The 144,179-nt window shown below is 50.3% G+C and overlaps 1 protein-coding gene across 1 annotated transcript; it reads left to right on the top strand.

The window, feature by feature from the left end:
- Positions 1–69,747: 69,747 nt before the first annotated feature.
- WBP2NL (WBP2 N-terminal like) lies at positions 69,748–111,986 on the top strand. The gene is made up of 8 exons (XM_075321893.1): positions 69,748–69,886; positions 75,465–75,573; positions 86,046–86,181; positions 88,168–88,260; positions 92,821–93,024; positions 94,593–94,721; positions 95,516–95,592; positions 108,694–111,986. The coding sequence occupies exons 1-8, from the start codon at positions 69,828–69,830 to the stop codon at positions 108,739–108,741; spliced, it is 855 nt and encodes a 284-aa protein (XP_075178008.1). The 5' UTR covers positions 69,748–69,827; the 3' UTR covers positions 108,742–111,986.
- The last annotated feature ends 32,193 nt before the right edge of the window (positions 111,987–144,179 follow it).

Below are 144,179 nucleotides of genomic sequence, written 5' to 3'. Positions count from 1 at the left end.
ACATTTCTCATCAACCCTTGCTTCTCCTCAGTGCTGCAGATCCCTCCTTCCCTCTCCTGTGTCCTCTTAACTAGTCCCACCTGTCTGAACTATTTGAAATATAGAACTCACCTTATTTCATCTTGTGCTATCTACTGCATACAGTATAGCTGCCTGTATGGTTTTACATCATTGTTACCTGGAGTCTAGGAGAGCCTATCTCTCTTGGGTATCTCCCCTACAGATTTTGTAATTACTAAACAGTGTGGGTCTGTGTGCTGTTTACACATTAATTATGTGAAATGACAAATGCTGTTCTATTGATGCTTACGTTTAAGAAATATCTTTTGCTATATGCATCGAAAGAGTAGTTTCACATTTTATACATTTTTGGGGTCTGATCAGCTGGGTTGATTATACTAAACAGAAAACAGGACTTCTTTTGCATCAAATATATTCTACATGAACTCAAGAAATCTGTGCGTACAGTACAACTTACCAAAATGAGCAGTGAAGCTATTGCTCTCTATTATCAGCCATACTCTCATTTAAGAAAATACTACTCTATGAGGCACTCCTGTACTGCAGGAAGCCAGATGAGAGAGACTGTATTGTGCAAAATCAACCAGGAGCACTGGATCTACAGCAGGACAGTTCCAATGGCAACTGGAAGGTTAATAGAGCCTTGAATGGATTCCTTTCTGTAGTAGGCGAGGGGTTGATGTATGCAAAACATGGTAGATTTAAAAATTAGTTCTATTGGCACAAATGTTTAAATATGTGTAAATTAGTATATGATCACACTGTGATTTTAGGAATAATCCTTTAAAGGGAATCTATCAGCACGTGTTGGCGATGTAATCTCAACACAGCATGATGTAGATGTTAAAACACTGAACTCATGGATGTGTAATTTATTATGCTGTGTGCTGTTGTTTCCACACAATGAAGATTTCATCACCTGGAGATTATCACTGCCGGACTACAGGGCTTATGAGCAGTTGTCCATCCAGAGTCTGATAAGCAGCTCACTCTAAACAGACAATGTACACATAAGGCTGTGGTGTGGGTGGAGTTAGCTTTCTCAGCTCTCCTTCATGATACATCCAAGAAGTCTGATTGTGTCACAACTGCTGCGCCCAGTAAACTATGTGATACATTGCAGGAATCAGTCTCCTTTTCTACATCATGCTGCTCTCAGATAAGGTAGCAAAGACCTGGATACAGATATCCTTTAAGGGTGTGTTTTTGTAAAAAAGAGTGGCTAAGGAGAAGAAGGCTTGTGGTAATGTGTCACAACATATGTAGGCTACATGTTCATGCAAAATATAGTTATGGAAATTGAATTGCTTGTTGCAAATTGGAGGAGGTTGATCGACAATTCTGGTAACATGCTCTTTCATCAATTGCTGTTTAGACAACAGGAGAACAGTGAAATTATAGTAGAACATTTTCCCTTTTGTTTTTCCATCTGACCCAGACCACTATGACATCTTCTCCTAACCATCACTTTTCTATACAGCTTTTATTGACCAGACATCTTTGGCACCTCATTTTTCCAGTATCCTCCTCACCTATTTCCCACCTTCTATAAATATATTTTTATCTTTCACACCATTTCAATACCAATTTGCTACTTTCTCTATTGCTATTCCTCCTTCTACCTCAGAAGTCTCCAAATACTGTACTTCAGAAATAATGACAAATATAGATTTTTTCTGAATAAATTATTAACTGGTATATTGACACTAATATTTTAAGGTATGTGGCAATATATGTACACTACACAGTAATAGTGCTCTGTTAGTGATCTCAGCATAGTAATAGTGACTTTTTTGTGAATCCCATGCAGTATTTGTGCCTCAAAATAATGTGACTAGCATAGTAATGACCATGAAAGTGAGATAACACCACTGACATTACAGGTACAGTGTCACAGTGTTTCTGGGCACAGTTTTTCCCTAGCTGCACTCACAGATTTGCAAGGCGTCATGCGGTGTTCGGCTCCACACTCGCAGGGTGCCACGAATGGCTTCAGACTCTGTTCACATTGTAGAGTCTGACAGGTAGCATGATGTCTCCTAGTTGCTCAGCCAGTGCCGAGCATCGGCTGATTCATTTCCATTTCTCCCCAGTCCTGTAGGAGTTAATTCCTGTGGATTTGTGTGCTGCTTCCTATTTAAGGGATGGCAGTCTGTTTCTCTGAGCTGATAATAGCTTCAGTGTAGCTCCAGTGATTCTGGTCTTTGTGGTGATCCAGTTCTTGGTGATCTGTAGTTGCTATTTTGAGTTGTTTGGAAGTTCCCCTGTTGTGCGTTTACTTCCTTCCTTTTTCTTTATTCCCTCTGTACACATTTAGGCTATGTGCGCACGATGCGTAAAAACATGCAGTTACGCTGCGCTTTGTAGCGCAGCGTAACTGCATGCGTCCTGCCTCCCCTGCACAGTCTATGGAGATTGTGCAGGGGCCGTGCGCACGTGGCGTTTAAGAGCGCAGCCGCTGCGCAAAAAGAAGTGACATGTCACTTCTTTCCTGCGCTTTGCCGGCAGCTCCTGCTCTGTCTATGGCAGGGGCTGCAGGCAGAGCGCATGGAATCGGCGCTCACTACGGACATTTCTGCAGCGATCTAAAGCGCACATGTGCTCTTCAGATCGCTGCAGAAATTTCTGCAGGGCTTGTATGCAACGTGCGCACATAGCCTTAGTCTCACCTTCATGTTTGAGCGTGTGTGTACCTGTTTTGGTTCTCCCTTGTCCATGTCGTTTTCATGGGGTTTTGTTACTGTGCTTCCCAGTCCACTCCAAAGGTGGAGAGAGGGGAGTAAGATCAGGACTCGAACATGAATCAGGGTGACGCTGAATGCTCAGATCTCATTACCATCAAGCCTACCTCTGAGATAAGGGACAGCGCAGGGTCTCTAATCTGAGGACCAGCCTTGGAGCTCCGGTGCAGCCATTTTATACCCCATGACACAAGGTTCAGAGCTATCATCTCAATTTAAAATTTGTCTAATCCCTGAACTCAACAGGAATAGATATGTCAAAATTTGGCACAGTCCAGATTCAACCATTGGAAACGGCCTGTTACCAGAGATCTGTATAGACAAATGTGGCGCCCCTGAGGCTTCTGTCGCCACAGAGACATTGCACCTCAGCCAGAGGTGTGATGTCCCATCCTGGGTAAGGACAGAGGTAAACGCCGGTTCACCGGCAAATTCACACTACACCCATTGTTAGGCATATTTTGGGACCGGGGATAGTGGCAGCTACCCCCCATGCTGCATGCTGGGGGTCCGTAAGTCCCATCTCTTCTCCCATAGGGTGGGGCCTAGCAACAGGGAAAGTGGGAGGAGCCAACAGAAAGAAAGAGCAGATACAGGAAGGTCAAGTTTAGTCTGTTAGCAAGGAGTAGTTGAAGTGAGAAGTCTGAGTGAGGAGTTGGAAGGAGAGAGAGAGGTTGATACCTCAGAAAAGTGACAGAGTGTGAAGCTTCCTGGTGGAGACCCTGGGGCCCAGCTAGGCCCAGGTGACACCACAGACAGCAAGGAAAGGATTCCAGGGCCACGAAAGGCATTCAAGCTCGTGGCCTGTTCCACTAGGACATCGGGTGGAGGAATCAGGCTGCATCCAGCGACGGTCCCTAGAAACCAAGGAAAGAAAGACATTTCCAAAGTAAACACCGCAGGCCCAGGGTGGTTGCCAGCGCCCCGGGCCACATCCCACCATAGTTCCCCTGGGAAGAGGGCAAGAAACCAGTGAGGCAAGCCTTCTTGACCAGACCCTATGGTGGAGGCCGAGACAGGATAATCCATAGAGGTCAAGGCTTTGAAGACAGCCGAGGGAAGAGACACAACTAAAGGGTGCACCGGCATTTACTTCCAGAACTAACTGGGATCGGCAGAGGTCCCTGACAGGAGATCCCAACACACCAGTGGGCAACCAGTTTGCTGCAGCCTGGAACAGTGAGTAAAACCTTGAAACTGCACCCCCTGGTGTTGCCTCCTTTATTTTGCCCTGCACCATTCACAAAAGCACCATAGACTTTAATAAGCACCAATGGTTGCCCCGGGGTACCGCTCCACCTGTGGGGAGCAGAACCATCCCAGCTGCTAATCCATCAGCCCGGAGGTCCCATCAGCAGCGGCGGCTCCTTAGTCGCAATCCACAGGTGGCGTCACGAATATTCTACAAACTTTATTATTAACTACCATCCCCACCACTGCCATATTAGTTGACCCCGCCAGGGTCATGGAGTCGGGCCCCGCCACCACTGACTACCCCCGGACTAGTCCGGCCCGATGCCGGGTGTCCCAAAGACCTGGGGTGGGCAAGTCACAAACACAGAAAAGGAGCAAAAAGTCCAATAGTGTGCTAGAAGTGTTCTCCAGCATCAACGTGTTAAACTATCCAAAACTTTATTTAAAAAGACTTTACCCACCAGTGCTGAAGCCGGTTGTGGCAGCATAATTTTTATTTATTTATTACTTCTTTGTTCTAAGAGCCATAGCTTTACTATTCTGTCGACATAGAGATGCAAGAAAAAGTAACTGAACCCTTCGCAATTACCTATATTTCTGAATTGATTACTAAAAAGTTGCCTGATTGATATTGAAGTTACAATATAAACATAATCATACTAGTAATAACAGTATTTTGTTGTTCATGTCTTTTATTGAGCAAACACCCACTTTGGAGGGAGTAAAGTAAGTACTCCCTTGACTTTAATCCCAGTCAGCAGCACACCACTCTGCCAAACATATATTGTTACTACACAGTATTGAGAAGAAATTTTCAACTATTCCTTGCTGGAAACATCTTCTATTTATTAGTATTTTTAGTCTAATATTTGAAATACCATGGATGCTGAGGTAAGAAGAGGCTGCTCACACTGGTGTACACTCTTCTGATTTAATAATGGAGATACCAAAAATGTTTAAGAAAGAAGAGGCTGCTCACACTGCTGTCCACCCTGTCTCTATATGATCTAATACTAGAGATACCAGGAGTGCTGAGGTAAAAAGATGCATCTCACACTAATAAATCACCTATCTGATTTATTACTGGCGTTACTAAGTCTGCTGAGTTAAGAAAAGATTGCTCACACTGCCGTCCACCCTATCTGACCTAATTCTGTAGATACCAAGGATGCTAAGGTAAGAAGAGGCTTCTTACACTACTGTCTACCCTGTCTATCTGATTGAATACTGGGGATACCAGGGGATTTAAGCTAAGACGATTTTGGTGACACTGCTGTCCACTATGTCTATCTGATCTAATACTGGAGCTACCAGTGGTGCTAAGGTAAGTAGAGGCTACTCACACTGCTGTCCACCTTGTCTAACCAATTTAATACTTACAATGCCAAGAGTGTTAAGGTAAGAAGAAGCTACTAACACTGCTGTCCACCCTGTCTAATCTAATACTGGACATACTAGGAGAACTAAGGTAAGAAGAGGGTGCTCACACTGCCGTCCATCCTGTCTAATCTAATACTGGATATACCATGAATGCTGAGATGAGAGGATACGCACACTGCAAACCGTTGTCTTTCTGATCTAATATTGGTTATACCAGGAATTCTGAGGAAAGAAGAGGCTGCTTATACTGTTGTCAACCAATTATGTGATCTAATAGTAGAGATTCCAGGAGTGGTGATGTAAGAAGAGACACATATGTACCGTACATTCTGCCTATCTGATCTAGGTGTGATGAGGAAAGAACAGATCGCTTGCAGTGCTATCCACCATGTCTATCTGATCAAATACTAGAGATACCAGGGGTCCTGGGTTAAAAAATATCTGCTCACACTGCTGTCCACCCTTTCTGATCTAATGCTGAAGATACCAGGGTGCTAAGGAAAGAAGAGGCTGCAACATATTATGGGTTATGTCCAGGTTACTGCAGTGACGCTTCCTCCTGCAATGCTCACAGACACCTATCCTAACATTATAGGACAGGATATTATTTATTAGTGTAACAGGATGGCAGGGATTTTAATTCTATGGCAATTATCATTTTAAACTAAACAATTGTGATTTGCTAATTAAATATAATTAGGAATCTATTTATAATGACATTTCCCTTGCTTTTTTCTATTACTGGAAAATTCTTTAAAGGAGTTTCCCCCATGAAAAAAAGTTAATTTTATAGTTAATTTTAATCAACAGATCTTGGAAAAATATTATAATACACATAAGTCTAAAAATGTTCCTGTGTTGTGATGATCTTATATATGTATCTCTGCTATGTACTGTGTAATGGCTGTGTCTGACCGTTCAGGGACCTGGTCTGATCACACCACAGCTCCTGGGCCGGGGAGGAAGCAAAAGAGTATACAGATACTACAGCAGGGGTTCATTGCTGATTCTTTGTCTGAGGGAAAATATTTCCCTGCCTGTTTTTTTTTAAATGTTTTACCTCAAAGAAACAATAATTTATGATTATGTGCTTTATATCTTTATACTGTTGCGTCCAGGATATGTGGTATGATCAGACCATGTCCCTGTACGGTCAGGTACGGCCATTACACAGTACACAGCAGGGACACATATATAAGATTATCTCAGCACAGGAACACATTTTCTAAACACATCCAATTGTGGAACTATTATTCCAGAATCTATTGACTAAAAACAACTTTGTTCGGGAGAAACTCCCTCTAAACCTCACTTGGCCATTCCAAAACACAAATCTCATGCTTACTAGTAAGGTTTTGGTGTGCATTTTTTCCATTAAACATAGTACTAAGCATTTTTAGCCTCATTGGTGAATAAAACATTTTCCAATAGTGAAATGAACAGTTGTTTTTACAGTTTACATTATCCTTTGCTGATATCCTTAGGTATTTTTCACCTTTTTTCAATCAGAATTCCTTGTTGTGCTCTTGATGCACTTTTAACAAACCACCTATTCCTAGAAATAATAGTAAAGGTTTTCAATGTTCTCCATGATTTGAAGGCAAGTTGTACTTTGATGTGCACTCTGGCCTTTAGCAAATCTTCTGTAACCTTCTCCAGCTCCATCCATCTTCAAAATACATCTTTTGAAAGTTCTTTTCCTCAAGGCAAATGTCGCGGGCGGAGGAGGGGACGCTGCGCTCTCCCACTGCTCGGGTCCGGCCGCTGCTGCTGCTGCGGATGCCGCTGCTCGGTGGTGGCTCGAGCGGTGGGCCGGATCCCGGGGACTCGAGCGGCGCTCCTCGCCCGTGAGTGAAAAGGGTGGGTTTGATTGTGGGGATTTGGTTATTGTCCGTGACGGCACCCACGGTTGTAGTGAAGTTGGTGACACCACCGCTGCTCTGGACGGGGATCCCGGGAGCGGTGACAGGGAGCAGCTTTGTTGTTAGTTCTCCCCTCCGTGGGTAGGGGGTTGGTTGTCCCGGGGCCCGGTGATGGGGTAGGGATGGATGGCAGGGTGGTTACGGGGCCTGGTGAGGTGCAGGGTCGCGGGGGCAGCACTGTGACGCACGGCACGGTGGTACTCACTAAGCCAATGATGAGGACACAGTTCTCGGTAAAACACACGGCTGGATGGACGGGTCCCACAGACGGCTGCGGTGTTGTTTCTCCCGGCAGGTTGATGGTGACTGCCTTTCCCTGCACCTATGTACGGTAAACGGTTCCAATGGGTTCCCACCGGTAACCCGCTCCCCGGCTTGGAAGTGGGCCGGAGGAGCCCCTTTTCCCCGCAGGCTCTGGCCCTGGGAACGGTAGCCTTGGCGGTGGCTGTGTTTCCCTCTCACGCTTGGACTGTTGCCTTCTGTCGGGACTTGGCTGCTGGGAAACCCCGGAGGTTCCCTTCGCTAACAAATTTGGCAAATTCACCGCGACTCCTAGCCTTGCCGGGGTCCGTAAAGCCCTGCCAGATGGTGCTGACTTCTCTTTATGTACCGGTCCGGTACCGCCGGGCCACCACCCGTCCACGGTCCTTACGGTAGACTCCGATAGGCCACTCCTGCAGACGGTCACCACCGTCTGCCAACCTTGCTGTCCCGCCCGGGCCACACACCCAGACGCTGTCAGATAGTTGCTCCACTACCACTTTCCTTCCTTCCACTTTCACCTCCAAAACTAATCTGCCTTACTTTTCCCGCCTGGCCCGCCCCCCTGGTGTGGACATCAGCCCCTGGAGGAAGGCAACAAGGGTTTTGTGTCTGACTTCGGTGTGCCTGACCGGGAGTGTGGGGTGTGGTGGTGTTGTTCTCTGTGGCCCCTGGCTTGTCCAGGGCGCCACACAAACAAAATGTTTCTTAAAGACAGATTTGTCAGTAACAAGGTTTTATTTAGAGGGAACCTGTCAGGTGCAATGTGGCCCCAGAACCAAGAGCAGTTCTGGGTGCATATTGCTAATTCCCATCTTGTGATAGCTGCCGTAGTGAACATTATCGCTACGGCAGCTTCACACGCACTTACCTGCCCTGTGACGTCGCTCTGGCAGGCGACCCGCCTCCTTCCTAAGGGGTCGTGCGGCGTCACAGCGACGTCACACGGCAGGTGGCCAATAGATGCGGAGGGGCGGTGATGAGCGGGACGTAAACATCCTGCCCACCTCCTTCCTTCCTCATTGCAGGCGGGACGCAGGTAAGGAGATGTTCCTCGCTCGTGCGGCTTCATATACAGCGATGTGTGCTGCCGCAGGAACGAGGAACAACATCGTACCTGTCACTGCAGCGAAATTATGGAAATAACCGACATTACACAGATCACCGATTTACGACGCTTTTGCGATCGTTTATCGGTGCATCTAGGCTTTACACGTTGCGACGTCATTACTGGCGCCGGATGTGCGTCACGTTCGATTTGATCCCGACGAGATCGCAGTAGCGATGTCGCAACGTGCAAAGCCCCCCTTAGGGTCAGTGTGCATGATCAGAATGCCGGGCACTTATGGTTATGTGCACTATGAAGTCGAGTGTACAGGTACCGGCTTCAGAGAGGTCTAGTGCGCATGACCAGAAGTGCCAAGGACTTCTGATCATGCATGTCACCGCTGATGATGACGCTGGGCCATGGGTATTGAATAGCATGTTAGCATGTCCCAGTGGGCTTCCTAGCATGCTCATTGGGCGGAATGAGCACAGGAACTAACGCCTTTGCGACTCGACCCTGCACTCTTTAACATATTATAAAGGATCTTTAATGATACTTTTTCTAAAGATTTCTTTATCTATGCTACTAGATACAGGGACTGTTAGGCAGGGATTAGCAATATGCACTGTGAGGTAGCATGGTCGGCTGCGCGGCAGAAGACACGGGATCCAGGCACCAATGGCCACAGCACACGGTTTATTGTACAAACAAAAGTCCACAACAGCACCCATGTGTTATCCCCGGCAGAAACTCAGGGAGTTGTGTTCACTCCCTCACACTAGGCCACCACGCCCATGTTCCTGTTTCCTTTTAACCCTCCTTTCAGCCTGTAGGGAAACAGCATTAACCCCGGAGTGGAGTTACTTTCTATCATGGAGTGAGCACAACCGGGGCGAGACGTACCGGCCGTCATAGATAACCCCGGTCACAGTCTCACATACCCCCCCCCTCAGTTCAAGCGAGCGGGGTTGAACTCCTGCCATCAAACACGGGCCGCGGGACAAGGCATCGGCGTTGCCCTGCAACCTACCGGCCCGATGTTCAACCGTAAACCGGAAGTTCTGCAGAGAAAGGAACCACCGGGTAACCCGGGCATTCCATTCCTTGGCGGACCTCATCCAGACCAGCGGAGAGTGATCAGTCACCAAGCGAAACTGCCGTCCCAGCAGGTAATAGCGTAGGGACTCCAAGGCCCACTTGATCGCCAGGCACTCCTTCTCCACTACGCTATAAATCCGCTCGGGAGGGGTGAGCTTCCTACTTAAGAAGGTGACGGGGTGTTCCTCCCCCTGAACCACCTGAGACAGCACTGCCCCCAGGCCGACCTCCGAGGCGTCAGTCTGTACTATGAACTCCTTCCGGAAATCGGGGTTGACCAGAACGGGCTGTCCGCACAGGACCCCCTTCATGGCCCGGAAGGAGTCCTCGGCCTGCGGAGTCCAGCGCACCATGACGGACTTCTTGCCTTTGAGAAGGTCCGTCAAGGGGGCTGATAGTCCTGCAAAATCTTTTACAAACCTCCTGTAGTACCCCACGATACCCAGGAAGGCCCTAACCTGCTTCGTGGTCAGGGGTCTAGGCCACTTCTGGATCGCCACAACCTTGTTAATTTGGGGCTTAATCACTCCTTAGCCTATTACGTAGCCCAAGTAGCGGGCTTCCGTGAGCCCCAACGCACATTTCTTGGGATTGGCTGTCAATCCGGCTGTTCGGAGCGCGTTCACCACCGCTTGTACCTGTTCCAAGTGGGTCTGCCACTCAGAGCTGTAAATAATGATGTCATCAAGGTACGCTGATGCATACGCCTGGTGGGGTTCCAGCACCAAGTCCATCAACCTCTGGAACGTGGCCGGAGCGCCATGTAACCCAAAAGGCAAGACAACATAGTGGAAGACTCAAATTGCTTGGAAATGGAACGGTCAAAAAGACCCATGAGGAGCAAAGGGAACCTGTGTCCAGTGGAGAAAGTGGCTGGCTGCTGCCACTTTCTCCACTGGACACAGGTTCCCTTTGCTCCTCATGGGTCTTTTTGACCGTTCCATTTCCAAGCAACCCCCCTGGGAATAACCTACTGCACAGGGCATTGTCTTCACACAGGCTGTTTCATTTCAGAGTCCGCAACGAATATAGGACACTGATATTGGCAATCAGAATAACTCCTGCTATCCCACTACCACCTTTAACAAGGACTCCTATACAATTCCTCCTCACGGCTGTTTATAGATTAATATTAACCTGCGCCATTATGGGCTATATGTTTTAAAGCAAGTATAGGAGACTTGCATTACCCACTGGATAACTTGTGCCAATTCCAGATCAGTTTCACTGGTTTCCGGATACATATTATATCTTGTACACCTTCCCTCGCCGGTTGACAGGCTGTCTCCTCCCGGATGAGATTGGCGCTGTACCTATACGGTAGCCACTGAAACTCTTTATCTCTATTGGACAGCTTTGACATGTGATCTTCTACCCTGGTAATATACCATTACATGATTTCCTTAAGACTTTGACTGGCTGACCCCGACTTTCAATCGTTTAGTCACAGTGCTCACACGCACCAATCATTCTCTCCTTTTGAGTGGTGACTCGTATCGCTCCTTTTCGAGTAGTGTTCATATATTGACTCCTCTGCCTCATAGTCTGATATATTCTCTTGATAAAGGTCAAGGTGTGACCGAAACGTTGAGATAAGACTATTACACAATAAAAAACATCAAAGATACCCAGACATTGTTTTCTTTCTTCTTGGAGTGCCGGGGATAATTTTGGAGTTGAGTTGATTGTTTCTCCAGAGCACCCGAATATATATAGTGAGCCAGGTCTATACGATTTATTGAACATAGTGGAAGAGACCCTCCGGCGTACCAAAAGCGGTTTTCTCCTTGGCGGACTCCGTCAGTGGCACCTGCCAGTACCCCTTGGTCAGGTCGAGCGTGGTGAAATATCGCGCCTGTCCCAGCCTATCGATCAGCTCATCCACCCGGGGCATGGGGTAGAGATCGAACTTGGATATTTCGTTCAATCTCCTAAAGTCATTGCAGAACCTTAAGGAGCCATCGGGTTTTGGTATTAGGACAATGGGACTAGCCCATTCACTCCGGGATTTTTCGATGACCCCCAGGCGTAGCATTGTCTTCACTTCCTCTGATATGGCTTGTCTTCGAGCCTCCGGCACCCGGTATGACTTCAGGCGTACCTTCAGGTGAGGCTCGGTGACAATGTCATGTCGTATCAGACTGGTCCTACCAGGCAGCTCGGAGAAGACATCGGGGTTCTGCTGAACCAGCCGTCTGGCCTCTCGCCTCTGTTGCTTGGTGAGGGCTTCTCCAATCCTTACTTCCGGTTCGTCCTCTCCGGAGATCGCTGGAGCCGGGTTTGAACGACCCGAAGAGGAGGGAGATGGGGAAAAAGCAACCATCAGGCTTTCCCGTTCCTGCCAAGGTTTTAACAGGTTGACATGGTATATTTGTTCAGGTTTCCGCCTACCGGGCTGCAATACCTTATAGTTGACCACCCCGACTTTTTCCTTTATCTCATAGGGGCCTTGCCACTGAGCCAGGAATTTACTCTCCGCCGTGGGGATCAATACCAACACCCGATCCCCGGGTTTAAAGGTCCGCACGGTGGCTTGTCTATTGTAGCGGCCGCTTTGCGCGGCCTAAGCCTCCTGTAAATGCTTCTTCACAATTGGCATGACCGCGCTTATGCGGTTCTGCATTCCTAAAATGTGTTCAATCACACTTTTATGGGGGGTGGGCTCTTGCTCCCATGTTTCCTTTGCCAGGTCCAACAATCCCCGGGGATGTCGCCCGTATAACAACTCAAAAGGCGAAAACCCCGTGGATGCCTGTGGCACCTCTCGTATGGCAAACATCAAATAGGGAAGCATCATATCCCAGTCTTTCCCGTCTTTGGAAATCACCCTTTTGAGCATGGTTTTCAGGGTTTTATTGAATCGTTCCACTAAACCATCCGTCTGAGGATGATACACAGACGTACGCAACTGCTTGATCTGGAGTAGCCGGCATAGCTCTTTGGTCACTTTAGACATGAATGGGGTCCCCTGATCCGTAAGGATCTCCTTGGGCAACCCCACCCGGCAGAACACAGCAAACAACTCCCGAGTTATAAGCTTCGCCGCAGTATGTCTGAGAGGTATCGCCTCTGGATACCGGGTGGCATAGTCAACGATCACTAGGATGTGTTGGTGCCCTCGAGCAGACTTTACGAGGGGCCCCACCAGATCCATCCCTATCCGTTCAAAAGGGACTTCTATAATGGGTAACGGTACCAACGGACTGCGAAAGTGGGTCAGGGGTGCGGTAAGCTGACACTCCGGGCAGGTTTCGCAGAACCGTTTTACCTCCCCAAAGACCCCGGGCCAATAGAACCTTTGCAATATTCGCTCCTGCGTTTTCTTGACCCCTAGGTGGCCACTCATCAGGTGTTTATGAGCCAAGTCGAGGACCCGCCGGCGATACGGCTGGGGCACCACCAACTGCTCTACCCCCACGCCCCGTATTTCATCTACCCGGTAGAGTAAATCCTGCTTAAGAGCGAAATGGGGGTACCTTACCTGGACACCGGGCAGCTGTGTCACCCCGTCAACTACTGTCACCCGACTCCGGGCATGTATTAATGTAGGGTCCTGGAGTTGGGCTGTCCCAAACGTATCCGGGGACGCCTCCAACTCCGGGATGGGCTCGACCGTCTCAGCCTCTCCTGCCAATATCTCTAGGGGCGACCTATTGGGTTCACATTCTGTCCCTATCATGGGGACCCCTACGGCAGGCGTCCCGGATTCGGGATTGTAGGGCTCAGGTCCCGGACTGACCAATATCTGAGGGGACTTAGGAGGTCCCTTCCATAAAGTCCAAAAATAGGGCAGATCCCTTCCTAGGATCACGTCATAGGGAAGAGTGTTAATAAGTCCCACCTCATGTTGCACCTGACCGCAAGGTGCTGTGATAGTGACAATCCCCGTGGGATAGTCTCGGCGGTCCCCATGTATGCAAACCACCCCCACGGTACATCCTTTGGACTTTACTTTAGCCCTTAGGGTTGATCGCACAAGGGTCACCAAGCTTCCGGAATCCAACAAGCCTGTAACCGGACATCCATTCACCTGTATTTGGCACAAGTGGGGCTCAGTCTCTGGGGAGACAAGGTCAGCGGTACACACCACCTCAGCATACATTGAACCCCGCCGGGTAACCCCACAATCCATGGGCTCCGTGGTGAGTGGACACTGGGCTTCCATATGTCCCACACACTGGCACCGCCAAAATCTAATAGGGAAGGAAACCCCCTTGACGAGTTGTCGTTTAGGGTACATAGCCTTCCGGACCTCAGGGACGGCGGGCGCGGCCTCAGACGGGACGGTAGCGGACTCCCGCACCGGTGTCAGCGGTGGGTCCTTGGCCCTAGGCTTGGAGGGGCCGGGCCGACGGGCGATACGCAAAGTCTCAGTGTCCCGTATCAAGTCCTGCGTAGCCACATGCCGCTCTACCAGGCACACTAATTGGTCCAGGGTACTTGGGTCGCCCTGTCCTACCCACCGTTGAATGGTGACGGGTAAAGTGCGCACAAAACGATCAACTACTACCCTTTCCACCATTTGCGCCGGGCTCAGAGTGTCAGGCTGCAACCACTTCTTTACGAGATGCAACAAGTCATAGGCCTGGGAGCGTACGGGTTTGGCTTCCTCATAGAACCACTGATTTACCCGCTGAGCCCGTACATAGGTATTCACCCCCAGCCGAGCAAGTATTTCGGCTTTCAGGGTCGCATATTCTAGGGCGTCCTCGGTACAGAGGTCCAGGTACGCTTTTTGGGGCTCCCCCGTCAGATAGGGCGACAATACCTCAGCCCACTGGGGGGTCGGCAGCTTTTCCCGCTCGGCCACCGGCTCAAACACCGCCAGGAACGCTCCACATCATCCCCCGGGGTCATCTTTTGCAACGCTTGTCTCACCACTTTCCGGACGCTGCCGTCGTCACCCGGTCCCGGGGTTGTTGCTGCCGGTCCGGCACGGATCGACTTGGCCAGGAGAACCATCTGTTCTTGGTGCCTTTGTTCCTGCAACTGCAAGGATTGCTGCTGACGATCCAATGTCCGGAGCAGGTGTGTATTCGTCTGTTGTTGCTGTGCATTAGCCTGAGCCAGCTGCTTTAGTATGTCCTCCATGGCGTCGCCGGGTTTGGGCTGTAGTATAGCCGCTCGAATCCAGGACATGCGCTGCCGGGTCACCAGGGATGGATGCTACACCTCACTGGGCTGGCATGCCCGCCGTTCTCCACCATCTGTGAGGTAGCGTGGTCGGCTGCGCGGCAGAAGACACGGGATCCAGGCACCAATGGCCACAGCACACGGTTTATTGTACAAACAAAAGTCCACAACAGCACCCATGTGTTATCCCCGGCAGAAACTCAGGGAGTTGTGTTCACTCCCTCACACTAGGCCACCACGCCCATGTTCCTGTTTCCTTTTAACCCTCCTTTCAGCCTGTAGGGAAACAGCATTAACCCCGGAGTGGAGTTACTTTCTATCATGGAGTGAGCACAACCGGGGCGAGACGTACCGGCCGTCATAGATAACCCCGGTCACAGTCTCACAGCACCCAGAACTACTCTTGGTTCTGGGGGCATATTTCACCTGACAGGTTCCCTTTAATTAGAAATACACATTACACCGTGTGCAGAATTATTAGGCAAGTTGTATTTTAGAGGATTTTTTTTATTATTGATCAACAACTATGTTCTCAATCAACCCAAAAGACTCATAAATATCAAAGCTTAATATTTTTGGAAGTTGGAGTCGTTTTTTTAGATTTGGCTATCTTAGGAGGATATCTGTTTGTGCAGGTAACTATTACTGTGCAGAATTATTAGGCAACTTAACCCCTTAGTGACGGAGCTAATTTTCACCTTAATGACCAGACCAAATTTTGCACTTCTGACCAGTGTCACTTCATGAGGTTATAACTCTGGAACGCTTCAACAGATCCTAGTGATTTTGAGATTGTTTTTTCGTCACATATTGGACTTCATGTTAGTACCAAATTTAGGACAATATTTTTTGCGTTTATTTATGAAAAAAATTGAATTTTGGCAAAAATTTAGAAAATTTAGCAATTTTCAACTTTTGAATTTTTATACCGTTAAACCAGAGATTTCTGTGACACAAAATAGTTAATAAATAACATTTCCCACTTGTCTACTTTACATCAGCACAATTTTGGAAACAATTTTTTTTTTGTTAGGAAGTTAGAAGAGTTCAAAGTTTATCAGCGATTTCTCATTTTTACATCAAAATTTACAAAACCATTTTTTTAGGGACCACATCACATTTGAAGTGACTTCAATAGGCCTAGATGACAGAAAATACCCAAAAGTGACCCCATTCTAAAAACTGCACCCCCCAAAGTACTCAAAACCACATTCAAGAAGTTTATTAACCCTTCAGGTGCATCACATGAACAAAAGCAATGTGGAATGAAAAAAAGCAAAAATTAAATTTTACCTAAAAATGTTGCTCTAACCCAAATGTATTCACTTTTAGAAGAAATAACACAACAAAATGGACCACAAAACTTGTTCCCCACTTTCTTATGAGCGCGCCGATACCCCACATGTGGTCAGAAACCTCTGTTTGGACAAAGGGGAGGGCTCGGAACAGAAGGTGCAATATTTGAATTTTGGAAAGCAAATTTGGCTGAAATAGATTGCGGGCACCATGTTGCATTTACAGGTCCGCTAACGTACCTAAACAGAAGAAACCCCTCACAAGTGACGCCATTTTGGAAACTAGACCCCTCAAGGCTTCTATCTAGGGGTATAGTGAGCATTTTAGATGCACAGGTACTTCACAGATTTTGTTAACGTTACGTTGTCATATTGAAAATTTTAATAATTATCTCAAAAATGTTGCTTTAGCATCAATTTTCTCACTTTTTCAAGAGGTAATTCCAAAAATTTGACCTCAAGGTTTGTTAACCACTTTTTTATGAGCGCGGTGGTACCTCACATGTGGTCTGAAACCTTTGTTTGGACAAATGGGAGGGCTTGGAACGAAAGGAGCAATATTTGAATTTTGGAAAGGAAATTTGGCTGAAAAAGATTGCGGGCACCATGTCGCATTTGGAGGTCCCCTAAGGTACCTAAACAGCAGAAACCCCGCACAAGTGACCCCATTTTGGAAACTAGGCCCCTCAAGGAATTTATCTAGATGTTTGGTGAGTACCCTGAACCCCCAGGTGCGTCACAGAATTTTATAACGTTGAGCCATGAAAATAAAAAAATAAAATTTTACCACAAAATTGTTATTTCAACGAGGTAGCTTTTTTTCACAAGGGTAACAGGAAAAAAATCACCATGAAATTTATTGTGCAATTTCTCCTGAGTTTGGCGATACCTTATATATGGTGGAAATCAACTGTTTGGGCGCATGACAGGGCTCGGAAGGGAAGGAGTGCCATTTGACGGCAAAATTGTCTGGAATCAGTAGCGGACGCTATGTTGCATTAGGAGAGCCCCTGAGGTGTCTATACAGTGAAGCTCCTAAACATGTGGCCACATTTTGGAAAATAGACCCCTGAAGGAATTTATCTAGATGTTTGGTGAGTACCCTGAACCCTCAGGTGCTTCACAGAAGTTTATAATGTTGAGCTGTGAAAAAAAAAATAATACATTTTTACCACAAAATTGTTACTTCAACCAGGTAGCTTTTTTTTTACAAGTGTAAAAGGAAAAAATTCAGCATAAAATTTATTGTGCAATTTCTCCTGAGTATGCTGATACCTTATATGTGGTGGAAATCAACTGTTTGGGTGCACAGCAGGGCTCGGAAGGGAAGGAGCGCCATTTGACTGCACAATTGGCTGGAATCATTAGCGGACGCTATGTTGCATTTGGAAAGCCCCTAAGGTGCCTAAACAGTGGAGGTTTCCCACAAGTGACCCCATTCTGGAAACAAGACACCTCAAGGCTTTTATCTAGGTGTATATTGAGCAGTTTGAATCCAAGAGTACTTCACAGAATTTGATAAGCTTAGGTTGCCATATTGAAAATTTTCATTTTTTTCACAAAAATGTTGCTTTAGCATCATATTTCTTACTTTTTCAAGAGGCAACAACAAACCGTGGACCCCACAGGTTGTTATCCAATGTCTTATGAGCACAGGGATACCCCACATGTGGCCATAAACCTCTGTTTGGATAAATTGGAGGGCTTGGAATGGAAGGAGCACCATTTGAATTCTGGAAAAGTTGAAATAAATTGCGGGCACCATGTCACATTAGCAGGGCCCCTTGGGTACCTATACAGCAGAAACCCCCCACAAGTGACCCCATTTTGGAAACTGGATTTTATTCAGGAGTATAGTAAGCATTTTGAATCCACAGGTACTTCACAAAAATGTTGCTGTAGCAACAAATTTCTCGCTTTTAGGCTATGTGGCCTTGATCCAGCGACACGGCGTCTAGTACAGTGTCAGCCTTCCTGCAGAGATGTGAGTGTTGTCCACGGGAGAACGCAGCTGCCCGTGCCCACGATTTGGGTTCAGGCTTCTGTGGAGCTTTATGCTACCTGCAGACAACACTCTTGTCTCCGCAGCATAAATTGACATGCGGAGGCTCGGGAAGCTGCACCACAGGTCGGTTTATGCTGCGGAGAAAAGAAGCACATTGGGCATAGGATTTCTAAAAATCCTTCCACTGTGCTTCTACTGCACAACACAGCGTTATGGACGCAGGGAAAACACTCTGCGCCCAAAACGTTGCAAACCCCGATTGTGGGCACACAGCGTAAAATGCTACAATGGATGAATGGATAGATGTCAAACATATATAACGTCCCACCCCCTGCTTATTCTAAGCTGGCACCCTTTAGTGTCTTTCATGTGGCACTAAAGGGTGCCTAGCCTTGTATTTAGCCCCCCAAAAAATTAATAATTAAAATAAACGACGTGGGGTCCCCCCTATTTTTGATAGCCAGCTAGGGTAAAGCAGACAGCTGTAGCCTGCAAACCACAGCTGGCAGCTTCACCTTGGCTGGTGATCAATTTGGAGGGCTCCCCAGGCGTTTTTTTTAAAAAAAAACAAAAAAACAAACATGGGGTCCCCCCCAAATTAGATCACCAGCCAAGGTGAAGCGGACAGCTGGGGTCTGGTATTCTCAGGGTGGGAAGAGCCATAGTTATTGGACTCTTCCCAGCCTAAAAATAGCAGGCCGCAGCCGCCCCAGAAGTGGCGCATCCATTAGATGCGCCAATCCTGGCGCTTCGCTCCAGCTCATCCCGCGCCCTGGTGCGGTGGCAAACGGGGTAATATACGGGGTTGATACCAGCTGTAATGTCACCTGGCATCAAGCCCTGGGGTTAGTGATGTCACGGCATCTAAACAGATACCCGACATCACTAACCCAGTCAGTAATAGAAAAAAATAAAGACAAAAAAAAAATTTATTTGAAAAAAAAACTCCCCGAAACATTCCTTTTACACCAATTTATTGAAAATAAATAAATTTCGGTCGCTGTAATCCATTTTGGAGGTCCCTCGGCGACTCTGGACCTTCTAGAATATGGGGGGCACGTTCAGGGAACGTATCCCCCATTTTCTGGAAGAGCAAGCTCTCCATGAGCAGTGTGGGTGCAGTAATCTGAGAATACTGCACTCACACTGCCCCGGTCCAACCTAGGGCAGAGTGACCTGCAGTAACCTCATTCCAGAATATGAGGGGTACGCTCACAGAACGTACCCCCCATTTTCTAGAACAGCAGTCTCTCCATGTGAGGAGTGTGGCTGCAGATTACTGCACTCACTCTCCCCCGGTCCACAGTGGAGCAGCCTGTGCAGCAGCGACGTCAGCGTCCCTGCTTGCAGGGATCCAGCTGACAGCCGCTGTCTGCGCATGCGCCGCCAGCTTTCCAGAGGGAGTGATCGCGGGGACGGAGCAGCAACAGCCTCCAGGTAACGTAAGACCGGGGACTGGGGCTGGGGCTGGGGGGGGGAGTGACGGGGGGTGACGGCGGGACCTGGGGACACCTTTCTGCCGCATGTGACGTGTCACATGCGTCAGAAAGAGCAGGATGAATGCGGCCGCGCGCTGCACGCCGACATCCTGCATGCTCCGGAGGGGGGAAGGGGGAGCGCTCTGGAGAACCGGAGGGGGCTCCGGGGACCACAGAGATCTCCGGTGCACCGGAGGAGGGGTCAGGGGGAGGACATTTCCCTCCGATCTGAAATGTTTGATCATTTCAGATCGGAGGGAAGTGAATGCAGAGCCGGCGGCAGCGGCAGTTTTCGGCGCGCGGCGGCGCCATTTTGGATGTCCGGTGGGGGTGGGTTGATTTCTCCGGTACCGGGGGCTTTGGGGGCACTAAAGGATTATATTTCTTTCTCATCGGACATGTTTGATCATGTCCGATGAGAAAGAAATCAGTATTATTTGCCATTTTTTTTTTTTATGTGTACGTCGGTATACGGTGTATACCGGCGATCACATTATCGGGGTCCAAAAAAAAACCCCCGATTCATAATCTTGGGGGTCTCAGCTACCTCCGGTAGCTGAAACCCCCGAGATTTTTCGTCACTGGGGGGCGCTACAAGCTTTTTCCGGCCTGACGTCTCAAGACGTCGGAACAGAATAAGTACCGTTTTTCCGACGTCTTGAGACGTTAGACCGTCGCTATGGGGTTAATAAAAAACAAATATATTTCCATTTCACTTGTTTATTTTCACCAGGTAAACCAATATAACTGCACAAAATTTAGAAATAAACATTTCTGATATGCAAAAAAAAACAACAAAAAAATTAGTGACCAGTATAGCCACCTTTCTTTATGGTGACACTCAACAGCCTACCATCCATAGATTCTGTCAGCTGCTTGATCTGTTTACGATCAACATTGCGTGCAGAAGCCACCACAGTTTCCCAGACACTGTTCCGAGAGGTGTACTGTTTTCCCTCCCTGTAGATCTCACATTTTATGAGGGACCACAGGTTCTCTGGGGTTCAGATCAGGTGAACAAGGGAGCCATGTCATTTTTTTTTTCAGATTTTAGACCTTTACTGGCCACGCTGTGGAGTAGTTGGATGCATGTGATGGAGCATTGTCCTGCATGAAAATCATGATTGTCTTGAATGATACCGACTTCTTCCTGTACCACTGCTTGAAGAAGTTGTCTTCCAGAAACTGGCAGTAGATCTGGGAGTTGAGCTTCACTCCATCCTCAACCCGAAAAGGTCCCACATCTTAGATGATACCAGCCCATACCAGTACCCCACCTCCACCTTGCTGGCGTCTGAGTTGGAGTGGAGCTCTCTGCTCTTTACTGATCCAGCCTCTGGCCCATCCATCTGGCCCATCAAGAGTCACTCTCATTTCATCAGTCCATAAAACCTTTGAAAAATCAGTCTTAAGATATTTCTTGGCCCAGTCTTGACGTTTTATCTTATGTTTCTTGTTTAAAGGTGGTCGTTTTTCAGCCTTCCTTACCTTGGCCATGTCCCTGAGTATGGCACACCTTGTGCTTTTTGATACTCCAGTAACGTTGCAGCTCTGAAATATGGCCAAACTGGTGGCAAATGGCATCTTTGCAGCTTCACGCTTGATTTTCCTCAATTCATGGCCGGTTATTTTGCACCTTTTTTGCCCAACACGCTTCTTTCGACCCTGTTGGCTATTTGCCATGAAACACTTGATTGTTCAGTGATCACGCTTCAAAAGTTTGGCAATTTCAAGACTGCTGCATCCCTCTGCAAGACATCTCACAATTTTGGACTTTTCAGTGCCCGTCAAATCGCTCTTCTGACCCATTTTGCCAAAGAAAAGGAAGTTGCCTAATAATTAAGCACACCTTATATAGGGTGTTGATGTTATTACACCGCGCCCCTCCTCATTACAGAGATGCACATCACCTGATATACTTAATTGGTAGTTGGCTCTCAGCCTATACAGCTTGGAGTAGGACAACATGCATACAAATTATCATGTGATCAAAATACTCATTTGCCTAATAATTCTGCACAGTGTAGAAGCCCATATTTCCAATCACATCTCCTTAACTGAAACACTTCTAGTCCTTCAAGTGATTAAAAGGGTTATCCATCACTAGACAACCCCCTATAAATGGCACCAGGGTGCTGCATAATTGTAAAACATCTAGACTTGCCTCTCAAACTGACAATTTTTCCTCTGTTCCCAGCTTTGTGTTCCCCAGCGGTCATATGACATAATATTACATGAACACTGCAGCTAATCAGCGGCCCCTGATCAGGTGCTGCTGTCCTCCATCCAAGTGGATGAACAGTGGGCAACACTTTATCATAGAGGTTCACGTACGATTTCTCACAGCATTGTGGTTGTACATGGTAAAAGACATGAATGTTACAACTGTCAGCAACCAATTAATCAGTAATATTTTATTAGTAGCAAGTGCAGAAATATAGGTAATTTCAAAGATATTTTTTTTTTTCTTGCAATTTTAAACATACTTTTTTTTTAAGGGAAAATTATATTTTTTAATAACACAACTAAATATAGCATATACTGTATTACATTTTTTCTTCTGGGGTACAGTGAAAAAAAACCTCTGCAATTTGCAATTTTTGGAGATTGATCTAGTGGTTTAATTTTATGGCATTTACTGTTCAATAAAAACTATATTTTACTGTATTCTCTGTCCCACTATGATGTAACAAGTTTGTATAATTTGCGGCATATTTTACAAATATTATAAAATAAAAACACTTATTTAAAAACATGTATTGTATTCATATTGTGAAGGTAATCACTTATTTTTGTGTTTATATGGTTAGATTAGCTTTCAGTCTTTTATCAGATGTCATTTTCTGTTTTCTCTTTTTTCTTCTGCCACGATGCTTGTTTTTCTTGTCTGTTCATGGTGCAGTCAGCCACATGTTCAGTAGGATCACCGACTGGTCACCTTTCTCATCTTGTTAAAATTTCATGTCTATATCCAATTTATTAGTATAATCTTGTGAAGCTCCATGAAAGAGGAGCTTCACTTCTGCTGCCAGGAGAGGTAACAAAATGCGTGAATGCTTGTGCGGCAGACTGATATCTACACTGTCCTTCAGTAGCTGAGCATATGTCGCGGGCGGAGGGGTTTTGGGAACGCCGCTCGCCTGGAATCGCTGGCACTCGGGTCCAGTGCTTCTGCTCCTCAGTGGCTCGAGCACGGGGCCGGACCTGGGGGCTCGAGCAGCGCCTCCTCACCCACGAGTGAAAGGGGTAGGTTTCCCTGGTGGGTGTTTGGGATGTCGGTCGTGACGCCACCCACGGGTTGTGGTGATGGTGGGCACCACCGCTGCTGGTGACGGGGGATCCCAGGATCGATGGCGGAGAGCAGCTAAGGTGTTGACCCCTCTGTGGGTAGGGGCTGTTGGTCCCAGGGCCACGGTTGGGTAGCGTGGAGGGGATATAGGTGCAGGTGCCGATGCGGGGAGGCAGTGTGGGCGCGGTTGCAACGTTGCGGTGCAGCGCGGTGCCGGATGGCACTGTTGTACTCACTCAGACACAGAAGGACAGAGTCTCTGGTAAACCAAACAGCTGGATGGATGGGGCCCACAGCCGGCTGCGGTGTTCTCACTCTCCCCGGACGGGTTGATGGTGGCTGTCATTTCCTGCACCTGTGTGTGTTTGACTCCTATGGCTTCCCACGGGTAGTCCGCTCCCCGGCGTGTACGTGTCGGGAGAGCCCGTTTTGCCCACAGGCGCTGGCCCTTGGATCTCTGGCCCTTGGCGGTGGCGCTTATCCGGACGGGTTGGGCTGTTGCCTTCTGATGGGACTTGGTTGGGAATGAACCCCTGAGGTCCAGACCGCAATCAGAGAATTTGACCTTTTCGGCGGCTGCTAGCCTAGTCGGGGTCTGCGTACCCTGCCTTGGTGCTTGGCTTCGGTCTGCTCCCCGGTTCGGTATCGGCGGGCCACCGCCCGACCCCGGTCCTACGGTTCTGCTGGCCTACACCACCTCCTGCAGACGGCCACCACCGTCTGCCGACCTTGCTGATCGTGCCTGGGCTTCAACCCAGACACAGACAGTCTCCCCACTCCTCTCACTTCCACTTCCTAACAACTTCTCCACTCACTGAATTTTCCCGCCTCCAGACCTGTGAACTCCTCGGTGGGCGGGGTCAACCACCTGGCTCCGCCCCACTTGGTGTGGACATCAAGCCTGGAGGGTGGCAACAAGGATTTTTGGTTGACTGGTGTTACCTAACCAGGGGAGGGTGTGTGTGTGTGTGTCAGTGTACTGTGACCCCTGGAGGTCCAGGGTGTCACACATGCATGTATTTATCAATAGGGTAGAAGGAGACAAGTTGCTGCCAGACACTAATGAGAGCATCTGAACTCCTACCAGAAGAAAGGTTCAGCATGCAGGGTCTATGTCACAATGTAACTGTAGGAAAGTGAGGAACAGGAGCTCCTATGCTGTCCCTCATGCTATCCCTAACCTCAAGGTTACCCCTAATGGTGGAGATGCCCAAGTGCCGTGCCTGGCTAAGCTTCTGATCAGAACTGGTCTAATTCCTCACTCTTACCAGGGAAGGAATGGGATGGAAACACAAATTAAGAGAGACAGAAGAAAAACTCTGACACACTGCAAACACACAGGAAGTGACCATGAAAGACTCAGGAAAGAAGCAAGAGCAGGAAGGTAGCAACAAAAAGCTAACATGGTTAATTCCACAACCCCACACACAGAAACAAGTACTACTTGTTCTGGCACCCTCAATCTGTGCTTTGGAAGATGAGTTGACAGACAGATAAACTCTTTCCCATCAATGCATTGACTCGGACGCTGGGGGTCCTTTACAACTTTTATTAATGAGATCAGTGTAAAACTACAAGAAATAAATGAAAATACTAAGTACAACATATCTGAGTTACATAGCATTCCATTTGATACAGGGCATGCAGGGTAAATGCACTACATGGCAAATGCATATTAGCTATAATGACAAGATAATACTTGCAGAACAGAGCAACTACATTATAATTTGATGAGCCCTAACCAGGGGATCATAACTCACCGACTGTGCTATGTAGAGGCAAACAAAAGGAGCAGAGATCTGGAGAGATGATCAGCATGCAAATGTCTGTGTCCATGTAACTGAAATGGCTGCTGAAGAAGAAGAAGGGGGCAGAGCCCATGCAAGGTCTGATGGGTAACTACATAAGCCTTGGTGGGACAATTTTCATTGCATAGTAACCGGTGAAAACATTAGATAAACAAGCTGCAGTAAGAAAACATTGCCAACAGATGGCGCTGTTGGTTATCAGTTCACTGGACAGTATTAATGTCAATTACTAAATATTATCTTATTACATGGCATAATAAAATAATTATATGCATTTCTATGAAGGCATGACACTCCCCGTCTGGCATCCGGGGGAATGCCACATAAACTTAAACTAGAGCAATAGAATAAGTTCAGAAACAGATCTAAGAAACAGCTTTCCACTTTGCTTGGGAATCTTGATTTCCACTTTCCTGACCTGTCCATCTTGACTTGGGAAGACCTTAGTTACCAATCCTAGAGGCCACTCATTCCTTTTAGACTGATTGTTCTTCACTAGGACGACATTTCCAGGTTTCATGTTGGGTCTACTATCTTGCCATTTGTCTCTTGTCTGTAATGTAGAGAGATATTGTTTTCTCCACTTGGTCCAGAAAAGGTCTGCTAACATTTGAACTCTTTTCCATTGAGATTTGTACAAGTCTTTTGTAGTAAACTCTCCGGAAGTCGGCATACTGAGATTAAACTTCTGAGTGAGGAGAGTTGAAGGGGTGAGCAGAGATAGGTCATCAGGGTCATTGGATATGGGAACCATTGGTCTGGCGTTCATTATGGCTACTACCTCGGCCATGAAGGTTGTTAGAGTCTCATGAGCAGTGGGTACTGGTTGATACAGTAGTGCAGGCCCGACTAGCCAGTTAGTGTCTTTGAGGCGTGATGCCGGTACCGCTCTGGTCGCATGGTCTGCAGGATTTTGGTCGGTTTGTACGTATCTCCAATGAGAAGGCTGTGAAGACTTCCTAATTCTAAGTACTCGGTTATTTACGTATACATAGAATCTCCTAGTCTCATTATGAATGTAGCCTAACACTACTTTGCTATCGGTGAAGAATTCTGCATCTTCAAGCTGTAGATCGAGTTCTGATGTGATAAGTTCCGCTAGTTCTGTGACAAGAACAGCAGCGCAGAGTTCTAGTCTGGGTATTGTGGATTCTGGACATGGAGTCAACTTGGCCTTTCCGATGACGAACCCTATGTGGACATTACCCGTGACATCTATTGTTTTCAAATAGGCAACTGCGGCTATGGCTTTAACTGAGGCGTCGCTGAATATGCACAGCTTCCTAGAGAGAACTTTCTCTGAGGGAATACACGTGTATGGCCTGTGTATATGCAGGTCAGATAATGTCTTTAGAGAGTCCCTCCAGGTTACCCATGCAATTTCTTTCCCATGAGAAAGTGGGGTATCCCAATCAACAGAGCCTACCATTAATTCTCTTAGCAAGGTCTTACCTTGGATGATCACCGGTGCAGCGAATCTGAGGGGGTCATATAGACTGTTGATTGTGGACAAGAGTCCTTGTTGTGTGAAGGGTTTTTGCTCTAGGTCGACCTGAAATGTGAAGGTATCAGACTTTAAGTCCCAATTGAGCTCTAGACTGCGTTGTACAGGAAGAGAGTCTGTGGATAAGTCTAGGTCTTTCAGATCGGTGGCATAGTCTTCAGCAGAAAAGGCTTCCATCACTGTTTTGCTATTAGAAGCTATCTTATGCAATCTGAGATTAGAACAAGCAAGTGCATTCTGAGTTCTCTTGCATAGGCTGATTGCAGCCTGAGGCGATGGAAGAGACTTTAGGCCATCATCTACGTAGAAGTCTCTTTCAGTGAACTGCTTAACATCTTCATCAAAGTCTTTTTCGCTTCCTCGCACAGATCGCTTAAGACCATAGATTGCTATTGCAGGGGATGGGCTATTGCCAAAAACATGCACCTTCATACGATACTCTACAATGTCTTTAGTAGGTTCGTTATCTCTGAACCAAAGGAACCGTAGGAAGTCTCTATGTGCCTCATCGACTAAAAAGCAATGAAACATTTGTTGTATATCTGCAGTGATGGCAACTGCTTCTTTCCGAAATCTGATGAGCACACCAATGAGCGAATTGTTGACGTCGGGACCTGTCAAAAGGACATCATTCAAGGAGAGTCCTTGGTATCTTGAGCTGGAGTCGAACACTACGCGTATCTGTCCAGGCTTTTTGGGGTGATATACACCAAACATCGGGAGATACCAGCATTCATTGTTCTCTTTCAGAGGTGGAGCTACCTCTGCGTGACCATTTTTGAATATTTTGTCCATGAAAGCAAAGAAATGTACCTCCATTTCTGGCTTCTTTGAGAAACTGCGCTTTAAGTAGGTAAGGCGCTTTAGTGCCAGCTCTTTGTTGTTAGGAAGACGGGGTCTTTGTGGCTTGAATGGTAGTGGAGCCACCCAGCTGTCGTTTTCATCCTTGTGAAATCCTTGATCCATTATCTCCAGGAAGGTCTCATCTTCAATGGAATGGGCTAGTTTATCATCTTCTTTGGTCTTTTAAAAGACAGCGCACCCTAGATGATCTTTGTCTCCGTCGCACAATTCATCCATGGCGTATCGGTCTTCCCTACCATTTAAGTGTGAATTGTTGAGATTCTCCTTTACTACGAATTTGTTGGGGCAGGGTAGGAAAAAGGATGGACGGCCACTCTCCAATGTGTTCGTGTAGAGAGAGTGGACGCTATTCAGCTTGTGAGCATTTCCGAGGCAGACATCCCCTATAACTACCCATCCTAGATCTAGCTTCTGAGCGTAGGGCGAGTTATGAGGACCGTTTATCTGTTTCCTCACCTTATGAACTCTGATGATGTCTCTCCCCAGCAAAAGGACCAACTTGGCTTGAGAATTAAGTGCAGGAATGAGATGCGCTATGTTACTCAAATGGGGATGGTGTAGTGCCGCTTCTGGAATGGGTATTTCTTGTCTATTGTTCGGGATGGAATTGCACTCGATTAATGTAGGAAGGGGTAAGGATGTCTTCCCATTTAGGGATTCAATTTGATAACCTGTTGCCCTCCTGCCAGATTCTTCACTCACTCCTGTACATGTTTTTAGTGAGTAGGAGCAGCTAAGTCCCTTGATTCCAAAGATGTCAAAGAAAGCTGAGCTGGCGAGTGATCTATTACTCTGGTCGTCGAGTATAGCATAGAGTTTAACCGCTTTTTCTCTGTAGCCTATAGGGTAAACTGTAACCAGACAGATCTTTGAGCAAGATTTGTTAGTAAGACCCTCTCCACAAACTTGAGTGCACTGGGGTGACACTTCAGGAGGTGTATTGTTTGTCTCCTCCCCGCCGTGCTCTGTAAAGGCCCCTTTACACTAAACAACTTACCAGGGATCCCAACAATGATACAACCTGATAGGGATCGCTGGTAAGTTGCTAGGAGGTTGCTGGTGAGAGGTCACACAGTCAGACGCTCCAGCGATCCCACCAGCAACCTGACCTGGCAGGGATCGCTGGAGCATCGCTACAAGGGTTGCTGGTGAGCTGTCACCAGCAACCAGTGACCAGCCCCCAGCCAACAGCGACGCACTGAAGCGATGCTGCCCTTGGTAACTAAGATAAATATCGGGTAACCAACCCGATATTTACCTTGGTTACCAGCGCACGCAGCTACACGTGCAGAGAGCAGCGCACACTGCTTAGCGCTGGCTCCCTGCTCTCCTAGCTACAGTACACATCGGGTTAATTACCCGATGTGTGCTGTAGCTACACGTGCAGAGAGCAGGGAGCAGCGCACACTGCTTAGTGCTGGCTCCCTGCTCTCCTAGTTACAGCACACATGGGGTTAATTACAAGGAGCAGGAGCCGGCACTGACAGTGAGAGCGGCGGAGGCTGGTAACAAAGGTAAATATCGGGTAACCAAGGACAGGGCTTCTTGGTTACCTGATGTTTACCGTGGTTACCAGTGTCCGCAGAAGCCGGCTTCTTCTGCCTGCACATTTAAGTCCTCTTTACACACTGAGACTTTCTAGCGATCATGCTGCACAGCGGGAAACAAAGGACCAAAGAATGGTCCTGAACGATTTGTAGCGATCAGCAACTTCACAGCAGGGGCCAGGTCGCTGATGTGTTTCACACAGTGCAATGTCGCTGGGGAGGTCGCTATTACGTCACAAAACTGGTGACGTTACAGCAATGTCGTTTGCGATGTTGCAGTGTGTAAAGCCACCTTAAGTCGGTCTATGTGCGTGGGGTTCTGTGGGGCTGGCTCCGGGTGTAGAGCGGTGCTGTGCTCTTGACTGTTACACTTCGAACAAGTGATACTGGCTTTGCAGTCTCTAGCTAAATGAAATGTGGATGCACAACATCTGTAACATATGTTCTTTTCTCTGAGGAAGATTCTACGGTCTTTAAGAGATTTTCCTCTAAAACTCCTGCACTGTTGCAGTGGGTGAGGCCTTTTGTGTAGGGGGCACTCTTTGTCTGGGTCAATTGTTAGTGACCCTTCAGGTTCTGTTGTACTGTGGGTCTTGCGTGATGAATCTGTAGCAGACACATTAGTTTTGTGTACAGTGATAGGTGAGCCTCGAGGGTTGCGGACTGGAGCAGGCTTACCTGTTCGTGGGTTGACAGGATCTGCGGTGGAAAGGTCAAAGCTGGGATCATTCCTGATCATGGCTTGCTGGCGCACAAAATCTACGAAGACATGGAATGGAGGAAACGGCACGTTGTGACGTTGTTTGTAATCTGAACCCCGGTTCAACCATTTCTATTGCAGACTGTAAGGCAGCTTATTCACTATGGGTTTAATACCTTTGGCTGCATCTAGGGACGCGAGGCCTGGCAGGTCTCCTTCAAACTTGGCGACTTGCAGTTCTACCAAGAGGTCGCTCAATTCTCTTAGCATGTGAAAGCTCTTATTAGAGATCTTGGGAAAGTCCTCCAACCTTTTGAAGAGGGATTCTTCTATCCTCTCTGAAGAGCCATAGCACTCATCAAGACTCTCCCATAACAGGCACAAACCTTTGCTCGGGTGGTTGATGCTGATATCCCTGATCCGTTTTGCATGTTCTACTGATTCGTTTCCTAGCCACTTGACCAAGAGATCAATCTCTTCATTGGCAGAGATGTCCAGGCTGGCCGTGGCGTTTCTGAAGGAAGCTCTCCACGCTCTGTAGCTTTCAGGACGGTCATTAAACTTTAAGAGACCTTTGGTGAGTAACTCACGGCGTGCGAAGAACTTGAGGAAATCTGGTAGCTCTTGATTTCTGAGAGGGTGGTCCGGATACATGTCGCTATGATGAGATCCCAGTGAGTTATTGTTGCCGTCAAATACGTTGTCACCATGATAGTCACCATCGGGGTCCTCCATCTTGTGGCAGTTCGCTGTGTAGTACGAATCTACAAACTTGGGTGCAGGTGACACTGATGGTGTTAGGTGGATGGAATTACCTTCATGCTTAACGTGGGATGTTTGTTGAATGAAGGTTGATGGCTGAATGGCAGGATTCAGTCTCTCTCTTGGAGCTGAATGTAGACGGTCGTCTGATGCGGTATGCTGTAGCACGTAGTCCGAAGTGCGTTGTGAGATATCCCGATGACTAAGTTCGGGTCTGAGCCTTAACCTGAAACTTTTACTGTCGCTGCGTGCTGCTTCTTCTAAAGCCTGTACTTCAGCTTCTGCTGCTTCTGTGTCTACAGCAAGTTTTGCAAGGTCGGCTTCTAGACGTGCTTTTTCTGTCTTTAATTTCAACTCTTGTTCAGCGAAGGCAGCTCTCACTTTGGCGGCTTCCGCCTTCGCCCTGGCGGTGGCGATTGCAGCGCTGCTCACAGACTTCCTTGAAGCTGACGAGCTTACATGGGAGCGTGTTACATAAACTTCAGATCCTCTATCTGACATCAGAGAGCTACTTACATTACTACCACACTGCAGCAAAACACAGATAAAGGGACGACTAGTCTCAGCAATCCAAAAGCTAAACTGCCAAATGCTGCAGACATCCAACAGCGCCTGCAGTATTAGTGCTACCAGTATGCTAGTGACCAGGGTAGAAGTGATATATTCAGACACAGATGTGACAAGAACAGGACAGATCGTCGTATCCCTGCTTGTAAGCTGTAGAGGCACCCTCCAGTTTAGTTGAGTTACTTCACACTTTACAAGTGGGGATACGCCAAAGTATTCAAAACTGCACCCTGAGCATGATACGATAAATGTGAAATTAGTGTGGCGCCCCGGACCTGGTCAGGCACCACTGAGTACGGCACCCATGCTGGGTGAGTGCAAACAGGTAATCCAAAAGGCTAGAATAGGTTGTCTACGCACAGACACATAGTGACCAGGTCTCCCACACACTAGAGGGGACCCTTGGGCAGACCCAAGGGGGGGCGTTGCAAAGACCAAAGGGCATCACACAATACTCGTAGTGCCCGTCCCGGGTGTTGAAGGTGGTCTTCCACTCGTCCCCAGAGCGAATGCGAACCAGGTTGTAGGCTCCACGGAGATCCAATTTGGTGAAAATACGGGCCCCTCTGAGCCGATCGAAGAGTTCAGGGATTAGAGGCAGGGGATATTTGTTCTTTACGGTGATCTGGTTCAGGCCCTGATAATCAATACAGGGACGTAAGTCGCCTTCTTTTTTCTTGACGAAGAAGAAGCCCACTGGAGATGAGGATCTCTGAATAAATCCTCGTGCCAGGTTCTCGGTGATGTAGTCGGACATGGCCCGGGTCTCAGCAGGGGACAAAGGGTATATCCGCCCCCGAGGAGGAGTGGTTCCCGGCAGGAGGTCGATGGCACAGTCGTAGGGTCAATGTGGCGGCAATACCTTCAACTTCTTTTTATCGAACACATCCGCGAAGGGCCAGTAGGCGGGAGGTAGTCCTGGTAGGGACTCCGGGGCCGGAGGATGACGGACGGGCTGGACGGACTGCAGACAGCTCTCATAGCAAGACGGGCCCTATCGGGTAATTTCTCCAGTACGCCAGCTGTCCATGTAACGGGGCCTGAGAGCTTCCCAGTACCTAGGGTGGCCTCTCCTACAAATCCCTAGGCTTTGGAGTTTCCCGGTCTCTCCGGGCAGGAACACAACAGGTGTGTGCTGTCTCCGCAATAGAAGTAGAGGCCCTTGGCGAGTCGTTCCGCTCGGCGTTGCTTGGAAGACCGCAGCCGGTCTACTTGCATGGGCTCATGGGTGGAGGTACCAGATAGCGCAGACTGGGAGACGGTAGGCTTCCGCGGAGGAGAGGAGTGTCTTGCTGGACATCTCTCACGGGACACTTCTTTGGATCGTTCCTGAAAGCGGAGGTGTATCCGGGTTGCTAGGGCGATCAGAGCATCCAAGGTGGAGGGAACATCGTGGCCAGCCAGCTCGTCCTTGATACGCCCGGTAAGCCCCTCCCAGAAGGTGGCAGTCATGGCTTCGTTGTTCCACCCTAGCTCAGAGGCTAGGGTACGGAACCGGATGGCATACTGTCCCACTGTCAAAGTCCCTTGGCGTAGCCTGAGTAGCGAGGAAGCCGACGCGGAGGCGCATCCGGGTTCGTCAAAGGTGGCACGGAAGGCTTGCAGGAAGTCTCGGATGTTGTTGGTTACGGGATCTTCTTCTCCCACAAGGGATTCATCCATGCCAGTGCCTCGCCCTCCAGGTGGGACATTACAAAGGCTACCTTGGCTTGATCAGAAGCAAAGAGATGCGGCAGCAGCTTGAAGTGTAGCGAACACTGGTTCAGAAACCCCCTGCAGGTCTTGGGATCCCGTACCGGGTCGGGGAAGCCAGCCGGAGTCTTGAGGTCTTGGAGGCAGCTCCTACAGGGTTCGTGGACGTGGCCAGGGTTGACAGGGACGTGGCGGTTGCTTGCAGCGTGTTCAAGTGGGTATCTACTGGCGTCATGAAGGCCAGCATACGGGATTGGGTCTCGTGTTGACGGACCAGCTCCTGCTGCAATCCGGCCAACTGGGACACTAGTGCTCTGGCGGGATCCATGGCCTATTCTAACTGTTGCGTCCGGGTGGTGGATCCTCTGGGCCGTGCACCGGACTCCCCCAGTGAGGCAACTCAGAGCTAACCCCTATACAGGGACTGTCCGGTCACCCCACCAGAGGGCCTGGATGCACGGTTGCCGGAGCACAAAGCAGTTAAGATCAGAGTCCTTTCCAGAAGCTGGAATGAGGAAGTCCCTGGGGACATAAGAGTTCCTGGAGCCAGGTTAGATGACGGACCCAGGTACCGGTGCTGGGTAGAGTCGTTAGACGTGAGCAGAGTCCAACCGGTAGAGGAGGCAGAGGTCACCGGGTGAAGCCGAGTTTAGGAGGCGGGTTCAGACTGGAGAAGATGGTGGAGTCTCAGCTTACAGTCCCTGTAGAACCACTCGGACAGATCGTGATCAGGACCAGGTTTAGCTTGGCAGGATAGTTCTGTGGAAGACACAGGATTAGAATGAGACACAGTAAAGGAGGACCTGGACTCCTAGCTACAGAACTCGTAGAACAGGCGCCGCCCATATGACAGGAAGCTCTTTATATACTCTAATCCTGACTCAGGCAATATCCTGTTTCAGGGGAGCTGGCCCTTTAAGAGGAGGTCAATGACCGCGCGCGCACCCTAATGCGCGCCGCCCGAGTACCGGAGGCCAGAGCAGGGAGCGGTGCCGAGGATGCAGGGGAGCCAGACAGGGTGTCCTGGGTCGCAGAGGAGCGACGGGAACGGGAGACCGGGAGCCTGGAGGGAGCAGAGGAGGACGTGTGGCTGGAGACAGGAGGCCCGGGGACCGGGATGGTGAGTGAGGGACGGCGTCGGGACCCGGGGAGCGTGACAGCACGCCTGTTGATGGGGCCTGCTGCCCAAAATTCCAGAGCACACCTGTTTATGGGGCCTGGCTCTGCACCACCAGGGAGCACGCCTGTTTATGGGGCCTGGCTCTCCAACACATGGAAGTTAGTACGCCTGTTTATGGGGCCTACCTTAAACCACCATCCTCAGGAGAGGAAGATTGGAGGAAAAGTCTGGGATAGAGCTGGCCCAGACCTGGTCACCAAAGGGACCGGTGACCTGCCTTCTGGAGGTTCTCGGGTGAGTTCAGGACTTGTGGGTGGTGGGTGGTGAAGAATGGTACCTGGTATGATGTTTTTATGTGAATGCTCCCCTGTGTGGGAAAGTTTGTATTGAAAAGTTTGTATTAAAAAGTTTTATTGTCTTTGCAGCCCGAGGACGTGCTGTTGATAACCAAGGGGGAATGTGGCGCCCCTGACCTGGTCAGGCACCACTGAGTACTGCACCCATGCTGGATGAGTGCAAACAGGTAATCCAAAAGGCTGGAATAGGGTGTGTATGCACAGACACATAGTGATCAGGTCTCCCACACACTAGAGGGGACCCTTGGGCAGACCCAAGAGGGGGCATTCCTCCACATCTCAGCTAGGGGTACTGGGGAGGTGCTTTTAAGCTAGAGTGGCAGTGGCAGTCAGAAAAGGAGCAGGAGAGGAGGAAGCCGAGTCTGAAGTGGAGACGCAGGAGAGCGGACACACTAGTCAGACCCTGCACGTGTAGTGGCTGTTGGTGGGGGAGAACGGTCACCAGAAGTTGGACAGAAAGATGCTGAGGAAGTAAGCTGGTCATGTATGGAGACTCTTGGAGGGCTAGGCACGCACGGGGAACAGGTCCCTAGAGACAGACATCCATTTAGTGGTCTGCTAAACCTGCGTGGGGTGGGGTGGACAACAAGTCCCACACCAACCAAAACAGAGTCCGAGCATCAACAGCAACGAGGGGTCCCATAAGAAGGATCGAGCCTGGAGCCATCTTCCTTGGTCCACGCTGCCAGCAAAAGGGCCAGAAACGGGAGAAAAGGCAGTTGCGACTTCCCTGGATGAATCCCACGGTACTTTAAGTCAGGGGTTGTCCGAAACAAGAAGTGATAGGAAGGCGAGCCCGCAGTTACCCTTATGCCAGCCGGCAGGATACCTGGTTCCCTCTTGGTGTATCTCAGCATCGCCCGGGTACCACTTGAAGCATTTGAAAGTGAGTAAAAACCAGTTGCAAGACACTTAGGGACTGAGACTGAGTTATTCTGCGACATGTAGTTCTACGCACATATACCCAAGCCCCTGGTGCCAGCCTCACTCTCGGGAGACCACACCACCCGACTGCAGATTCCATCAGCCCCAGACACTTGTTAAACTGCAGTGGCGGTCACCCATAACCCTGACCGCAAATCGAGAGTGGCGTCACGACTGAGAAGTAAATAACCTGACATACCTGTTGCCAGAAGGGTCCCTAAATAGAAGTCACCGCGGTGTCCCTGGAAGTGGAGCGGTGTCCCGGAGGCGACCGCTGCAGCGCTGGGGGCGACTCATTAGCATACATACATGTTAATCTACATTGCTGGTATATAGTTAACACTTATAAAATCAAGGTACTTATTGCACTGTTTGATCAACTGACCCCATTTACAGTGGCAAAACATGAAGCTGTTCGGTCTCATTGTCCAACTGGCCCCCAACTCTAGCAGATCATTAAAGGGAACCTGTCAGCAGAAATTTAGCCCAAAAGCTAAAAGATTCCCCCTCTGCAGCTCCTGGGCTGCATTCTAGAAAGGTTCCTGTTATTATTGTGCCCCATGTGAGACCAAAATAAAGAGTTTATAAAGTGGTACCTTTTTGTATTCAGATACTGTAAATGTGACACGGGGGCAGGCTCTCTGACGTCCGTTATTCTGCCTCCTGGTCCTGTATGCCGCCCCATCGCTCCTTTCCATAGCTGATGCACCGCCCACTGCTCCAGCCATCCCCGCGCATGCCCAGTCACGTGATAGTATTTTGAACACGCCCCTATCACGTGACAAAAGGGACGTCATCCCTGGAAGCAGCCCATACAGTCTAGCACTACCCTGAGCACAGTGTGACCGCTGGAGAGGTTTGCGCGCTCACGAGATTATGGGCGGGTACTTGCTGATAACAATCACAGCCCCGCCCATAATCACTTGCCTGCGCACACGTCACCAGCGGTCACACTGCTCAGTCACGTGAGACTGGCACTGGGCATGCGCGGGGATGGCTGGAGCAGTTGGCGGTGCATCAGCTATGGAAAGGAGCGATGGGGGCGGCATACAGGACCAGGGGGCAGAATAACGGACGCCAGAGAGCCCGCCCCCGTGTTACATTTACACTATCTGAATACAAAAAGGTACCACTTTATAAACTCTTTATTTTGGTCTCACATGGGGCACAATAATAACAGGGACCTTTCTAGAATGCAGCCCAGGAGCTGCAGAGGGGGAATCTTTTAGCTTTTGGGTGAAATTTCTGCTGACAGGTTCCCTTTAATAATCATTAATAGTCTTCTCATATTGAGCAAAGGGATTTTGTGGGCCCGCAAGCCTCTAGAGCCCAAGTGCAAGTAGAACCCTTGCACCTAATATTTTTATCCCCATGTTATTGTATTGTACCCGTTATTGTAAAATGTACCTGAGGTTCTGTTTACATGTTGCAACATGACTGTTTTTTACTATTAAAGATGTTTTCCACTACTCAGACATCCCCTTCTCAATCCGTATGTCTTCCCCATTTAGCATAATTACACTTCTTCCCTGCTCCAGTGCCTCTCCTGGGATAGTTTAGCAACGTGACGTCCCTTGATCCTTGCAACCAATCATTGGCCATTTCACTCTGCCTCCTTAGGACAAATCGCTTACATCCGGGAGTTACCAACCTCTTCTGCGCTCTCTTCCACCAGATATGTGCTATTATTTTAAAAGGGGAAAATACATGGATTGAGAAGGGTTGTCAGACTAGCAGACAACCCTTTTAATAATTCTGCATAAGTTTGGATGCTAATTCAGTTTTTTTCATAAGTTTAACCCCTTAGTGACAAGGTAATTTTGACCTTCATGATCGACCTTCATTTTTCAAATCTGCCCTGTCTCACTTTATGTGATAATAACTCTGGAATCCTTCAATATATCCCAGGGATTCTGTTTTTATTGACGCATTGTACTTTATGTTAGCTGTAAATTTAGATCGCTTTGTTGCATTTTTTTAAAGAAAATATTTGAAATTTGATCAAAATTTAAAAAAATTAAACCAGATAGTCACACTACGAAAATACTTACATAACATTTTCTGTGTGTCTACTTTACTTCAGCATCAGTTTTATCTTGTTAAGAAGTTGGGAGGGTTAAAAATTAGCATACATTTTTCTTTTCTTTTTTTTAACGGGATATTTACAAATCCTATTTTTTACAGATTTTTTCCATTTTTAAAGCTCGCTACACACGCTTCAATATATCTCACAATCCGTCGTTGGGGTCAAGTTGTAAGTGACGCACATCCGGCATCGTTTGTGAGGTATCTGCGTGTGACAGCTACATGCGATCAGGATTGAACGCAAAACCGTTGATCGCAAACACATCGTATCATTCTCTAGAATTGAGCGTTTTGTTGCACGAACCTAGTCAATTGTAACGTGTGACATCCCTCATACGATTTTGTTGTCTGATGCTATGTGCGCAGGTGTGCGCTCTGCACCGCAGCTTAAAAAAGGTCTGCTTCAGAGCGCAGCTGAAAAGCTGCGTTCTGAAGCGCCTCACAATGTCTGTCATGCACTAATCTCTGTCAGTCGGTCACTATCTCTGTCCCTCACTCTCAGTCCATGTCAGTCTATCACCCTCTCTCATATACTCACCGATCCCCGATCCCTGGCGCTGCACGGCATTTACTGTTTTGAAAAAGCCGGCCGCCCATTAAACAATTTCGTATTCCCTGCTTTCCCCGCCCACCAGCGCCTATGATTGGTTACAGTGAGACACGCCCCCACTCTGAGTGACAGGTGTCACACTGCACCCAATCACAGCAGCCGGTGGGCGTGTCTATACTGTGTAGTGAAATAAATAATTAAATAATTAAAAAAAACGGCGTGCGGTTCCCCCCATTTTTAAAACCAGCCAGATAAAGCCATACGGCTGAAGGCTGGTATTCTCAGGATGGGGAGCTCCACGTTATGGGGAGCCCCCCACCCTAACAATATCAGCCAACAGCCGCCCAGAATTGCCGCATACATTATATGCGACAGTTCTGGGACTGTACCCGGCTCTTCCCGATTTACCCTGGTGCGTTGGCAAATCGGGGTAATAAGGAGTTATTGGCAGCCCATAGCTGCCAATAAGTCCTAGATTAATCATGTCAGGCGTCTATGAGACACCCTCCATGATTAATCTGTAAGTTACAGTAAATAAACACACACCCGAAAAAATCCTTTATTAGAAATAAAAACACACACATATACCCTGGTTCACCACTTTAATCAGCCCCAAAAAGCCCTCCTTGTCCGGCGTAATCCAGGATGATCCAGCGTCGCTTCCACCGCAGCTGCATGGAGGTGACCGGAGCCGCAGCAGACACAGCCGCTCCGGTCACCTCCATGCAGCAAATGAAGACAGCCGTGCGATCAGCTGCTGTCACTGAGGTTACCCGCGGCCACCGGTGGATGCAGCGTTTTTTTTTTTATTATTTAATTATTTATTTCACTACACAGTATAGACACGCCCACCGGCTGCTGTGATTGGGTGCAGTGTGACACCCGTCACTCAGAGTGGGGGCGTGTCTCACTGTAACCAATCATAGGCGCTGGTGGGCGGGGAAAGCAGGGAATACGAAATTGTTTAATGGGCGGCCGGCTTTTTCAAAACAGTAAAAGCCGCCGGAGCAGTGAGAAAGCCGTGCAGCGCCGGGGATCGGGGATCGGTGAGTATGAGAGAGGGCTGCTAACTTCAGTTACTCAGGAGATTAGCGGTCAACGGTGAGTCTTCACTGGTGACCGCTAATCAGGACGCGACACAGACAGAGCCGCAGCATCACAATGAAGTCGGGTGAAGTTCACCCGAGTTCATTCTGACAGTGCGGCTCTGTCTGTATCTGCTGTCATCTGCCATTCAGCTCTGCTACACGGCTGTCTGTGTCTGCTGTTAGCGGCCATGTAGCAGAGCTGAATGGCAGATGACATAGTAAAAACGCATCCCACATTACACACGCTTGGCAAGTCAATAAATAAAAAAAAAAAAAAAGGTGCTCAATGCATACGTCACAGAACACATGATCTAAAGGATCGCACACAAAATTGACCAATTTAACATAGACTATTAACGCTCGTGTGACAGCAAATGAACGACCAACGTGAAATCTCATAGATCCCGTATGCAACCTGGGCGTGTCACATCGCAAATGCGATTGTACAACTAATTGCAACGTGTAAAGTGGGCTTAACCCCTTGATCCTATTTTCATCTTCATGACCCGGCCATTTTTTTCAATTCTGACCAGTGTCAGTTTAGGAGGTTATAACTCTGGAACACTTGAATGGATCCCGGTGATTCTGAGATTGTTTTTTTCATGATATAATGTACTTTATCATAGCAGTAAATTTAGGGCAATATTTTTTGCATTTATTTAAAAATATCAGAAATTTCACAATTTTCAAACTTTGAATTTTTATGACCTTAAAATCGGCAGGGACTCAGAAGGGAGGGGAAATTTGGAACTAGGAACGCATATTTAGCTGCATTTCTTATTTGAGGGGAAGGATGGAGCAATGGTGCTTGTCCAGAGCCTTTGTGCTGCTAGTAATGTGGACGCCCCCTATAATTCCATTAACAGATGATGGACTTGTGTTTTTGTAGATTGATTGAATGCTATTCTGTGGCATTTTGGGGTACAGAACACTTTAGATCAGTTCTCATGTATCCTGTGCTCTATGCTGAGCACTTACACCAGGTTTTCCATCTACATCTCCGAAATACGTGTTATAGGTGCAACCCCCGATGGATCCTTTCACTATAATGAAGCAGCAGAGATACTTTGAACTTTGGCCTCTGTTCAGTGGAGTTTGTATTTTAAAAGGTGTACAAAACTGTTATTGACCGCACTTTATTGCATGCCTAAAAAGACGAGTAAAAAGATGGACACCATCAGACCATAGACTGGACAGGAGTTCAACATAAATCCCTCTGTATCATTAAAAAGAACTTTCCATTGGGAATTTTATCTGAATCCCGATTTTTTGAGATTTACACATAATCCTCGATGTAACCGCTTAACGTAGAGTGCAGGATAAATGTGAGCTGTGCCGTACTGTGATATTTGGGAGGCAAAATTAAGAAATCAAAAGCAGTTGAAGAACTGGCTTTATTTATTTTGGGTCACCATGGCAACAATTGGGCCCTCATGCTGATGTCACAGGTGTACCGATCAGAGAGGATAGTGCATTCCCTCTCCCAGACCCCTAAATACTGCGATCGATATCGATCGCGATGTTTAGAGGGATAAACAGCTAGGGGCGGTCCTCGCGGTTCCTGGCTGTGAGAACCGAGGCTCGGCTGTCAGGAAAGCCAAAGTCCTGGTGGTAATCGCAGTCACAGCTCCTGTGTCCGCATGATTGCCAGGACGTACCCTGTATGCCCTTGGTTGGGAACACAATAGCCACCAGGTCTTAAGGGGTACATCCAAAGTCAAGTAGAGGTTATATGACTTTGAGAGGCCTATATATTGGAAACTATCCAAAAGTGATACCATTTTAAATACTGCACTCCAAATTATAATGAACTGTTGCCAGGAAATTTGTTAACTCTTCAGGTGCTACACAGAAGTTAAGGAGAGGTGGTATGTTTTTTCAGGAAAATGTTGTTTGAACGTGAGGCAGCGCCGCGCAGAGGAGGATGGGAGATGGAGCCGCCGAGCAAGATGTCAGATCCCGCCGCCGCCGCCACCACCACCATGGAGAACGGGAGATGGAGCCACCATAGAGGAAGATGGGAGGTCCCGCCGCCCAGAACGGGAGATGCAGCCTGGAGCAGGTAAGCGCTTTACAGCCGAAGACAGCGCCGAACAAGCAACCCGGGGGGCCGGCGCGCGCAACATGGAGGATGGGGGGGATGGATCATGATGTGGGGGCGCAACATGGAGGATGGGGGGACAAAGCATGATGTGGGGGCGCAACATGGAGGATGGGGGGATGAAGCATGATGTGGGGGCGCAACATGGAGGATGGAGAAGATGAAGCATGACGTGGGGGCGCAACATGGAGGATGGGGGGATGAAGCATGATGTGGGGGCGCAACATGGAGGATGGGGGGATGAAGCATGAAGCATGATGTGGGGGCGCAACATGGAGGATGGGGGGATGAAGCATGATGTGGGAGCGCAACATGGAGGATGGGGGGAATGAAGCATGATGTGGGGGCGCAACATGGAGGATGGGGGAATGAAGCATGATGTGGGGGCGCAACATGGAGGATGGGGGAATGAAGCATGATGTGGGGGTGCAACATGGAGGATGGGGGGGATGAAGCATGATGTGGGGGCGCAACATGGAGGATGGGGGGATGAAGCATGATGTGGGGGCGCAACATGGAGGATGGGGGGATGAAGCATGATGGGGCACAACATGGAGGATGGGGGGGATGACGCATGATGTGGGGGCGCAACATGGAGGATGGAGGGGATGAAGCATGATGTGGGGGCGCAACATGGAGGATGGGGGGGATGAAGCATGATATGGGGGCACAACATGGAGGATGGGGGGGATGAAGCATGATGTGGGGGCGCAATATGGAGGATGGAGCAGGATAGAGGTGCGCCTGCATTGGTGATGGAGCAGAATGGGAAAATGGGGGGGGGGAAGGGAAAATGAGGGTGGTGGACAGTATAGCGAATGGGAGTTGTAGTATGGAGAATAGGAGGCATGGTATGAAGAATAGGGAAGCATGGGGGGTGCTCGGTATGGAAGGGGAACCATGGGGGGGGCTTGATATGGAGAAGGGGCAGCATGGGGAGCGCTCAGTTAGGAGCCTGGGAGGGCTCGGTATTCAGAATGTGAAGCAAAAGGTTCATTATAGAGTGGGGACATCATGAGGGGGACAGTGAAGTGGGGGCTGCATGGAGAGGTGGGGACAGTGGAGGTCATAGTTCATAAGTGAGGAAGGTCTGGAGGGTATAATTCAGTGGGGAGGACAGTGGGGGTTTTCATTTGAGGGGGCAGTGTAGTGGAAATGTTATAGTATACGGCTTCCACATTATTCTCTCCTATAAGTGAGACGGTGTGGGGTCATTTTTTGTGAAGTGAGCTCAGTGATGGGCAATTATTTATTCTTGGGCTTACTTAGGGTGGTTACTCTTTAGTGAGGAGAATTATGAGTCTGTCACCAGGTTTTTGCCACCTAATTTGAGAGCAGCATAATGTAGGGGCAGAGATCCTGATTCCAGTGTTGTCACTTACTGGGCTGCTTAGTGTAGTTTTGATAAAATCACTGTTTAATCAGCAGTAGTTATCATTACAGGACTACTTGGTGTGCTGCAGGTAGTCCAGCATATTCATGAGCTCTGTAAGGGCTCTGCCACACATCCGTGAAAACCACGTCCGTGTAAAACGGGCCGTTTTTCGGGTCCGTTTTCCGTTTTTTAGGTCCGTTTTTATGGTATGTGTGGCCTGCGTGTGTATCCCGTATGCTAGCCGTATGTGCGTGTGGAATGTCCGTGTGTGCGTGAGTGAAATAACTGACATGTGTATGTGTTGTCCGTGTGAAATGTACGTGTGTGATGCAAAATGTCGTTACTACATGTCGGAAGACAGAGTAGCGGGATGAGAATGAACTCGGGTGAACTTCACCCGACTTCATAGTCATGCTGCGGCTCTGTCTGTGTGCCGTGTACTGATTAGCGGTCACCTGTGAAGGATTCACCGGTGACCGCTAATCCCCCGAGTGACTGAAGTGTCCCCCCCTCTCTCATACTCACCGTTCCCTGATCACCGGCGCTGCACGGCGTTCACACTGCTTCGGCGGCTTTTTCTAATTTGAAAAAGCCGGCCGCTCATTAAACAATCTCGTATTCCCTGCTTTCTCCCCCCACCGATGCCTGTGATTGGTTGCAGTCACACACGCCCACCACGCTGAGTGACAGCTGTCTCACTGCACCCAATCACAGCAGCCGGTGGGCGTGTCTATACTGTGCATTGAAAAAAATAAATAAATAATTAAAAAAAACGGCGTGCGGTCCCCCCCCATTTTAATACCAGCCAGATAAAGCCATACGGCTGAAGGCTGGTATTCTCAGGATGGGGAGCTCCACGTTATGGGGGGCCCCCCACCCTAACAATATCAGTCAGCAGCCGCCCAGAATTGCCGCATACATTATATGTGACAGTTCTGGGGCTGTACCCGGCTCTTCCCGATTTACCCTGGTGCGTTGGCAAATCGGGGTAATAAGGAGTTATTGGCAGCCCATAGCTGCCAATAAGTCCTAGATTAATCATGTCAGGCGTCTATGAGACACCTTCCATGATTAATCTGTAAGTGACAGTAAAAAAACACACACACCCGAAAAAAATCCTTTATTTGAAATAAAAAACACAAACAAATTCCCTCATTACCAATTTATTAACTCCGACAAACCCTCCATGTCCGGCGTACTCCACGGACCTCCAGCGTCGCATCCAGCTCTGCTGCATGGAGGTGACAGGAGCAGCAGAAGACACCGCCGCTCCGGTCACCTCCACGCAGCTAATGAGATGAGTAGCGCGATCAGCTGCTGTCACTGAGGTTACCCGCGGCCACCGCTGGATCCAGCGGTGGCCGCGAGTTACCTGACTGACAGCAGCTGATCGCGCTACTCATCTCATTAGCTGCGTGGAGGTGACCGGAGCGGCGGTGTCTTCTGTTGCTCCTGTCACCTCCATGCAGCAGAGCTGGATGCGACGCTGGAGGTCCGTGGAGTACGCCGGACATGGAGGGTTTGTCGGGGTTAATAAATTGGTAATGAGGGAATTTGTTTGTGTTTTTTATTTCAAATAAAGGATTTTTTTCGGGTGTGTGTGTTTTTTTACTGTCACTTACAGATTAATCATGGAAGGTGTCTCATAGACGCCTGACATGATTAATCTAGGACTTATTGGCAGCTATGGGCTGCCAATAACTCCTTATTACCCCGATTTGCCAACGCACCAGGGTAAATCGGGAAGAGCCGGGTACAACCCCAGAACTGTCGCATATAATGTATGCGGCAATTCTGGGCGGCTGCTGACTGATATTGTTAGGGTGGGGGGCCCACCATAACGTGGAGCTCCCCATCCTGAGAATACCAGCCTTCAGCCGTATGGCTTTATCTGGCTGGTATTAAAATGGGGGGGGACCGCACGCCGTTTTTTTTTAATTATTTATTTATTTTTTTCAATGCACAGTATAGACACGCCCACCGGCTGCTGTGATTGGGTGCAGTGTGACACCTGTCACTCAGCGTGGTGGGCGTGTCTCACTGCAACCAATCACAGCCGCCGGTGGGCGGGTAAAGCAGGGATACGAGATTGATTAATGGGCGGCCGGCTTTTTCAAAAGAGGAAAAGCCGCCGGAGTTTTTATAACAGCCGTGCAGCGCCGCGCCGGAGATCGGGGAATGGTAAGTATGAGAGAGGGGGGAACTGACCGACAGACAGCTAGAGGGACAGACAGACATAGAGACCGACCGACGGACTGAGGGAGAGAACGAAACATAAAAAGAAAAAAGACTGACATCACATGAAAAAAGCACAAAACATACAGGGAACAAACAGAGATGCGTCCGTGTCACTCGGACGTGCGCACAGACCCATTGACTTTCATTGGGTCCGTGCTGCGTGTTGCGTGAATAAAACGGACATGCTGGCGTGAGACACGGACCAAAAAATGCATCACGGAGACGGACTCACGGACATAACCAAAAACGCAATTGTAACCGCAGAGATATAGTAACATTGGTGCACGTTTGGCCGTGTCTCCAGTATACACGGAAACGGACCAAACACGCACGTGTTTCACGGATGTGTGTTTCAAGCCTAAAGCTGCGAGATCTGCAGCAGAGAAAATGACAGCAAACAGCTCAGTAAGTGACACATTGCTGGAATCAGGGGCTCTGTCTCTACATTATGCTGCTCTCAGATGGGGGAGCAAACACCTGGTGACAGATTCCCTGTACGGGCACCATTGCATTATGTGCTGCAGCAGACCAAACAAGAGGGAAGTCTTGGGAGACGCAGGACAAAGTGTTGCTAAGAACGATGACATTTTACTTTTACTCCCAAACTGCCAATTAATCTGCAGACACATTTATACAGGGGACGTCGCTCTGGCATGTACAGTTTTAACTTAATATTTTATTATATATATGCAGACTGTTCTGTGCACCCTGGTGCGGCCGGTGTCTTGGTGCAGATGTGTACCGTCCTATTTGCATATTAAAGACAGTCCCTCGCCCTTAGGTGAGAGTCAGTGCTGTCTAAAATCACTTAGCATTTCTGGACGTGTCCTGACACTGGAGGAGCAGAGTAGCACTCAAAGTGTCAGTGTGGGTGCACGCAATGTGACTGCAGAGTCAGTGTGGGTGCACGCAATGTGACTGCAGTGTCAGTGTGGGTGCACATGCAATGTGACTGCAGTGTCAGTGTGGGTGCACATGCACTGTGACTGCAATGTAGGCGTGGGTGCGCATGCAATGTGACTGCAGTGCCCGCGTGGGTGCGCATGCAATGTGACTGCAGGTACGTTCTGACACCTGGTTGCCAGTGGCGTAGCAAAGGGGGGGCGGAGGGGGCGGTCCACCCCGGGCGGCACATGTCAGGGGGGCGGCATTTTGGCCACTCGCCTTCAGTTCTGCTGCCCCCGGGCCGAGTTCCGGGGACCGGAGTCCTCAGCAGGAAACTGTGGCTGCTGTCTCTTTAAAGCACGCAGACCACAGTGCCCTGCTGGATTGAGCTTCATCTGTGGGCGGAGCTACCACCCGGCGTCTTGCTCTGTCCCAGAGAGATGAAGGAATGCCAGTCAGCAACCCCCAGCAGAGCGCTGGCCTCCGGCGCTGTGTGGGCTCCCTCCCATCCGTGTCCGAGCTGTAAGTGCTACCCCCCTTCCCCCTCGACCTGTATACTCCCTCCCAGCCACCCGGTTTATGGGCCCCAGTGAGCTGCATGGGCTTTCCCCACCTCAGGAGCTGCGTGTGCGGGACCCCAGGAGCCGCGTGTGTTGGTGCAGGCTCAGCTCTGCTACATCTGCCCTGTGCTTGGTGCAGGCACATCTCTGCTACATCTGCCCTGTGCTTGGTGCAGGCACAGCTCTGCTACATCTGTCCTGTGCTTGGTGCAGGCACAGCTCTGCTACATCTGCCCTGTGTCTGGTGCGGGCTGAGCTCTGCTACATCTGCCCTGTGTCTGGTGCGGGCTCAGCTCTGCTACATCTGCCCTGTGCTTGGTGTAGGCTCAGATCTGCTACATCTGCCCTGTGTCTGGTGCGGGCTCAGCTCTGCTACATCTGCCCTGTGTCTGGTGCGGGCTCAGCTCCGCTACATCTGCCCTGTGTCTGGTGCGGGCTCAGCTCCGCTACATCTGCCCTGTGTCTGGTGCGGGATCAGCTCCGCTACATCTGCCCTGTGTCTGGTGCGGTCTCAGCTCCTCTACATCTGCCCTGTGCTTGGTGCAGCCTCAGCTCTGCTACATCTGCCTTGTGCTTGGTGCAGCCTCAGCTCTGCAGCAGCCGCGTGTGCGGGCCCCCAAAAGCCGCATGTGTGTCTATATGTGCAGCAGATTTGTGTGTGTGTGTATGTATGTATGCAGTAGAGCTGTGTGTGTCTGTCTGTATGTAGCAGAGTTGTGTCTGTATGCATGTATGCAGCAGCTACAGAGTTGTGTGTGTCTGTATGTATGCATGTATGCAGCAGCTACAGAATTGTGTGTGTCTGTATGTATGCATGTATGCAGCAGCTACAGAATTGTGTGTGTCTGTATGTATGCATGTGTGCAGCAGATACAGAGTTGTGTGTGTCTGTATGTATGAATGCAGCAACTACAGAGTTGTGTGTGCCTGTATGTATGAATGCAGCAACTACAGAGTTGTGTGTGCCTGTATGTGTATATATATATATATATATATATATATATATATATATATATATATATATGCAGCAGCTGCAAAGTTTTGTGTCTGTATGTATGCTGCAGAGTTTTGTGTCTGTCTGTATGCAGTAGAGCTGTGTGTGTCTGTATGTATGCTGCAGAGTTGTGTGTCTGTCTGTATGCAGTTGTGTGTCTGTATATGCTGCAGAGTTGTCTGTATGCAGTAGAGCTGTGTGTGTCTGTATAAATGCAGTAGACCTGTGTGTGTCTGTATGTATGCAACAGAGTTGTGTGTGTCTGTATGGATTCATGTATGTAGCAGCTACAGAGTTGTGTGTGTCCGTATGTATGCAGCAGCTGCAGAGTTGTGTGTGTCTCTATGTATGCTGCAGAGTTGTGTGTGTCTGTATGTATGCAGTTGTGTATGTCTGTATGCAGCAGAGTTGTGTGTGTCTGTCTGTATGTATGCTGCAGAGTTGTGTGTCTGTCTGTATGCAGCAGAGCTGTGTGTGTCTGTCTGTATGCAGCAGAGCTGTGTGTCTGTCTGTATGCAGCAGAGCTGTGTGTGTCTGTCTGTATGCAGCAGAGCTGTGTGTGTCTGTCTGTATGCAGCAGAGCTGTGTGTGTCTGTATGTATGCAGCAGAGCTGTGTGTGTCTGTATGTATGCAGCACAGTTGTGTGTGTCTGTATGCAGCAGAGCTGTGTGTGTCTGTATGTATGCAGCAGAGCTGTGTGTGTGTATAATAGGCCTACATGTGTGTAAAAAGGTGAAAGTCTAGGACTAATAGCAGCAGTCTACAATTAGATCTTTGATTGTAGTTCCATGAAAAAAAGAGAATTTTGTTTACTTACCGTAAATTCTTTTTCTTATAGTTCCGACATGGGAGACCCAGACCATGGGTGTATAGCTTCTGCCTCCTGAGGACACACAAAGTACTACACTAAAAAGTGTAGCTCCTCCCTCCTAGCATATACACCCCCTGGATGACCAAATCTAGCCAGTTTAGTGCAAAAGCTGAAGGAGGACATCCACCCACAAGTAGAGACAGAGCAAAACCCGGAACAACCGGAACCTCTGACTACAACAACAGCCGGTGAAAACACACGGAACAAGAAAACTGCCAACAGGCAACAGGGAGGGTGCTAGGTCTCCCATGTCGGAACTATAAGAAAAAGAATTTACGGTAAGTAAACAAAATTCTCTTTTTCTTCATCGTTCCTTATGGGAGACCCAGACCATGGGACGTTCCAAAGCAGTCCATGGGTGGGAATAAACAGAAAACTGAGAAGTAGGCGAAACCTAACTTCACAAGTGGGCGACAGCAGCCTGAAGGATGCGCCTGCCCAAGCTCGCATCTGCCGAAGCATGAGCATGCACTTGGTAGTGCTTCGAAAAGGTATGCAGACTGGACCAAGTGGCAGCCTGACAGACCTGCTGAGCCGTAGCCTGGTGCCTGAAAGCCCAAGAGGCACCGACAGCTCTGGTCGAGTGTGCCTTGATCCCCGGGCGGGGAAGGCACTTGAGAACACTGGTAGGCATTGGAAATGGCCAACCTAATCCAGCGAGCCAGGGTCGGCTTAGAAGCCGAGAGGCCCTTACGCTGACCAGTGGTCAGCACAAAGAGAGAGGTGCACCGCCTAAGAGCAGCGGTGCGAGACACATAGATCCGGAGCGCCCGCACCAGATCCAGAGTATGCAACGCTTTTTCAAAGCGATGAACAGGAGCCGGACAAAAGGAAGGCAGGGAAATATCCTGGTTAAAGTGGAAAGGAGATACCACCTTAGGAAAAAAGTCCGGAGACGGACGAAGAACCACCTTATCTTGGTGAAAAAACAAAAAAGGTGACTCCGAGGAGAGCGCGGCCAAATCAGAGACTCTCCTGAGGGAAGTTATGGCCACTAGAAAGACCACTTTCTGTAAAAGAAGAGACAAAGAAACCTCCTTAAGTGGCTCAAAAGGGGGTTTCTGCAAGGCCGTGAGGACCAGATTAAGGTCCCAGGGATCCAGAGGTCGCCGGTAAGGCGGAATGATGTGAGATGCGCCCTGCATGAAGGTGCGCACCTGAGCCAGCCGGGCGATACGCCGCTGGAACAACACTGACAGGGCCGAGACCTGTCCCTTGAGGGAATTGAGGGATAGCCCTAGCCGCAGACCAGACTGTAGGAAGGACAGAAGGGTCGGCAGGGCAAAAGGCCAAGGGGCGTGGCCGGAAGAACGACACCAGGACAGGAAAATTCTCCAAGTCCTGTGGTAAATTTTTGCCGAGGAAGACTTCCGAGCCTGAGTCATAGTGGAGATGACTTCGGGAGGAATGCCGGAAGCCGTCAGGATCCAGGACTCAAGAGCCACGCCGTCAATCTGAGAGCCGCAGAATTCTGGCGGAAAAACGGACCTTGTGAGAGAAGGTCTGGACGGTCCGGGAAATGCCACGGCACCTCTACGGATAGACGGAGCAGGTCTGGGTACCAAGCTCGCCTGGGCCAGTCTGGAGCAATGAGTATGACCCGACGACCCTCCATTCTGATCTTGCGCAGGACTCTGGGCAAGAGAACTAGAGGGGGAAACACGTAAGACAGACGGAACTGGGACCAATCCTGAACCAGCGCGTCCGCTGCAAAGGCCTGAGGATCGTGGGAGCGAGCCACGTAAACCGGGACCTTGTTGTTGTGCCGGGATGCCATTAGATCCACTTCCGGAGTTCCCCACTTGCGGCAGATCGACCGGAACACTGCCGGATGCAGAGCCCACTCGCCGTTGTCCACGGTTTGACGGCTGAGATAATCTGCCTCCCAGTTTTCTACGCCTGGGATGTGGACTGCGGATATGGTGGACTTGGAGTCCTCCGTCCACTGAAGGATGCGTTGAACCTCCAACATTGCCAGGCGGCTGCGAGTCCCGCCCTGGTGATTGATGTAGGCAACTGCTGTCGCGTTGTCTGACTGGACTCGAATGTGCTTGCCCGCCAACAGGTGGTGAAAGGCTACGAGAGCTAAGAGCACAGCTCTGATTTCCAGCACATTGATCGAGAGGGCTGATTCGGACGGAGTCCAAGTGCCCTGTGCTCGGTGGTGGAGAAATACTGCTCCCCAGCCGGTTAGACTGGCATCCGTGGTGAGGATCACCCAGGACGGGGCCAGAAAGGAGCGTCCCTGAGACAGAGAGAGGGGCCGAAGCCACCACTGAAGAGAGCTCCTGGTCTGTGGCGACAGAGCCACCAACCTGTGCAAGGAAGAAGGCCGCTTGTCCCAACAGCGGAGAATGTCCAGCTGCAGAGGACGCAGATGGAACTGGGCAAAGGGAACCGCTTCCATTGACGCCACCATCTGACCCAGCACCTGCATGAGGTGCCTGATGGAATGACGGCGGGGCCTCAACAGAGAGCGCACCGCCAGATGGAGGGACTGCTGTTTGACTAAGGGCAGCTTGACAAGTGCCGGCAGAGTCTCGAATTGCATCCCTAGGTACGTGAGTTCTTGGGTCGGGGTCAAAGTGGACTTGGGCAGATTGACAAGCCACCCGAATTGGACAAGAGTGGCGAGAGTGAGCGAGACACTCCGCTGACAGTCTGCGCTGGATGAAGCCTTGACAAGAAGGTCGTCCAGGTAAGGAGTCACTGCCAACCCCTGGAGGTGCAGAACCGCAACCACTGCTGCCATGACCTTGGTGAATACTCGAGGGGCCGTGGCTAACCCGAAGGGGAGAGCCACGAATTGGAAATGTTCCTCTCCGACTGCAAAACGTAGCCAACGCTGGTGTGAAACTGCAATTGGCAAATGCAGATAGGCATCTCTGATGTCGATGGATGCCAGGAAATCTCCTTGGGTCATTGAGGCAATGACTGATCGCAGAGACTCCATGCGAAAGAGCCGCACCTGAACATGCTTGTTGAGAAGCTTGAGATCCAGGATGGGCCGGAAGGAACCGTCCTTTTTGGGGACTAGGAAGAGATTTGAGTAAAAACTCTGAACCGTTCCCTGGCGGGAACCGGTACAATCACTCCGCTGGCCTGCAAGGATGCCACGGCCTGAGAGAAGGCGGCAGCCTTGGAGCAGGGGGGAGTTGACAGAAAAAATCTGTTTGGCGGGCTGGAAGAGAATTCTATCCTGTAGCCGTGGGAGATGATATCCCGCACCCACTGATCGGAGACGTGTTGAAACCACACGTCGCCAAAGTGGGAGAGCCTGCCACCGACCAAGGACGTTGCTGGCTCAGCCAGATAGTCAAGAGGAGGCTGCCTTGATGGCAGCAGCTCCTGCGGACTTTTGTGGACGCGGCTTCTTGCGCCAGGAGGGCTTCTGGTCCTTGGCTGAGTTAGTGGACGAGGCCGAGGGCTTAGAGGACGACCAGTTAGAGGAACAAAAGGAACGAAACCTCGACTGGTTCCTTCCCTGGACAGGTTTCCTGGTTTTAGTCTGCGGCAAGGAAGTACTCTTCCCGCCAGTAGCCTCCTTAATTATTTCATCCAGTTGTTCACCGAACAGCCTGGACCCAGCAAATGGGAGCCCAGCAAGGTACTTCTTTGAGGAAGCATCTGCCCTCCACTGTCGAAGCCACAACATCCTGCGGATAGCGAGGGAATTAGCGGAGGCCACCGCAGTGCGGTGAGAGGCCTCCAGCATGGCAGACATGGCGTAGGCTGAAAAGGCTGAAGCCTGGGAAGTTAAGGCAACCAATTCAGGCATAGAGTCCCTAGTGAGGGAATGCATCTCCTCTAGGGAAGCAGAGATGGCTTTGAGAGCCCACACTGCTGCAAAGGACGGGGAGAACGAGGCCCCTGCCGCCTCATAGACAGACTTGGCCAGGAGGTCAACCTGGCGGTCAGTGGGATCCTTAAGTGAGGTGCCATCAGCCACAGATACAACTGTCTGGGCTGAGAGTCTAGACACCGGAGGGTCTACCTTTGGTGAGTGAGCCCACTCCCACCTCTGGTGGAAAAGGATAACGGTCGTCAGAACCACGCTTTGGAAAGCGTTTGTCAGGACAGGCTCTGGGCTTGGACACAGTGGCTTGAAAACTGGAGTGGTTAAAGAACACACTCCTTGTTCTCTTAGGCAAGGTAAACTGGTGCTTTTCTGCCAGAGAGGGTTGCTCCTCTGATGCTGGTGGATTGAGGTCCAGTACAGAATTAATGGACGCAATCAAGTCACTCACATCTGCGTCACCCTCGGTCAGATCAATGGGGCACATGGAGGTAGCGTCCGAGCCCCCAGTAAAGATATCCTCCTCGTCCTGCGGGTCGACTCGTGAATCGGAGTCGCGGGACGAGGAAGGAGAGGGGTCCCTGCGTCTCCTCTTAGGAGGACGGGGTCTGGGAGCAGATGAAGAATCCTCTGTGAGCTCTGCAGAGCGAGCCGAAGCAGCAGAGGCACCCTGAGAAGGGGGCTGATGCATGGTCAGCAGAGTCCGGGACAGCTGTCCCATGGAGTCGGCGAAGGACTGGGAGATAGATTTAGAAAACACTTCAACCCAAGCCGGGGGTTCAGCCACCGGGGCCGGAGCAGCCGGAGGGACCACTGGGGAGACTCTAGGCTGAGGGACCAACATGTTAGAGCAGGCATCACAATGAGGGTATGTGCTCGGTTCAGGCAGTACGAGCTTACATGCAGTGCATATTGAGTACAGCCTTGCAGCCTTGCTCCTAGTGTGAGACATGGTGCTGAAGTGGAGGCTCTGCAGTAAAGAATACACTCCTTCAGAATGACCCCCAGAGAGTCTATAATAAAGTCCACAACCAGAGGTTGTGGCTTACCAGACCGTTTTATGTGCCCTCCGGATTCCACAGCTCGGACCCCCAGACAGATTGCAGGATGCAGCAGCCAGCGCCGATCAGTGTGAGAACGCTGATAAAATGGCGCCGGAGTGAGGAGGGGGGCCGGGACATAGCCCAAGAGCGGGAACCGGAGGGCCAAGGGGATATACAGGGGAGGGAAACATCTCCTCAGAGAGGAGTGTCCTCCCCTGAGCTGAACGGCCGGTGGGCGGCGCCGCATGACTGACATGCAGGGGCAGTGAAAACGAAACTAGGCCGCAGCCGAAGCCGGGGCCTAAATTTAAGAACGCGGCCGGCGCTCAGGCACCCTCGGCGCGGTTCTCTGGTGAAAACCGGAGAACCGGCCGGAAATGTCACAAATAGTACAAAACACACTCTCCCCAACATTAAAGTACAAGGGACCCCCCTGACAATAGCGTCTCAATACTTAGCTTGTGAGACGCAGGGCCAGGTCCCTGAGGGATGAGTGCTCAGTCCGGCAGGGTCCTGAAAGGGCTGCGGATGGAGACCGGTCTCCTGGAAAGCAGTGAGAACCGTGCTGGCTCCCACTTCAAGCCAGAGCCCGAGGGATGGTGAAGGAGCGTGGCATGTAAGGCTCCAGCCTTGAAATCAACCTTAACAACACCGCCGACACAGTGGGGTGGGAAGGGACATGCCGGGAGTCCAGCTTGGACCCGCTTTTCTTCAAACTCTTTAAAATGAAAATCAGATGAGAATGCATGAAAGTGGATGTGTGCCTCCTGAACACAAAGCATTGAACTGGCTAGATTTGGTCATCCAGGGGGTGTATATGCTAGGAGGGAGGAGCTACACTTTTTAGTGTAGTACTTTGTGTGTCCTCCGGAGGCAGAAGCTATACACCCATGGTCTGGGTCTCACATAAGGAACGATGAAGAAATAAATAATTTGATGGTTTTCCAAATTTTTGAAAATTTCTGGATTATCAACGGCCAACGGAGGGGGGCGGCAAATTTGACGACCGCCCCGGGTGGCAAAAGCAGTAGCTACACCACTGCTGGTTGCTGCCTGTATTTGACTGCAGATTCAATGAGGAGGAAGGTTGTTGAAGTGAGCAGACAGCACATCACAGCGCCGTGTCCCCCTCCTCACTGTGCTCCTCCTGTGTTGGATGCACACATGCACTGACGCTTGGAGTGTGCCGCTGTGCTCCTCCTGTGTTGTGTGCACACCCGCACTGATGCTTGGAGTGTGCCGCTGTGTTGGGTGCGGTGCAGACAGGAGATCTGGTGTTACGGTGCTCACTCTCACCAATGGATCACTATTAATCAAGACAAAGGCCTGGCTAGTATTTTCCTATATTAGGTGGTATCGGTGCACCCAGGCTTAGGCCGCGCAGAAATGTCCTCATTTTCATATCAAATAAATGTGGCTTTTTCAGTGAATATTAAAGGGAACCTGTTACACCTTTTTCAATTTTAAACTGTCCCCAATGTCTTGTTAGTGACGCAATGTAAGTGATGCACATTTTCTGACTAACAAGACAATGGAGCAGTTTAATATTAAAGGTCGTGACCAGTTCCTTTTAAGCTGAACTATATGGGTGGGATTATTTCTCCACAGATCATGTCCCCCATATACATATTTCTGCAGTCTAGGTGTCATTTTGGGGTGACAGTTTCCTTTTCAGTCAGCTTAAAAATCATCTCACCTGACGAATGAAAGTTTTTTGCTCGTGCATCGGGTGATGGAGACTGTGTAGATAAATCAGTTTCCCATATTTGGCTGCAGTGTTAATGCTGCTTTAAAAAGGTTTTCTCACATTGGAAACTTACCCCCTGTCCTTGGGATGGGGAATAACTTTCCAATCGCTGGGGGTCCGACTACCATGGCCCGAAGTGTTTCCGAGAACCAGAACATGCAGACAGAATGGATTCCGGGAGTAAAATTTCATAGTCCTGTCTCCTGAGCTGTGCACTTAAGAGGTCTTTTGAGCAATTTGTGGGGGTCTCAAGTCCCACCCCATGATGCCCCTTCTCCCTACTGAGCCCACCTCTGCCCTACTAATCTCCTCAGAATTAATGAACCTAAACATATAAGATCTCCTCCAAAAGTTAAGTCTACTGCCTGGGACTAATCAGTATTGTGGTTCGTATATGGTCCACAGTCTAATGATGGCTGGTAACCACTACCAGCATCTCCTTACCATTAAGGACATACTGGGAGTTGTACGTTAATGGAATACATATATGTGTCTAACCTGACACTGCACTTGATTGCTGTACGAAGTTGGCATGTATTCATGTAATGATGGTGGTTTTGGTGATGTATTATTGTCTTTAGGGTGGGTTTTATTGTATTTAGGGTGGTTTTGGTGATGTATTACTGTATTGACAGTAGTTCTGTTGATGTATTACTGTACTGACTGTGGTTTTGGTTATGTATTCTTGTATTTAGTGTGGTTTTAGTTATTGTGAGACTGTGACCGGGGTTGTCTATGACGGCCGGTACGTCTCGCCCCGGTTGTGCTCCCTCCATGTATAGAAAGCAACTCCACTCCAGGGTTAATGCTGTTTCCCTGCAGGCTGAAAGGAGGGTTAAAAGGAAACAGGAACATGGGCGTGGGCCCCTAGTGTGAGGGAGTGAACAGAACTCCCTGAGTTTCTGCCAAAGAAACACATGTGAGCCATTTCTGGAACCTGGCTTGTTGGTCCAGGAGGAGGACATTCCGGAACGTGTCGTGTGCTGTTTTGGACTTTGTTTGTGCAATAAACCGTGTGCTGTGACCATTGGTGCCTGGATCCCGTGTCTTCTGCCGCGCAGCCGACCATGCTACCTCACAGATGGTGGAGAACGTGGGCATGCCAGCCGGTGAGGTGTAGCATCCATCCCTGGTGACCCAGTAGCGCATGTCCTGGATTCGAGCGGCTATACTACAGCCCAAACCCGGCGACGCCATGGAGGACATACTAAAGCAGCTGGCTCAGGCTAATGCACAGCAACAACAGACCAATGCACACCTGCTCCGGTCGTTGGATCGTCAGCAGCAACAGCACCAGCACTCCTTGCAATTGCAGGAACAAAGGCACCAAGAACAGATGGTTCTCCTGGCCAAGTCGATCCGTGCCGGCAGCAACAACCCCGTGACCGGGTGACGACGGCAGCGTCCGAAAAGCGGTGAGACAAGCGTTGCAAAAGATGACCCCGGGGGATAATGTGGAAGCGTTCCTGGCGGTGTTTGAGCGGGTGGCCGAGCGGGAGAAGCTGCCGACCCCCCAGTGGGCTGAGGTATTGTCGCCCTAACTGACGGGGGAGCCCCAAAAAGCGTACCTGGACCTCTGTACCGAGGACGCTATAGAATATGAGACCCTAAAAGCCGAAATACCTGCTCGGTTGGGGGTGAATACCTATGTACGGGCTCAGCGGGTAAATCAGTGGTTCTATGAGGAAGTCAAACCCGTACGCTCCCAGGCCTATGACTTGTTGCATCTGGTAAAGAAGTGGTTGCAGCCTGACACTCTGAGCCCTGCGCAAATGGTGGAGAGGGTAGTGGTTGATCGCTTTGTGCGCACTTTACCCGTCACCATTCAACGGTGGGTAGGACAGGGCGACCCAAATACCCTGGACCAGTTAGTGTGCCTGGTGGAGCGGCATGTGGCTACGCAGGACTTTGATACGGGACACTGAGACTTTGCGTGCCGCCCGTCGGTCCGGCCCCTCCAAGCCTCGGGCCAAGGACCCACCGCTGACACCGGTGCGGGAGTCCGCTACCGTCCCGTCTGAGGCCACGCCCGCCGTCCCTGAGGTCCGGAAGGCTATGTACCCTAAACGACAACTCGTCAAGGGGGTTTCCTTCCCTATTAGATGTTGGCGGTGCCAGCGGGTGGGACATATGGAAGCCCAGTGTCCACTCACCACGGAGCCCATGGATTGTGGGGTTACCCGGCGGGGTTCAATGTATGCTCAGGCGGTGTGTACCGTGGACCTTGTCTCCCCAGAGACTGAGCCCCACTTGTGCCAAATACAGGTGAATGGATGTCCGGTTACAGGCTTGTTGGATTCCGGAAGCTTAGTGACCCTTGTGCGATCAACCCTAATGGCTGAAGTAAAGGCCACAGGACGTACAGTGGGGGTGGTTTGCATACATGGGGACTGCCGAGACTATCCCACGGGGGTTGTCACCATCACAGCACCCTGCGGTCAGGTGCAACATGAGGTGGGACTTATGAACACTCTTCCCTATGACGTGATCCTAGGAAGGGATCTGCCGTATTTTTGGACTCTATGGAAGGGGCCTCCTAAGTCCCCTCAGGTATTGGACAGTCCGGGACCTGAGCCCGACAATCCCGAATCCGGGACGCCTGCCGTAGGGGTCCCCATGATAGGGACAGAATGTGAACCCGATAGGTCACCCCTAGAGGTATTGGCAGGAGAGGCTGAGATGGTCGAGCCCATCCCGGAGTTGGAGGCGTCCCCGGATACGTTTCGGACAGCCCAACTCCAGGACCTTCCAATAATACATGCCCGGAGTCGGGTGACAGTGGTTGACGGGGTGGCACAGCTGCCCGGTGCCCAGGTAAGGTACCCCCATTTCGCTCTTAAGCAGGATTTACTCTACCGGGTAGATGAAATACGGGGCGTGGGGGTAGAGCAGTTGGTGGTGCCCCAGCCGTATCGCCGGCGGGTCCTCGACTTGGCTCATAAACACCTGATGAGTGGCCACCTAGGGGTCAAGAAAACACAGGAGCGAACATTGCAAAGGTTCTATTGGCCCGGCGTCTTTGGGGAGGTAAAACGGTTCTGCGAAACCTGCCCGGAGTGTCAGCTTACCGCACCCCTGGCCCACTTTCGCAGTCCGTTGGTACCGTTACCCATTATAGAAGTCCCTTTTGAACGGATAGGGATGGATCTGGTGGGGCCCCTCGTAAAGTCCGCTCGAGGGCACCAACACATCCTAGTGATCGTTGACTATGCCACCCGGTATCCAGAGGCGATACCTCTCAGACATACTGCAGCGAAGCTTATAGCTCGGGAGTTGTTTGCTGTGTTCTGCCGGGTGGGGTTGCCCAAGGAGATCCTTACGGATCAGGGGACCCCATTCATGTCTAAAGTGACCAAAGAGCTATGCCGGCTACTCCAGATCAAGCAGTTGCGTACGTCTGTGTATCATCCTCAAACGGACGGTTTAGTGGAGCGATTCAATAAAACCCTGAAAACCATGCTCAAAAGGGTGATTTCCAAAGACGGGAAAGACTGGGATATGATGCTTCCCTATTTGATGTTTGCCATCCGAGAGGTGCCACAGGCATCCACGGGGTTTTCGCCTTTTGAGTTGTTATACGGGCGACATCCCCGGGGATTGTTGGACCTGGCAAAGGAAACATGGGAGCAGGAGCCCACCCCCCATAAAAGTGTGATTGAACACATTTTAGGAATGCAGAACAGCATAAGCGCGGTCATGCCAATTGTGAAGGAGCATTTACAGGAGGCTCAGGCCGCGCAAAGCGGCCGGTACAATAGACAAGCCACCGTGCGGACCTTTAACCCCGGGGATCGGGTGTTGGTATTGGTCCCCACGGCAGAGAGTAAATTCCTGGCTCATTGGCAAGGCCCCTACGAGATAAAGGAAATAATCGGGGTGGTCAACTATAAGGTATTGCAGCCCGGTAGGCGGAAACCTGAACAAATATACCATGTCAACCTGTTAAAACCTTAGCAGGAACGGGAAAGCCTGATGGTTGATTTTTCCCCATCTCCCTCCTCTTCGGGTCATTCAAACCCGGCTCCAGCGACCTTCGGAGAGGACGAACCGGAAGTAAGGATTGGAGAAGCCCTCACCAAGCAACAGAGGCGAGAGGCCAGACGGCTGGTTCAGTAGAACCCCCGATGTCTTCTCCGGGCTGCCTGGTAGGACCAGTCTGATACGACATGACATTGTCACCGAGCCTCACCTGAAGGTACGCCTGAAGCCATACCGGGTGCCGGAGGCTCGAAGACAAGCCATATCAGAGGAAGTGAAGACAATGATACGCCTGGGGGGTCATCGAAAAATCCCGGAGTGAATGGGCTAGTCCCATTGTCCTAATACCAAAACCCGATGGCTCCTTAAGGTTCTGCAATGACTTTAGGAGATTGAACAAAATATCCAAGTTCGATCTCTACCCCATGCCCCGGGTGGATGAGCTGATTGATAGGCTGGGACAGGCGCAATATTTCACCATGCTCAACCTGACCAAGGGGTACTGGTCCGAACAGCCGGATTGACAGCCAATCCCAAGAAATGTGCGTTGGGGCTCACGGAAGCCTGCTACTTGGGCTACGTAATAGGCCAAGGAGTGATTAAGCCCCAAATTAACAAAGTTGAGGCGATCCAGAAGTGGCCTAGACCCCTGACCACGAAGCAGGTTAGGGCCTTCCTGGGTATCGTGGGGTACTACAGGAGGTTTGTAAAAAATTTTACGGGACTATCAGCCCCCTTGACGGACCTACCTTCTCAAAGGCAAGAAGTCCGTCATGGTGCGCTGGACTCCGCAGGCCGAGGACTCCTTCCGGGCCCTGAAGTGGGTCCTGTGCGGACAGCCCGTTCTTGTCAACCCTGATTTCCAGAAGGAGTTCGTAGTACAGACTGACGCCTCTGAGGTCGGCCTGGGGGCAATGCTGTCTCAGGTGGTTCAGGGGGAGAAACACCCCGTCACCTTCTTAAGTAGGAAGCTCACCCCTCCCGAGCGGAATTATAGCGTAGTGGAGGAGTGCCTGGCGATCAAGTGGGCCTTGGAGTCCCTACGCTATTACCTGCTGGGACGGCAGTTTCGCTTGGTGACTGATCACTCTCCGCTGGTCTGGATGAGGTCCGCCAAGGAACGGAATGCCCGGGTTACCCGGTGGTTCCTTTCTCTACAGAACTTCTGGTTTACGGTTGAACACCGGGCCGGTAGGTTGCAGGGCAACGCCGATGCCTTGTCCCGCGGCCCGTGTTTGATGGTGGGAGTTCAACCCCGCACGCTTGAACTGAGGGGGGGGGGTATGTGAGACTGTGACCAGGGTTGTCTATGACGGCCGGTACGTCTCGCCCTGGTTGTGCTCCCTCCATGTATAGAAAGCAACTCCACTCCAGGGTTAATGCTGTTTCCCTGCAGGCTGAAAGGAGGGTTAAAAGGAAACAGGAACATGGGCGTGGGCCCCTAGTGTGAGGGAGTGAACACAACTCCCTGAGTTTCTGCCAAAGAAACACATGTGAGCCATTTCTGGAACCTGGCTTGTTGGTCCAGGAAGAGGACATTCCGGAACGTGTTGTGTGCTGTTTTGGACTTTGTTTGTGCAATAAACCGTGTGCTGTGACCATTGGTGCCTGGATCCCGTGTCTTCTGCCGCGCAGCCGACCACGCTACCTCACATTATGTATTACTGTACTGATGGTGGTTCTGGTGATAGTCATGTGGCTGTTGTAATCTTAAGACCTTATCAGTCTTGATACTAAAACATAGGGTCAGTGTGCTGGACTAAAAATACAGCTATCTTCATGTCTGCCATATACAGGAGCACTCATTCCGCCAAGGGTTTCTGTGTTCTCTATTAGAGCTGCTGCTGGACATCCCTGGCAGCAGCTTATCATTTAGAGCAGGGGTGGGGAACCTCCGGCCCGCGGGCCGCATGCGGCCCGCCAAGACCTTTTATGCGGCCCCCGGGCAGATTCCCGGGGGTGGCAGTGCTCCTGCCACTGCCGTGATCTTATCGGGCGGCGGCCCTTTAAGGCTTCACAGGAGCTGCTAGTGCGCACCAATGAGCTCTTTCTCTGGCAGGTGCCAGCATGCTCAGGACAGACTTTGTGGGCGGGTTTAGTCCCACAGCAGCTTCATCGTTTCCTGCATTGTGCCGCTCGCTCTACACCCCTTCTCCCGTGCAGCGTGCCTCAATCAGTGCTGTCGCTCCCTGCCCCTTCTCCGGTGCAGCTCCACGTGCTGTGTGCTGCCGCTCCCCGGCGCTGTGTGCCGCCCGCTCTCTGCCCCTTCTCTGGTGCAGCTCCACGTGCTGTGTGCTGCCGCTCCCCGGCGCTGTGTGCCGCCCGCTCTCTGCCCCTTCTCCGGTGCAGCGTGCAGCTCCACGTGCTGTGTGCCGCCCGCTCTCTGCCCCTTCTCCGGTGCAGCGTGCATCTCCACATGCTGTGTGCTGCCTGCTCTCTGCCCCTTCTCCGGTGCAGCGTGCATCTCCACATGCTGTGTGCTGCCTGCTCTCTGCCCCTTCTCCGGTGCAGCGTGCATCTCCACATGCTGTGTGCTGCCTGCTCTCTGCCCCTTCTCCGGTGCAGCGTGCCCCCTGCAGTGCTGTGTGCAGACTCCCCAGCGATGTGGATCACCCCCACTGTTGAGTTCTCTCCAGTGCTCCTTACCACCCCAAGTGCAGTATTACCCCCTAGTGAAGTCTGTGCTCTGCAAGTGCTGTCTGTGCCTCCCAGTTTCCTCCTAGTGATGTCTGTGTGCCCCTTCCCCCCCTTAGTGATGTCTGTGTTCCCCCCCCTTAGTGATGTCTCTGTGCCCCCCCCCTTAGTGTTGTCTCTGTGCCCCCCCCCCTTAGTGTTGTCTCTGTGCCCCCCCCTTAGTGATGTCCGTGCCCCCCCTAGTGCTCTCTGTGCCGCCCTAGTGATGTGTGTGCCCCACAGCAATGCTTATGCCTCCCTGTGACCTAGTAATGTGTGTTCCCCAGCATCTCCTGTTATGTATATGCTCCCAGCCCCTCCTGTCATGGATATGCCTCAGTGTCTCCTGTGATGTATATGCCCCAACCCCTCCTGTGATATATACAACACACACTGGGGTATATACATCACATTGGAGATGCTGGGGCTGTACATATCACAGGAGGGGCTGAGAACATATACCTCACAGGAGGGGCTGGGGGCATATACCTCACAGGAGGGGCTGGGCGCATATACATCAAAGGAGAGGCTGAAAGCATATACATCACAGGAGGGGGCATATACATGTCCCCAGCCCCTTGTGTGATGTATGTGCCCCCAGTGTCTTCTGTGATGTAGGTGTCTCTTGTGATGTATATACAGCAGTCCTAGCGTCTCCTATGTGATGTACATACAGCAGACCCAGCGTCTCCTATGTGATGTATATACAGCAGTCCCTACGTCTCCTATGTGATGTATATGCCAACAGCCCCTTCAGTCATGTATGTGTCTCCTGTGATTTATGTACTCCAGTCCCTGTGTCTGCTGTGTGATGTAAATAGTCTACCAATCTTATTATCACAAAGAGTTGCCTGCGCTCCAGACCCTGACAAACCTGGAAAAGAGAGAAGCAACATAAGTATCACCGAACATCACAGCCGCACAAAAGAGAAGCCGCTCCAGCCACCACAATAGGGGTGAGTTAACTAACTGTTTGACCAAATATAGTTGGTTCATTTTCACATTGATAATTTTGTGCGGCCCCCGAAGGTTGGCAGAAATTTCCAAATGGCCCCCGGCAGCAAAAAGGTTCCCCACCCCTGATTTAGAGGATAATAGGATCTACACTTCGTAATCGGACATGCTGGATCCTTATTCCCCCCGACAATCAGAAGTTAGAGCCCCCATTCACATTGGACTGTCAGCAGAACCCGTCGATATTGGCGGGTTTAGATAACTTTAGATTAATGTGTATGGAGGTCTTAACTTCTATCTCAAGGCTCTGGGCTCTATCAGGGTATGAGCACACGAGGTCTTGTAGATGTCTGTGAAGCCCTGGAATTATTCAGACAGAATACGCTTCAGGACAGTCATCATTTTATCCTGAAGCAAATATTTTTTTTTTTTTTGCTGTTGCTTCTTGGTTGTTTTTTCCAACATCTTTTAGCTACTGGATTTTACTTATTTTTTAAATGAACTAGTAAGCGACATCCAAGCAGCAGCCGCCATATAATGGACCGGTCACTGTCAGCCGCTTCATGTCTGAGGAAACCTGATGCGCTTAAAAAAACTCCAAAGACTGAACATATGGACAGCAAGTCGTTTTACACTGCAGTGTATTTGGGTTTGGGTTTGGGTTTTTTGGGCGGGTTACAGAGCGGATCTGTCTGAAAACAAAATGCTGTGCACATACCCTTAATCCGACTGATCAGAAGGGGGCGCCACCACTGACAGTGCCTAGGGCAGCAAAAACCCCAAATACGGCCCTGGGGATGCAAAACCTTGTAGCACCCTGATGGCTTCAGGGGCGCTACACAGTGATGTCCCATGTGTAATGAAAAATGTGTGATCAAAAAATGTTTGGGCACAAGGCAGATGGCAGGACTCGGAAAGGAAAGAACAGTATTTGATTTTTGAAATGCAAATTTGGAGATGCCATGTTGCATTTGTAGAGCGGCTGGAGCCCCTGAGATGCCAAAAAAGCCAAAGCCCCCACAGGTGACCACATTTGGGAAGCTAAACCCCACAAGGAATTCATCCAGCGGTGTCGTGGTGTGGAGAGAATGTTAGCCCACAAACTAAATCTCAGACCTTTATAGTATTGGGTATTGAAAATGAAACGTTTAAAAAAAAAAAATTCTCCTTAAAATATTACATTAGTCTCAAAGTTTTAATTTAGAAATGAAGAGATATGTGTTTGGAGCATGGGAGGAAACCAGAGAACCTGGAGAAATCCCACAAAGTACCACAAGAAGTAGTAATGGCAGACACTATAACAGCTTTTAAAAAAGGGCTGGATGATTTCCTCAGTACACAATATTGTTGGTTATAAATGACTTCGTGACCAAATGTAGAATTGGTGAAGAAAGGATGAACTAGATGGACCTAGGTCTTTTTTCAACCTAAGTAACTATGTAACTATATGTAACTATTAGTGCTGAGCGGATCCGGACTGTAAACGTCCAGATCCGCGCGGTTTCAGCGCTATATCTCTGCCGCACCCAGGCACGGAATTCCGGGTGCACTATCCGGATTCGGCAATTAATAAAAATGAACAAAGTCAGAAATAAATTAGCGTTTCATACTTACCGAGACTCTGTGTCATGGCGGCACACTGCTTCCGGGTCGCGCATTCACTTCCTGTACTGTCCATCGCATACACACAGCTTTTCGTGTTTTCCCCACCCACCAGCCATCCTCTCATCTGTGATTGATTCCTGGCTGACGCGCCCCCAGCCTGTGACAGCTCTGCCGTGCAGTCATCGCTTATTGCAGCTCAGTAATAGGCTGCACTCAGAGCAGGCAGCCGTGCTCTATGGCTGCTCACTCTGACATGTAGCAGAGCTGAATGTGTCTTCGCTGGATCTCGTGTGGATTATGCCGGAGCTGGAGGGCTGTGTTGGGGTAATAAAGTGGTGAAGGAGGAGGCTGCGTTTATACTTTATTCCAAATAAAGGATTTCTCTGTGTCTTGTTTATTTACTGTAATTTACAGGTTTGTGATGCGGGTATCTCACAGACGCCCGTGCGATCACACTTGCGATGGATACACTGCTTTCCCCGCCCACTGGCCGTCCTTATGCCTGTGATTGGTTGCAGTCAGCTGACATGCTGCCACTCAGGGTGGGGGCGTGTCTAACTGCAACCAATGACATGTGCCGGTGGGCGGTCAAAACAATGAATATTGAATTTTCGGCTCCGGAAAAGAAAAACGTGACCCGGAAGAAGTGTGCCGCCATGTCAGTGAGTACACCGCGCGCGCTCCTACCCCCCATCCCCTCCACAAACGTTTTTAATCTCCAGATTCCGGTCCCCATTGACTTATATGGGGACTTATATGGGCCCCGGATTCCGGAGCGGATCGGACTTATTTTTAAGTCTGTCAGTGATCCGCCGGCCCCGGTTTTTCGGGCGTTCGATCAGCTCTAGTAACTATGCAACTATGTAACTCCTGCAGATGTTGTCCTTGGTGGGATTTCAACCCAGGATCCCAGGGCTGCAAGACTTTAGTGCTAACCACTGAGCCACCACAAGACTGGAGTGATAACCACTGAGCCACTACAAGACAGCAATGCTAACCACTGAGCCACCGTGCTGGAAAAGATCAGATAGGAAGGAGCAAAATATGGTGTTTAGAACTCAGATTTTGTAGGAATCAGTTATGGCTGCCATTAGGAGGAAGCTTTACTTCTCAAAGAGTACGAAATTCTTCTCAGAGAATGGTGAGTATTTTGCACCCTCAGGTGCCTCACAGGTTACTATAACATTGGGGCGTGGAAATATGGTACAACATCTTAGTGGCATCTAAGCTCAGTGATGGCTGGAGCGCTTACCTCACTGACTTTATGAGCTTAAACGGTAAAAACACTGGTTCCTGTGATAAAAATATAGCTGCAGCTATGATCTTGTGCTATAATGTCTATATACTTTATTACTTCCTCACTGGCTCAGGAGATATGGTATTGTGATGCCCTGGACCCCAGGGGTCACAGGTAATTACACCTACCACATACACACGAACAGGATTCGGACAGTCCACTTACCTGTGGAAAGTGCGCCTTGGAAGTTTCCGTCAGCGATGTCCTGCCGAAAAAGTTGAAGTCCCGCCATCTTGGCGCGAACGTTTCCCGCTCGAGTCGCATTCCCCGAGCAGTGAAGGCACGAAAGTGAAGCCCCGCCCCCGAAGGAGGAGTGCTAAGAGAAAATCAAGGGGGAGGCGGGCGAGAAGGCTGCCTGATGTAACCGAGCAGATAAAAAGGCAGGGACTCCAGGACCCTGCATCCGTACCGTTCCTGGACCCCGCCGGTGCAGAAGCAGCATGTCCGCCCCATCCGCACAGCCCGAGGGTTTGGAACCCATGCCCGGAACATCGACGTGGCTGGAAGCTCAGACGATGCTGACGTGTCGCCGCAGCCAGGTGGAACTACGCCGCCTGATGGCCTGGTGGACGGCCGAGGTGGAGGAGCTGGTTACAGGCGTGCGGTTGTACGAGGTGGAGGCTATTCTTGAGGAGCGGGTAGGTGACGCACGCCCCTATGTCCCTGAGGGACCAGCCGCTGCGGCTGAGGGACCCGGTCTACTCCCGGCCCCTATCCAGTCTCCCCTGCTGCCTGCGGCGGTTGCTGGCCTCCCTCCACCTAGCCCGCTGGCGCCTACACCGACAACGGAGGCCGCGGTCTCAGCTCAAAGGAGATACACCCGCAGATAAGACCACCAGCAGACAAGAAGAAGCTACAGTTCCCACGTGGGCCTCCAGAACAGCGCCCGCCCAATACGCAGAGGCAGAGATGGCCCAGGACCCGTGGCCGCCAGGGACGGCGGTGTGGCTAGCGAACAGGTTGGCACAGTTCTGCATTCAGGTGCGGGTCGAATCAATGCAGCAGGCTATGAGTTGGAAGCAGGGGATACAAGAGATGGCAGCCGTGGTGCGGGCAAACGAAGGGCCCGCCGCCGAGAATATGCCCCGGCAGGATCCAGCCTCCTCCGACCCACTGGCCAGGCAGGGTGCCGGGCCCGGCTGCAGTGAGGCCCGTGAATCCCATGCGGGTGCTCCGCTGCACGTCCCAGCCTCCACACCACCGACCCACGAAGAGAAGTAGGCAGCGGACTTCCCGTTGTTACTAAAAGGACCCGTCCCCGTTGGGACTTGTGTTTGGAAACCCTGTTTACCCTGTTGCGTGAGTGACAAGGCCGTGGACTTGCTGGCCACCCAAAAACTATTGGGCTTGTAAATATTGCCCTGTCTGCCCCCCTTTAACATGCCTTCCCATTCCGTTAGCCTACGGAGAGGCAGATGGGAGGTAGGACCCGCAGCAGAGCAGGCTGGGGTCCGGTCACCACCGGGACCGGTGACCATCCTCCAGGGAGCCCTTTGACAACTGCCGGGTGCGCCGCACCATACCCATTCCCGCCTGGGTGACCTGCCATGTTCCTGTTTCCGGACTGGGGAAAAGGGGTGCTGCCCATTTCTTAGGGGCAGCATCAAGGCTAGGTTGTTTGGGTGGGAAAGGCGGAAGGACATGAACCCGTTCCGTTATTATAGTTTGAAACGTTAAAGCAAAATGCCTCCCGTTATGGGAAGACCTGCAGAAACCATAGTTTGTATAAATGTTATTATAATTGTCAGTGTTTTCCCGTTTTTCCAGTTGAAAAATAAAAATAAACCGGAGTTGGTCGGACAGCCCGCGGACGGTCTGCATTAAACCAAGGGGGTATGTGATGCCCTGGACCCCAGGGGTCACAGGTAATTACACCTACCACATACACACACACCCCCATCCCCTGTGAGGTCACACACATGTCACCCGAAAGGGAGACATGATGCCTCCCTCAGGGCCAGTAGAGCACACCAGTTGGGCGGAGTCAGGTGGAAAGACACGCCCACCGAGGAGACTACTGTCCTGAGGCAGGAAGTTCAAGCAGTTTAGTTTTTGAGCTGACAGTGAGTGGTAGTGGAGCAGAGCTGTCAGGGACCCGGGTAGGAGCCTGGGCCCCTTGGAAACGTCAGGCAGGCAGACGGTGGTGGCCGTCTGTAGGAGTACCGGTACAGCAACCGGCGGAACCGTACGGACCGGGCCTGGGTTGGAGCCCGCCGGTCCCGAACCGGGGAGTCAACCGTGTACCGGAGCACCAGAAACCGGGTACTCAGACCCCGTTCTAGCTTAGAAGCCACTGAGTATAGGCAAATTGACTGCTGGCTGGACCTCACGGGTTCATCCACACCCAAAGTCCCGAAAGAAGGCAAAAGCCCACCGAGACCGGGAGAGCGCCACCGCCAAGGGCCAAACACTCGACAGGCCAGCACCTGCGGGCAACTGAGGGCTCCTCCGGCAGCTCAACGCCGGGGAGCGGGCTACCACTGCTCAGGCAGGGGAGCCGAAACACGACATCCAGAGGTGCACAGGAAAAGGGGCCACCATCAACCCCACAGGGGACATCAGCAGTTGGCCGCGGGAACCGACCACATCCGAACTTTGGTTTACCAGTGACTCTGAGTGTGAATCAATCGTGAGTACACCAGTGCCATCCGGGCACGACACTACACCGTGGCACGGCACCCTGCACCCCAACAACATCAGCGCTCCAGTCCCCCACCGAACCGGGGCCCCGGGACAGACCGCCCCTACCCACGGAGGGGCTAACATCTAGGCTGCGGCCGCAACACCGATCCCGGACGAGCCCACCTTCACTCCAGCCGCAGTGGTGGTGCATCCCGTCACCACGACCCGTGGGTGGCGTCACGACCCGTTGGACGACAGCAGCTGCGCGCCTCGTCCCATCACCACCACCACGCTACCTCTCCCCTCTAACAGAGCGACGTGGCCCCCGGTCCAGAAGCGCTCGTGCCACCGACAACCCGAGCCCAGACCTCGAGCGGCTCGGCCCGAGCAAGCAGAGGAAGCGGCCGGGCCCATCTCAGGGCGGTACAGTATGATCAGAACATGTCCCTGCACGGTCAGACACGGCCATTACACAGCACACCACACGGACACATATATAAGATGATCTCAGCACAGGAACATTTGTTATTAACGCATTCACTTGTATAAATTATTATTATTCTCGGAATCTCCGATCCTCTCAAGATCTCCTCTCCTCTTCTCTAATTCGCTCCTCACGCAACTGACTCCAAGACTTCTCCTGAGCATCCCCAGTCTCCTGGAACTCGCTGCCTCAACACGTCAGACTATCTACCACACTTTCAAACTTCAAACGGAACTTGAAAACTCATCTGTTCAGACATGCCTATAACCTTCAATGACCCCACTGCCCCACCACCGCGCGGAGCTGCCGCCCGACCACCGTGCAGAGCTGCCGCCCAACCTACACCCCACCTACTGTCTCCTCCCCAACATCCTTTATAACAGGGGCGGGGAACCTTTTTACTGCCGGGGCGCCATTTGGAATTTCCTACAAACCTTCGGGGGCCGCATAACATCAACAACTTGAAAAATAACCCTGCTATATTTGGTCAAAAGATTAATTAACTCACCCCTACTGTGGAGGCAGGAGCTGCTTCTCTTTGGTGCGGCTGTGATGTTCGGTGATATTGATCACCTTGTTTCTCACAGCTGCTTTTCCAGGTTTGTCTCGGTATGGAGATGCTGGGGGCATATACATCACAGGAGACACTGCGGCGCATAAATTACAGGAGACACTGGGAGTACACATCACAGGAGGGGCTGGGGCGCATGAATTACAGGAGACACTGGGAGTACAAATCACAGGAGGGGCTGGGGCATATACATCACAGGAGGGACTGGGGGCATATACATTACAGGACGGGGTGGGGCATATACATCAGTAGGGGGGCATGGACAACCCTGGCGGTGGCACAGACATAACTGGGAACAAGGACAGCACGGGCTGCACTAGGTGGCAGCACGGACTGCACTAGGTGGCAGCACGGACTGCACTAGGTGGCATCACTAGGGAGACACAGACAGGTCCGGGGGAGCATAGACATCATCAGGAGGGCACAGACTGGTGGGCATAGACAGCAGTGGGAGGGTGCAGACAGCAGTAGCGAGTACAGAGCACTGGTACTGTGGGGTGGCACACAGCACAGGGGAGCACAGACAGCATAAGAGGGGCACAGACAGCACTGACCGTGGCATGGACAGCACTGGTGGCAGCATGGACAGCATTAGGTGGTGCGGACAGCACTGGGGGAGCATAGACATCACCCAGGGTGTACAGACAGCTTTAGGGGGGCACGGACAGCAGTGGGGGGTTACACAGCGCTGAGAGGGTACACAGCACTGGGGGGTACACACAGTACTAGGGGGTACACACTGTACTAGTGGGTACACAGCACTGGGGGGTACACACTGTACTAGGAGGTACACACAGCACGAGGGGGTACACACAGCACTGGGGGGTACACACAGCATTAGGGGGTACACACAGCACTGAGCGGGGGGGGGGGGGGGGACAGCGATGGCTTGAGAGCTCACAGTACTGGAGTGGGACACACACACACACACACACACACACACACACACACACACACACACACACACACACACACACACACACACACACACACACACACCACAGGTCCGGGAGACTGGTAAATCTGCTGCAGCTCTTCTGTCACTTTATTGCAGCGTGCTGCTTACCCCGCCCACCAGAGCACACTAGCACACAGGCCGGGGTTAAGCCTAGAATGTATGGGCTGCAGTCAGGTCCTGGAAGTCAGGATCTGGATAGAGCCCGTACATTCTAGCATCTACCTTCAGGTCATCAGGCAGTGGGATTTAAAGGGCCAGCAGACGGGAAAAGCGCGGCTGCTGCCAGAGCACTGCGGTCCCCGGGAATGTGCCCGGGGACCGCATAAAAAGTCGTCACAGGCCGCAGGTTCCCTACCCCTGCATTATAATGTAAGCCCATTAGCACTGTGCTGTGCTCCCTCGTCCCTCCTCCTCAGAGCAGCACCCGCCCCTCCCCTGGCCGGACTACTGTCACTGAGGGCGGAGTCACAGGCGCGCACCCTCCAGGGCTGCTCTGTCCGTCCCTGCCTCCAGCACATGACGTTTTGGTGCGGCTCCATCAGCTGACATGTGACTCACCGCGTTACACAACGTGCAGTGACGTGTCCGGCCCCGCCCCCTGCACGGCTTCCTCAGTCGTTGTGTTGTGGAGTCGGAGTGGACATGGCGCTGAACAAGAACCACTCTCAGAACGGCGGCGTCATCGTCAATAATGGCGAGAGGTAGGTGGTGGCACTGTGTGTGAGCGCCTGAGGAACCACAAGTCCCAGCACGGCATCAGGGAATAACAAGGCTGCGGGCTCCAGTACAGAAGTGTCAGGATAGCGGCGCCACCACTCCCATCATCCTGTGCGGCTCATCAGCCCGAAGTTCTTGCAGCATCTTCTGGGACTTCCCTCATCTGTGCGATGTCACCAGAATCCCCGACCAGTGTCACAGTGCCCTGTCCCCAAACCCCCCCATCCCCGACCAGTGTCACAGTGCCCTGTCCCCAAACCCCCCCCATCCCCGACCAGTGTCACAGTGCCCTGTCCCCAAACCCCCCCATCCCCGACCAGTGTCACAGTGCCCTGTCCCCAAACCCCCCCCATCCCCGACCAGTGTCACTGTCCCCAAGCGCCCCCATCCCCGACCAGTGTCACTGTCCCCAAGCACCCCCATCCCCGACCAGTGTCACTGTCCCCAAGCACCCCCATCCCCGACCAGTGTCACTGTCCCCAAGCGCCCCCATCCCCGACCAGTGTCACTGTCCCCAAGCGCCCCCTTCCCCGACCAGTGTCACTGCCCAAGCGCCCCCCTTCCCCGACCAGTGTCACTGTGCCCTGTCCCCAAGCGCCCCCCTTCCCGACCAGTGTCACTGTCCCCAACCCCCCCCCCCTTCCCGACCAGTGTCACTGTCCCCAACCCCCCCCTTCCCGACCATTGTCACTGTCCCCAACCCCCCCCCTTCCCGACCAGTGTCACTGTCCCCAACACCCCCCTTCCCGACCAGTGTCACTGTCCCCAACCCCCCCCCCTTCCTGACCAGTGTCACTGTGCCCTGTCCACAAGCCCCCCCCAAACCAGTGTTAGGCTATGTGCGCACGTTGCGTTTTATTCCGCGGAAACGTGTTTTGAACTGCAGCGTAACTGCATGCGTTCAGCTTCCCCAGCAAAGTCTATGAGAAAACGGAAAAATCAATGCACATGCTGCGCTTGTAAACGCAGCGTTTTGGATGCCCAAAATCGCTGCAGAAAAAAAGCAGCATGTCACTTCTTTTGTGCGTTGTAGCTGTGTTCTCCACCCATTAAAATCAATGATATGGGTCAGAACGCAACCAAAATGCACTTGGACTACATCTTTGTTGCGTTCCGCATGCTTTTTTGACAAACAAAACGCAGGTCTTTTCAGTCTGTCTGTGGATGTCGGTGAATCTCCCGCTGTCGGTCGGTCGGTCTGTTTCTCTGTCAGTTGGTCGCTCTGTCTGTCCCTCTCTCTGTCCGTCGGTCAGTCTCTCCCCCTCTCTCATACTGATCCCCGATCACCGGCTCGGCGCTGCACAGCGTTTACACTGCTCCGGCGGCTTTTCCTCTTTTGAAAATGCCGGCTGCTCATTATTCAATCTGGTATTCCCTGCTTTCCCCGCCTACCGGCGCCTATGATTGGTTGCAAAGTAAAAAGTAGACAAGATGCTTTGCATGAAGATTTATTAATGTGCTTTATAGCGTTATAAAGCACATTAATAAATCTTCATGCAAAGCATTTTGGGAGTGCCTTGTCTACTTTTCACTTTATGGCTTTGGAACCTAAAGTGCACCCCAATATCTTGTTGACACACTGACAGGAGGTGCCATCCTTTTCCTACCATATGATTGGTTGCAGTCAGACATGCCCCCACGCTGAGTGACAGCTGTCTCACTGCAACCAATCACAGCCTCAGGTGGGCGGGTCTATATCGTGCAGTAAAATAAATAATTAAAAAAAGACGTGCGGTCCCCCCCAATTTTGATACCAGCCAAGAAAAAGCCACACGGCTGAAGGCTGGTATTTTCAGGATGGGGAGCCCCACGTTATGGGGAGCCCCCCAGCTCAACAATATCAGCCAGCAGCCGCCCGGAATTGCCGCATTCATTAGATGCGACAGTCCCGGGACTTTACCCGACTCATCCCGAATTGCCCTGGTGCGGTGGCAATCTGGGTAATAAGGGGTTAATGGCAGCAGCCCATAGCTGCCACTAAGTCCTAGGTTAACAGGCAGTAGAACACCGCCGCTCTCTATCAGCTCCACGCAGCAACTGAAGTGAATCGCGCTGTCAGCGGGGATGTCACTGAGGTAATGTCGGGATGTGTGCGGTGACGATGTGTGCGGGAATGTCGGGATGTGTGCGGGGATGTCGGGATGTGTGCGGGGATGTCAGCGGTAGTGTCGGGATGTGTGCGGGGATGTCGGCGGTAATGTCGGGATGTGTGCGGGGATGTCGGCGGTAATGTCGGGATGTCGGCGGTAATGTCGGGATGTCGGCGGTAATGTCGGGATGTGTGCGGGGATGTCGGCGGTAGTGTCGGGATGTGTGCGGGGATGTCGGCGGTAATGTCGGGATGTGTGCGGGGATGTCGGCGGTAATGTCGGGATGTGTGCGGGGATGTCGGCGGTAATGTCGGGATGTGTGCGCGGATGTCGGCGGTAGTGTCGGGATGTGTGCGGGGATGTCGGCGGTAATGTCGGGATGTGTGCGGGGATGTCGGCGGTAATGTCGGGATGTGTGCGGGGATGTCGGCGGTAGTGTCGGGATGTGTGCGGGGATGTCGGCGGTAATGTCGGGATGTGTGCGGGGATGTCGGCGGTAGTGTCGGGATGTGTGCGGGGATGTCGGCGGTAATGTCGGGATGTGTGCTGGGATGTCGGCGGTAATGTCGGGATGTCGGCGGTAATGTCGGGATGTGTGCGGGGATGTCGGCGGTAATGTCGGGATGTGTGCGGGGATGTCGGCGGTAATGTCGGGATGTGTGCGGGGATGTCGGCGGTAGTGTCGGGATGTGTGCGGGGATGTCGGCGGTAATGTCGGGATGTGTGCGGGGATGTCGGCGGTAATGTCGGGATGTGTGCGGGGATGTCGGCGGTAGTGTCGGGATGTGTGCGGGGATGTCGGCGGTAATGTCGGGATGTGTGCGGGGATGTCGGCGGTAATGTCGGGATGTGTGCGGGGATGTCGGCGGTAGTGTCGGGATGTGTGCGGGGATGTCGGCGGTAATGTCGGGATGTGTGCGGGGATGTCGGCGGTAGTGTCGGGATGTGTGCGGGGATGTCGGCGGTAATGTCGGGATGTGTGCGGGGATGTCGGCGGTAGTGTCGGGATGTGTGCGGGGATGTCGGCGGTAGTGTCGGGATGTGTGCGGGGGATGTCGGCGGTAGTGTCGGGATGTGTGCGGGGATGTCGGCGGTAGTGTCGGGATGTGTGCGGGGATGTGTGCGGGGATGTCGGCGGTAGTGTCGGGATGTGTGCGGGATGTCGGCGGTAGTGTCGGGATGTGTGCGGGGATGTCGGCGGTAGTGTCGGGATGTGTGCGGGGATGTCGGCGGTAGTGTCGGGATGTGTGCGGGGATGTCGGCGGTAGTGTCGGGATGTGTGCGGGGATGTCGGCGGTAGTGTCGGGATGTGTGCGGGGATGTCGGCGGTAGTGTCGGGATGTGTGCGGGGATGTCGGCGGTAGTGTCGGGATGTGTGCGGGGATGTCGGCGGTAGTGTCGGGATGTGTGCGGGGATGTCGGCGGTAGTGTCGGGATGTGTGCGGGGATGTCGGCGGTAGTGTCGGGATGTGTGCGGGGATGTCGGCGGTAGTGTCGGGATGTGTGCGGGGATGTGTGCGGGGATGTGTGCGGGGATGTCGGCGGTAGTGTCGGGATGTGTGCGGGGATGTCGGCGGTAGTGTCGGGATGTGTGCGGGGATGTCGGCGGTAGTGTCGGGATGTGTGCGGGGATGTCGGCGGTAGTGTCGGGATGTGTGCGGGGATGTCGGCGGTAGTGTCGGGATGTGTGCGGGGATGTCGGCGGTAGTGTCGGGATGTGTGCGGGGATGTCGGCGGTAATGTCGGGATGTGTGCGGGGATGTCGGCGGTAGTGTCGGGATGTGTGCGGGGATGTCGGCGGTAATGTCGGGATGTGTGCGGGGATGTCGGCGGGTAGTGTCGGGATGTGTGCGGGGATGTCGGCGGTAGTGTCGGGATGTGTGCGGGGATGTCGGCGGTAGTGTCGGGATGTGTGCGGGGATGTCGGCGGTAGTGTCGGGATGTGTGCGGGGATGTGTGCCGTGAAGATGAGGGCTGTAGTGTCGGGATGTGTGCGGGGATGTCGGCGGTAGTGTCGGGATGTGTGCGGGGATGTGTGCGGGGATGTCGGCGGTAGTGTCGGGATGTGTGCGGGGATGTCGGCGGTAGTGTCGGGATGTGTGCGGGGATGTCGGGGTAGTGTCGGGATGTGTGCGGGGATGTCGGCGGTAGTGTCGGGATGTGTGCGGGGATGTCGGCGGTAGTGTCGGGATGTGTGCGGGGATGTGTGCGGTGAAGATGAGGGCTGTAGTGTCGGGATGTGTGCGGGGATGTCGGCGGGTAGTGTCGGGATGTGTGCGGGGATGTGTGCCGTGAAGATGAGGGCTGTAGTGTCGGGATGTGTGCCGTGAAGATGAGGGCTGTAGTGTCGGGATGTGTGCCGTGAAGATGAGGGCTGTAGTGTCGGGATGTGTGCGGTGAGATGATAATCAGGCTGCCACACACAGACAGAGCCGCGGTATGACCATGAAGTCGGGTGCAGTTCACCCGAGTTCATTCTCATCGTGTTACTCTGTCTGTGTCGGCTGTCAGCTGGCATGTAGCAGAGCTGAATTGCCGGGGGAACGCACTGTCAAGTCAAAAATGCATCCAAAATGCATGCGTTGTGGATGCATTTTATTTTATAAACGCAGTGTCCAGTCTGCCAGAGGGTGCGTTCTTTTCCGCACTGCAGAGAACGCAACGTGCGCACATAGCCTTAGGGCCCACTCACACTTGCGCTATTTTGACGCAAACGGAATCCGTCGGTAATGTAGTACAGTTAATTTATTTACAGTGGAAGCGCGTTACTATGGCGCGTGTGTGTGTCATGCAGTACCCCGCTTGTGTCCACACGATGTCGCGCTTCCACTGTAAATAAATGAACTGTACTACATTACTGACGGATTCCGTTTGCGTCGAAATAGCGCAAGTGTGAGTGGGGCCTTACTGTGCCCTGTCCCCAAGGCCCTGTCTCACAGCCCTGTCTCACTATACTCTGCGGCTGTAATCACTCCCGACACTGACAGCTGGCTACACGTTGCAGAGCTGGCTGTCAATGTGCCAGGGCTTGATTATAAAGTGAGAAAGGACATTCCAGCACCTATAGTGCTGCAGTATGCTACTGACAACAGATCCTAGACTTAGTAGACAAGTATTTGCACCAAAAACTGGTCCAATTGTAAGGTAGGGTTACGAGTGCGGTTGACATAAACCCATTAAAAATGTTTTATCAATGCCAAAACTCGGACACCTGCTACACATCAGCTGCAGTGTGATCGGTGAGGTCTGCGGCCTGATCTCTGCTCCGTGGGCGATGTGGGCTGTGTTTGTACAATGTGACGCTGTCATGTTTCTAGCTTTGAAATGAGAAGGAAATCAGCAGATCACGGTCACATGACTCAACGTCAGACGGGAGGGGAAATAAAGAAGGCGATTAGGGAATGGCTGATTAGGAGAGATTAGCAGAAAACGCTCCACCGCCTGTTACTAATGTTACTCGCTTTTTTCTTAGCATCCTGAAAATGTGTAAAGATGTGGAGCTCTCCTTCAGTGACATGGCCCACAAGACCGAAGCCTTCAAAGGAACAAAAAAGGGGTTGCTATACCTCACTGCGTACAGGGTAGGTGAGGCCGAAGGGTCAAATGTTTCCTTTCACTTAAATGGATAAAGCAGTGCTATGCATATCCAGTACTGCTCCTATGTAACATAAAGACCAGGGGAAGAGAGCCATACTGGCTGCCTCCTGACTATGGCTGCTGTTACAGGGATATTACATTAGGCTGCAAATCAATGCTCGAGATTCATGTACTGGAAACAGGATAAATGGGCACCCATTAGAGAGCTAGGGGTCAAAAGCCAACTCCCCCTGTATATAGGAGTGCTCAGCTTTATGGGGTTGTCCACTATTTGAACATCCCCTTCCTCAATCCCTGTGTTTCTCCCCCAGTAAACTAATAGCTGCTATACTTACCTCTGGTGCTGACTCCAATCCAGCAGTGGCTCTTCCGGGGATCACTTGACATTGTCACGCCATCCCTGTGGGCAATCAGTGCTTTCCTCACTCTCCCTCTTTTCATACAAATTTAAACTTGTGAGACAGCAGCCGCAGCTCTGACTTCCTCTAGATGTAATTTCTCCAGAGGAGGGGAAAGCAAAGCCAGTGCTCTTAGGCTGCAGGAATCATTCATGTGACATGTCACACAATCCCCAGGAGAGGCACTAACTGCACCCGCACCGGAGGTGAGTGTAACTATAATTTACTGGGGAGGAAACGTAGGGATTATGAAGCGGTAAGCGGTTGTCCGAGTAGTGGACATCCCCTTTAACAAAAGGATTGGGCGATTGAATTTAAACCCCAATCCTTATGTGTTCTAATAAATTGTCTCTCCACAGTTAGGAGGCCCCCACACGCATTAGGCTACTTTCACACTTGCGGTAGTCACAATCCGCCGCTTTGGAAAACAGCGCAATCCGTTAACGTCTTGCGCTGTTTCCCATAGACTTGTATTGACGACGCATTGCGACTAATGTGTCTGCGTTGCATGCTTTTGAGAGCGATGAGCTGATCGACCGGTGGCCGGCTTTTGAGAGCGATCAGCTGATTGGTCGGTGGCGGCTTTTGTGAACGATCAGCTGATCGGCCAGTCGCCGGGTACTCAGCTGATCGTTCACAATAGCCTGCCGCCGGTAAAACAGTAAAAAAAAACCCCCAAAACAACGGATCGTTGTTTTGCAGCATCAGTCACATCAGTTGTGCCACTATCTGCAATGCATTTGTTCCATCAGTCCCACAACTAATTGTGACGGATGCAAAACAACGAAAGTGTGAAAGTAGCCTTAGATGGTTGATCTCACCGGAATTGGAAGGTTCAGATAATTTTATCTAATGTGTATGGAGGACTTAAAGGGGTTGTTCTGTTGTAGGAAAGTGGGCCACACATTTTGAAAAATATACCCAAAGTAACAAATTTAGAGGTGTTCCAGCTCCCTGCTGCTGCACCAGTCTCTGTTTCTCTGACGCCTCATTGGGGGACACAGGACCATGGGTGTTATGCTGCCTATCCATAGGAGGACACTAAGTAGATGCAAAAGCATAGCTCCTCCTCTGCAGTATACACCCCCTGGCCGGGCCAGGCAACCTCAGTTTTAGCTTACTGTCTATAGGAGGCACTTCCTTTCAAGGTTTGTTATTTTTGAGGGCGACTGTTTCCTTTTGGGACCGATCTCCCACTACCATCAACGGGCGGGAACGTGAAGTGTTGCCTACACGTACCCCCTCCCGCAACGGTGGATCCTAGGCTGGACGACGGGTTCCATAGACACCGATTTTCCAAAGCCCAGGGCAGAGGCACAATTCCTCAGCCCCTCTTTGCAGGCTCTGAGTTGAATATGGCACCGTTGTGACCGGATACAGCAAGATGACTCTGCTATTGTCACTGCCTGGATTGAAGCAGTGTTTAAGTTGAGATCCCCCCTCTGACTGGTTTCCCAGACAAAGGGAGAAAAGGCTGTGCAGGAAAGGCTTCCAGGGCTGAATATACAGTATTTATTATGAGAAAGTCCCTGGCTAATGCAAGGAAGAGAGCCCCAGGAATCCTGAACACACAGTGTTAACTTTTCCCCTAGCTTGCTGGCTGGAGGAGGGGAGGCGGGGGGGGGGGGGGGGGAGGGGGGGGAGAGAGTCCCTCCTGTTAGCAAACTCCCATACAGATAATTTCCAGGGGGAGGGGGTGGCTAGAGAATCACAGAGCTCAGGGACTCACACTGTTTATTATCTGCTCTGTTTATTTGATCTAGCAGAAAAGCTGGCTGATAACCACCAGTGACATACTCTGTGCTGACCAGAGGGAGAGGGAGGAAAACTATCAGAAGCTCCTTTCCCGCCGTTTTTTTACTACCCACAGCGGGGGGGGGCGCACACTGACTACGTCTTCGTGCACTTTTAGCGCTAAGCCCCGTCCCCTCCTCCCTCCCCCCCCCCCCCCCCCGTGGGAAAGCGTGGGAAGATCTCCGGCCATCGGCTCTGCTGAGCATTGCTCCCCCTCCTAGCATACTCCTATCAGGAACATGCAGAATTCAAAAGGCACTAAGAGGGCTAAGGCTCACATAGTCTATTATTCAGCCTGCACTGCCTGCCACGTTGAGCTACCACGTAAACACACCTCTTCTCTCTCTCTCTCTGTGAGTCCTGTGCTCCAAGACCCCTCTGCCACCACCGCTGCAACCGTCAGCCCAGAGCCTAGGGCTCCAAGCCCACCGGAATGGGCACAGTTTCTGTCCCAATCCATGGAAAAACTGTCAGAGAACCTGGTGCTGGCTATGCAATGTCGTCCTCCACACCCTTCTGGGTCCCTGGACGGAACGCAGCCTGAGGATACCCCTATGGAGGATCCTTCTGAGGTAATCCGGGCACATGCTTCACCGGTTGCAGGGATCAGGAAAAGAGCACACGGCCGGGTGTCTCCAGCACTCTCTCATGGCCCCCAGGGGGGAGCACACAGGGCAGGCTCTCCCACACGCTCCATGGCTTCTGAAGAGCTGGAGGAGGGAGAATGCTGTTTGTACCAGGAGGATTCCTTGGTGTCAGCCTCCCCAGATGATCAAACTGCAATAGACTCCCTTATAGCAGCAATCAACCAAACTCTGCATGTGGAGGATCCCCCATCCACTACCACTGACCATGCGGTCTCCTTTAAGAGGGCAAGGAAACCCCAAAAGGTTTTCGCTGATCACCCTGAGTTTCAGGATATACTCACAAAGCAAAGGGAGAAGCCTGACAGGAGCTTCGGTAACCGAAAACTCATGGAATCCCGGTACCCTTTTGCCTCACCTGCCCCTAAGGTCTGGGCCGATCCGCCCTCGGTCGACCCCCCCCCCCCCCCCCCCCCTGGTCTCCCGCCTTACCACAAAGACGCTCCTGTCTTTACCCGATGGTTCCTCCATCAAGGACCCGACAGACAGACAGGTGGAGCACCTCGCCCGCTCTGCTTTTGAGGCTGCGGGTTCCTCCCTCTCGCCCTCCTTTGCCTCTGTGTGGGTCGCAAAGGCGATCTCGGTCTGGGCAGAATCCCTTAACACTTCGCTTGAGGAATCCCAGTTCACTCATACCTTCACAGAGGTAACCGCTCAAATTGCCGCTGCGGCGGAGTACCTCATGCAGGCCTCCATGGACGCTGCTACCTGCGCAGCGTTTGCCGCCTCAAATACCATAGCCATCCGTAGAGCTCTCTGGCTCCGACAATGGCGAGCGGACTCTGCCTCCAAGAAGTCTCTCACGGGCCTCCCCTTTTTTCCAGACCGATTTGTTTGGTGAACGTCTGGACAAGCTCATTTCTAACGCCACGGGAGGAAAGAGTACCTCCCTCCCCCAGCTGAAGTCCAGGACGTCCTTCACCAGACGTCCACAGTCCTCGTTCCGCTCCTTTCGGAACTCATTTGGTTGGTCGACACCCCGTGCTGTCCACGCCACCAGCCGCGGACTACGCAGGGACCGACCTTCTCAGCTCTCCCCGAAACCTACTTCATCATGGCAGCCTAGACCGAAGTCCAGGACTAGGGAGACTAGGCCACGACGTTCCCGATCCCCCCGCCCATGACTCCCTCGGCGCCCCGGAAGACACACTCATTGTAGGAGGTCGACTGCGGCTCTTTCAACACATCTGGGCTGCCGCCTCAGACGACAAATGGGTGCGAGACCTTGTGTCTTCCGGTTACCACAAAGAATTTCGGACCCGACCCCCGAGTCGGTTCTAACAGCAGGAGTGATAATACCTGTCCCAGACGACGAGAAGTTCGGGGGGTTTTATTCCAACCTCTTTGTGGTCCACAAAAAGGATGGGTCAGTTCGACCCATCTTGGACCTCAAACACCTAAACAAGCATGTGCACGTATGGAGATTCAGAATGGAGTCCATAAGGTCCATTATTGCATCCATGGTCGAAGGGGCATTCCTCGCATCCATAGACATCAAGGACGCGTACCTGCACATACCCATCGCCCAAGATCACCAAAAGTTCCTCCGCTTCGCAATTCAGGACTGCCACTTTCAATTCATAGCTCTACCCTTCGGCCTTGCCACCGCACCAAGGGTCTTCACCAAAGTCATGGCGGCCGCCATGAGCGTCCTTCACGCCAGGGGAGTGGTCGTTCTCCCTTACTTGGACGACCTCCTCATCAAGGCCCCCTCCTTCCGCGACTGCTCAACCAGCGTACAGATCACTGTGGACACCCTATACCGCTTAGGGTGGCTAGTGGATCTGGAGAAATCATCCCCGGTCCCATCACGATCCATCACCTTCCTGGGCATGTCCCTGGACACCCTTCGGGGCTTGATCCTTCTCCCTCAGGACAAGGCGATCGTTCTTCAACGAGTGGTACGCTGCCTTCTACGTCCTCCGTCTCGCTCCATTCGATTCAGCATGAAAGTGCTCGGCACGATGGTGGCGGCTATGGAAGCAGTACCCTTTGCTCAACTGCACCTCCGCCCACTGCAGCTAGCCCTTCTAGCGGCCTGGGACAAGAGCCCCTTCTCCCTGGACAGACATCTTCACCTGACGCCTTCAGTCAGGTACGCACTCCGCTGGTGGGTTCGGTCCTCATCCCTATCGAAGGGGAGATACTTTCTCCCAGTGAACTGGCTGGTCCTGACCACGGACGCCAGCCTCCTAGGCTGGGGAGCAGTGTACCGGCACCACACTGCTCAAGGACGTTGGATGCCCCAGGAGTCTTCCCTACCCATAAACACCCTGGAACGCCGCGCGATCTTCCTTGCGCTCAAAGCGTTCTTACCTCTGCTAGCAGGTCGTCAGATTCGAGCCCAATCGGACAATGCGACAGCTGTAGCCTATATCAATCGGCAGGGGGGCACCCGCAGCAAAGCGGCTTATCTCGAGGCCCACAAGATCCTCAGCTGGGCCGAATCGATGGGATCAGTGATATCAGCGGTACACATACCGGGGGTTGAGAGCTGGGCAGCAGACTTTCTAAGTCGCCAAGGCCTGGCCACTGGAGAATGGTCTCTCCACCCAGATGTGTTTCTACACATCTGCAGTCGCTGGGGCAGACCAGACGTGGACCTAATGGCCTCAAGGTTGAATGCAAAGGTACCCGCGTTCATAGCCAGGTCACGCGACCCGCAGTCCATCGGCGCAGATGCTCTAGTCTGCTCCTGGCACCACTTCCGCCTGCCTTACATATTTCCACCTCTACCCTTGCTGCCGCGGGTGATCAGGAAGATCAAGGCAGCGGGAGTCCCGGTGATACTGATAGCACCGGACTGGCCCAGGCGCGCCTGGTACGCCGAATTAGTACAAATGCTCACAGACGCACCGTGGCGCCTTCCAGACATCCCAGACTTGCTGACCCAAGGGCCCATTTCCCATCAGAACTCCAGAGCCCTGAAGCTGACGGCATGGCCATTGAGACCTGGGTATTAACAAGAGCGGGATTCTCCCCCGCGGTTATTTCCACCATGATCAGTGCCCGAAAGCCTGCTTCATCCCGCATTTACCACCGTACGTGGAAAATCTTCCTTTCATGGTGCAGAGAAACTAATGTCCAGCCTATGCCTCTGGCCATCCCCAGAATTCTCGACTTACTACAGTCTGGCTTGCAAGCGGGGTTGGCTCTCAGTTCCCTTAAAGGGCAGGTCTCAGCGCTCTCAATCTTCTACCAATGCCGCCTGGCTCAAAAACCGCAAGTCAAGACCTTCCTCCAGGGCGTTTCCCATCTAGTTCCCCGTACAAACGGCCTCTGGACCCATGGGACCTCAACCTCGTTCTGGACGGTCTCCAGAGGTCTCCCTTTGAACCCCTCAAGGAATCCTCCCTTGCTCTTCTTCTGTTTTGGAAGGTAACATTCCTGGTGGCGATTACGTTTATCAGACGGGTTTCGGAGCTAGCAGCACTCTCTTGCCGCGAGCCTTTCCTGATTTTTCACCAGGACAAGGTGGTTCTGCGCCCCCTTCTGGATTTCCTTCCAAAGGTTCTTACCCCGTTTCATTTGAACGAGGACATTGTTCTGCCTTAATTTTGTCCACACCCAGTTCATAGGGTGGAAAGGTCTCTGCATTCGTTAGACCTCGTCAGAGTTCTCAGAATTTACATATCCAGGACAGCCCCCTTTAGGAAAACGGACTCTTTGTTCGTCATTCCTGAGGGGCCTAAGAAGGGACAGGCAGCTTCAAAGGCGACTCTGGCTCGCTGGATTCGCTCTGCGATCCAGGAAGTCTACCGCCTGCAACTCAAGCCCATTCCTAGTGGGCTGCGGGCTCATTCCACGCGAGCAGTTGGCGCTTCGTGGGCCATTCGGCATCAGGCTTCAGTGGAACAGGTGTGTAAGGCTGGTCTAGCCTACATACTTTTTCAAAGCATTAGAGTCCATACCCAGGTTTCAACTGAGGCAAATCTGGGTAGGAAAGTTCTGCAAACTGCAGTAGAGCACCTTTCTCAGTAGGCGCTCCAGGCTGTCTGGGACTGGTTCCTAGTCCTTGGGTTGTGTTTTCTTCTTTTATGTTTCCCACCCATGGACTGCTTTAGGATATCCCATGGTCCTGTGTCCCCCAATGAGGCGTCAGAGAAAAACGGATTTTTGTGTACTCACCGTAAAATCGTTTTCTCTTAGTCATCATTGGGGGACACAGCACCCACCCTGTTGCCCTGCCGGGCCTTGGTTCTCTCAGTACCTTATTTGGTTTTGACTCTTTTTTTTTTTTTTTTTTTTTCATGTTCCTCTGTTGAGAAGTTTTTTACTGCTTTTTTCTCCTACTGCTTGTGTACTAAAACTGAGACTGCCTGGCCCGGCCAGGGGGTGTATACTGCAGAGGAGGAGCTATGCTTTTGCATCTACTTAGTGTCCTCCTATGGATAGGCAGCATAACACCCATGGTCCTGTGTCCCCCAACGATGGCTAAGAGAAAACGATTTTACGGTGAGTACACAAAAATCCGTTTTTTGGCTGCGATGGTGACTTCATGTCAAGACTTTTGTATTACCACTCTAAGCAATCACTGAGCTCAAGGGAGTGGGATATCGAGCTTGGGAAAGCGGCTGTGCTCAGTAATCTGGTAGGTCTGTAGCACGTGATGACAACATAACACCACACCACCAAGACCAGCGCAGCGGCGGGGAGCCGTGCTAGGCCTAGGGAGGTGGTGTACCTGCTAAGTGTATTTTACAAAGTTTGTGACCCACTTTCCTGAAAGGGGACCATCCGTTTAAGGTCCCCATACACATTAGATAGTTGCCTTAACCTGCCAATTTGGTGAGATCAACCATCTAATGTGTGCATATTTTACAGAGTTCTGCTTTCCTAAAATAATGCAACCCCTATAAACATCTGAGCAACTTTAAATGATAATGTGAAGACCAGACCGTTTCACTCTGGGTCAGATCTGTTTGGTGGCAAGAAGTGACCAACACGACAGTAGGCAGGTTGTGTTATTGTGCAGACATGCTGCTGTACCGTGTGTCGCACTAAACGGCTTTCACCCAGTGAGGCATGGCCAGTCCTCACAACTATATTATCTATCGGAGACCTTCCTCTGCTGTCTGTGACCTGTGAGGCTCCATAGTATTCTAGATTAGGATATAACACACACCTGGACATACATACCTAACAAAACACTAGTTAGGGATATTTGGCTTTCGGGTGAAACTTCAGGATGATCCTAAAATGCCCTCTAACCTTTTCAGGAGAACCTAATGTGACCGTGTCTAATCTTTTGAATGCACATGTCCAACTGTTCAGTGTTTCAGGACTATTTGCACAACTTGCTCTGCAGTTTGTTTTTGATTTTATTAATAGTTTGAGATGAGGAAATCACCATTGCACGCTTCTTCTTAATTGCCCTACTAACATGGTAAAATGTTACTGGAGCGTGAACTTTTTACATTGCAACTGAAATTTCTTTTTTTCCTCTTGCTCCCCTTCTTCCAAGAGCCATCTTTTCATTCTTCTACTGACATAGCAGTTATTTGTGGGTTTAGTTTTTTGGGTTTTTGTTTCCCTTCGTTTTTGAGTTTTTCCCCATTTTTATTACATCGAATGCAATATATACCATATTTTTTGGATTTAAGACTCCTTTGTCCTCCCAGAAATTCGGGAGGAAAATGAAGGGTGTGTCTTATAATCTGAATGCATGTTACTGAGTGGCATGGAGAGGGGTCACAGGAGGCAGGCGCTGTGCTGTGGGCTGCTGTGGTGAGGCAGGCGCATCCTGAAGATGTTGGTAGTGCGGGCCTCAAATAATGGCACCCGGAGGCGGCGCATTCACAGATAGTTCTTTGCTCAAGATCTCCTGTGCACATGCCGCCTCTAGCCCATTAATCTTCAAACAGCGGACTTAAGGAAAATGGCGCCCAAAGGTGGCGCGTGCGCAGATGAGATCTTAGCTTGTCATTGAGCCGATAGCTCAATCAGCACACGCGCCGACTCTAAATGCCATTTCTTTGATGCACGCACCGCCGACAGACCTCGCAGCATCAGGGACACCCGCGTCCTTGACCTACTCTACCACCACCCCTGCCTCCTGTGACTCCTGCTCCACCTGCTATCTGATCTGCGCCAGCGTGTGGTAGAGTTGGAACAGTATAGTGGAAAAACTTGAGTATAACTTGTATTTTATTCTTATAAATTCCTGCTCTGCTCAGTATCCAGTGGGTGCTCCTGCATAGTGACAGTCTTCCTGGTATCACTGTGAATAGAATAAAGAAATGGGGGTCAATCACGATCTAGGACCACCTACCGGACTGCTAGACTATGAGCGTATGGGTTTCAATAAAATACAATTTATACTGAATATTTTCCTACATAATTTATCCTGCTACATAATGTGATTCTTGCATGTTGAAACACCAAGTTAATGTTATAAAGCAGGAAGAATTCTGCATGAAAATATTCAGTATAAGTTGTATTTTATTTAATGGGAACAGGTCATGTCCCCAATTATTAACCTGCAGATATGGGGTTAATCTGCAGGTTAATAGTGTTGCTAACCTATCTGCACTGAGAGCCCCACTGCTGGGAGGAAATTAACTTTACTCCTCCTGACAGCCTCCAGCAATCAGTCATAGAGGCCCGGCTTCATTCACCGCACAGTACATAGTGGTAGCTGTAACCGCACCTTGGCACTGATTGACAGCCGACCTTAGGCCGAGGCCACATGGGGCACTACTGCGATCCTCCGATGACACTTGGCTCATGCTGGCAGCATAGCAGGAGCCGAGTGTCATCGAATGTCACTGCGACTGAGGTCCGATCATGCGTTCGGACCACAGCTGCGGGGGGCGGGCCGGCTCTAAGGAGTTGCCGGACGGCGCTGAGGAGGGGAGGGAGGGATTTCTCTCCATCTCTCCTTTTGTAGCCGACTATTGCCATTCTCGCTTTGCACTCTAAGTACACCGGTGTACTGTGAATGCAATGCGATTTTTCTCTCACCCCATAGACTTGAATGGGTGCGAGAGAAACAAGGATCGCATTGCACCTGCAGCATGCTGCGATTGTTTTCTCGGTCCGATTAGGGCTGAGAAAATAATCGCTCATAGGTGCTGGCACATAGGCTAATACTGGTCCAAGTGGATGCGATGTTTTATCACATTCCACTTGCTCTGATTTTCATGCCGTGTGTCTTAGGCCTTAATGATGAGCTGGCTGTCAGTCGGTGACAATGGGGGCGGTTACAGCTGCCTCTCTTTATGTATTGAGCAGTAACTGAAACCGCGCTGGCGCCGCCTGATGACTGAAAGCCTGATGCTGCTAGGAGGAGTAAAGTTAATTTCCTCCTGACCAGTGGGGCGCTCGGTACAGCAGCCGCACAGTGTCTGCACACTATTAACCTGCAGATTTTCCCCATATCTACAGGGTAATAGCATTTTTTTTTTTACATGACTGGTCCCCTTCAAATGACTGAAAAACGAGTTGTTTATACTTTTTCCACAAATCTGTAAATCAATCCGCTCATCTCCTCGTGCTCTGTACCATTGTTCTGCCACAGCTAGGACCACATGTTCAACGTGACAGGTTCTTTACATATGTCCACAGCGGGCAGTGATGACCATTAACAGTGACAATGGTATTGATTTCCTCCATTTCCAGGTGATCTTTCTGAGTAAGGGGAAGGACGCCATGATGTCCTTCATGATGCCGTTCTACCTTGTGAAGGGATGCTCTATAGAACAACCAGTGTTCTCTGCAAACTACATCAAAGGCAGTGTCAGCTCTGAAGCCAACGGTATGTTAATATTTCAAAAATGAGGCACAAAAACATCGTCACAAAGTAAGTTAACCCTGTAGAGGTTAGACAAGCGTCTAAGGCTGTGCCAAGCTTATCATCCAGCATGAAGGACTATTTAGTCTTTCCAGTCCAAGTTTTCACTGCCTACATAATGCACAGGATTAGTAAACTGCCACAAAACCCATAGTGTTAAAGCCACAATACAGCTGTAAAAGGGCTATTCAGCCACAGGTGAGTTCCGTCAAAAATTTCCACCTTTTGGTCAAGTGCTTACTTCCCAAAGTCCAGGGTGCGGTGTGTAAGGAAATAGTACACCAGGCACCGCAGCCAGTATAGATGAATACATTACATAAACCTGAAGTCAAAATGACTACGGGTGCAAGCCTTAGAGGGTTGGGATGAAAGTCTGCAGTCACTTCATGTGACTCCCCGATATATACCATATTTTTCGGACTATAAGACGTACCCTGCTTTTAGAGGAGGAAAATAGGAAAATAAAATTTTAAGCAAAAAATGTGGTCATGATACACTGTTATGGGGCGAGGATCTGCTGCTGACACTGTTATGGGGGTAATGTCCCCAAATTCTCTACTAAGGAACCCCAGCCTTTTAATGATCCTCCTGCCTTGTATATCAACCCCATCCTTGTCTATATGTCCCCCATCCTGCTACATACCCCCATCCTGGTGTATGGTCCGCATCCTGTGGCACACAAAATAATAAACGTTTATACTCACCTTTCCTCACTCCACGCAGCATCGCTTGTCTTCCTGCCTCTGCCAGCAGCAGCGCCGCTGACCTATGTGGAGCCGGTCACTGTTCCCTGCAGCATCGCAATGTTTTCCTGTCTGCCAGCCTGTTGATACGTGTGGACAGCGGTGCGCACAGCAATGATGTCATCGCTTTACGCACCGCTCTCTACACACATTCCGGCAGACAGGAGGACATGGCGATGCTGCAGGGATCGGTGGCCGGTGAGTATACAGTACTTAATCGCTGCCCCCCACGCTGATGATGATGCGTGGGGGGTAGTGAATATAGCCACACATGATCACTCCAGGCTGTAGTTGCCAAGGGTGATCACAACCGGCTGTTAATTATGCGCGCATCCCCCGCCCATCATCCTGCCCACCTGTCAGCGCCCGGCTTCAGCGCTGAGAGATGATGGGTCGGGAGGATGGGCGTGCATGAAATGAACGGGCCCATGTGGTCACAGAAAGCGCTGCTACAGCCTGCTCGTGCCGCCGATGACCTGCTCCACCGCAGCACACTCATTCCCTGCAGCCCTACATTCAGACCATAAGATGCACCCCCCACTTACCCCCAACATTTGGGGGAAAAAAGTGCGTCATAGTCCGAAAAATACGGTAGCTGGTATGGACGGGTATATAGCGATTTACATACTTCTATTGAGGGTTAAGCATGGATTACTAAGAAAAGAATAAATGATTAACTATGTGGATCTTATGGCTGCACTGCACTTTAATTGCTAATATAAGCAGCACTGGTCTTTGTGACAGGATGGAAACATGATGGAGGTTTATTGTTGCAAGGATAAAGGAAGAAGCAAAAACCCACAAACAATTGATTCGATACCTCTAATTGATAGGAAGAGCTAAAGGATGTTAGTGAGAATCACACAGACAATCTTATGGGCTGTAGCAAGAAACACATCAATCACTGCAAATTTCTTGTATAAATCTTATAGAAATTAATTTGCTATTGATCAGCTAGACAAATCAGCAATTATAGATTTTCATCTGTCTATTATGTCCAGAGCTTTCTCAGCAGCACGCAGCATCACCCCTGCATACATCGGTGCTCGCTGTGCCCATTATATAGAATTGCCCAGTACTTAAAAATTGGTGAATGACCGAACTAAACCTGATCCAACTGCTGTATATGTCCCCCAAACAAGGTCACCATCTGTCTGACAAGTTACTGCCAGATTTAAATGGCCCTAATTGTTGTCTTTATTTCCAGGCGGCTGGGAAGGACAGGCGTCATTTAAGCTTACCTTTAACAGTGGTGGAGCCATCGAATTTGGGCAACAGATGTTTAAGTTGGCAACAAATGGTATGTTTTCATGATTTGTTTTTTTGTATTTATTTTGTTCTTTGTAACCTTTGTGTGCACACCAGATAACGGTAGTTTTTGTTCATTGCTGTGTGGCATACAGGTGTATATTGGGAGAATTTTCTGACAGAGGCAACAGTACGCACCGTATTATAGGGGTTTTTTTTTCCTCCCCCCCCTCCCAATGTGTTCAAGATGATTATGTATCATATAGTATAACCAGAAAAAGGGGTATTATCACTGAATTTGCCCAGAAATACAATTTTTGGCACATGCCATGGGAAGTGTCAGCACTTAAGCCAGACACTCTGCATATATACTGATAATTCGGCCTTTTAAGGCTATGTGCGCATGCTGCATTTTTTCTGACCACAAAGATGCGTTTTTGGCTCCAAGAAACCGCACCCACAGGAAAAATGCATCAAAAAACGCATGCGTTTTTCTTTGTCGCTCCATTGGGAGACCCAGACAATTGGGTTGTATAGCTATGCCTCCGGAGGCCACACAAAGTATTACACTAAAAGTGTAAAGCCCCTCCCCTTCTGCCTATACACCCCCCCGTGCTCACGGGCTCCTCAGTTTTTAAGCTTTGTGCGAAGGAGGCGTCCTAAAAAGACCGCCGGAGGAACCGCTCCCAAAGCGGCCTCCTCATGACTTTCGGCCTCCCCAAACCGCATCCTCGGTCGGTGGCAGGCTTTCCCGCTTTTGCGACACCTGGCTGCCACAAGTAAAAGACCGTTGGGTGAGAGACATTCTGTCTCACGGTTACAGGATAGAGTTCAACTCTCGTCCTCCGACTCGTTTCTTCAGAACATCTCCACCCCCCGACAGAGCCGAGGCTCTTATGCAGGCGGTGGGCACCCTGAAGGCGGAAGGAGTGGTGATCCCGGTTCCTCTTCAGCAACGGGGTCACGGTTTTTACTCCAACTTGTTCGTGGTGCCAAAAAAGGACGGATCCTTCCGTCCCGTTCTGGACCTAAAGCTGCTCAACAAGCATGTGAAAACCAGGCGGTTCCGGATGGAATCGCTCCGCTCCGTCATCGCCTCAATGTCCCAAGGAGATTTCCTGGCATCAATAGGACTCTCTGGAGGATGAAGCGGAGGTATCAGATCAGGATTCTGATCCTGAAGCCGCTCTCAACCTAGATACACCTGAAGGTGACGCAGTAGTGAATGACCTTATAGCGACCATCAATCAGGTGTTGGATATTCAAAGATGCTTATCTCCACGTACCGATTGCGCCAGAGCATCAGCGCTTCCTGCGCTTCGCCATAGGGGACGAACACCTTCAGTTCGTGGCACTACCTTTTGGCCTGGCAACAGCCCCACGGGTCTTCACCAAGGTCATGGCAACAGTGGTGGCAATCCTACACTCTCAGGGACACTCGGTGATCCCTTACTTAGACGATCTACTTGTCAAGGCACCCTCTCAAGGGGCATGCCAACACAGCCTGAACATTGCTCTGGAAACTCTCCAGAGTTTCGGGTGGATCATCAATTTTCCAAAGTCAAATCTGACACCGGCCCAATCACTGACATATCTTGGCATGGAGTTTCATACTCTCTCAGCGATAGTGAAGCTTCCGCTGAACAAACAGCGTTCACTACAGACAGGGGTGCAATCTCTCCTTCATGGTCAGTCACACCCCCTGAGGCGCCTCATGCACTTCCTAGGGAAGATGGTGGCAGCAATGGAGGCAGTTCCTTTTGCGCAGTTTCATCTGCGCCCACTTCAATGGGACATTCTCCGCAAATGGGACAGGAAGTCGACGTCCCTCGACAGGAACGTCTCCCTTTCTCGGGCAGCCAAAGCTTCCCTTCAGTGGTGGCTTCTTCCCACTTCTCTGTCGAAGGGGAAATCCTTCTTGCCCCCATCCTGGGCTGTGGTCACGACGGACGCGAGCCTGTCAGGGTGGGGAGCGGTCTTTCTCCACCACAGGGCTCAGGGGACTTGGACTCAGACAGAGTCCTCCCTTCAGATCAATGTTCTGGAGATAAGGGCAGTGTATCTTGCCCTAAAGGCGTTCCAGCCGTGGCTGGAAGGCAAACAGATCCGAATTCAGTCGGACAACTCCACAGCGGTGGCATACATCAACCACCAAGGCGGGACACGCAGTCGGCAAGCCTTCCTGGAAGTTCGGCGGATTCTGCTGTGGGTGGAAGCCACAGCCTCCACCATATCCGCAGTTCACATCCCGGGCGTAGAAAACTGGGAAGCAGACTATCTCAGTCGCCAGGGCATGGACGCAGGGGAATGGTCCCTTCACCCGGACGTGTTTCAGGAGATCTGTTGCCGCTGGGGCATGCCGGACGTCGACCTAATGGCGTCTCGGCACAACAACAAGGTCCCGACGTTCATGGCACGGTCTCAAGATCACAGAGCTCTGGCGGCAGACGCCTTAGTTCAGGATTGGTCGCAGTTTCAACTCCCTTATGTGTTTCCTCCTCTGGCACTGTTGCCCAGAGTGTTACGCAAGATCAGGGCCGACTGCCGCTGCGCCATCCTCGTCGCTCCAGACTGGCCGAGGAGGTCGTGGTACCCGGATCTGTGGCATCTCACGGTCGGCCAACCGTGGGCACTACCAGACCGACCAGACTTGCTGTCTCAAGGGCCGTTTTTCCATCTGAATTCTGCGGCCCTGAACCTGACTGTGTGGCCATTGAGTCCTGGATCCTAGCGTCTTCAGGATTATCTCAAGAGGTCATTGCCACCATGAGACAGGCTAGGAAACCAACGTCCGCCAAGATCTACCACAGGACGTGGAAAATATTCCTGTCGTGGTGCTCTGCTCAGGGTGTTTCTCCCTGGCCGTTTACCTTGCCCACTTTTCTGTCCTTCCTTCAATCCGGATTAGAAAAGGGTTTGTCACTAGGCTCCCTTAAGGGACAAGTCTCTGCGCTCTCTGTTTTTTTTTCAGAAGCGCCTAGCCAGACTTCCACAGGTACGCACGTTCCTGCAGGGGGTTTGTCACATCGTACCTCCTTACAAGCGTCCGTTAGAACCCTGGGATCTGAACAGGGTGCTGATGGTTCTTCAGAAACCACCGTTCGAGCCAATGAGGGATATCTCTCTCTCGCGCCTTTCGCAGAAGGTGGTTTTCCTAGTAGCAGTCACTTCGCTTCGGAGAGTGTCTGAGCTAGCAGCGCTGTCATGCAAAGCCCCCTTCCTGGTGTTTCACCAGGACAAGGTGGTTCTGCGTCCAGTTCCGGACTTTCTCCCTAAGGTGGTATCCCCCTTTCATCTCAATCAGGATATCTCCTTACCCTCTTTTTGTCGTCATCCAGTTCACCAATGTGAAAAGGATTTGCACTTGTTAGATCTGGTGAGAGCACTCAGATTCTACATTTCTCGTACGGCGCCCCTGCGCCGCTCGGATGCACTCTTTGTCCTTGTCGCTGGCCAGCGTAAAGGGACACAAGCTTCCAAATCAACCCTGGCTCGGTGGATCAAGGAACCAATTCTCGAGGCTTATCGTTCCTCCGGGCTTCCGGTTCCCTCAGGGCTGAAGGCCCATTCTACTAGGGCCGTGGGAGCGTCCTGGGCTTTGCGGCACCAGGCTACGGCTCAGCAGGTGTGTCAGGCGGCTACCTGGTCGAGCCTGCACACTTTCACGAAACACTATCAGGTGCATACCTATGCTTCGGCAGATGCCAGCCTAGGTAGGCGAGTCCTTCAGGCGGCGGTTGCCCACCTGTAGGACGGAGCCGGTTGCGGCTCTATTATGAGGTATTATTTACCCACCCAGGGACTGCTTTTGGACGTCCCAATTGTCTGGGTCTCCCAATGGAGCGACAAAGAAGAAGGGAATTTTGTTTACTTACCGTAAATTCCTTTTCTTCTAGCTCCAATTGGGAGACCCAGCACCCGCCCCTGTTTTTTGTGTACACATGTTGTTCATGTTGAATGGTTTCAGTTCTCCGATATTCCTTCGGATTGAATTTACTTTAAACCAATTATAATTTTTTCCTCCTTCTTGCTTTTGCACCAAAACTGAGGAACCCGTGAGCACGGGGGGTGTATAGGCAGAAGGGGAGGGGCTTTACACTTTTAGTGTAATACTTTGTGTGGCCTCCGGAGGCATAGCTATACAACCCAATTGTCTGGGTCTCCCAATTGGAGCTAGAAGAAAAGGAATTTACGGTAAGTAAACAAAATTCCCTTCTTTTTAATGCATTTTTTTTGCTGTTTTTGTCCAATGCATTCAATGGGTGAAAAACGCAAAAAGAATTTGACATGCTGCATCTTTATGGTCACCACAAAGACGCAGCCCAAAAAAAACTGCACTGTGCGGACAGCTAAAATAAAATCTCATAGACTTTGCTGGGGAAGGAAATTCATGTAGTTTTGAGACCAAAACTGTACCCAAAAAACACCGCAAAAAACACAGCGTGAGCACACAGCCTAATAACGCAGATTTTCTTGCTGTTGGTTTAATCACTATTTCTGATGGTAGTTCGCTGCATTTGGAAGAGACGCGATCCTCATCTCAAGAATCTATTTTATTTGCTCTGTTATTTAAAAATAAATAGTTTTTAATGTTGATGAACTCTTTGTTTAGCTTCTAGACCACCGCATGTTCCTAATCCTGGCTATGGATACACACCTGCTCCTGTTCCGGGAGTTTATGGTCCTGGAGGATACCCCCCTGCTCCTGGAGGATACGCTCCGGCCCCTCCTGCAGGACCCTACCCCTATGTGCCAGCTATGAATGGATATGCTCCAGCACCTCAGCCCATGGGTTATCCATACGCCGCACCAACAGGTATGGAGATGATGCAGAGACATTACACTGTAACTGGACCTCTACTAAGCCGGTGCCACGTCAGAGACAGCTTTGATTTCTGGGGTCCATTCACTGTATTCACTATCATTATAATGAAGGAACAGAGGTTCTCGCCTGAGAGTCAAGATCATTTTAGACATACTGATAAAGTTTAAACACGTGAAAAAATTTGGAAAGGACATAATACAGCTTCTAGTCACCTTGTTTTAGTACTGAAATTATCCCTATTAAGAAATATTTGTGTAATTACGCAGCATGTTTATTCTGATGCGGTAGCTTCCAGGCATCGGCAGATACTTGTAACTGATCTCCACTAGTATTTGTTAGACTGTGAATAGTGCATGGTGGAGCATTAGTCATGTATTGATGCACTATTGCATACACAAGACAGGATGGCTGCCCTGCTATGACTGGTATACCATGGAAGCTGTCAGTCACACCCAGGGAGCTGCGATTAGAGGGTCCCAGGCAGGACTAGTCTGAGAGAAGACTCCCCTCTGAGAATAAAACCACCAATATCTCCTCTTCATCTGGTATTCATATAGTCCTATTTATATTCACTGGGGTAAAAGTTAAAGGGATTGTCCAGCACTTTAACATAAGCCCATCCTTAAAATAGGTAATCAGTGTCTGACTGGAGGCGTGCGTCACCCGCCACCCCCGCCAATCAGCTCTCCCGGGTGCTGTCAGCAACAGAAAGTTACCCTCCACCAATCAGCTCTTCCCAATGCCGTTGGCAACTGAAACGGGTCATATTTGGAGCTGATCCGTGGTTGTTTTGTGGCCTGATTCGACAATCCAAGGAACATTCTGTGCACACAGTCATTAATATTCGTTCTTTGTGTGGAAAACATCCACCTGAAATGTTTACACCAGATGAGGTGCTCCCGAGAACAGTGACTGCTTTAAAAATCATGTCTCCCGCCAAATGAGCGTTCTGCTTGTTGGTCACATGATTGCTGGACTACTGACCAGAGCGGATAATTGGGAGCATGTTTACCTAGGAACTCGCGTTCCTGATTCTCACACCTTCTACATCCGTCTTTATATATCTTGATGATTACAGAAAGACTGCATTCACTGAGGTTATGACTACTACAAACTCCGGTGCAGATCAGACGCCATGTGTAACCCCTGCATAGCGTTCTGTCATCATGGCTCCTGGCTTTCTTACTGTTGGGTGCCCACTATGCAAATGATTTGATCAGAGCCAGCACCGCTCGCATTAAACTCCCTAAATACCGCTGTCAAGTGTTAGTGGATTCATGGTGGTGCTAAAAGCAAAGTATGGGTTCAAAACCGTTCATTCCTAGACAAATATGTATTCAAGTGTCATCCCTTTAATGTGTCCGCATCCCATTTAATAGTGTCTTTTGTGGAATACACATGTGGCTGTGATTATTCACACCAGTTATATTTGGCTTATCATTTTCAGCATGACAAAAATGTTTTCCTCGTTTTAAAATGTATTTTTCTCTAAATCATTTTACAACTTTGCCATAATGTTACAAAGAATCTGCAAAAGCCTGATTTATCCTGTAATGTAGGTCCTGGGATGTATCCACCTGAGCTAAATCCTATGTACATGGCGCCTCCACCACCTTATCCAGGACCACCTTATTCCGGAGCCCCGGTCCCCACTGTTCCCTCAGCTTGGACAGAACCAGGCATGCCAGGTAAGAAAGTGAGCTATGATGTGTAAGAGCTGGACACGGGTAGGGGTGAAAACACTTCAGTGCCACTTACACACCAGGGCCTCTCGCTGCTATTTACTGCTTCTTCTTGGAGCATTACTACTTTCCCATGTAATCTGTATTCACTCTATATCGCAGCACCGATCTGTTTTGGTAAAATGGAAGGATAGGTATTCTGTAATACAAATTGTCTCATGCCGATCACCGGACAAGTTCATGGAGGCCAGGATGCAGTGTCAGGCCATGTGCGCACGTTGCGTACAATTCACTGCAGATATTTCTGCAGCGATCTGAAGAGCACACGTGCGCTTCTAATCGCTGCAGAAAATGTCCGTAGTGAAGTCGATTCCATGCGCTCTGCCTGCAGCTCCTGCCATAGACAGAGCAGGAGCTGCCGGCAAAGCGCACAGAAGTGACATGTCACTTCTTATAACGCAGCGCTTCGGCAGTAGCCGAAGCGCTGCGCTCTAAAACACCACGTGCGCACAGCCCCTGCACAATCTCCATAGATTGTGCAGGGGACGCAGGACGCATGCAGTTATGCTGCGCTACAAAGCGCAGCGTAACTGCATGTATTTACGCAACGTGCGCACATAGCCTCAGAGCTGATATTGCAGGTTATGGGCACTAGTTTCTGTGACTGGACCTTGATCCAGGGAACTAGTCTTTGTCTGGAGGAATTTTTGTTTTTTCCAGCTAATATGGGGCAATTAGCATCTGATTGTAGGTTCAACTCAATTAACCTGTGTTTTTTTTTTTTTTTTTTTTTCTTTTAGGAGGTGGGAAAGCTGCAGAAGCTGCATCGAGTGCTTATTACAACCCCGCAGATCCTCACAATGTGTACATGCCCATGGTAAGCACTTGGCATATTAATTACATTTATAATATTTGTATTATTAGATAACAACTCTTGTTTATAAAGTGGAGAATCTCATTTGGTGAATGTTTTTTGAACTGCACCATATTGAGGCTCTATTTTTGGGTACTTGTAATCTACTGTTCTGACCCTAGATAAATTGCAGTTTCCAAATATAGCTGTGAATCAACCTTGGTTTCACAATTAATGCGTTATTAGATGCAGATTGATTTGTTGGTTTGATGTGACGTCATCATTTTGCCGTGACGTTGCGGCAACCTAGCTAATGAAAAGAATAGCCAGGAATGCTAGGTGGTGAGCAGACTCAACCTTACTAATGGACCAGGGTCCTGGGAATCGCTTTTTTTTTTTTTTTTTTATCTTTAAGCATTAGAGGTTGTCCACTACTTTTACATTGATGGGCTACCCTTAGGGGTACTTTGCACACTGCGACATCGCAGGTGCGATGTCGGTGGGGTCAAATAGAAAGTGACGGACATCCGGCGTCGCTGTCGACATCGGAGTATGTGAATCCTTTTTACTACGATTAACGAGCGCAAATCGTATGATCGGTGTAGCGTCGGTCATTTCCATAATTTCGGAAGGACCGATGTTACGATGTTGTTCCTCGTTCCTGCGGCAGCACACATCGCTGTGTAAGAAGCCGCAGGAGCGAGGAACATCGCCTTACCTGCGTCCCGGCTGCAATGAGGAAGGAAGGAGGTGGGCGGGATGTTTACGTCCCGCTCATCTCCGCCCCCCTGCTTCTATTGGCCGCCTGCCGTGTGACGCCGCACGACCCGCCCCCTTAGGAAGGAGGCGGTTCGCCGCCAGAGCGACGTCGCAGGGCAGGTAAGTGCATGTGAAGCTGCCGTAGCGAAAATTATCACAAGATATCGCAGCTGCGACAGGGGCGGGGACTACCATCGGTTTGCGATGTCGTAGTGTGCAAAGTACCCCTTAGGATAGCTCACCAATGTTTGTTCGGCCAGGTTTTGACACCTCCACCAATCAGCTGTTTTCGTTCCTGGCGGTGGCATCATGCAGCCAGAGGTGCTCCATCTTTTGATAGTGGCTGCTACCGGGTACTGCACATCCACCTTCTTCAGATCAATAGGAGACGCATGTGCATTACCCGGCCGCTGCCACTATCAGAAGACAGAGCAGATTCGGAGCTGAGCATTTCTGGGTGCTGCCACCGAGAGCAGCTGATTGGTGGGGGTGCTTGGTGTCAAACCCTAGCCGATCAGACATTGATGCCCTATCCTAAAGTGAGCCATCAGTGTAGAAGTAGTGAACATCCTCTTTAATGTTTACACCCCTGACCTTTTGAAATGATTAACGTAGATTCTCTTGTGATATCTGTCAAGGAATGAGTTATATTTGGCAGCAAAGTAATATGCTGTTCATGAAGCTGATGTAAAATGGGTAAGTGTAAAGATTTCAAGTCTTGGAGGGCCCAGACAAGTTTATATGAACATCAATTTTTCACCCCAAATCCCACGTAGTCATTTGCCAGATGGACGTCTGTCAATGTAGTAGAAAGGACATTTTGGGGCATTGTGCTGCATATGGACGTAGTGAAAAAACCAGAGCTTCAGCGATACTGCAGTACTGATCTATTGTACAGCATAGTGGTATTCCGCATGGCCGTGACAAGGACACAATTTGAAGCAATCCAAAAATGTTTTTCCTTTTATAGTGATCATTTGCACAGTGTCCTCACTGAGACGATCTCCACTTTGATCATCCTATATAAAATTTGTTTAGTTGAACACTTCAGCAGAAAATTTTCTGAGCATCCATCCCCCAAACGTACATCTGGATAGGTGAATCTCAGGTTCATTTCAAAGGGAGGCTACAGTTCTAACAATACTTGACCAGTATGAGGGAAAGGTACAGAATTAAACTCTGGAAACTGTGCTAGAGTACCTCAGGTGACACCCACAGATTGAGTTAATAAGGGAAGGACACCCGACTTGACCCCCCATTGAAAGCTGCCCTGTTCTTGGGGCGAGTGTGGGAATTGGTGCACCCACTTCTGGATCAAGGTTATCACCTCTATGTAGATAACTGTTACACCTGCATCTCACTTGTCAAGACCTTTTTTCTTTGTCGCTCTATTGGGAGACCCAGACAATTGGGTGTATAGCTACTGCCTCCGGAGGACACACAAAGTATTACACTTAAAAGCGTAAAGCCCCTCCCCTCTGCTATACACCCTCCCGTGCATCACGGGCTCCTCAGTTTTTATGCTTTGTGCGAAGGAGGCACACATCCACGCAAGCTCCACAATTTGGTCAGCAGGAGCTGCTGACTAGATCGGATGGAAGAAAAGAGGGCCCATAACAGGGCCCCCAGCATGCTCCCTTCTCACCCCACTGAGTCGGCGGTGTTGTTAATGTTGTGGTACCCATTGCGGGTACACAGGCAGGAGCCACATGCTGTTTTCCTTCCCCATCCCTTATGGGCTCTGGGCGAAGTGGGATCCTATCCGGTCATCCAGGCACTGGCACCGGCCTCCATCCGCAGCCCCTGTGGGATTCTGCCGGACGGAGACGGAGTATCATCAGGGACAGGGCCCTGCATCTACAGGTACTCTGTGTCCCCTTGGGGACGGTGCATAGAGCACCTTGGCCTCAGACGCTGCAGTGCCCGAGATGATCCGTATGACGCCGGGACTACCGCGCCGACTGCGCCTGCCTGCCGGCCGCGGTTTATAACTTTAGTCCCCGGCTTTTGCGGCCTAGTGCCTTTTCACTCCCGCCCACGGCCCTGCCAGTCAGGGGGAAGGGCGGGACGGTCGGTCTAACGCCGACAGTGAGAGCTGGAGCACACTTCGCTGTCCTCCATCACCCTCACTATGCACTCTGCGGCGCAGAGGTACTCAGTGTCCCCGTGGGGACGGTGCAGGGAGCACCTTGGCAGATTGGGCAGTGACTGCTGGGTTGGTACGGTACTACCGCGCCGACCGCGCCTGCCGGCCGGCCGCGGTGTTTAACTTTAGCACCCGGCTTTCGCGGCCTAGTGCCTTAAACTCCCGCCCCCGGACCTGCCAGTCAGGGGGAAGGGCGGGACAGTCGGGCTGACGCCGACAGTGAGGGCCGGAGCACACTTCGCTGTCCTCCATCACCCTCACTAAGCACTCTGCGGCGCAGAGGTACTCAGTGTCCCCTTGGGGACGGTGCATGGTGCACCTTGGCAGATTGGGCAGTGACTGCTGGGTTGATACGGTACTACCGCGCCGACCGCGCCTGCCGGCCGGCCGCGGTGTTTAACTTTAGCTCCCGGCTTTTGCGGCCTAGCGCCTTAAACTCCCGCCCCGGCCCTGCCAGTCAGGGGGAAGGGCGGGACGGTCAGTCGGAGGCTAACAGTGAGGGCTGGAGCACACTTGGCTGTCCTCCGCCCCCCTCACGTTTTCACTCAGGGCACCAGATTCCCGCACTTTTGGGGTTACGCCCACGGCTCCCCCCTCCACTGTATACGCCGACAGCCATGTTTTAAGCAGCACATACTGCTTCAGGGTCGGTACGCCAGGGGGCTTCTTCTTGATGCTGGGCCCCCTAGAGTGATGAAATGTATATATGGATATATATGTTTGTATGCAGTTTCACAGTTCGGCTGTACATATGTATTGATTGCTGTGAACATTGCTCGGGCCATGTGGCACTCGCTCAGCCGGAGCCGGGGGCACTGGTTGAACTCCGCCGGCGTTACCTGTCCAGGCGGCAGGGACAGAGTTGCAGCTTTTGCTGAGAAACTCTGAGTCATTTTCACTATCCATGTCTCAGGCTATGGACAAATGGTCGGCTAAGAGACTAGGAGTTTGCAGTCCAGACCGGCCCCTTACACAGGCCCCGGGCACTGCGGGATCGCCCCAGGCCTCTATCGGTCTGCGACGAAGCGTGTTCCTGGGGTGGCCTCTAGTTATGACGTGGGGTACTCCAGCACGAACCGCAGTCCCAGTCCGGCTAAGCAGCCTTGCTTGGAATCTTCCCCGACTTCTTCAAGGGTCTCAGCTTGAGGACCCTCTAGAGGATGGGACGGAGGTCGCAACCCAGGACTCTGTCCGGACGTGGCTCTAAAGGCTTCACAGATACTGTACAGAAGCACACCTTCCCGGACAAGCGTTTTACTGAACGCCTTATAACACACGTTGTCCCTTCCCCTCTGACGTTAAGGTTTGGGCTCAGTGTCATAAGGTGCCCTCCAGTCTCTTGACTGGCGGCTAGATCAGTAGTAGCAGTGGCTGACGGGTCCACGCTCAAGAATGCCACGGACAGACAGATAGAACTCCTAATGAGATCCATCTAGGAACCCATAGGCGCGTCCGTTGCCCCAGCCTTTGCAGGGGCGGGCACTCCAGGCTATCTCTGCTGCTCTGTCTCAGATTAATGCGGTCTGCTCCGCATTTAGCGTCTTGACGTCTCAGGCGGTGGTATTTTCATCCTCCGCCGTGCACAGAGAACCTTTTCTGTATGGCGGTCCAGGTCAGGGGAGTGATCCCCACGTGTCCAAGACCGATGTAGGAGACATTCTGTCTTACGGTCACAGGATAGAGCTCAGTTCTCGTCCTCCGACTAGTTGCTTCAGAGCATCTCCGTCCCCCGAGCGAGCCGATGCAACTGACATATCTCAGCATGGAGTTTCATACTCTCTCAGCGATAGTGAAGCTTCCGCTGGACATACAGCGTTCACTACAGACAGGGGTGCAATCGCGCCTTCGAGCCCAGTCACACCCTTTGAGGCGCCTCATACACTTCCTAGAGAAGTTGGTGGCAACAATGGAGGCAGCTCAGTTTGCGCAGATTCATCTGCGCCCACTTCAATGGGACTTTCTCCGCAAATGGGACAGCAAATCGACGTCCCTCGACAGGAATGTTGCTCCTTCTCGGGCAGCCAAGGCATCCCTTCAGTGGTGGCTTCTTCTCACTTCTTATCGAAGGAAAAATCCTTCCTGCCCCCATCCTGGGCTGTGGTCACGGCTGACGCGAGTCTGTCAGGGAGTCTTCCCCCGCCACAGGGCTCAGGGTACATGGACTCAACAGAGTCCTCCCTCCAGATCAATGTTCCGGAGGTGAGGGCAGTGTATCTAGCCCTAAAAGCGTTCCAGCCATGGCTGGAATGCAGGCAGATCCGATTTCAGTTGGACATCGCCACGGCGGTGGCATACATCAACCACCAAGGCGGCACAAGCAGTCGGTAAGCCTTCCAGGAAGTCCGGCGGATTTTGCTGTGGGTGGAAGCCACAGCCTCCACCATCTCCGCAGTTCACATCCCGGGCGTAGAAAACTGGGAAGCAGTCTTTCTCAGTCGCCGGGCATGGACGCAGGGGAATGGTCTCTTCACCCGGTCGTGTTTCAAGAGATTTGTTGCCGCTGGGTGAAGCCGAACGTCGACCTATTGGCGTCCCGGCACAACAACAAGGTCCCGGCATTCATGGCACGTTCTCAAGACCAGATTGGTCGCAGTTTCCACTGCCTTACGTATTCCTCCTCTGGCGATGCTGCCCAGAGTGTTACGCAAGATCAGATCCGACTGCCGCCGCGCCATCCTCGTCACTCCAGACTGGCCGAGGAGGTCGTGGTACCCGGATCTGTGGCATCTCACGGTAGGCCAACCGTGGACACTACCAGGCCGGCCAGACTTGCTATCTCAAGGGCCGTTTTTCCATCTGAATTCTGCGGCCCTCAACCTGACTGCGTAGCCTTTGAGTCCTGGATCCTAGCGTCTTCAGGGTTATCTCAAGAGGTCATTACCACTATGAGACAGGCCAGGAAACCAACGCAAGATCTACCACAAGACGTGGAAGATCTTCTTATCCTGGTGCTCTGATCAGGGTTTTACTCTGGCCATTCGCCTTGCCCACTTTTCTGTCCTTCCTTCAATCCGGAATGGAAAAGGGGTGGTCTCTCGATTCCCTTAAGGGACAAATTTCGGCGCTTTCTGTTTTTTCAAAAGCGTCTAGCCAGGCTTCCTCAGGCACTCACGTTCCTGCAGGGGGTTTGCCACATAGTCCCTCCTTGCAAGCGTCGGCTAGAACCCTGGGATCGGAACAGGGTGATACCGGCTCTTCAGGAACCACCCTTTGAGCCAATGAGGGATATTTCTCTTTCACGCTTTTCGCAGAAGGTGGTCTTCCTAGTGGCAGTCACGTCACTCCGCAGAGTGTCTGACATAGCAGCACTGTCATGCAAAGCCCCCCTTCCTGGTGTTTCACCAGGACAAGGTGGTTCTGCGTCCGGTTCCGGAATTTCTCCCGAAGGTGGTATCCTCTTTTCATCTCAATCAGGATATCTTCTTACCTTCTTTTTTGTCCTCATCCAGTTCACCGATGTGAAAAGGATTTGCACTTGTTAGGTCTGGTGAGAGCACTCAGACTCTACATTTCTCGTACGGCGCCCCTGCGCCGCTCGGATGCGCTCTTTGTCCTTGTCGCTGGCCAGCGTAAAGGGTCGCAGGCTTACAAGTCAACTTGGCTCAGTGGATCAAGGAACCAATTCTTGAAGCCTACCGTTCTGCTGGGCTTCCGGTCCCTTCAGGGCTGGAGGCCCATTCTGCCAGAGCCGGGGGTGCGTCCTGGGCATTGCTGCACCAGGCTACGGCTCAGCAGGTGTGTCAGGCGACTACCTGGTCGAGTCTGCACACTTTCACGAAGGACTATCTAGTGCATACCTACGCTTCGGCAGATGCCAGCTTAGGTAGGCGAGTCCTTCAGGCGGCGGTTGTCCACCTGTAGGAAGGAGCCGTTTTACGGCTCTTTTACCGAGGTATTCTTTTACCCACCCAGGGACTGCTTTTGGACGTCCCAATTGTCTGGGTCTCCCAATGGAGCGACAAAGAAGGGAATTTTGTTTACTTACCGTAAATTCCTTTTCTTCTAGCTCCAATTGGGAGACCCAGCACCCGCCCCTGTTCCCTTCGGGCTGTTGTTCTTGGTTATGGTTTCAGTTCTCCGAACATCCTTCGGATTGAATTTACCTTAGACCAATTTATAAGTTTCCTCCTTCCTGCTTTTGCACCCAAAACTGAGGAGCCCGTGATGCACGGGAGGGTGTATAGCAGAGGGGAGGGGCTTTACACTTTTAAGTGTAATACTTTGTGTGTCCTCCGGAGGCAGTAGCTATACACCCAATTGTCTGGGTCTCCCAATTGGAGCTAGAAGAAAAGGAATTTACGGTAAGTAAACAAAATTCCCTTCTTACTAGAGGTACTGTTACACGTGGCACTGTGTGAAAAAAATCAGAGGCCTCCCCGAACCGCTAATTAGGCTACCTTGTAAGTGTCTGAGGTACCACAACAGAAGTCCCAAAGCCATATTATATCTTTCATTATAAGTTCATGGGGAGGTATAGATCTCTCAGATCAGTTCTGAAACCATACAGTGCCTTGCAAGAAGGAAACGTATGATACAAAGAGCTGGCTGTGCACATTGTACAAATGGCGCACGGTACACTGCTTTTGCGCTGTTTCGATGGACAGGCAATACAGAGGACTTCCTGCAGTTTCAGGAGGCAGTCACCACGGCCCTAGTGTTTGGCAGTCAGGAAAATGAGTCTCCCAGTACTTAGTAGAAACTGATGGTGCCGGTTTTGTTCCTGGGCAATATTTTCCCAGGGATGTTCCCCAAACTATTCAGAAGGGAAGACAGTAGAAAAAGTGCATTAGAGTTCTTAGAGTATACTCCAAAAGGGGGATACAAAGGGACACAATATACCATTGTGAAACGTGGCCATGCTTTAAAGAGAATCTGTTGTCACGATTCAGAACGCCGGGTTTAGGGAGTCAGTGCGCATGATCAGAATGCCCCGCACTTTCGGTCATGCGCGCTATGAAGCAGCGTGTATGTGTCCCAACTTCAAAGAGGTCTAATGCGCATGACCGGAAGTGCCGGGGCAATGGGCATTGAATAGCATATTAGCACGTCCCTGTGGGTGTGCTAACATGCTAAGAGAGTGGAATGAGCGCAGGAACTAACTCCTTTGCGACTAGGTCGTGCGCTCATTAGCATATCATACAGAATCTTTAGGCCCTGTGCGCACACCGCATTTTTACCCGTGTTTTTTGTGCATTTTTGCTGCAGAAATGTCTTGAGAAAATGGTTTTAACCTTTCTGCAGATATTCCCCAGCAAAACCTATGGGAAAAAAATTAGCTGTGCGCACACTGCGTTTTTTTTCTCAAGACAATTCTTTCGGTAGATTTTCTTGAGAAAAAGAATGAGCATGTCACTTCTTTTCTGCAGCTAACTGCGTTATTCACTCCATTGACTGTAATGTAATCATGAAATAGAGCAGGGAATAAAACAGGTAGCAAGTTGTGTGCGTTTCATTGCGTTTTCCTGCGTTATTCCCACGTTCACGTTTTTTGGGACCGAATGTTCATCACTGACCTGTGTTTTGCAGGGAAGTGATGTCATTATGACAGGGAGAGGAAGCGGAGCAGAGAGTAAACACACACATATCACACTCACAGACACATATAGAATGCACATAGAAATCAAACGTACATATCAAACATAAAAAAACATGGGCTCCGCCGTATTTTTTATCGTCCAGCCAAGGTAAACACACAGCGGCTGCCTGGTATTCTCAGGCCGGGGAGGGCGAGAGCCAAGGTTTATGTGCCCCCCCACACACTCCCGCAGCCAAGAATATCAGCCCGCCGCTGCACCCAGAATGTCGCATCCACTGTGCGACAGTCTCGGTGTGTTACCGGCTCTTCCTGATTGCCACCGCATCGCAGCAATCAGGAATCCGCTTCCATGATTAACCTGTAAGTAAAGTGAATAGACACATACACCGAAAAATCCCTTATTTTAAATAAAGTAACAGAAAAGCCCCCTCTTTTACCACTTTATTAACCCTCCCTCCTCCTCCCCAACACACACACACACACACACACACACACACACACACACACACACACACACACACACACACACACACACACACACACACACACACACACACACACACACACACATATATATATATATATATATATATATATATATATATATATATATATATATATATATATATATATATATAATATATACACACACACCCATATATATACATACACACACACCCATATATATACATACACACACATATATATATACATACATACATACACATACACACACACACACATATACACACACACACACACACACACACACACACCCATACCCACCCCTCCGGCGTAATCCACCGAGGTCCCACGACGCTTGCATCCAGCCGCGTTTGACACATACTCAATGCAGCCTCGCTCAGTGAGCGATGCTGCGGGGTAACTACAGGTCATTTCTCACGGTCGGTAATGTGAACACATTACTGCTCGTGAGAACTGCAGTGTGTACTCACAGGGACTCTATCTATTGATCTATCAATCTGTCCATTATCTATTTATCTGTCTATCCATCTATCAATCTATCTAACTATCCATTATCTATTCATCTGTCCGTCTATCTGTCCGTCTATTATCTATATTATTTATTGCTGTTAAAGGATTAAAAAACGCAGGGACCAACCTGCAAAAAAACGCACCAAAACGTGTTAAAAACGCATGCATTTTTCGGTGCGTTTTTTAACACGTGCGCTAATCCTTCACTCTCAAGGATTAGCGCACCTGTGTTTAAAAAAAAAAAAACAAAACAACTTTTTCTAGTGCGCACATAGCCTTAGAAATACCTTTTCTAAAGATCTCTTTATGTATGCTACTAGATACAGGGATTAGTATTATACACCCAGAACTGATCGTCGTTCTGGGTGCATATTGCACCTGACATGTTCGCTTTAAGGATTGTTTCAAAGCGTACCACACACCCATGAATTGATAACATATATGTGCCAATATGTGTAAAGCGCTATGGAATTAATAGTGCTATATAAATGAATAAAATTATTATTATTATTATTATTTGGTTTTACCCTTTTGACAGCAAACAAGGCAAAATTCAAGCTCTGTGGTGTGGAGAAATATTTTTATTTCTCTACAAAATGCAAAGGTTAAAATAAAATTCAGACATCTAATGTCATGTACAAAAATCCATAAAAAACAATGTAGATCTACCAGTTTCAGATGACACCATGACACACCTTATCAAGCATGGTGAAGGAGTTGGTTTACTCCTGTCCGACCAATGCTCCTTTACACCAATTCCACTGCAACCCTCTGTTACTCTCCCTTTTTTTTTTTTTTTTTGAGGTGCACTCTGTCCAGATCTACTTTCCCTCCAACCGGCTAGCATTTACTGCCCTCCAGGGCCAGCGACCGCCTTTTTTGACCGCTTCCCCACCTGGCTACTTCATTTCCTTTCCACCGACATCCCCACCATCATCATGGGTGACTTTAACATCCCCATTGACACTTCCTACTCATCTGTCTCTAAACTTCTAACACTTACTTCCTCCTGTTGCCTCAACCAATGGTCTTCTGCAGCTACTCACAAAGATGGCCACACTGGACCTCATCTTCACTCGCCTCTGTTCCCCATCTAACCTCTCTAACTCACCTCTCCTCCTGTCTGGCCATAACCTACTCACATTCTCTTCCCTCTCTTCTCCAAGTACGCAATCCCCCCTCTACAAATGTTCACACCCTCGCAGAAATATGAATCACCTTGATTTACATGCACTTTCTCAGTCTGTTCTCCCTCTTGCAGACATTGCTTCTTTACACGATACAGATGCTGCTGCCACTTTATACAACACCACCATCTCTGCAGCTCTCGAATCAGCTGCCCCCCTCACACACACCAAACCCTGCACAATCAACAGGCAACCCTGGCACCACAAGTCAGACTAAAGAATTGAAATGGGCTTCCAGAATCGCTGAGCGTAGATGGAAGAGGTCTCATTCCGTCGAGCACTTCGTCACATACAAACAGGGCCCTCACCACTTTCAAGTCTGCACTCACTACTGCAGAACAAACCTACTTCTCATGTCTCATATCCTATGTATCTCACAACCCTAAACAGCTATTCAATACTTTCAACTCTCTCCTCCGTCCACGAGCACCACCTCCCTCTTTTTTCATCTCAGCTGAAGACTTTGCCTCTTTCTTCAAGAAGAAGATTGACAACATCAGAGCAAGCTTTGGCCCCTCCTCACAACTACTCAGCCTTCTTCCTGTAAATCCAGCTTCTCCACCATGAGAGATCATCTTTTGATTCTCTCGAGATCACATCTCACAACCTGCCCACTTGATTCACTCCCATCCGACCTCATCCCCAATCTCGCCACAGTCTTCATCCCAACCCTAACCCATCTCTTCAACCTATCACTAACAATTGGTGTATTGCCTTCATGCTTCAAACATGCCTCCATTACACCCATCCTCAAAAAGCCCTCCCTTGACTCTTCCTCTGTGTCAAACTATTGCCCCATATCCCTTCTCCTCTATGCCTCAAAACTACTGGAAGAGCATGTCCATCTTTAACTGTCCTCACACCTACCTTCCTGGTCCCTCTTTGACTGTTTACAATCTGGCTTCCGACCGCATCGTTCCACTGAAACTGCCCTAACTAAAGTCACTAATGACCTACTAACCGCCAAAGCCAAGCGACATTACTGTCCTCCTCCTCCTGGACCTGCCTTTGACACAGTAGACCATTTCCTTCTACTACAAATTCATCTCTGGGCATCACAGACTTGGCCCTATCCTGGATCTCCTCATACTTAACCGACCGAACTTTCAGCGTCTCCCACTCTCACACCACTTCCTCATCTCGCCCTCATGGACAAAGCAGAATTCATCATCTTTCCTCCTACTCACTCAACCCCCCCCACCTGACATATCCATCATTGTCAATATCCATATATTGTCAATCACTTTCCCCGATCCCACGTGCTCGCTGCCTGGGAGTAACTCTAGACTCTGATCTCTTTTTCAAGCCACACATCCAAGCTCTCCATCTCCTGTCGCCTCCAACTCAAAAATATTTTCCGGATCCGTACATTCCTTTCCCAAGAAGCTGCAAAAACCCTTGTGCATGCCCTTATTATTTCCCGCCTGGATTACTGCAACCTCCTGCTCTGTGGCCTCCCTTCTAACAGTCTCTCACCCCTACAATCTATTTTAAGCTATGCTGCCCGACTAATCCACCTGTCCCCCGATTTCCCGACCGCTCCTCTCTGCCAGTCCCTTCACTGGCTTCCCATTGTCCAGCGACTCCAGTTCCAAACCCTAACCATGACCTTCAAAGACATCCACAACCTGTCTCCTCCCTACATCTGTGACCTAGTCTCCCGGTACTTACCTGCATGTAACCTTCAATCCTCACAAGATCCGCTTTCGCTACTCCCCTCTCATCTGCTCTTCTCACCATCGCATCCAAGATTTCTCGCGTGCCTCCCCCATACTCTGGAATGCCCTGCCACAACATATCAGACTCTCGCATACCTTGACTAGCATTAAAAGGAACCTGAATACCACCTCTTCCTACAACCTACTGTAACCCTCTGTCTGATATAGTGCCGCACGACCAACTCTACCCTCACCTACTGTATCCTCACCCATTCCTTGTAGACTGTGAGCCCTTGCGGGCAGGGACCTCTCTCCTCCTGTACCTGTCTCTGCCTTGTATTGTTTATGATTATTGTACGTGTCCCTATTATGTATACCCCTTTCACATGTAAAGCGCCATGGAATAAATGGCGCTATAATAATAATAATAATAATTGCAAGTAGTCACAAAGCTGATTCTATATCTGCCTGCCTGAGGCAAACTGTTATGTGGGACCTTTTGGATTCAATCATGGGGCCACATCTGAGGTCTCCACAACGTGATAGACCCTCACTGACTTAGTATACATTTCTCTCTTAGTTTATCAATTATGCTGTTGGTGTCTGTTTTGTCGTCCCCCACCCCCAAACTCCAGTCCTCAAGAGCCACCAACAGATCATCTTTCGGGATTTCCTTAATATTGCCCAGCTGATAGTTCAATGATCTGTGCTATAATAAGGAAATCCAGACAACATGCACGGTTGTTGGCACTTGGAGCATGGAGTTGGGGAGCACTGCTGTAGATGATCCCTTTATATTGTGATTTTCTGAAAATCAATACTATTTTTATTTTTTCTTTTTAGGAGCGGCCTCCTCCATATGCACCTATAGATGACAAGAAGACAAACTAGGATGGCATGTTATTTCTCCTATTCTTCCAGGAACACGGTCTTTTCAAGTCTGCTCCCTAATTCTCAGTTCCCTCTTCTTGGCCAGCCCTCCCTCTCTAGAGACCTTCATGGCAGGAATCAATAAATGACTCCAGTATTAGGGGGTATTGATATTTATTACTGTAGGGGTAGTAACCGAACATGGATTCTAGTACTAGAAGTTCATAACTTCAGTTACTGTCATTAAAGTGCCCGTAGAAAGTTGGTAAAAGAGATCAGACTGCAAAGACATGAGCACTTTACAACTTTCCTTTTGCATCTCATATTCATAGTTTTCTTTCCTCGCTCTATACCTTCTCTTAGAGTTGGAAGACTTAAGGTGGAGGCCACATCTTACATGATGTGCACATAAGACTATGAATTGGGATTTTCAACACTGAAATATATTCTTTACACAGAAAATTAATAAAGATATATCTGTACATATAAATATAGAATAAGTTGATAAGTTAAGAAATATTTTATTCTTTTTTTTTCCTTTTAAATAAAAATCTATATTTGTCTGGTTTTCACTATCCTACATAGCCCCGTCGTTGGCAAGGATTATTACTCTGCGTTTTGTATTGCACATTAGAGTATTTTACTATATATACTTAGACTGTCAACCTTCTGTATACAATGAAGTGTGTTAGGCAATGGCTGGGCTCACCCGAGACTGTCTGTGTGCAAAATGTCCAGTGTGGGGCTCAATAATTGCAATATTGCCCCAGCTGTACCTTAGATTTACATCAATGCAATAATAGAATTGCTTTGTCCCAGGTTGATAGTGTTTGTAGTGGGATCTCTATCCTTGATAAGATTCTCTCTGGGAAAGAAAATTAATGTAAAAAATACATCATAAATAAATTGGTAAAACGCAAAAAGATGTTTTGCACCCTAGATTAGACAAGAGTAAATAAGTGTTTTTCATTTATTAAATTTCTGACATTATAACTAGGTTTTAATATGGACTCTCTTGCAAAAAAAATAAAAATTGACCAAAATGTTGCTGCTTACGTTTTGTATTAAAATATTGCAATAATAAACTTTATTACAATCTTCAGTGCACCTGATGCAAAAAAATAGTTAACTTTAATGTACTTTTTCTGATATTTGCTCCCTTCTGTTATCATCGTAGTCTTAAGGGTTACCATTACCAAGAAATCCCATCCACTGTGCTTGGACTGTACAGCGCAGTGTTTTAGATGCAGCTGAAGCATGCTGTGACCAAAGCACTGAACAATCGTGAGCACGCACCCTAAGGCCATGTGCCCACGGGAGATCGTACCTGCGGACTATTCTGCAGGTATTTCCGCAGGTTCACACAGCAACTCCTTGGAATCTGCAGCTATCCATTGGTGCGGAATTGTTGCGGGAAACTGTGGATTTCGTGCGCAATTCCTGTGGAAGTCCCGCCCTCTATCTCCATAGTGGAAAGGCAGGAATTTCGCAGATATTTCCGCATGAATAATGGACATGCAGTTACAGGCGGCTATGGGAAATCCGCAGCCGCAAATACCGCAGCATTGGTACAGCACTCCCCAAATCCCATAGGATAACATGGGGAGTGTCTGTACTTGCGTAAACCCACAGATTTATCTGGAAAATCTAGAAAATTCTTGGGTTTTCTGCAGCAAAATCCGCAGTTACTTTTTCGCGTGGGCACATGGCCTAAGACTCTTGTGACTCTAATAAGGCTGTCTGCAATCCCTTTGATGACATGATCTCTATAGAGTGCTCACAATATCCTTAGGGTCATCACAATACTAATTGTTGTCACATCACACGACCACAGTGGCAATTGCTACAAACCACAGTGACAATGGGATGACTGAGAACCGCATAAGTGGAATAGAGCAGAAGTGTCATGTATAGTTGGAAACTTTTTATTTTTTGTATTTTATTTCTTTTGAATATGTGAAATGTCAGGAGAGACCTTTAAACCCTCATGGATTTCTGTGCACTGCTGTGTATAAACTGCCTGCCCTGATGAGCGTCTTTCAGATCATAGCTGTGGGCACGTATTACACGGGGCACGATCAGAACAGCCGAATCTTAATGACCAATCTGGTAATACTGCTCTTATGGGTTTGCTATGCTGTAAATTAGTTTAGAGACTTTCTAAAGTCTAACATATTATAGATGGAATTGTTGACCTCTGATGTCCACATCTTGAGATTACTAATCTACCTACAGTTCTAGTGGAAATCTACAGGTAAATGGCATTTAATTAATGTCTTCCATGCTTACAGGAGCAGCGGCTACAGGGAGAAAATGAAGTTATGCTCTCCCTTCCAGTCATCGCTCACTATATTGTGAACTTAGCTGTTATCCCTCCCTGGTATATTGATTGGCAGCATGTGAGTGTGTGCATGTGTACGTACGTACGCAAAGCAAGCTATCAACCAGTGTGTAGGTGAGGGATTACACAAGTTGAATATATAGTGATCAGAGACTGTGCTCCCTGCACCGCCCTGACTGTACGGAGAATGTAACTTTATTTTCACAATGTGGCTGTGCTTCCTTTACACCAGCCTAATAAGATTTATACAGAGTTTATTTACAGGTTACGTCTAGACCTGCAGGTAAATGGCATTTTCCAAATCACTCAGCCTTCTCCTAGAGCAAAAGTAGAGCAAAGTAAGTGTTTATTAGGGTCCATACACTGTGATGCTTACTCTTCAGGATAAATGGAGGGCCTTTTGTCCCTTGAGTGATTGATGGGAGAATTGACCTGGACCTTTGCTGTTTAACACTTAACTATAAACACGTTTTAACCACATGTTACGTTACTCCTTAAGGATGTTTTCAGTAGAAAATGTCAAAAGTAATATAACATTTGCATTGAAACTACTAAATTCTAGCTGTGGCAGTCTTTTCATAAACTTCATTCAACATCTGTCTGCAACCAGCCGAAAACTCATTTTAACAGTATAGGAAAGTCTTTAGAGGGCTGAATCCATGACTTTAATAACTGGTTAGGCTGTTTCTATAGAAATACTGCTGTATATACACTTTTTACTTCAAATGTTTGACTATTATAAACACGGTTTAAGAAATATATGCACATAATATACACCCACCTCCACCCATTGCCAGAGAGGTCATAGGTTTAGCTCCTGTGTTACGATGGGGCTGTAAATATGATTTGTGATCACATCTGCATTGGGGGTGGGGAAAATCTTGAGCCTTTTATTATCTGTTTAATAAAGCCATATTGTAAGTTTCTTTGTCGCTCTATTGGGAGACCCAGACAATTGGGTGTATAGGCTATGCCTCCGGAGGCCGCACAAAGTATTACACTTAAAAGTGTTAAGCCCCTCCCCTTCTGCCTATACACCCCCCGTGCTCCCACGGGCTCCTCAGTTTTTTGCTTTGTGCGAAGGAGGTCAGACACGCACGCACAGCTCCATAGATGGGTCAGCAGCAGCTGCTGACCATGTCGGATGGAAGAAAAGTGGGCCCATATAGGGCCCCCAGCATGCTCCCTTCTCACCCCACTCTTGTCGGCGGTGTTGTAAGGTTGAGGTATCCATTGCGGGTACGGAGGCTGGAGCCCACATGCTGCTTTCCTTCCCCATCCCCCTCAGGGCTCTGGGTGAAGTGGGATCTTACCGGTCTCCAGGCACTGAGACCGTGCTCCATCCACAGCTCCTAAGACTCTGCTGGATAGGAGCCGGGTATCGTTCAGGGACACGGCCCTGCTACTTGAAGGTACTCTGTGTCCCTGTGGGGACCGCGCACAGAAACACTCCAGCATTGCTGGGTGTGCTAGTGCACCGGGGACCGCGGCGCTGGCCCGGTTAATGTGCCATTACACACTCAGCGTCGCTGAGTGTGTTTATGTAGGGGGACTACCGTACTACCGCCGCCGCCATGTTTTTAACACTGAGGCGCGGCTGGGACTTGTAGTGCGCCGGGGACTTCCGCGCGGCCGCGCTTTTATGGCAGCCGCGCTCATTACTTGAGTCCCCGGCTTGTACGGCCTAGTGTTTCCTCCTCCCGCCCACAGCCCTGACAGGCAGGGGAAGGGCGGGACGCTTTACAGACGAGCTGCAGTGAGGGCTGGAGCATGCTTTGCATACTCCACTCCCCTCACTGCACTGTGAGGCACCAGTTCCCGCTCTTTCTAAGGGTCACGCCCACGGCTTCCTCCTCTCTCAGGACGCCGGCAGCCGTGCCATTACACGCTCAGCATCGCTGAGTGTGTTTATGTAGGGACACTACCGCGCTGACCGCCGCCGCCATGTTTTGACACTGAGGCGCGGCTGGGACTTGTAGTGCGCCGGGGACTTCCGCGCGGCCGCGCTTTTACGGCGGCCGCGTTTATTACTCGAGTCCCCGGCTTTTGCGGCCTAGTCTTTCTTCCTCCCGCCCACAGCCCTGTCCTCTCCTCAGAAGCCGGCAGCCATTCCTGTCAGCTCCTTGAATGCTGCAGAGGGGGACAAATTCTGACAGACCCAGGCAGGGACCCTGGTGGCCTCACAACCGCTTTATGCGGGGGGTATGCAGCATCTGTGGTGCTAGCCACATTTGTGCAGGAGTGTAATTTTAAATCATATGTTTATAAGATATGCTTTACACTGTATGGTGCACAGTTGATTCTGTATATATATTGTGTTGCTCAGGGAAGTCAACAGCATGGCGCTCATAAAAGGCAGGAGCGCCAAACCACAGGCTTACTATGCTGCCTGCGCCGCATGTACAACCCCTCTGCCGGCAGGATCCACTGAGCAATCCAGACCGGTATCTCAGCACAGGGGCACTGTTGAATCATTGCTCCCTGGCCCACCTCAGTTGGACCAGAGGTCTCCCCGGGGTGTCTCATAGATCCCAGAGTGAGGTCTCTGATACAGACCCCAGCCCCTGACCGTCTAAGCGAGCTCGCTGGGAAATTCCCTCGACATCTTCATATTGGTCAGGGTCTCAGCGGGGGGAATCCCTGGATGATGAAGCGGAGACAGCTGATCAGGATTCTGATCCTGAGGCCGCTCTCAATCTTGATACGCCTGACGGGGACGCCATAGTGAACGATCTTATAGCGTCTATCAATCAAAGATGCCACTCACAGGCAGATGGAGCTCTGGTTGAAATCCATCTATGAAGCTATCAGCGCTTCTTTTACACCAGCATTTGCAGCCGTATGGGTGCTACAAGCTATCTCAGCAGGTCAAGCGCAAATTGACGCAGCCACACAGACGTCGGCATTTGCGTCTTACGCTATTAATGCTGTCCTGGACTCTGCGAGCCGTATGGCGGTTGCCTCCGCCAATTCGGTGGTACTCTGCAGGGCCTTGTGGCTACGGAACTGGAAGGCAGATTCTGCTTCCAAAAAAGCGTTTAACCAGTTTGCCAATTTCTGGCGACCGACTGTTTGGCGAACGTTTGGATGAAATCATCAAACAATACAAGGGAAAGGATACATCTTTACCCCAGCCCAAACCGAACATACCCCAACAGAGGATGGGGCAGTCGAGGTTTCGGTTCTTTCGGGGCGCGGGCAGGTCCCAATTCTCCTCGTCCAAAAGGCCTCTGAATGGATCAAGGGCTCTCCGATTCATGGCGGTCTAAGTCAAAAAGACCACCGGAGGTGCCGCTACCAAAGCGGCTTCTTGATGGCTTTCGGTCTCAATCCGCATCCTCGGTTGGTGGCAGGCTTTCCCGCCTTTGCGACTCCTGGCTGCCAAGGGTAAAAGACCGTTGGGCGAGAGACATTCTGTCTCACGGTTACAAGTTAGAGTTCGCCTCTCGTCCCCCGACTCGATTCTTCAGGTTATCCCCGCCTCCCGAGCGAGCCGAGGCTCTTCTGCAGGCGCTGGGCACCCTGAGGGCAGAAGGAGTGGTGGTCCCTGTTCCTCTTCAGCAACAGGGTCACGGGTTTTTCTCCAACCTGTTTGTGGTTACAAAGAAGGACGGGTCTTTCCGTCCTGTCCTGGACCCGTAACTGCTCAACAAACACGTATAGACCAGACGGTTCCAGATGGAAACCCTCCGCTCCGTCATCGACTCAATGTCCCCAGAAGATTTCCTTGCATCGATCGATATCAAAGATGCTTTTCTCCACGTACCGGTGGCTCCAGAGCACCAACGCTTCTTGCGCTTCACCATAGGAGACGAACACCTGCAGTTCGTGGCACTGCAGTTCGGCCTGGCTACAGCCCCACGGGTTTTCACCAAGGTCAGGGCTACAGTAGTTGCGGTCCTCCACTCTCAGGGTCACTCGGTGATCCCTTACTTGGACGATCTGCTGATCAAGGCACCCTCTCAAGAGGCATGCCAACACAGCCCCGACGCTTCTCTGGGGGCTCTCCAGAGTTTCGGGTGGATCATCAATTTTCCAAAGTCAAATCTGACACCAGCCCAATCGCTGACATATCTTGGCATGGAGTTTCATACCCTATCGGCGATAGTGAAGCTTCCGCTGATCAACAAGCGTTCACTACAGAAAGGGGTGCAATCTCTCCTTCAAGGTCAAGCACACCCCTTGAAGGGCCTCATGCACTTCCTGGGGAAGATGGTGGCAGCAATGGAGGCAGTTCCTTTCGCGCAGTTTCACCTGCGTCCTCTTCATTGGGACATCCTACGCAAATAGGACAGGAAACCGACGTCCCTCGACAGGAACGTCTCCCTCTCTCAGGCAACCAAAGCTTCCCTTAGGGGGTGGCTTTCTTCCCACTTCATTATCGCATGGGAAATCCTTCCTACCCCCATCCTGGGAGGTGGTCACGACGGACGCGAGTCTGTCAGGGTGGGGAGCAGTCTTTCTCCACCACAGGGCTCAGGGTACGTGGACTCAGCAAGAGTCCTCGCTTCAGATCAATGTTCTGAAGATCAGGGCAGTGTATCTTGCCCTAAAAAGTGTTCCAGCAGTGGCTGGAAGGCAAGCAGATCCGAATTCAGTCGGACAACTCCACAGTGGTGGCTTACATCAACCACCAAGGCGGAACACGCAGTCGGCAAGCCTTCCAGGAAGTCCGGCGGATTTTGATGTGGGTGGAAGCCACGGCCTCCACCATCTCCGCAGTTCACATCCCGGGCGTCGAAAACTGGGAAGCAGACTTTCTCAGTCGCCAGGGCATGGACGCAGGGGAATGGTCTCTTCACCCGGGCGTGTTTCAGGAGATCTGTTGCCGCTGAGGGAGGCCGGACGTCGACCTAATGGCGTCCCGGCACAACAACAAGGTCATGGCATTCATGGCACGCTCTCACGATCACAGAGCTATGGCGGCAGACGCCTTAGTTCGGAATTGGTTGCAGTTTCAACTCCCTTATGTGTTTCCTCCGCTGGCACTGTTGCCCAGAGTGTTACGCACGATCAGGGCCGACTGCCGCCGCGCCATCCTCGTCACTCCAGACTGGCCGAGGAGGTCGTGGTACCCGGATCTGTGGCATCTCACGGTAGGCCAAACGTGGGCACTACCAGTCCGACCAGACTTGCTGTCTCAAGGGCCGTTTTTCCATTTGAATTCTGCGGCCCTCAACCTGACACTGTGGCCATTGAGTCCTAGATCTAGCGTCTTCAGGATTATCTCAAGAGGTCATTGCCACTATGAGACAGGTTAGGAAACCAACGTCCGCCAAGATCTACCACAGGACGTGGAAAAATTTCCTGTCGTGGTGCTCTGCTCGGGGTTTTTCTCCCTGGCCTTTTGCCTTGCCCATTTTTCTGTCCTTCCTTCAATCTGGACTGGAAAAGGGTTTGTCGCTCGGCTCCCTTAAGGGACAAGTCTCAGCGCTCTCTGTGTTTTTTCCAGTAGCGCCTAGCCAGACTTCCACAGGTATGCACGTTCCTGCAGGGGGTTGTCACATCGTTCATCCTTACAAGCGGCCGTTAGAACCCTGGGATCTGAACGGGGTGCTGATGGTTCTTCAGAAACCACCATTCGATCCAATAAGGGATATTTCTTTCTCACGCCTTTCGCAGAAAGTGATTTTCCTAGTAGCAGTCACTTCACTTCGGAGAGTGTCTGAGCTAGCAATGTTGTCGTGCAAAGCCCCTTTCCTGGGGTTCACCAGGACAAGGTGGTTCTGCGTCCGGTTCTGGAATTTCTCCCAAGGGGGGTACCCCCCTTTCATCTCAATCAGGATATCTCCTTACCCTCTTTTTGTCCTCATCCAGTTCACCAATGTGAAAAGGATTTGCACTGGTTAGATCTGGTGAGAGCACTCAGGCTCTACATTTCTCGTACGGCGCCCCTGCGCCGCTCGGATGCACTCTTTGTCCTTGTCGCTGGCCAGCGTAAAGGGTCACAGGCTTCCAAATCAACCCTGGCCCGGTGGATCAAGGAACCAATTCTCGAAGCTTACCGGGCTGCCGGTTCCCTCAGGGCTCTAGGCCCATTCTACCAGAGCCGGGGGCGCGTCCTGGGCTTTGAGGCACCAGGCTACGGGTCAGCAGGTGTGTCAGGCGGCTACCTGGTCGAGCCTGCACACTTTCACGAAACACTATCAGGTGCATACCTATGCTTCGGCGGATGCCAGCCTAGGTAGACGAGTCCTTCAGGCGGCGGTTGCCCACCTGTAGGAAGAGGCCGTTTTACGGCTCTATTACGAGGTATTATTTTACCCACCCAGGGATTGCTTTTGGACATCCCAATTGTCTGGGTCTCCCAATAGAGCGACAAAGAAGAAGGGAATTTTGTTTACTTACCGTAAATTCCTTTTCTTCTAGCTCTAATTGGGAGACCCAGCACCCGCCCCTGTTTTTTTGTGTACACATGTTGTTCATGTTGTTTGGTTTCAGTTCTCCGATATTCCTTCGGATTGAATATACTTTACACCAGTTTATAATCTTTTCCTCCTTCTTGCTTTTGCACCAAAACTGAGGAGCCCGTGGGAGCACGGGGGGTGTATAGGCAGAAGGGGAGGGGCTTAACACTTTTAAGTGTAATACTTTGTGCGGCCTCCGGAGGCATAGCCTATACACCCAATTGTCTGGGTCTCCCAATTAGAGCTAGAAGAAAAGGAATTTACGGTAAGTAAACAAAATTCCCTTCTTTTCGTTATTTCTGCTTATTTCAGCAAGTTGCAGTTTAACTTCCCATAGTATACTAAACTAAGAAAGGGAATTTGGCTGTTTATGGTATTTCTTCTACTTTAAGAGGTTATCCCAGGAATTCAATTCTGTGAGTCACCTAAAGGTTAATATTACTCACAACACCCGGAGATGAACTCCTTGAGAGGTGTAGTTTCTAGAATAGGTTCACGTGTGTGTGATTGGATTCTGCTGTTAAATAGTCGCCAAAATTCTAATAGCGCTCCTTTGCTTGCGAGCTTTGCCATTCACACAAACAGTAATTTTCCACCACATATGGGATATTGATGTTCTCAGGAGAACGTGCACATTAAATTGGATGGTGCGTTTTCTCCGGTTACCCTTGTGAAAATGCAAAATATAGTGCTTAAACAACATTTTGGTGGGTAAAAATTTTTCTTCTTATTTTACAGCTCAACATTACGAACTCTAGGTGCCTACAGAATTTAAGGTACCATATACGGTATCTAGATAAATTTAGTGAGGGGTCTAGTTTCCAAGATGGTGTCTCTTGTTGGGTTTCCACTGTTTAGGCCAGGGGTCTCAAACACGCGGCCCGTCAGGCTGCTTCGTGCGGCCCCCAGGCCCGTTTCCCTGGTCACTATCGCGGCCGGTGCAGGGGCCGCAGCCACTGTCTGCACTTTGTTAGATGAGTGTTTTGCAGGTGCTGCGTTCTCAGAGGTAAGGACTGTGCGCGCGCAGCGCCGGCAAAACAACCATCTGATCTGACATAAATCGCTGCCAGGGGCTGCGGCCCCTGCACCGGCCGCGATAGTCCCCGGGCACGGCCTGCAGACAGCGAGAAGCAGAGATGAGGAGCCGAGGGAACGCAGGACAGGTGAGAAGAATGGTGTTTTTTTATTTTTTGTGTATGTGAAGGACTGCACATTAACCCCTTAGTGACCTATGACGTACTGGGTACATCATGGCTCCCTGGTACTTAAGGATCCATGACATACCCAGTACGTCATGGTGAAATCGCAGTCCCGGTGGCTGCGATCGCTGTTTGCATTGCAAATAGCAAATACCTTAGATTCGGGGAGGAGGGAGCCTCAGGAGGGGTGGTGTCTCCTCCCCGGACCTACGAGGCTGTGATTGGCTGTGTGGCGTTCGTCAACCAATCACAGCCACTGTAATGTTCCAGCCATTGAAAATGGCTGTAACATTGAAATCCAGCCATGATCAGTGCAGCTGTAGCACCGATCATTGGCTGGAGCTGGGTGACCTCAGTTTCACCCGCCCCCAGCTCTGATTGGAGAGACCGGTCTTGTGACCGATCTGTCCAATCACTGTGGATCTGGGGCCAGAGACCGCCCCCGCAGCTTCACTCAGGAATCTGTGGGTGGAAGCCGAGAACGATCGGTAAATTATCACCTTTCACCCGCCGCCACTGCCACCACCACCCATTACTACAGGATGGGGACATTACTATAGAATAGGGACAAGGTGGGCACATGACTATACCATGGGGACAAGGTGGGCACATGACTATAGCATGGGGACAAGGTGGGCACATGTCTATAGGATGGGGACAAGGTGGGCACATGACTATAGCATGGGGACAAGGTGGGCACATGACTATAGGATGGGGACAAGGTGGGCACATGTCTATAGGATGGAGACATGTCTATAGGATGGGGACAAGGTGGGCACATGACTATAGGATGGGGGACAAGGTAGGCACATGACTATAGGATGGGGACAAGGTGGGCACATGACTATAGGATGGGGACATTACTAAAAGATGGGGACATTACAAGGATGGGCATAATACTATTGGATGGGGACATTACTATAGAATAGGGACAAGGCTGGGGTCATTACTATAGGATGGGGACAAGGTGGGCACATTACTATAGGATAGGGAACATTACTAAAAGATGTTGGCCAAAATTTCTATATAGTGATAATTGTAACACTATTAGTTACAAGAAAGGGATAAAATGTAAAAAAAAAACAACAAAATAAGGCATGACTTTTTTTTAACATCAAATTTTTTTTTTTTAGATTTAACCAAAGATTGTGCACATTTGTTATAATAAACAAGTGAAAAATGTTGAAAATCAGTTATCCAAAGGTGTGTAAAAAAAAATATATGGTACCAATAAAAATGTCACTTTGTCCTGCAAAGAATGCAGCCCCCCAAATTATTTTTTTCCTCGGTGCGGCCCATACACCCAGCCGAGTTTGAGACCCCTGGTTTAGGCACATCAGGGGCACTCCAAAGGCAACATGGCGTCCAGTATTAATTCCAGCTCTAAAATTCAAATAGTGCTCCATCCTTGCCGTGCGCCCAAACAGTAGTTTTCCACGTCCTATAGGGTATCTGCATACTCAGGAGAAATTGCACAACAAATTGTATGGTGCATTTTCTCCTTTTATCCTTGTGAAAATGCAAAATTTGGGGCTAAACACTTTTGTGAGAAAAACATTCATTTTCTCAGCTCCACCTTATAAAACATTATAAAACTCTGAGAAGCACCTGCGTGCTTACCACATATCTAGATAAATTCCTTGAGGGGCTTATAGTTACATAGTTACTTAGGTTGAAAAAAAGACCTAGGTCCATCTAGTTCAACCCTCCTCCACCAATTCTACATTTGGTCACCAAGTCATTTATAACCAACAAAGTTGTGTGTAGTGAGGAAATCACCCAGCCCTTTTTTAAAAGCTGTTATAGTATCTGCCATTACTACTTCTTGTGGTAGTGTATTCCACAGTCTGACTGCTCTAACTGTAAAGAACCATTTCCTATTTAGCTGTCGGAATCGCTTTTCTTCCACTCGCAGTGAGTGCCCCCTGGTCCTTAGTATTGTCTTTGGAAGAAATAATTCATGTGCCAGTCCTTTATATTGACCACACATGTATTTATACATATAAATGAGATCTCCTCTGAGACGTCTTTTGTCTAAGCTAAACATATCTAACTTTATCAACCTCTCATCATATGGGAGGCCTTCCATTCCTTGTAATAGTCTAGTTGCCTGCCTTTGAACTGCCTCTAACTACTGAATGTCATTTTTAAAATGTGGAGCCCAAAACTGGTTCTCATATTCCAGATGTGGCCTTACAAGTGATTTATAGAGGGGTAACAATACATTGGGATCACGGGATCTAATCTCTCTTTTTATACACCCTAAAATCTTGTTTGCTTTAGCAGCTGCTGCCTGACATTGAGTGCTGCTGCTCAGCTTATTTGTAATAAGAATACCCAAGTCCTTCTCCTGTTCTGTAGTCCCGAGTTTACTTCCATTTAATGTATATGCAGCTATAGGATTACTCCGTCCTAGGTGCATTACTTTACATTTATCAACATTAAATCTTATTTGCCAAGTATCTGCCCATTCTGACATCTTATCCAGATCTTTTTGTAAGATTGTACTATCAAGGTCAGTTTTTAATATCCTACATAGTTTGGTGTCATCAGCAAAGACTGACACTATACTATCAATCCCATCCACAAGGTCATTAATAAAGAGATTAAAAAAAGAATCTGTCCTAGCACAGATCCCTGCGGCACCCCACTGCTGACTATAGCCCATTTAGAGAATGTACCATTTATGACTACTCTTTCTTTCCTATCTTTTAGCCAATTCCTTACCCAGTTGCATATAGTTTCCCCTAGTCCTTGCTTCTGGAGTTTTAATATAAGGCTATTGTGTGGTACAGTATCAAATGCCTTTGCAAAGTCCAAATAAATCACATCAGTCCCGACGCGTTTCTTAATTTAGCTAAATCCTTAGGGGACTGTGGTCAAGAAATTACAGCTTCATTTAGAAGACGGACATCCAGCATACTGTGTCCGGGCTGGACACGCGTCGGGAGGTCTAAGAAAGTATCAGGTCAGATTGTTGCCAGCTAAGGGGTATTGTGAGGCTGATTGGTGCCCCCCCCTGTTACTGGACAACTATTTTTGCTTCATTTCTTACAGTGAGACCTTTGTATGGTTATTGATCGCTGTGAATTATAAATTGTACACACTATTCATGAGACAGTTTCACACTCTGGTCTCAATTATTGTTGTTTCGGTGGGGTGACTCTTACCGAATGTACATTCTTGCTGTGGATTACTAACTGTACACATCATATATGGGACAGTTTTTTTTACTTGTCTCAACTAGTGTTATTTCGGTAGAGTTGTTACTACCGGATATACAGTGTCCTTAACTGGGTAATGACAGGAGCCTAATATTGGCTCCAATCTTTGGTTGGTTTTACAACCGTTTATACATGCATAGAGACCATAACGAATAACCACACAAATAATAACCATATATTATTTTATAATAAGTCCATATCACATGGAATACCATACAACATGTTATGTGGATTATCTGGACCATCAGGGACAATCGCAATATTCAAGAGGAAAAACGAAGAAGAGGCGATCAAACAGTCCAATTATGTGCAAAATTTTATTGATCAAGTGAAAGTAAAAACACCATAAAACATCATAAGTATCCGAACACATAACTGACTATAATAGATCATACATATGGTATAAAAATAGAGGAACAACTGCCATATACGGCGACCATATTGACGTATATCAAATATTTGCCATGTAATATAATACATAAAGGGTAGAGTCCCAGATCACCAATCAAATTTAATAAATATATATATATGTAGTCAGCAGGGTCTATGGAGATATTCAAGAATTCAGCTGATGATATACCATATATTACAATCGATATCTCCACAAACCCAAGCAATTGACCATAAGAATCAATGGTGATGATGGGGCCCCAAACCCATGATTGTCATAGCCTGTCAGTATTAGTTGATGGCAATAGAATCACCGCCGAAAAACCAATCGATCAATAAAAAACGGGCTGCAAACCCCAATAGGGTCATATATAAATAGATTATATTATTTACCATTATTATATGCAGTCACCATTTGATTGAACAGCCAGCCGATAGCACAACGGTATATGATATTTTCATTAAAGCAATCAAAAAAGGCGGTCCACTATAATTATGGCAAAAAAAGGCCAGACAATATGGGATTTAACACAGCGTAATGATATGCATTATATAAGGATGGTAGTTACCATTAGATCGACCAGATCACCAGCAATTGGTGTATTAATCATATTACAAAGGTGACAATGAATGCTAGAGAATATAGCCCCTCCGTATCTTCATGGCGTGGGTGTTGGCTGATCATGTGATCAGTCCGGCCCCCCTCTTCCATGACGCGGCGGTCGATTGTTGATGCTGGTTGTTGTGGTTACGCATGCGTCACCACCTTGATCACTACACACTGATTGGCTGCATTTTTGATTAAATACCGGCTGTTACCACCTATATACCGCCCCTGGACGAAGGCGTGTGCCGAAACACGTGTAGGGCGTCCTGTGTATCCGGACACACTCTGAGTTTTTGTATATCTGCTAAGTCTTCAGGTAATATTGGTAATCTGCCTTTTGTATGGCGACCCACCAGGTTGTTCCATGGTTTGTGATGGGCTATATTCTCTAGCATTCATTGTCACCTTTGTAATATGATTAATACACCAATTGCTGGTGATCTGGTCGATCTAATGGTAACTACCATCCTTATATAATGCATATCATTACGCTGTGTTAAATCCCATATTGTCTGGCCTTTTTTTGCCATAATTATAGTGGACCGCCTTTTTTGATTGCTTTAATGAAAATATCATATACCGTTGTGCTATCGGCTGGCTGTTCAATCAAATGGTGACTGCATATAATAATGGTAAATAATATAATCTATTTATATATGACCCTATTGGGGTTTGCAGCCCGTTTTTTATTGATCGATTGGTTTTTCGGCGGTGATTCTATTGCCATCAACTAATACTGACAGGCTATGACAATCATGGGTTTGGGGCCCCATCATCACCATTGATTCTTATGGTCAATTGCTTGGGTTTGTGGAGATATCGATTGTAATATATGGTATATCATCAGCTGAATTCTTGAATATCTCCATAGACCCTGCTGACTACATATATATATATTTATTAAATTTGATTGGTGATCTGGGACTCTACCCTTTATGTATTATATTACATGGCAAATATTTGATATACGTCAATATGGTCGCCGTATATGGCAGTTGTTCCTCTATTTTTATACCATATGTATGATCTATTATAGTCAGTTATGTGTTCGGATACTTATGATGTTTTATGGTGTTTTTACTTTCACTTGATCAATAAAATTTTGCACATAATTGGACTGTTTGATCGCCTCTTCTTCGTTTTTCCTCTTACAACCGTTTATGTTGTGTGGTAAAAATTTTTAACTTGGATATTAAAAGTTACATTTTAATTGTGACCACAATTGTTTAGTACCCTTGCTTTGCTGGTTATTGACTATTTGGTAAGCAACGACACATCTTTACTTGAACTTTTTGCATTTCCCCTTTGAAATGTTCGTGGCTTAGTTTCCTAAATGGGGTCACTTCTGGAGGGTTTCCACCCAAGCATTAGTTTGCTGCCACATTTGAGGCATTGGCGCACTTAAGAGAAATTGCACAACAAATTGTATGGTGCATTTTCTCCTGTTACCCTTGTAAAAAATAAAAAAATTGGTGCTAAAGTAAAAACCTTTTGTGGGAAAAAGTAACATTTTTACGTTTTCATTCCACGTTGCTTTATTTACTGTAAAGCACCTGAAGGGTTAATAAACTTCTTGGCTGTGATTTTGAGCAGTTTGAGGGATGCAGGTTTTAAGAATGGTGTCACTTTTGGGCATTTTCTGTCACCTAGGCTTTTCAAAGTCACTTCAAATGTGATGTGGTCCCTAAAATGGTTTTGTAAATTGTGTTGTAAACATGAGAAATTGCTTGATAAACTTTTAACCTTTACAACTTAATAAAAAAAGTTTCAAAAATTATGTTGCTATAAAGTAGACATGAGGGAAATGTTATTTGTCTATTTTATGTGACAACCCTGGTTTAAGCACATAGAAATTGAAATTTTTAACACATGAAGTACAGTATGTCTCGAAAAAACAATCCGTTAAAGCGGTTTAAAGTTATTACATCAAAAACTGATACTAGTCAGAATTGTACAAATTGGTTGGGTCAGGAAGGTGAAAACTAGGCTCAGGGGTGGAGGGGTTAACATGGATGGCCCCTAAACACTATTATCCTCCTCCCTGTGCCAAAACCAGACACCTGAATGAGGAGTGAAAAGTGAACCAGGCAGAGCTCGCATTTAAAACTTTGTGTGGGAAAGATGGGTGTATAAGTGTGCCCAATATGTATTACAAAAGAAACTCGTTCTAAATCTTCTGTGCCATTAATAACAGCACAAAAAGTAAGCCGGGAGCCTCAATCCATGGGTGTCTATTGCCGAGCAGCTGCATTCAAGCCTTACAACACCAAGCATGATGCTAAGTGTTGGATAGGGACGTGAAACTGCCACCCATGGATGTAGAGAATCGGTAGTGACAAATCACACTTCTCTATGTGGCATCTGATGGATGAATCTGGGTTAAGAGAAAGCCAGAAGCTTATTAGCTTCCTGCATTGGGCCATATTATGTTTGGTGGAGTAGGGATATTGGTATGAGGTTATTTCTTGGGTATCAACTTCTGCGTATTCATTTTAGTAAAGGAATATCCGAATACTTCAACATAATAAAACATTGGAAAGTTGTATGCTTCCAACTTTGGAAATCGTTTGGGGAAGGCCTTTTACTATTTCCCATGAATTTACCCAACTGCACATATCAAGGTCCATAAAGGCATGGTTGGGTAAGTCCCATGTTGAAGCCCAAGTCTCTAATCTAAACCAAACTAAACACCTTTGAGGTGAAGTATAGCATAGATTGCAAACCAGGCTACTTGTCCTACATCCGTGTTCAACCTCAGAAATATCCTGGAAGAAGGGGCAAATATCCCCACACACAAAAATACAAAACCTTCCCGGAAGAGTGGACGCCGTATTAGATGCAAAGAGAACCACCTCTATGAATGCCTATGGATTAGTGATGAGCAATCACTACCACGCTTGGTACTTGTAACAAACAGTTGGTGCTCGGATGGGCGTATCTCAAGTGCCCAAGTATAATGGAAATCAATGTGGGACTCGAGCATTTTTCAGGAAAATCTACCGGAATAAGTCATATGCCAGTATTTGTATTGACCACACATGTATCTATACATATAAATGAGATTTCTGAGCCATCTTTTTTTCTAAGCTAAACAAATGTAACTTTTTCAAACTCTCATCATATGGGCAGCTGCCATTCCTTGTACCGTAGTAGTCTAGTTGCCCGCCTTTGAACTAACTTCTGAATATCTTTTTAAAATGTGGAGCCCAAAACTGAATCCCATATTCTAGATGTGGCCTTACAAGTGATTTATAGAGGGGTAACAATATGTTGGGATCATGGGATCTAATCTCTCTGTTTATATGCCCTAAAAATGATCATTTTTTAGTATTTAAAACCAGTGATTAAGTAAAGTAAATTTATAAAGTTAATATTTTTCTACCGAGGTGTTTGACAAGTAATGGCTATGAGAGAAATCAGAATATTTAATTATTCTGATATACATATGGAAATCCTTATAGCTAAATTAGTCAAGACCAGGAATGGACCATCTGCAACCAGTAACATGTTGTATCAAAAGGATAGTCTGTGGCAAATAAAATGCAGATAAAAAAATGAATTGCGTTCTTCAATATAGCTACAAATGAATATGTATCACGTTTGTCCTTATTAGTTTTCATAGTTGTGGCCACTAGATCTCCATGTTTTCCTGTTATTTGCCTTCTGATGTTGCAGCTATGGTTTCCATTCCTTCAGGGATTATTTTTGTCGTTTCTGTTCGCCATATGTTCATATGACTATATACTGTATGTTCAGACCATATGGTGAGACATCCAGAATATTTCTCATTTTCTGGAAGTATCAAATCAATTTAATACATGTTTTGGCATATGATCAATATGAATGATAGCAATTGTTAAGATGAAATATAGTGCAATGATAGGTCGTCCTTTGTGTTAATTTGTCCTCATATGCTTGGATAGTTCTTCTTACGTATTGTATTCCACCACAACATTCTATCAGACAGGTGATGAATTTTGTATGGCGTGTCATTTTTGTTTTATGTTGAACGTCTCTCCTGATTTCAATTCTAAAGTATAATTGACGCGCCACGGGGTCTGGGGGTTACTAGTCACCAGGTCGGTTTAGGGGGTGGGATGTAACAGTGGCCAAGCCCGGTTTCGTGACCCCGGCGGTGTCAATAAAGATGGATGAAGGGAATATTTACAGGGGAGAAGAGTTTGTATTCGTGATGCCACTTGTGGTCTGCGGCTAATATAGAAGCCGCACTGCTGGAGGTATCCTCTGGGGCAGATGGTAGCGCAGCTCGGTTGATGCAGATTTCCACAGATAGAGCTCATGTCCTAGGGATGGTGGGAGTGGTAGTCTTGGGGATTTAATGTTGGGGTGCAGGACTGAGGACGCCGGTAATAACTGGACAACACAGGGGCTGTAGTTTCCTTTAACTTTACTTACGTTTACAGGCCCATGGGTCTGGTCCAGACGATAATGAGCGTCCGGTCAGCCTGGAAGCAATGAGGGGATTCACCTTTCCAGGTGGGTTGGAGGCCTTCCTTGTTGCAATAAGTGTGTGAGTCTCTGTGACTTGGAGCCGCACAGTGACCCTCTTCCTAGTTGTTGTTGTTGTTGTTGTTGTTTGTCCTTCCCCTTTTGGTGGGCGGCGCGAGCCGGTCACGGGTACCGCCTGTGTAACTGCGGCTCCGGGCTCTGTCTTGCTGCTTCACCTTTGGGTGTTCTTTTGGGCCAGGGGACTTGAAATCTCCTGCCCTCCGGGCTTCACTGATGGGGCTTTATCACCCAACAGTCTAGGACCCCGGGGTCCTGCTTACTGCGCCAGGCCCTGGGAGAGCTATGTGAGACAGCTGTCCTTCAGCGACCATCTGTACTGCTCGCCTCTGATGGTCTCAAGTGTTTCACTTTCTGTTCCTTTGTGTGTGACTGTAACCCCTCCTCCAGGCCAGTATACAGATGGAAGCTCCCCTCAAAACGGGTTCTTGAGCTCCCCCTACTGGTCTGGAGTTAGGAAATGTTGTGTGTTAGTGGACCTAGCATGGAGACCCCCTCCTTGCCTCCAGGCATGGTATCACCCCCTGTGAGGAGGGCAATGCCACTGTGGCTCCCAGACCCTTGGGGTGTCACTGAGGAAACATTTTTCAAAGAAATACAAAACATTACAATTTATACATTTTTAAGGAAACAGAATTTCTCTATCATTTCATTGGGGGACACAGGACCATGGGTGTATGCTGCTGTGACTAGGAGGCTGACACTAAGTAGACATAGAAAAAGTTAGCTCCTCCCTAGCAGTGTACACACTGAGCCGAAGGCGGATCTATGCCAGTTTTTTGCTTAGTGTCGTAGGCGGCTGAAGTGGGCCCATATCTCTGTGGGCCAACCTCAGCCTAAGCTATTCCTTTTTTCCGTTTTTTTTGCTATTACGGCGCCGCTCAGCCTTCTCATCTTTCTAGGCTTTTGTCGCTTCTGCAGGGTGAAAGTCGCCGCATCTGAGAGAACCCTCGCCTGCTCCTTCCTCCGGGGTACCATCCCCAGGGTTGTTTGAGGCTCGAGACGCCAGGCCCTCTCCCCTTCCTGCCCCATGGTACCGTCCCAGGGGCTGCTTGGGGTCGAACTTTTTGTTTAAGGGCACACTCCCCGTCCTCCCCTATGGTACCGTCCCAAGGGGTGTCTCTGGTGGAGGCGGCGTTGAATCTCTGCAACCCGTGGCTTCCCCATCCAGGACCCGGTGACAGGATCGCAGGCTCTGCAGTGCAGGAGCGCTTAGCAGCACCAGGCTTCCCCCAGCGTTTTCCTTCTACTCTGGGCCCAGGCAGAGGATCCGGTCACTGCAGCGCAGGAGCGCTCTGCAGTGTTACCCACAGCTCCCCAGCATTCCCCCCTTGTGTCTCCCAGGGGCAAACTGGACTCACCGGCAGCCGCAGCAGGCAAGGATGGGGCCGAGGATCAGAGCAACACCGCCGGGACGCAGGTAGGATCTTCTCCACGCGCAGCGCTGCGCTTCCGGCGGCTGCTCACTAATTTAGCCCCCGGCTTCGGGCCTACCTCCGGCTGGAGCGCTCCGCCCCCCTGTTTGCGTGTGCGCTTTTCCGGCCACGCCCCCCGCTTCTCCTGCCCGGAGACAGCCAGCTCAGTCCTCTGGCACGCCCCCATCCTCCCCATCGTCCCCTGCAATACAGGACACAGGGAGAGGATCGCAGCTGCAGCGCAGGAGCGCTCTGCAACACCAGGCCTCCCCATACACTGGGTCCAGACTGGGGATCGTGGTCACTGCAGCGCAGGAGTGCTCAGCAGTTTTCCCCAGCTCCCCCAGCGTACAGCAACGCAGCAGCAGGCAGGATGGGGCCGAGGATCGCAGCGACGCAGGTAAGACTTCTTTGCGCTCAGCGCTGCGCTCCCGGAGGGCCGCCCACTAATCTAGTCCCCGGCTTCGGCCTACCTCCCCCTGCACGCCCTCCAAAAAAAAAAAAAGAAAAGAATGAGGGGCCGCGCTTTTCTTCAGCACTGCTGTCCCCACAGTTTTCTGAGACCTCTGCTGACCTGGGAAGGACACAGGACCTGGCTGAGTGCTGCCCCTCCTTAGGAACAGACTATATCTTCTTTCCTTATTTTTTCTTATTTTTTCCCCTATCTCCTGTCTCCTCCCTAACGTCACTAGTGGGTTCCCTAAGCAATGGTTAAACCTAGCCATCCAAGCCGGGCCCCTTTATAGCGGACTCTGCATGCACAGCCTACAAAGGAAAATGCTCCCAAGCCAGTCCTCGCCCCCCGCTCGGCTTGCGCCCCAGAACAACTGCCATGCAGATTGCCCCAGCCACCGCCAGCATCCCCGTCGCTGTCGCTACTGCAGCATTATAGGACAACCCGAGCTCCACTGCGCTCCCTCCCCCGGAGTGGTAGACCCCTCTGTCCCAGTCTGTGCACTTCCTTCCAAGGGCGTCTCTGACCATCGTGCAGGCGTTGCAGTCGCTCCCTATGCCCGACCATGCTCCCCCGGTCCAGCTGGCTCTGGACAACAGTCGGTCTTATCCAGACCCTACTACTGGAGCACAGAAGCGGACCTGCTGGGCCTCCTCTCAAGTGCCTCCCAGAGGTCTCTATCACCTCCAGGGCCCGAGTGCCACTCGTCCCCGGGACCGGCCGACCCTCTTTTCAGGCGAAGAGTCAGATGCAGCCGCGCTGCTGGATCCAGATCAGACAGCCGAGGTCAGAGGTATGGTGGATAGTCTGGTCTAAGCGGTAAGTCATACGCAAAAGCTCCAGACGGACTCTGTGGCTACCCAGTGCTCGCATGTCTCTTCCAAACAGGTTAAGCGGGCACACAGGCAATTCGGTGACCATCCAGAATTTGCTGAAATTCTATGCAAGCATAGGCGACAACCGATCAAGATATTCAACAATGGTAAGTCGCTTGATTTACATTACCCCTTCCCTGAGGCTCTCAGGAAGAAATGGGCAGGCTCGCCTGTGGTCGACACTCCTGTTTCCCGCCTGCCATCTCCCAGTACTGTCTCTCCCGCTCAGGGCATCGCTCCGAGACGCCACGGATCGTAATACAGAGAGATTTGCCCGTTCAGCTCTTGAGACAGCGGGCACGGTACTCCTCCTGCTTTCGCCGCCATCTGACTGGCAAGATCCATGATGTCCTGGGCCGGTAACTTCAACAGCGGTCTTCGCGCGGGATCAAGCACTCCGGAGTTTACAGCATTGCTAACAGATTGCTCTAGCGGGTAAGTACATGCTCTATGCGTCTCTGTCAGCAGCCTACGGCGCAGCACAAGCGGCTAGCATTACGGTGGCCATCTGTCGGGCAATCTGACTCAGAGCCTGGAATACAGAGGAACATGAAGATTCTGTCCTTCAAGACATGCCCTTCCTGGCGTTCTAAGCCACGCCAGCCATCATTGACGACATCCGGATCACAGCACTACCCCGCTAGATGACTTGAGGTCGTCGCGCTCCGGGCGTAGATCAGGTGGAGGGGGGGGGGCGCCCGTCTCATTCCAATCACGTCTGGCGGACTTTGATCACGGACGCCTGGGTCGGAGAGATGCCGGACTTAGGTTACATATTAGAGTTTGCATCAATTATATCGTCGGACATACAGGACGCACATCCCGAAGTTCCCAACAGCACAGATGTTCCTGCGTTTCGCAATAGCAGAAGATCATTTTTGGTGATTCCGTCTTGGGACGTCTTGGTGATCAGGGGGTCTTCTTTTGACGACTGTCTCCTAAGTGTTCAGGTCACCATTGACATCCTATCCCGACTCGGCTAGCTCATCAATTCGGAAGGAGCCCTCTCTGACCCCGGCCAGCGGAATTACATGTCTAGGCATGGAGTTCGATACCATCCAAAGACGCGGGTCCTTTCCGCTAGTGAAGATCGTCTCCCTCCGAAGAGACTTCCAGATCTTCCGTCACTCCCAGGCGGAGAATCTTCAGTCGGATAGGGGCGACAATAGAGGTGGTTCCGTTCGCCCTTCCTCTCCTTCAGCTGACTCGGCCGAACAGATGGGTCAATTTTTCTCTATCCACCTTGAATCGCAGGACCCAATTGACTCCGGGAACCCGCCGCTCGCTTCTATGTTGGACCAGCAGCCCTCATCGGTCCAGGGGAATGTCTTCCATACCAGTACACTGGCAGGCAGTCACCACCGATGCCAGTCTTCTGACTGGGGAGCGGTGTTCCGAAACACAGGGCCCACGGTCGATGACCCTCCCTTGGGAGCCGCCTGCCTATCAATTTTTGTTTTAGGGATCAGAGCCTTTCTCCGACCCCTACAGAATTTTCAGCCCCTCATACAGGAATCGCCATCCAGGATCCAGTCGAACATCGCCACAGCAGTGGCATACATCAATTACCTGGGCGGAACAAAGAGCGTCATGGCGATGACATAGGTGAATAAGATCTTACAGTGGGCATAGCCTCATCACTCCAGTTTTTTCCACAGTGGATTTCCCCGCCGTGGAGAATTTGGACAGCAGATTTCATCAGCAGGCAGGGCCTGGCGGCAGGCTTGATCCCTCAACAAAGAGGCGTTCGAATGGATCGGCCTCAGATGAGGGATTCCGGATGTGGACCTGATGGCCTCTCGGTTCAACAATCAAGTCTCACGGTTTGTCTCCCTTTACCACGACCGGCGAATGCCAGGAATCGACGTTTTTTCATATGTCCATGGAAGCAGTTCAGGTCCCCCTTCATCCTCCCCGCTTCCACTGATACCAAGAGTCATCAAGGAAATCAAAGCAGAAGGCATCCCAGTGACTCTCATTGCCATGGATTGGCCCAGGCAAGCGTTGTTCGCAGAGCTCACGCAGTTCTTCAGACACCCCATGGTGGCTCCCAGATCGTCTGAACCTGCTGTCGCAAAGTCCTCTCGCCCTTCAAGATTCCGGGGTTCTCAATTTGACCGCACGGCTGTTGAATCCTGGCTACCAACCCAGGCAGCCTTTACCCCACAGGTGATACAGACTATGGTCAGAGCTTAGACGCCTTCATCTTCAAACATCTACTACCGCACTTGAAAGGCCTTCTTTCAATGGTGTGAGGTCAACGGCAACTCATCTCCACCGGTTCTATCGCTCCCTGTGTTACTGGCCTTCCTTCAGTCAGTCTTACGGATGGGTCTCTCGCTAGTAACCCTCAAAGGGCAGGTGTCGAGTCTATCTGTTTTTTTTCCAGAGAAATCTAGCATCTCGGCCACAAGTCTGGAAGTTCATCCAGGGAGTCGCCCTTCTGGCACCGCCAGATCGTTCCCCGCTAGAACCATGGGACCTCAATCTGGTGCTAGGGTCTCTTCAATTAGCCCAGTTCAAACTTCTAAAAGGAATCCTCAATGTCACGCCTATCCGGGAAGGTGGATTTGTTGGTGACAGCCACTTCAATCAGAAGAAGGTCTGAACTGGCAGCCCTCTCATGCCGATCATTTTTCTTGTTTTCCACCAAGACAAGGTTGATCTGCGCCCATCTCCTGCTTTCCCACCGAAAGCAGTGTCTGAATGAGGAGATTGTGCCTCCATCCTTCGGTCCAGCCTCCACTCGATCCTTGGAAAGGTCACGGCTTACACTGGATCTAGTGCGAGCTTTTAGGAGTTACGTTTCGAGACTCGCACCCTTCTGCACCTCAGACGGCCTATTCGTCCTGTCTACTGGGCCAAGGAGGGGCATGTGGGCGTCATAGGCTACCATTGCAAGTTGGATCCTGCCGACCATATCAGAGGCCTACAGGACAGGGGTGTAATAGCCATTCCACTTGTGCAATTGGGGCGACTTGGTCAATCAGACGCCAGGCGTCAGCCGAACAAGTTCGCATAGCCGCCACGTGGTCAAGCCTTCATACCTTTCCCAGGGTTTTACAAGATACAGCAGACGGCTGTCGCACACTTATGATAAGGCGGTATACTTTTGCACCAAGCATTCTTACAAAGTTTTGGAGATGTCATGAATCTGTGTGATTGCTCCTGTACCCACCCAAGGACTGCTTTTGGACGTCCCATGGTCCTGTGTCCCCAATGAAACGATAGAGAAAGAAGGATTTTTGTGTACTCACCGTAAAATCTCTTTCTCTGAGTCTTCATTGGGGGACACCTCACCCACCCTGTTTGGATATTGGGTTGCTCTTAGTTTGCCGGATGTTACTGGTTCCTTATGGGAACACGTTTTTTTCGGTACCTGGCTTCTTTATATTTTGTATATTTCTATATTGATATACAGTATAGGTTTAGATAAGATACTGTGTGTTTTCTTGTTTATTACCTTGATTAGTTATGGTTGTTCAGGTTTCTCCTACTACTGCTTGTACACTAAACTGGCATAGATCCGCCTCCGGCTCAAGGTGTACACTGCTAGGGAGGAGCTAACTTTTTTTTATGTCTACTTAGTGTCAGCCTCCTAGTCACAGCAGCATACATCCATGGTCCTGTGTCCCCCAATGAAGACTCAGAGAAAGAGATTTTACGGTGAGTACACAAAAATCCTTCTATTTACATTATTAACTTTTGCTATATATTTGACTGGCCCTACTCTCGAAACTGGACAGCGATTTGACCAAGGGTGCTACGCTGTGACCTACGTAGAACTGGCTGTAACCCCTCCCCATCTAGTGTGTTTCCTGACCTGTCCTGGTTGTGTATGTCTATGCTGCAAGTGGGCTTAGATTTTACCGGCAGGGTGGGCAATCCCTGCGCCTCCTTAGACTCACCGTGGGCACGACAGATTCACCACTGGCAGGGGGCAGGTTGTCTGATTCCACTGCTGGTGTGGCCTCTGTTTCACTGGCCGATGGGTTTTTAGGTTGGTCTTGAGACTCTGTCGCTTCAGGCAAGGCAACTTGTTGGAAGGTCAGGACTGGGACTACAATGGCTTGGTTCACCTGAGTCCAGGTCTTAGGAAACTCTCCAAGGATGGTTTGGATGGTCTCTTCCCCCTGTTCTGTAGGCTGGGGAACTTCTGGATCCTCTTCCCTAGTCTTCAGTTGGTTAGGGCATACCTTCAGGTGATCCCTTAATACTGCTGCTGAAGTGTTTCCTGCATCTTTACTGATGAGGCACACTTTGTGGTTGTCAAAGTTTCAGTGCATGACAATATATGGCTCAGCCTCCCACTGGTCGTCTAGTTTGTGCATCCTCCACTTCCTTTTGTGGACCCAAGTACTAAGGAAGTTGCTGGGGCCATCAGGTTGTAATTCTTCTCCTGTCTCAGCCTTGCCTGGGATAGACTTTTCTCTATGCATGATTGGACCTTGCGGTACTGTTGCTGTCGCCCAATATCCAAGTCTGCATCCGATTGGACTGCCTCGGGCACTAAGACTCCCATGTCCAAGTCTATGGGTAGCTTGCCAGGTCTTGCCCGCATCAAGTAGGCCAGGGTGCAGTTGGTGGATTTCCCCAGTATATGGTTGTACAGGTCTACAAAATCCGGCAACTTCTCTGGCCACAGGTTTCTCTCTTCAAGGTCCAAGGTCTTTAGCAGGTCTAGAACCACCTGGTTCATCTTCTCACACAACCCATTGGTTTGGGGATAGTATGGCGTCATCCTTATTTTCTTGTAACCGTACAGGTGACAAAACGTTTGGAACACTTCTGCTTCAATGGCTGGGCCCTGGTCAGTGAGCACTTTTTTTCATGGTGCCGACAAAACTATTCCTGGAACGCCTTGGCTGCGATCTTGGCCGTTTGATCTTTCACTGGGACCACTACCAGGAAACGGGAGTAATGGTCTACTATGGTGAGGGCGTAGACATAGCCGAAACGGCTCAGAGCTAGCTTCACATGATCCAAGGCTACTAGTTCAAGCGGCTGCTTCGTGACGATTGGCTGTAGGGGAACCCTCTGACTTTCACAGTCTTTCCGCCTCAGGTTGCAGGGACCACACTCTCGGCACCATCTCTCTATCGCCTTTCTTATGCCGACCCAATTAAAACAGGCGCAAAGCAAGGCCTCCAGCTTCTTCCATCTGAAGTGCCCTGCACCGTCGTGGCAAGCCTCCAGAACCATTGAGACATCCCTCCGTGGGACCACTATCTGCCAGACCAGCTCATGGGTTCGGGGGTCAACGTTTCTTCTACACAGCTTACTCTTATAGATGAACAGTTTACCCTTCTCTCTCCACAGCTATTGAGCTTCCTAGGGACCATCTGGACCAGGGTGCAAGTAAACTTTTGTCAACAGTTCTTTGGCTAAACAGACGACTGGGTCACTGTCTTGCGTTTCTTCCCATTTATGCTGGGACAACAGGTTGAGAGAGACTACTTGTTCTGTTGAGCGCTTCTCCTTCACATGATGTGAACACTGGGATACACAATGCTAGTAGAAGGCTGGCATATCTATTTCCTCCATCTCATGTGGGACCTCTCCAGCTTCAGGCAAATGGGGCATTCTGGACAACACATGTGCGTTTGCGTTCCTCCGACTCGCTCTGTACTTGATGGTGAAGTCATAGTTGGACAGCCGGCCATCCATCGCTGTTCCAGCGCACCGAGCTTCGCTGTCTCCTGGTGACTTAATGGTTAATTGTCGGTATATATCGTGAATTTTGCTGAATCCAGGTAATATTTGAATCTTTCGGTGACAGCCCAGACTAAAGCAAGGAACTCCAGCTTGAAAGAACTGTAATTCTCGGAATTCATTTCATTGGGATGACGCTTCCTGCTGGCCTAGGCAATCACTTTTTCTCTCCCTCCCTGTACCTGGGACAGTACTGCTCCCAGTCCCCATTGCTGACGTCTGTGTAAAGGATGAAGGGTTGGCCATAGTCCGGGTAAGCTAGGATCTCTCCTCCAGTAAGAGCCATCTTCAACTGGATGAAGGACTCCTCCTGTTGACTGGTCTACTCGAGCGGAAGACCCTGGTTCTTTGTCTGACACACCAAGAGGTCTTGGAGAGGCGACACCATCTTGGTGATACCTCTGATGAACCTCCGGTAATAGCCTACCAGGCCGACAAACTGAAGTGGTGGTGGGTCTTGGCCAGTCCTTGATGACAGTGATCATTTTAAGATCAGCGGCCACACCTTCAGCGCTCACCACATAACCCAGGTACTGTACCTTCGGCTTCAACAGATGACACTTGGACCGCTTCACCTCCAGGCCAATCCTGGACAAGGCCTCAAACACCTCGGCCAGGTGCTGCAGATGATCTTCATAAGTCTTTGAGTAAACTATGACGTTATGCAGGTACAACAGGACTGTTTCAAAGTTCTTATGCCCCAGACAGTACTCCATTAACCGCTGAAATGTTCCCGGTGCATTGCAGAGTCTGAATAGCATGCAGTTGAACTCGCAGATGCACATGTGTGTCATGAACGCAGTCTTCTCCTTGTCCACCTCCGGCACGGGAACCTGTCAGTATTCACTGGTGAGATCTAAGGTAGAAAAATAGCGGATGTCAGGGCTGCTAGCGACTCTTCTATTCTGGGTAACAGATACGCATCTTTACTCTATCATTCTACGATTTACTCTATCATTCTATGATTCTATCCTATTCTCATTAGCACAAGGAAGCAGTGGCGTAACTAGAATTTGATGGCCCCCCCACTACGTACACTGACACTTGGAGTACAGGACAATGACACTGACACTCGGGGTATGGGATAATGACGCTAACACTTGGCTCTTACCCTCAGCACCCAGATTTCCCATGATCTGAAATCCCTCTATCAGCACCCAGCTTTCCTATGTTCTGATATCCATCTTGTCCTCGGCACCCAGCTTCCCCATCCTCTGCTATACATCTTTCCCTCACCACCCAGCTTTCAGAGCATGGAAAAGCTGGGTGCTGAGAGATGTATAGCAGATCATGGGAAAGCTGGGTGCTGAGGGAAAGAGCCCTTTACCCTTAGCACAAAACTTTCCCATCCCATGCTTGTATCTTTGTCCCCCCTGTATATAGTTCTCCATATACTATAATGGCCCCCACATAGCCTTCCATATTGTATAAAAGGTCCCACATAGCCCTTCATACATTAGAACGCAGCTCCATAATTCTCCATGTATTATAATGCACTTCCCATAGTTCTCCATATATTATAATTCACCCCATAGTACTTCATATATATACTGCGCCGCATAGTCCTCCATATATTATAATTCACCCCAGGCCTCCATGTTTAATGCAGCCAGCCCCTCATGCTCCATGTATGATGCAGCCAGCCCCCCATGCTCCATGTATAATGCAGCCAGCCCCACATGCTCCATGTATAATGCATCCCCCTATGCTCCATGTATAATGCAGCCCCCCATGCTCCATGTATAAGACAGTCCCCCATGCTCCATGTATAATGCAGCCAGACCCCCATACTCTATGTATCATGCAGCCTCCCATGTTCCACGTATAATAAAGGCAGCCCCCCATGCTCCATGTATAATACAGGCAGCCCCCCATGCTCCATGTATAATGCAGGCAGCCCCCCATGCGCCATGTATAATGCAGCCCCCCATGCTCCATATATAATGCAGCAAGGCCCCCATGCTCCATGTTTCATGCTGGAAGCTCCCCCACCGGCCACTGTGTACACAATGATTTTATTAAAAAACAAAAAACAAGTACTCACCTCTGTCTTCGTTCCCCTGCAGCTCCGGTCAGCGTCCTCCCGTTCTGCGCTCTGTGCTCTCAGCACAGCAGTTGCACAGGAGTGACGTCACTATGCAGGCACAGAGGGAGAATGATGGAGCGTGGAGCTGCACGGGCCACTCCACGCTTCATTGTTGCTGTGTGTGTTGACGGGGGAGGGGGGCCCGATGCCACCGCCGCTGACAACGGGCAGGGGGGCACGGTGTCAGTGACGGCGGCACCTGGTCATAGAGCAGCCGTGTGGTCTGCACCAGAATAGCGCAGCTCCTCTCACAGAAAGGAGCTGCTTGCTGATCTTCAGAGCGGGCCCTTAAACTGCCGGGCCTAGTCGCAGTTGCGACCTCTGCGACCGCGGTAGTTACACCCCTGCAAGGAAGTACAAGAAGCAATGGGATGAAACTGAAAAGAAGGAGATTCAGATTAGACATTAGGAAAAACTTTTTGACAGTGAGTGCAGTCAGGGAGTGGAACAGGCTACCACGGGAGGTGGTGAGCTCTTCCTCAATGGAAATGTTCAAGCAGAAACATGTAGCAGGATGTTTTAGGAAAGCCTGCACTAGCAGGGGTTGGACCAATGGCCCTTGAGGTCCCTTCCAACTCTATGATTCTATGTGTAATGCGGTTAACCTGCCTGTAATCCACACACATTCTCATCGTGCCATCCTTCTTTCTTACCAGGATTAATGGAGCGGCTACAACAATCTCTGATCACCCCAGCCTCCTTCATCTCCCGCAACATCTCTTTAGCATATTGGTAGTGAGCCGGGGGCACAGGGCAGTACCTCTCTTTGATGAAGGGATGGTCTCCAGTGGGGATTTGGTGTTGAATCCCTTTCACCTGCCCAAAATCCAGAGGATGTTTGCTAAAGACCCGTTCATACTCCTGTACTACGCTATGAACCCCCTGCTTTTGGTGACAAGGCGTAGAGTCAGTGCCGATGTGTAACTGCTGGCACCAATCCTCCAGCTGCACCTCGGCGCTGTTTCCTTCCGCCTGACCTGACGGGGCCAAGGGTCCCACTGTCTCTATGGCGTTGTTACTGACAGTAAACAGCTTATCCACAGTGACATACTGGGGTAGTTTAACCACTTCCTCCCCACAATTTAGAACACTAATGGGCACCCTTCCCTTGCGAACATCTACTACCCCTCTGGCCATCAGGACGTTGGGCCTACTGTCGGTTCTACCAGAGCCTGGTAATCTTGACCCCTGAGGCCTATTGCGGTCCGACACCAGATTAACATTTCACTTCTTGGGAGTATCACAATGGGGAAGGGGTCACTCACCCTGACACTGCCAATTTCCCCTCCAGTCTGCACAGTTTGTTGTCTCTGCATCAGAGCTTTAATTTCCTTCTGTAGGGCTTACTCCCGCCCGGAGCTGGCAGTCTCAGCCACCTGTTGTAACAAAACAATTACTTCTGCAAACAATTCTCTATTACATTGGTAACGATAGTTTTCATTGAAGTACATTCTCGATGGCCAACATCCACAATTATCATTCCTTGTGACTTTAACTATACTCATCCCACCTTACTGGTCACCTCCTTATACTCCACCTGGGGCAAGGGCTGGCCATTACTAGCGATTATGGATAAGTTTGCATCTGGGCCACGGGTAATGTCAGAATCAGCCCAGTACATTTTGTAAAGAGTATACGGCATTGTTGTCACCTGGGACCCAGTGTCCAGTAGGACATTCATCGGGATGCCATCCAGCACGATTGGAAGGACCGGTCACCCTCCCACTTACTTGTCCCGCCAGTCAGGTGGGTCGGATCTCCCCACACCCGAGGGTTGACCCCTGGCCCCAGGTACCTGAGGGTCCGAAGGACAGTCTCGAGCATAGTGTTCTGCTTTGTCACAGCGGCGGCCAATCGTCGTCCAGCGACGATCCATCCCCATGCTGGTGGAATCCCCTTCGGCCATCGTTTCGGGACGTCACCTGGTTCTGTGGCCAGCCCGATGTTCGTGGGCTGCGGGGTCGCCTGCCATGTCTGCACAATTCTGGTTAGAGTGGCCATGTTTCTAGTCAGCTCTTGGACCTGGAGCCTTAGGTCTGTGGCATTACCCAGGGTTGGTCTGTGGCATTACCCAGGGTTTCTGCATCCGCCCCCATGATAGCCTGGGCGGAGGGCGCCACCTCCGGGTACGCGATGGCAGGGAACCGGAGTGGTTTAGCATCACCTGGAGTTGAGTCTCGCAGCACCCGGATGTCCCGATCCTTAAATTGTGCAAAGACGAGGTCAGGGTTCTGTAGGGCCATAATGCGTAGCTGGGTCCAGTGGGCGCCAGACAGGAGCCCCTCAATAAACTGCTCGGTTCGCAGCCTGTCCTTCTCACGCACACTTCTGGGATCCACTTGTTTAACGGCCCTCATCGCCTCTTGAAGGTTTAAAGCATAGTCCCGTAAGCTGTCCTGCACCCGAAGAATTTCACTTTTACCTCTGCTGCTGTGCAGGTATCAAAGGTGTCTTTCAGCCTGGCCAAGATTTGTTTTACAATTCTTTTGTCAGTGTCCAGCCAGGATTTTACCTCCCGCTGGGACTGCACCGGTTAACTGGCCAATTAGAATGCTCACTTTCTGGCTCTCAGCCAGGGGGTAAACTTCAAATAAACTACACAGACTTTCCTGGAAGTCGCTCAGGGTATGTGATTCCCTGGAATATTTCGGTAGCCACGCCGCTCCCAGTATGTATGGCATAGAGAATGGCGCTACCAACGCTGCGACCGCAGCGGCAGCCTGATCCCCTTCTTGGTTGGACATCTTTCTCCCCCCCTAGTGAACCTCAGCCAGGTTCCACGTCTCTCTTAGGGATTCGGGGGTTAAATCACAGCTGCTCTGGCGGCTGGGCTTCTCGTTGCGCCCTTTCCTGGGTTCTGCCCATGATGGCACGCCTTCTTGCTTCGCACACGCCACGCGGCTAATGGCGGCGACTGCTGTTTTGAGTGAACACTATATACACAGTTCGTTAGGCGCACAGTACCCATTCGTAAAGGGCACGAAATCCTGTTTTTCCTTTCGTCACGACAGCACCCACGAGAGAGGGATCCGCCCCCTTCAGGACAGGAAACCTACAGATAAAAAGGGGCGGTCCCCCTCCCTCATCAGTTGGTTTCCTGTGCTGCAAGGATCGGAACCTACAGTACCTGGGTCCAGTTGAGTCCGTGCGGTCTCCAAGGGAACGGCGGAGCTCAGGATCCGGAAGCACAGTCGGTGGAGCTCCCCTCGTGGACTCCGTCCTCCGGTGCACCTCGTCCTCTTTCTCCTGGTCCGGCTTTGCCTCCAGGGATATGACGCCTGCAGCAGAGCGTGCTTCTACAGGAACGTGTGCGCGGCGGGGGGGGGCCCTGCCACGTCAGCGCACGCTCCCTGCTGTAGTGACCCGGAAGTATGCAGGAGCGCTTCCGGGGGAGCGGCCGGGAAGGTTCCTAGTGAAGCCCGTGGTCCCCTTCATCCTGGCCGGACGCTGCGGTGCTGGTGAGTTGCTATGGCGGTCGGGCCGGAGCCTCTCCCTGACGCGTGCCTGCGTCTTCACCGCTGCATGGCGTGTGCACGCGGGAAGGGGTGTCTTGGGCCTGCCGCGTCCGCGTTCTGTCTCCACGACGGTGGCCCTGCTGTGCTCCTGCTTCTGCGGATCGGGGGGGGGCTCGGTTGTGGATCTCTGCCAGCCCTTCCCCCTGCCCTTCTGTCCGGGGTTAGTCCCCTTCTGGGACGGTCCCTCTGCCGTCGGCGTCCCTCATGCTGTGCTGTGGCAGGCGTCCTGGTGGTGTCTGCACTGGGGTGTGCGCTGGGGTGCCCTCTTGGTCTCTCCTGCCTCTGAGCTCCTGGGCCCCTGTGGACTCCTGGCCCCTGTGGCCTCCTGGCCTCGGTGGAACCTGGCCCCTGTGGCCTCCTGGCCCCTGTGGCCTCCTTGCCCCTGTGACCTCCTGGCCTATGTGGACTCCTGGCCTCTGTGGCCTTCTGGCCTCTGTGGCCTCCTGTGGCCTCTGTGGTCTTCTGTGACCTCTGTGGCCTCTGGGCCTCTGTGGCCTCTGGGCCTCTGTGGACTCCTGGCCCCTGTGGAGTCCTGGCCCCTGTAGCCTCCTGGCCCCTGTGGACTCCTGGCCCCTGTGGACTTCTGGCATCTGTGTCCTCCTGGCCTCTGTGTCCTCCTGGCCTCTGTGGCCTCCTGGCCTCCGGGCCGCTTGCCTTCTGTGGCCTCCGGGCCTCTTGGCTTCTGTGGCCTCCGGGCCTCTTGGCTTCTGTGGCCTCCGGGCCTCTTGGCTTCTGTGGCCTCCGGGCCTCTTGGCTTCTGTGGCCTCCGGGCCTCTTGGCTTCTGTGGCCTCCGGACCCCCTGGCTTCTGTGGACTCCTGGCTTCTGTGGTCTCTGGGCCTTTTTGGCTTCTGTGGTCTCTGGGCCTCTTGGCTTCTGGGCCTCTTGGCTTCTGTGGCTTCGGGGCCTCTTGGCTTCTGTGCCCTCTGGGCCTCTTGGCTTCTGTGGCCTCTGGGCTTCTGTGGCCTCTGGCCTCCTGGCTTCGGTGGCCTCCTGGCTTCTGTGGCCTATGGGCCTCCTTGCTTCTGTGGCCTTTGGGCCTCCGGGCTTCTGTGGCCTCTATGCCTGTTGGCCTCTGTGCCTGTTGGCTGCTGTGCCTGCTGGCCGCTGTGCCTGTTGGCCGCTGTGCCTGTTGGCCGCTATGCCTGTTGGCCTCTGTGCTTGTTGGCCTCTGTGCCTGTTGGCCTCTGTGCCTGTTGGCCGCTGTGCCTGTTGGCCGCTGTGCCTGTTGGCCTCTGTGCCTGTTGGCCTCTGTGTCGCTTGGCCTCTGTGCCGCTTGGCCTCTGTGCCGCTTGACCTCTGTGCCGCTTGACCTCTGTGCCGCTTGACCGCTGTGCCGCTTGGCCTCGGTCCCTCCGGGCTTCTGTGCTTCGGAGCTTCGGTCCTCTGTGCCTCCTGGCCTCGTGCTTCTTGGCCTCGTGCTTCTTGGCCTCGTGCTTCCTGGCCTCGTGCTTCCTGGCCTCGTGCTTCTTGGCCTCGTGCTTCCTGGCCTCGTGCTCCGGGCCTCGTGCTTCCTGGCCTTGTGCTTCCTGGCCTCGTGCCTCTGTCAGTTTGTCCCTCCGGGCCTGGGGCCTCTGTGCCTCCTGGCCCTGGGCCTCTGTGCCTCCTGGCCTTGGGTCTCTGTGCCTCCTGGCCTTCGGCCTCTGTGCCTCCTGGCCTTTGGGCCTCTGTGCCTCCTGGCCTCGGGCCTCTGTGCCTTCTGGCCTTGGGCCTCTGTGCCTCCTGGCCTCGGGCCTCTGTGCCTCCTGGCCTCGGGCCTCTCTGCCTCCTGGCCTCGGGCTTCTCTCCCTCCTGGCCTTGGTGCCTCCTGGCCTCGGTGCCTCCTGCCTCGGTGCCTCCTGGCCTCGGGCCTCTGTGCCTTGTGCTTCCTGGCCGCATGCCTCTGTTGCCTCCTGGTCTCGTGTCTCCGGCCTCTGTGCTTCCGGGTCTTGTGCTTCCTGGCTTCTGTGCTTCCGGGCCTCCTGGCCTCTGTACTTCCTTGCCTCCTGGCCTCCGGCCTTCCTGGTCTTTGGGCCTCCTGGCCTTTGTGGCCTCTGTGGCTTCTTGCCCTCTGTGGCTTCCTGGCCTCTGGACCTCCCGGCCTTGGGCCTCCGGGCCCTGTGCCTCTGTGCCTCCTGGCCTCCTGCTTCTGTGCCTCCTGGCCTCGGGCCTCTGGGCCTCCTGCCCTCTGTGTTTCCTGGCCTCCTGCCCTCTGTGTTTCCTGGCCTCCTGCCCTCTGTGTTTCCTGGCCTCCTGCCCTATGTGCCTTCTGCCCTCTGTGCCTCTTGGCCTCTGTGCCTCTTGGCCTCTGTGTCTCTTGGCCTCTGTGCCTCTGGGCCTCTGCGTCTCCTGCAGCTGGGCCTCTGGGCCTCTGGGCCTCTTGGCCTCTGGCCGTCTGGGCCTCTGGGCTTCTGTGCCTCGTGGCTTCGGTGCCTCTGGGATTCTGTGCCTCTGGGGGCTTATGTGCCTCTGGGCTTCTGTGCCTCTAGGCTTGTGTGCCTCTGGGCTTCTGTGCCTCTGGGCTTCTGTGCCTCTGGCCCTCTGTGCCTCTGGCCCTCTGTGCTTCTGGCCCTCTGTGCGTCTGGCCCTCTGTGCGTCTGGCCCTCTGTGTGTCTGTGCCTCTTGGCCTCTCTACTCTTGGCCCCTGGGCCTCTTGGCCTCTGGGCCTCTTGGCTTCTGTGCCTCTTGGCCTTGGACCGCGGGGGCCTGTGTTTTGGTCTTCCACCTCT

This window comes from Anomaloglossus baeobatrachus, chromosome 8 (genome assembly GCF_048569485.1).
Source record: "Anomaloglossus baeobatrachus isolate aAnoBae1 chromosome 8, aAnoBae1.hap1, whole genome shotgun sequence".
NCBI classification, from domain to species: domain Eukaryota; kingdom Metazoa; phylum Chordata; class Amphibia; order Anura; family Aromobatidae; genus Anomaloglossus; species Anomaloglossus baeobatrachus.
Note: the sequence above shows the minus strand (reverse complement) of the source record. Positions and strands in the feature narration are given on the sequence as shown.

Excerpts from the sequence above, each read along its gene's own strand:
- WBP2NL (XM_075321893.1), top strand. The coding sequence starts at position 69,828 with ATGGCGCTGAACAAGAACCACTCTCAGAACGGCGGCGTCATCGTCAAT. Across the intron at positions 93,025-94,592 it reads TCCATACGCCGCACCAACAG|GTCCTGGGATGTATCCACCT; the intron begins GTATGGAGATGA and ends CCTGTAATGTAG. Across the intron at positions 94,722-95,515 it reads GACAGAACCAGGCATGCCAG|GAGGTGGGAAAGCTGCAGAA; the intron begins GTAAGAAAGTGA and ends TTTTTCTTTTAG.